Below are 144,179 nucleotides of genomic sequence, written 5' to 3' on the forward strand. Positions count from 1 at the left end.
TTTGCCTGAAGCGATTTAGGGAAATCACCGAAAACCTAAATCAGGATGGCCGGACGCGGTACTGAACCGTCATCCTCCTGAATGAGAGTCCAGTGTTTAACCACTGCGCCACCTCGCTCGGTGGGATGCTGTTGGTTAGTGCCAGCACAGCAGGTCGAATCTCCAGAGTGACGTACAAATTTGCAGTCAGGGTGTCTGGAATAGTCACCAGAGTGCTCCTGCTTCACACGGAAACGCATTCCAGACCACCACTTCAGGTATAGATGGTTCAAATGGCTCTGAGCACTATGGGACTTAACTTCTGAGGTCATCAGTCCCCTAGAACTTAGAACTACTTAAACCTAACTAACCTAAGGACATCACACACATCCATGCCCGAGGCAGGATTCGAACCTGCGACCGTAGCGGTCGCGCGGTTCCAGACCGAAGCGCCTAGAACAGCTTTGCCACACCGGCCGGCTCAGGTGTAGACCTAGTATGTCTTGGCAGAAGACAGGTTGGTTGCAAGCACTCACCTGGACTTCTTCTAACGAACACACGGCCATCACTGGCATTGAGGCAGTATCGGCTTTCATCAGTAAACACAACACACCTCCACTTCACCCGACAATGAAGTCGCAAGTGGTGGTGGTTTGGGGGCAGTGGAATGCACGCTACATGGCGTCTTGCTTGTTGGTTTCTCTTGAAGTAACCGACTTGTTCCAGTTAGTTGTGTCACTGTGGTGCCAACTGGTGCTCAAGTTTCTGCCTCAGACGCGGTACGAAGCGCCAGAGCCATACACCGAACACGATGGTCTTCTCTCTCAGTAGTGCCACGTGGCAATCTGGAGCCCCGTCTTCTTGCGTCCCTATATTTTCGTAACCACCGCTGCCAACAGTCATGGACAGTGGATACATTCCTGCCCGGTCTTTCTGCAATACCGCGGGAGGAAAATCAAGCTTCTCGTAGTCCTTTTACACGAACTCATTCAAACGTACCCTTCAGATGTAGAAAGAAGCCTACCAACTTCCGTTTATGTCGCACATCTCCTCCTTGGTTTTGGATTTTTTCCGTCAGTGGATATTTTCTCTATTGGACAAGAATAACATTTTCATTGCTTTATGATAGAACTCATATATATTTTTATATGGTATTTTTTTCTGGTGAAGAAGAATTAGTACACACTATATCAATGCTTACACGGCCGGGAGGGCGGTGTGCTGACCCCATGCCTCTCCCATACCCGCATCCAATGACGGCTGTGGGCTGAGGTCCACCCCCGTTAGAAGAGTAGTCAGCGCGGCGGAATGCCACGCCAAGGGCCCGGGTTTGATTTCCTGCTAGGGCAGGAGATTTTCTGCGCTCGGGGACTGGTGTTGTCCTCATCATCATTTTATCCCCATCTCCGACGCGCAAGTCGCGCAATGTGACGTCGAATGCAATCAGTAATTGCCTTCGGCTGGCGAACTTCTCCGAATGGGGGACTCCCGGCCCACAATGCCGTACGCTCATTACGATTTTTGTGGGCTGAGGGTGACACGGCGGTCGGTCGGTACCGTTGGGCCTTCATGACCTGTTGGGCGGAGTTTAGTTCAGTTTTATGTCAATGCTTACGAAACTAACATAATGAGCCTGTCGCCTTTCATTTCGCACAAATGTAATGTATTTTTTACACAGAAGAACTTGTCAACAGGTAGGAGCTCGCAAAAAGTGAGAACCATCCATGACGGCGTTGCTTAGGAGGGAAGTATTCAATGGCCGCTAATTTAGCGCAGCGCCATTGACGGAGACAGGGTCTTGAGTAGCGGAGCAGTGCTTGCTTCCATGTGGCCTCGGCAAAACTTGCAAGGAAGACGGGGGGTTAACGAACTGAGGGGAGAATGCTGGGTACTCGTTATGGGACGAGCAGGAATCTGGTGGAGGTGGGCGCCGATTCGTGGCGCAATTAGAGCCGTCAAAGAGCCCTCGACGGGCCGGCGAGGCGCACAGGGCGTCACAGTAACAACGGACCATTAGCGGCGGACGCGTGCCTGGGCTCTTCGGACGTCCGCCTCGATGGCCCAGTGTTTGTACACACTCGGCTCAAAATGCGCGTCCGAAGGGGCTCCCGTGTTTGCAGTTCTCTCCTACTGATCAGACAGGCCCTTCGAGGACATCAGGCGCCACACAGTGTCATCGAGCGGATTGAAGCTTGTTACCACAGTGCGGCGGAAGTAGCGTCTCAGTGGTTGCTCGTTACCGCTGACAGGAACTACACTGTGATCCAACAGTCGGGAGTCGTCGCCAAACTTTTATTCAACACAAAACGTCGCTGACTAATAGTGTTGACAACTGGGAGCACAGTCCGTTAAGGAAAAATGTGATGCATGTTCCACCTGCATTTGCATGACCATTGCCGACCACAACGTTGGATGCCGCCTGGCGGTGTTGCGGACACGTGACACGGTGACAAATGTATGTAAGCGGAGCAGACACGAAAGAGGGAGCACCCTACCGAAGATATGGACTGCAAATGGGGAAACCTCGAGATAAGCGACTTTGACAAGGGGCAAATTATTATTACGCAGAGCCTGTACGTGAGCATCTAGAAAACGGCGAAACTGGTCAATTGTTCACTTGCTACTGTCGTCAGCATCTACGGGAAGAGGTAGGAAGGCAGTGAAACAGCCACTAGTCCCTAAATGTTTGGAGCGAATCACATTTTTGCTACGCTAGGTCGATGGTCGTCTCCACAAACACCGTCATCGATGTGAACGGCGGCAGGAAAAGTGGGGCGCGCCACGGACTCGGGCTGGTGAGAACAGTATTATGATAAGGGAGAGCCCGCCCGGCTAGCCGTGCGGTCTAACGCACTGCTTTCCGGGCGGGAAGGCGTGCCGGGCTCGGCACGAAACCGCCCGGTGGATTAGTATCGAGGTTCGTTGTGCCCGCCAGTCTGTGGATGGTTTTTAAGGCGGGCTTGGCGACTGAGGGCTGGTTGCCCTTATCCCGCCTCACTTACACTATGTCGGCGATTGTTGCGCAAACACTTTCTCCATGTACGCGTACACCACAATTACTCTACCACGCAGACAAATTGGGGTTACACTCCTCTGGTGTGAGACGTTCCAGGGAGAGTCCACTGGGGGCCGAACTGCACAATAACCCTTGGTCCGGTGTGGGGCGGCAGTGTGGGACTGGACTGCTTTAGCCTGTTGCGGGGTTGTGTACCACTGCGGGCTACGGCGGGGACGAAGCCTCTCCGTCGTTTCTACATCCCCAGTTCCATACAATACAATACAATTATGGTTTGGAAACATTCTTCTGCGCATGCATGGTACCTGTGGTAGCAATCGAAGACACGCAGCTGCGGATCACCTGTAATCCTCCATGCAAGATGTCTTCCATGATGGCGATGTCATTTTTCAGGAGTATAATTGCCCGTGTTTCGAAGCCGGGACAGTGCTACAGTGGTTTGAGGAGCATTGTAGTGAACTGGCGTTGATGTCTCAACCACTAAATTCGCCTAACGTAAATCCTATGGAACCCATCTACGTCGCTACCGGCTCCATCATCCGTACGCAAATGAGTGACCTGTTATTTACGCGAATTACGTGAGCAGTGCATAGGGATCTAGTCCACACACCTCCACAAATCTTCCAACGAACTGTCGAATACCCGATGCACAGAATCAATGATGTATTTCGTTTGACCGACGGACAAGCTATTAAGTAGGTGATCGTAATCTTTTGGCTAATCAGTGTATACCTGGCGTGTTCTGAAGGACGCTATAGTAGCGTTATATGAAACAGGGATTTGGCCACATTCATCGCAACGGGAATTAGGTACTATGTAACGCTGCAGAAGAAGCTGTATTAATTTATTTTTTGTCATCAGTTCAACCCGCTCATATAACCGTGCGTGTTAAAGCGTTGTTCATGGAACGGGGAGTTGCGCCAGTCTCGAATCGAATCCGACCGGCGGATTAACGACGAGGATCGGTGTTCCGGTCAGCATGGATATGGTTTCTCACATCCCACTAAGTGAATACTGGGCTGATACCCAAGAACCGACTGAGTTACACGATTCGCAAACATTTCAATCAGCTTCACACAAATAACACTACACACAGACAGGGTACACATGCTCCATCCTGAGGGGAGAGGGAGGGGGGTTGCGGGAGGGGCGGCAGGTGACGACAGAATGGTATCCGGAAATCCCTTACACTCAAAACCGTTGATAATATGCCAATACTGCGCCGATGCGGAACAAAGGCACAAGAGGAGGAGGAGGAGGAGGAGGAGGAGGAAGATGAAGAAGAAGAAGAAGGAGAAGTAGAAGATGCAGAAAGAGTCTTCCCACTGCTATGATGCCGTCCGCCATGATTATGTCTCCTTTATCCGCCTCCGTAGCAGAGGTCACTAGAGACGCCTTTGCGGTGGTGCTCGAATCTGAGTTACGTCGGTTCAAATTCTGAGAGTGAAAAAAAAAATCACAGCATGAATCTGGACGGCAAGGCGAGCAGACGTAGTACCGTGAACGTCATGATTATCAGACTTATTGCCAATATCCTGCATTAAATTCCAAACCTCTCTGCAGTGTTTCATGAAGAGAGGGTATGCGATACCTTCAGGTGGGGACATCAAAATCTGTGGCCCCGTTGGTGCGATTCGAGAGGAGTAGGCTACTTGCCGGCACCTGGTACCACCCTCTCCCCTCTGTGGCCATCATTCAACACAAAAATTACAGCGCACCACACACACCAATTACAGTCACCTATACACAACAGATGCACTTAACACACAGCTCTCACACTTAGCGAAGAAAAGGCTATTGTACGTGAAGGAAAGAAATATCTTTCTAATCAGGCGCCTGAATCTTTGCGTTCTCTCCAAGGAACCGTGCCATAAACTCCTTTTTGTCAAACTCTTGAGCTCAAAGTAGCGCCTTGTAAGCTTTCACACGTTTCGCTACGCTTAAATGGTTCTCAGCGGCAACGAATTTCATTAAAGTCAATCAGAAGCTATTTATTTTGGGGGTGAAGAACTCACATACAAGAAAACAAGGCAAGGTTAAGGAACTGTGACCGTGTTCCTAGTACCCATTACATGTCCCTATTTCGCTCTTTTAACACAGTTTTAAGAAATGTTCAACAAAAAGAGCATGTGCCTGGTTCGTATTCAGCAATAAAGAAGGACCACTCGTAATTATAGCCACACTAAAAAGCTTCAGTCTTAGACTTACGATCTTCAGTGCTTTACAATACTGTCTTCACTCTGGAAATTTCTCGATGAAAGTTATTAAAATTTAGTAGTAACCTCGTACAGGGCAATTATTATCATCGTGAACACACGTTAGGTGACATTCAGTATATTAGCCACTTAGACCAGAAGGCAAGTATTCTACTTTTAAAATTGTGACTGAAGTTCTATCGCTTGATACTTATTTTATACGTGACATGTAAGTACTGTTTCTTTTTGTACTGTTAATCAGTTTTCAGTCTAAGCTTTTACATAAACAAAAAGTTACCATGTCTGCTCCTGTCAAATAAAGCTTTGCCTGTTAGTTCACGTATTAAGTACTGTTCATCTTAACATTCATCTGTCTATATTTTAAATGTTAAGTAGCCAGTTTGTACTTGCGGCCACTAGATGGCACTCGTGGTGTAATGTTCACCTGCCCGCAGTTGCTAACGCGGGCGCCTCAGTCTGTTGCTACCTGTGGCTTGACATGGGTGAGCAGCCAATAGTGGCTCGCGTTCCATGTATTCTTTTTTTAAACATTTGTGACTAAAACGTTATCGCTTGATATTTATCTTATACGTGACATGTAAGTACTGTTTTTTCCTTGTACTGCTAGTCAGTACTTACACTTTCATATAAAAATTTTCCCATAATTTTGTACTTACGTTACAGGCCAATTTCAATATTTAATTTCTGGTGAAGACACTCATAGAAGTGTCGAAACCTGGTCGAAAGACTTAAATTTTGTGACCGTGGGCTGTAATTGCTTTAACTTCTATTCACTAATATTCAGTACAACTCTGTTCGACTCTAGATTCTGCTCACCTCCACTCGCGTTCCGACTTACTGGCTCACTTCTCTTCCACTCGACTACTGAAAAATTCACGCGCGCTCTTCTCGTAAAATACGCAATGCTCATCGAATGTCCATTCCCCACAGAGCTAGGCAACAAGGTTACAATCTATGTCCAAAGTTTCCTTGTTCTATACATTATAAATTCCGCGTTTCTCTGCAATGTTTGTCCTTTAAGGTTTCCTCTAGTGAGATGGAAGTTATTCCCTTACTTATCAGTGCATGTCCAATCATCTTAACCTGCTACGAGCTGATATCTTCATGGGCTATACGGAGAAGTGACAGAGATTATTCATGAGGTTTCTGGACTGCAGCCGATATTTCGTTGTTTCGGCTGACAACCACTCAGATATCCTTAGGCGAGCTTTACACTCGAGATTTCCGGTACACGTTGCTAAATTTGCAGCTCAAATTGACATGGTGGCGCATGCGGCAAGGTTACCGTTGTATGAGTTGAAACCTGCCATCACGTTTCTGTCAAATCTACTTCCACACATTCGTTAATAATTGAAACCCAGATGGATATCGTCCTGGCCAAGAATTTCGTGGCAGCCACTGAATGTCCTATAGAGATTCAGTTTTCGGCTACGGCTGTCTTATTCTGCGTGAAAGGCCAGTGTGGCAGCTAAATTTCACGCACCTCTCATGTCGATATTATGCGTGTAGTCTGACGAATGTACGCTTTACTACACTGCATGGTATTCGGCTGACTCCAGCCTTTCGAAAGTTAAAACCACACTATCGAATACAGAAGGGCACCGGTCTTTGTAGGTGGCTGGAAGATGTAATGTATCTTTAGGATTCAGCCTGATTTAGAAGAAATATTACCGACACATTAGAGGGACAAATTGGACTGGATGAGCACCTTCTCATCTGTATCCCTCGTTAAAGCGGTGCTAATTTGACGTGGAGAAGATCCATTGTCCTTGAACACAAATTTTGGATGTTCTGGCTCCTTTGCAAGTCCGTCTCTATCACACAACATGTGATTCATATCAGTATTCGAAGGACGCGCATACCTTTTTAAGGGTGGAGGAGAAAGGTGTGAAACTGAATGCTATCTGCATTTCAACGTCGAAGAAATAGTGTCTTTCACCGTGAGCCACTAGGAATAGCGAACGACAGTGTCCGCAGACGGTAAGTTTCACTCGACTTTTTTAAAAAAAAGAAACAAGGGTAGTCGTTGGAACATGTGGAAACGAAATTTTACTTCCATCACTAGAAAACAGAACAGAGCATTTCATTTTTAGAGTAGAAAAATCTTCAGGGTGAATGTGACTTTAGATGTACCCAAGGATGTGTTATACGGCCATTCGTTCCCACAATACACACACACACACACACACACAACAAAAAAAAAAAAAATAGTCAGCGCAAGCATTTGCCTGTATGGGAGCAGCCGTTAGAAATTAGAAGTGTAGAGCCGCCACAAGTCGCATGTAACTTTTTATTTAATATATATATATATCATCTGCCTGCAGACTGTCCTTCCCCCCTCCACCTACGCTCGCTACGCTCTCTGAGCTTACGGAGGAACAAGAGGGGGAAATTTCGAACTTGCCGAGCCAGCTCAACAATATTATGTTTACATTCATGTAAACACAGTTCAGATGCATATGGCCACTGTGTCTGGCTGTCTCGACAGCCAGAAAGAGTGGTCATATGTATCTGAACTGTGTTTACATGAATGTGTATGTGTTTGTTTCAAAAGAAGGCCTTCTGGTCGAAAGATTATTTGTTTACCAGTCGTTTTGTTGTGCTTGTCTGCAACTCAACGCCTCCGCTATAAGGTGAGTAGCAATCTATGCTCTTCATAATATTATTGAGCTGGCGCAACACGTTTGAAATTTCTCCCTCTTGTTCCTTCTTAAGCTCAGAGAGCGTAGCGTGGCGTGACGTGGAGGGGGGAAGGGCAATCTGCAGGCAGATGGGAGAGCTGTGGCATGCGAACCAGAGCCCTGTCCGTATGCCGAACAGACAGGCTAGGCTGTAACGTAGCTAGGTATATTAGAGATACAGTTTAAAAGGAGGTACAATTTATAAGACGTTCCCCTGAATACTTTTTTTGTAAATGTACAATGAAAATTGAATGGTTTCTGTACTCCTTCTAGTAACACACGTCTCAGTCTAAGGACTCTAGGCCAGGGGATGTAAAGTGTGTTGCTCCGTACACATTTCTGTTTGTGTGCAATCGGAAGCAGGCAGTGGAGTATGGAACGAGTAGGGTCCGGCCGGTGTACGCCACTGACAGATGCGTGACTGTGTGGCGGCCGCCTTTGAAGCGGCGGAAGCAGCAGCAGGCGTTGGCTGTGTGATGCGGGGGCGACACCTGCCGAGGCGGCGGCGGCGGCGGCAGCGCGCGGTCCCTGGACCGTATCCCACCGTTCCCACAGCCGCCGTAATTGCCGCCGCCGGTCGGCCTCTATATTTACACGCGGTATTTAAACGCAACAACTGCCTGGCGGCCGGCCGGCTACTCAGAAACAAAAGAACACTCTGTATGGCCGGCCTTCTTCTTCAGTTCTTAAAAACCGACGACCAGAGCGAGAGCAGAGGGGAAGTAGTAAAGGGAAAGGAACGAAAAAAAGGCACTGTAGAGCAGCTTTTAAAAATCATAGATGTTAAATAAGGTTTTGGAGTAATTATTCTCAATTTGAGGCAACAAGCTGTAATCGCGAGTAATTAAAGTTAACGACTGGAGAGAGAGCGGCCGGGCAGGTACGGCAGTAATAACAACGCCTGGTGCGCCGCGATTACACCAATTAAAAATATGGTCGGTCGGCCGGCTCGGCTCAGCTTCAGCGGCTCTGCCGGTCGGTCGGTCGGTCGCTAGGTCGCCCCGCTTAGCGCGACCCTCTCTGCGCCGCCCAAGTCTGCGGTGTGGAGAGGCGACGCACTTCCCCGCCGTTTCTTCCCGCGGTTCCGCACCGTCAGCTAAAAGTACGCCCATTTCCAAGCACGGGTAATCTCCTAACCTGCTCGGAAGCCCAATTCTGTACACTCAGAATCACCTCGGTAGGAACGAACACGGGTTCCGCAAACGACCATCGTGTGTTACCCAGCTCGCTCAGTTCGTCCACGAGACCCAGAAAGTTCTAGGTACCGGCGCCTGGGAAGATGCCATGTTCCTTCACTTCCGTAAGGTATTCCATACAGTTCTGCACTGCTGCCTAACGAACAATATACGAGCGCACCAAATATCAGACCAGCTTATACAGGATGTTACAAAAAGGTACGGCCAAACTTTCAGGAAACATTCCTCACACACAACTAAAGAAAATATGTTATGTGGACATGTGTCCGGAAACGCTTACTTTCCATGTTAGAGCTCATATTATTACTTCTCTCCAAATCACATTAATCATGGAATGGAAACACACAGCAACAGAACGTACCAGCGTGACTTCAAACACTTTGTTGCAGGAAATGTTCAAAGTGTCCTCCGTTAGCGAGGATACATGCATCCACCCTCCGTCGCATGGAATCCATGATGTGCTGATGCAGCCCTGGAGAATGGCGTATTGTATCACAGCCGTCCACAATACGAGCACGAAGAGTCTCTACATTTGGTACCGGGGTTGCGTAGACAAGAGCTTTCAAATGCCCCCATAAATGAAAGTCAAGAGGGTTGAGGTCAGGAGAGCGTGGAGGCCATGGAATTGGTCCGCCTCTACCAATCCATCGGTCACCGAATCTGTTGTTGAGAAGCGTACGAACACTTCGACTGAAATGTGCAGGAGCTCCATCGTGCATGAACCACATGTTGTGTCGTACTTGTAAAGGCACATCTTCTAGCAGCACAGGTAGAGTATCCCGTATGAAATCATGATAACGTGCTCCATTGAGCGTAGGTGGACGACGAAACTAAAATGAGCTCTAACATGGAAATTAAGCGTTTCCGGACATATGTCCACATAACATTTTTTTCTTTATTTGTGTGTGAGGAATGTTTCCTGAAAGTTTGGACGTACCTTCTTGTAACACCCTCTATAAGAACGTAGGCTTCCGCGGCCGGTGTCATAATGATTAAAATTCTTCTGGGTATTATGCCGCGTCATTGCTAAAAACTGACAACAATTGTACAGGATCGGATCCCACCAGATATCTGCGACCTGGTGCGCTTATGCCTGTCATCTACGTACTTCACCTAGCGGGGAAAATATTACGAACAATTAAATGGAGTGGCAATGGGTTCCGCGCTCTCCCCTGTGGCTGCGGGCATCTTCATGGAAGCATTTGAGCAAACGGCCCTAGCTTCTGCTCCGTTACGTTGTTGCCTACGATATGTGGGCGACGCATTCGTGATCTGGCCTCACGGTGAAGCGGAATTGGGAAACTTCCTCCAGCACTTAAATAGCCTACACAAAAATATAAAGTTCACAGATGAGACTAAAAACAATGGTACCTTGCCATTTCTGGATGTGGAAGTATACAGAGCTGCCGAAGGTAAACAGGGACACAAAGTGTACCGGAAACCAACGCGCACTAATCGGTACCTACACGCGGAGAGCCACCACCACCCAGCTCAAAAGTATTCTGTTCTGCATACGTTAACTGCCCGAGCATACAGGATAGCGTCAAAGAAGAATTAAAGGAGCTACAACACACGTTTCGTGCCAACGGCTATGGTGACAACATCATAAGAAAGGTAGCTGAAAGCAGAGGGAGCAGAACACGAGAAGAAGGCAAAGAAGAGAAGCCTCCACTGGTACACTTACCATATGTAAAAGGCGCCAGTGAACGGCTAGGCAACGTCCTCCGCCGACGAGGTTTCACACCGATTTTTCGAAGCAGTCACAGGATCCACGAAATGATAGGTTCCACCAAGGATGTAGTCAACAATCTTAACACTGCAGGTGTTTACGAACTACGGTGTGAGTGCGGAGCTGCCTACATAGGAGAAACAGGGAGACGTGTCAGCTTACGAGTAGCAGAACACGAACGCTACGTACGATTACAACAGCATAATAAATCGGCGATAGCGGAACACCACCGTGACTGAGGACAACCGATCAGGCTCCAGGAAGCCCGAGTACTGGCGAAAGAATCATGGATGAGAGAACGCACAATACGGGAGGCCATCAAAATTATTAAGCAGCCTGATAACATCAACAGAGAAGATGGCTACAAACTCCCGGCGTCCTGGCAGCCGGCCATCCCAGTCCAACGGGCCGCGAGCAGTCGCGGGGCAGAAGCTACACGGGACACGGATGTATCTGCACTAGAGATGAGCAAACTCGTTCATCCTTGGGATCTAGTTCACTGCTCATCGTTCTTTTTTGGGAACCGTTCATTTTTACTCGTTCACCGTTCATTTGTGTTTGGTATATGGTTCTTATGAAAATCTGAAAACTAGTAGTGTAGGTGACTGAAGGATGGAGGACACCAAGAGGGGGCACTTGCCTCCCCACTGGAGTATAGAGTTTTTATTCATTACTGAATTCTTACACACTTTTAGAAGTAATTTCTGTGATTCTGCAGAACCTCTCGTTAAGCCAACCGTATCCTTGTGTGGCTGATCGCAGGGAAATAATGCAGGGTGGCGCACGGAAAACCAGCCCCGAGTACAGACTGCTCGCCAATTACGGACGATGTGTTGCCCGTTACGAGCAGATACAACAAGCAGACAAACATGTAATAATTATGCAGTGAAGAAATAACAAGCTAATGCAAGCAATAATTGCGAAACAATCGATGACGATGTGTAGATACCTGGAGAACAGAACATGAAAATCTCACGCGACGCGCATGGGCTATAGCTCATGTAGTCTTGTAAATCTGTTGGTGGCTGTTTCCCAACTTAATAGACCACAAGTGTCTTGTATAAAATTCTTCGTTTCGACTTACACTACGTAGCTATGCTACGTTGTAAACAATAATCGTTTACACCCTATATATACTTCACGTTGTCTCTGAGTTCGTAGACAAAGTAGAGACTTTATGGAAGCATAAAATAAAATGTGGTTCTCTCATACACGCTTAGTAAAAATTAGGTTTTTATGTTGCATTATTAAAGTTAATGCAGCAATAATAATAATAACAATAATAATTAAGTTCGCAGTATAAAGTTATTGGTTTGAAAGCTCCTTCTGAACAAATGTTTTTGAGATAATAAGTAAATACGATTTTATGGAAATCTATGTCTTTTCAAATGGAGAGGCACCGCTTTTCCTACTGAGCCAAAATGACCCACAACACATTCTCTTTTTTTTCTTTTTTTTCCAAAGAAACCGAACTAGCAGATAATGCAAATTGGAAACAACCAAACTTAAAAATAATTAGAGCCTTCCAAAATGTAATGTTTTGTATAAGAAAGATACACGAATATCGTTTTATATGAATTTTCTTACACTAAAAATTAAGCAAATTATTGAAAGTTAACTGCTAAATCAAGCCGATGAAACCAAAAAATATATGAATAACAAAAAAATCTTGCCTTGTTATACGTATGTCTTCTGCTGTTCATCGATATAATGAAGGGAGCTGATATCCCCTTTTGTTACATGAAAAGACGTACCTATTACATACAATGTAATTTTTATGTAATTTACGTAACTATAAATTACTTTTTGATTACCGGTCGTGGACGCTGAATAGCCAGAACCAAGTGCAAGAACAGTTTGGAACACATGTAAAATAGGCGATCGCAGTCAACGAAACGAACAACTGGATACTGAACTAACTAGGAGCAGTCGGCAGTGGAACTGAGACAAGCGGTCATGCGAAGAACGACGAATGCGGCCGAGGGAGACCGAGACTGAGACGAGCACGCGACCGAGGCTGGAACGAGAACTGCAAAAGTGACCGCCGCGACCGAAGTGAACCTGTGAACTATGAACCGATCGTTCCTCGTTCCCGGGAACTATAAGTAGACAGCCGCGACCGAAGTGAACTATGAACCGATCGTTCCTTGGAATTCGTTCCTCGGTCCTTTCGTTCATCTTGGTGAACCGTTCCTTTGCACCCGTTCGTTCACGAACTACCCGTCTCTAATCTGCACGAACAGCTGTAGAGCAACTGTCAGTCCACTTCCGCGCACGCCAGGAGGGAAACTTGCCGACCAGAAGCCGAACTCTGATTGGCGGACAGCTACCAATCGTTGACGACATGGACATCCACGAATAGCCTCTTTCCTTCCATCATCCCTTACGTCATGACTATCCAGTCACATTAGAGGACCAATTAAAAGTTTTACAACAGTGACGTCAGACATCGATAGTCTGTAATAAATAGAAGCACCTATCCCCATGCAAAACCAGTCGTGCCCTGAGGAAGGCCGTTGCAATTCGGCCGAAACGTCGGTTTTAGTTTATTATTGTTGTTAGTTTCTAGCAATGACGCGGCATAATACCCAGAAGAATTTTAAACATCAGACCAGCTATCTGATTGGTCCTATGAGCTTCTGGCAAACAGAATACAGCATGTCATTTTGGAAGGAGAGAAATCTTTAGCCGTAAAAGCAAATTCGGGCCTGCCGCAAGGGATTGTCATAAAATCGTTACTTTTCACAATGTAAGAGGGTTGCCCAGAAAGTAATGAACCGCATTTTTTTGTTTCTCAGCCGAAAACAATGCTACGAATGCGAAACGTTACCTATGTATTAACAGAGGTCTCCTGAGTGAGCGCGCCAAGTTTCCGTCACTTCCGACAGATAGCGTACCTGCAGGACAGATTCAAAATGGCGTCTGTAGCTGGTGTACGTTAGAAGCAAAGTGCCATATTGAATTTATCACTGCTGAGAAAGAAATTGTGGGCAATATTCACAAACGTTTGTGCAAAGTCTATGGCGCCTGCTGTCGACGGAAGCACAGTTCGTCGCTGGGCACGGACGGTGGGTTCATCAGAAGGCGGTTCGGCGGAGCTCCACGATTTGCAGCGGACTTCAACTTGATTGACCCATTAGAGCATGCCATTTATGGAAGACATTTTGAGGACGATGAGGGCGTGATTCACACAGTGAACTACTGGCTCCGCCAACAGGACAAGGATTTGTACGGACAGGACTGACACGCTTATGTTTCGCGCTGAAGGAAGGCCACAGAACTGGATAGAGATCATTTGGAAATATAGGGTGTGTAGATAAAACACTACTCTTTCGTGTGTGTAACTCTTATTATGTTCAATAAAGAATTGTTCACGAAAAAATGCGGTACATTACTTTTTGGGCAACCCTCATATATAAATGGCTTGGTAGATAACTTCGGAGCTTCAATGACGCTGTTTTATACAGAGGATTCGCATCGCTGGCCAATTGTAATGCTGGAAGACCTGCAGAGGATCGATTGGTACAGGGAATGGCAACTGACCCTGAACAAAGACAAATGTGCGAATAAATCCCTTACTGTATGATTAAACGATTTGCAGAACAACCACTGGAAGCATTTACTTCATGAAATGATTGTGTGATAGTGTTGGCCGGACAGCCATGTCCGGGGGAAGTTCGGCCGCCGGGTGCAGGTCTTATTTCAGGAGACGCCATATTGGGCGACTTGCGTGACTGTGACGATGAGATGACGATGAGGAAAACTCAACACGGGCAGCAAATATCTCGAAACCTGCCTGATATCGAACTATGGCCCTCGGCATGGTAGGCAAACACGTCACCACTCAGCTAAGCAGGCGGACATTTACTTCCAGAAAATATCAAGGATTATGCGTACGAAGTGATCTGAAGTGGATCATAAAACTAACCACGGGTAAGGCAGATATCAGACTCAGAGTCATTGGAAGAATTCTCAGGTTATGTAGCCCAGCAACAAAGGAAAGGGGTTACAAAACATTAAAAAATGGTTCAAATGGCTCTGAGCACTATGAGACTTAACATCTGAGGTCATCAGTCCCCTAGAACTTAGTACTACTTAAACCTAAATAACCTAAGGACACCACACACATCCATGCCCGAGGCAGGATTCGAACCTGCGATCGTAGCGGTCACGCGGTTCCAGACTGAAGCGCCTAGAACCGCTCGACCACACAGGCCGGTCAAAACATTAACACTCGTTCGACCTATACTTCAATATTACTCGTCAGTATGGGATCCGCACCACATAGGACTGATACAGAAAACAGAGAAGATCCAAAGAAGACCAGCAGTTTTCGTAACAGGTTTATTTATCAAGCGAGAAAGCGTCATGGAGATGCTTGGCTAACTCCAGCGGCAGAGGTTGCAAGAGAGGCGAACTCCCGAAAGCGTACGTTCCTGGTAGACTCAACCGATATATTGCTTCCTCCTACAAATACCTCGCGAAAAGACCATCAAGATAAAATGAGAGAGATTCGACCCCATACACAGGCTTACGAGCTGTCGTGCTTACCGCGAACCATACGTGACTGGAACAGGAATAGGGGGAACTGGTACTTGCACTGGTACTGGTACACAAAGTACCCTACGCCACACACCGAAAGGTGGCTTGAAGAGTAGATATAGATATTGATGTAGACGTAGATGTGAGGCGCTCAAAACCCCATTGTTTCACGACTACAGCATACAGGTTGTACCTGAACTCCGCCAACAAAATTTTCGAAATTGTTTACGAGCATTTTCTGACAACAGAACGCTCATTACCGCATGAAACTGTGCATACAATATAAATCGCTCACCCCAAAAGCAGTGGTACGAGTTAGCCATTCTCATCCAAAACTACTCTTCGAATCACGAGAGAGATCTAAGGGAGAAACTTTCGTAACGGCAAGAATCAAAATATCGATGTAATATGACCAAACGCTCACCGAAGACTAAAAAATATTATCAACCTCATTATGTCAAGTTCCTTAGGCAACATAAGTGGTTCAAATGGTTCCGAGCACTATGGGACTTAACATCTAAGGTCATCAGTCCCCTAGAACTTAGAACTACTTAAACCTAACTAACCTAAGGACATCACACACATCCATGCCCACGGCAGGATTCGAACCTGCGACCGCAGCGGTCGCGCGGTTCCAGACTGAAGCGTCTAGAACCGTTCAGCCACACCGGCCGGCAGGCAACATAAGTGTACAGAAAAAGGATCGTTGATTTTGTATGACAATAATGTGAAGAAACGCAAACAAAGATGAACGATCGACATTTCACAACCGATTGTTCGTTGCTTCGACAGTGAGACCGTAATTTCAGGCGTGGCACATTGATTCTGCACAACTACTCAGTCCGAAAACCTTCTGCGGCTGATCAGGATAGCCTGCAGGGCGCTTTGATGTCACGAAATTTGTTCAAGCACAGTCTCGTGACAGGAGAATGAGTACGTCTTCCTTTTCTACATTCTTGGGACGCAGCAGAGTAGTGCACATGTAGCGAAGTCAAGGAAAGGCAGTTCTGGAAGGCCATAACGTCGATCGATTCAAAAATTTGAGAACACGTAGAACGAGAATGCACACTGGCTGACAAACACGGTGAGCACTTAGAAGGGGAGGAGGAAACAAAATGAAAATACACAGGTTGAGTGGGTACGTCATGTTATTTCAGAGATTCCAAAATCGAGTCACATTTACAGAGAATGGGGCAGTATGAATGCAGTTACCAGCAGACTCTGCGCACCCTTTGCCCAGGATACAGTTGTATCCTCTCCTGAAGCATGTTGGTCGACAACTTTTGGAACGGGTCATCGATATCCTGTGTAATGGCAATAGGACGGTGTTGATGCCCCAAGTGGTTCCTCACGTGTTCTACTGGGAGCAAATCTGGCGATCTTGTTGGCCACGGGAATACCTCAGCACCACGCAGACTGGCGGCTACTATCATGTTGAAAAATGGCACCGCGACACTGCCTCATGAGGAAGCAGGATATCCGTGACGTATCATTGTGCCATCAGTGTACATCAGTCACTATCAGCTGTGGCATGAAATCATAACCGATGGCTTCCCACATCGTGATGCCAGCAATAACACCACTGCACCTCTCTAAAATATTGGAAGAAACAGCCCTTTCCCCAGGTCGCCGCCAAACACGCTCACGATGGCCATCCGGGGTAGAACAGACCCGCGACGTCTTTGAACACAAAGTGACGCCATTCATTAGCTGTATATGCTTCCCGGTCAAGGCAGCACTCCGAACGCAGTCGCTGTTGTGGTGTTACCGGCGAGGCCCACGAGAAAAACAGCCCGTGGCGCGTACGCCACATCACGTGACACTGCAGGTCTTACGAGTGCCAGCAGCTGTCTCCGACGGGGAGCGAGTAACTAATTCAGACGAATTTAGTAATTCTTGACGGCACGTTTAAATGTATGTAAGCTCTCGATAGCACACGAGAAATTTAGTGGGCTCTTTTTCAATTACACACTGATTTCCGGTGGGCCCTGCATTGATCCGAGCGTCCGCGAAGTGTGGCGGACAAGCCGACTACTGTGACGTCACAAGTTCGCTGCAGGGCCTCCATATTTCGTTGGCCACATGTTGCCGGTAGCCCACGTATGGGACAGTAACTCCCTAGTCCAGCTGCAGCTAGTCTCAGAGCAGTGGTGCGATATGACCGAGAATGCATGTGAAATCATCCGAAGACAACATGAAATGCGCGACGTGAATAAGAAGTAAATGTTATACACAGTAGAGAATGACAACCAATCAGAGACAAGCGCACAGTAGTTTAAATCTAGAGAATTGGCATTTGAAGCTAACTCCAGAACGACCCCACTGCCGCCAACATACATTTCGCGTAAGTAACCACGAAAATAAGATACGACAAATTAGGGCTCATATGGAGGCATATATAGTCATTTTTCCCTCGCTCTATCTGCGAGTGGAACAGGAATGAAAACGAATAATAAGGACACAGGGTACCCTCTACGCACCGTACAGTGGCTTGCGGAGAATGTACATGGATGTAGAAGTGGGGTGTCTGTTACCTGCTCTCTGATGTCAGGCGCATATGTGAAGAGGTTAGGACGTGCGTGGCGGGCAATATGGCGATCCAACAGGTAATGGTCAGACGTGGTCGGTACGAAACTTGACGATGAGCAAGCCCGCTCTCACGTACTCATGTAGTCCAACAATGGGCTCTGTCACACACGGGAATCCCACAAATGTGGATATTGCACGATTCGACAAGCCGGCCAAATGGAGACCCACAATCAGGCCGCGGTTCAGCTTTTTGTCAGGCAACGTATATCATATACCACGCAGGTGACGATTTTGTGAATGCCTGTGAAATCATCGGCAGACAGCATGGATAAGAAATAAGTGTTATACACGTTACAGAATAACAACCTCATAAAAATACCAGATGTAGATCGAATCGAGCAAAATTTTAAGAATAACCACAGGTTAGAAATCCAGCGTTCCCGATCTACTGCTAGAGACGAGCGCACATAAGTTTGTCCGCTAAGCGAACATGTTTGGGTGTGCTGCTGTGTTATGCTGTGGTTCAAAATGGGTCAAATGACTCTAAACACTATGGGACTTAACATCTGAGGTCATCAGTCCCCTTGACTTAGAACTACTTCAATCTAACTAACCTAAGGACATCACACACATCCATGCCCGAGGCACGATTCGAACCTGCGACCATCTCAGCAGTGCCGTTCCAGACTGAAGCGCCTAGAACCGCTCGGCCACACCGGCCGGCCAGACGCAGTTTCAAGTCCCGGCCTTGGCACAAATTTTAATTCATTACTTCAGCTGCTATCCTTATCGAAGAAGAAAATAGAGACTGGTTGTAAAGTTTTCTTCCAGTCTCTTCAACACAATAGTCTGAGTAATACGACGATGCGCAGTAGGTTCAAATTATGACTTCGCTTGCGGGACAGCAAGAAACGGCCGAGCGTCAGACAACGGACACGGCAGACCTGCGGTTGTGACTGGGATGACTAGACGGCAGCTAATCCCACACGGATTCTCCGAAGAGTTGAGCGGCCGCTTTAGAAGCCGTTTTGGAGCCCGCACGAAGGCGGGGGGCGGCGTAATAGCACACTTCGACTTTCAGCGAAGCACCGCCTGTAACGAGGCGCGGAACGAAAAAAAGGAAAGGAAAGGAGCAAGGAGAAAAGGCGGCGGCGTGCTGTACGGTTAATGGTCCATATAGACGCCCCGGATGTTAATTGCTGCTTCCCCCTCTTTGTAATCATCGCGTACGACCGCAGATGTTCGCCATAATTTACAATGTAAGCGTGTTACTTGGTGTGCCTTTTGGTGCGAGAAGCGGAGGGAATATGGGGGCGAGCGAGCGCCAATAAAAGCCGGCCGGCCGGCCGCCCGCGAGAAACACAAAGGAGGTGGCCGGCCGGTGGCGTTCGCACGGCGTGAATATTAAGTCGCTGCCCCCAGCGGGCGCTGCAGTAAAGTGGCGGCCAGCCAGGGCGTGGGCGGCGGAGGCGGCGGCGGGCGTTGTTCTGCGTGGCGCGAGGCCGCCAGAGACCGCTAGTGTAGTCACGGAGGTCGCCAGCATATGTCGCGCACCTCACCAACAACTGCCCGCCAGACAACGGCGTCTACATCTAAATCTACACTCTTTGACCAAAAAAAAAAAAAAAAAATGGATGTTAGAGTAAGAGGGGCTTTCACTAAATAATGTAACACATTTTTTTTTTTCTGAAAGCAGGTTGGTTTTGCCGGCAGGAGTGGCCGAGCGGTTCTAGGCGCTACAGTCTGGAACCGTGCGACTGCTACGGTCGCAGGTTCGAATCCTGCCTCGGGCATGGATGTGTGTGATGTCCTTAGGTTAGTTAGGTTTAAGTAGTTCTAAGTTCTAGGGGACTGATGACCTCAGAAGTTAAGTGCCATAGTGATCAGAGCCAGGTTGGTTTTATTCAGGATACCAATGCACCACATTATTCACCACTCTTTTGGCTTTTCAACATGATCTTCGTGCAAAGCGGGGACCTTACGCCACCTTACTGGCAGGGCCTCTATGCCTCTACTGGCCGACGTCGGCGCCAGCGTCTTGCTGCACCAATAACCTCTCCATCAACCACGTACTGCTTCCCGTGGAGTGCACCCACCATTGGGACAAACAGATGGAAGTCGGAAGGTGTCAGATCCGGGCACACATCTTTCAGTGCTCCAAATGGTGGAACGAGTGTGTCAGCACTACCAACAGAGGCGTCCTGTTGTGCAGCAAGGTGTTTGATTGTGATGCAAATGGCTCTGAGCACTATGCGACTCAACATCTGAGGTCATCAGTCCCCTAGAACTTAGAACTACTTAAACCTAACTAACCTAAGGACACCACAAACATCCATGCCCGAGGCAGGATTCGAACCTGCGACCGTAGCGGTCGCGCGGTTCCAGACTGATGCGCCTAGAACCGCTCGGCCACACCGGCCAGCCGATTGTGATCCGTCGACCACCTCGAACGAGAATGTCCGCTCTTTCCGAAATTGAAGGAGTCACAGCTGTTTTGCGCGACTTTTCTGCGATAATGACAGACGCTTAGCCCAACGACTCACCTTGCTTTTGCTCACTTCCAGCTGTCCCTAGACCATCTGAAAGCGCCTGTAAATATGCGATGCTCTGGTTTTCCGCCAAAAGAAACTCAATGGCAGCTCTCTGCTTGGAAAGCACCTCCTTTTCAGACACCATTTTGAAGGCTACGTCTAGAGCCGTCATGTTTCAGAACATAGTGAAACTACACGGGCAGAAGTTGAAATATTCGACGATGTTCAAGTGCAATTGGCCGAGTAAAAAATTCTTGTATTACTTATTGGACGCAGACAAGTTGGCTGCGACACAGCCAGAGTCTGGCTTTGTGGCTTTATACTACGGAGCGACAACATGCGGCATATGTCTGTCTTCTACGTGTTATGCGTAATCAAAGTTGTATACACTTATGACAGAATACCTAGCACATCAATGTAATGCATCGACTTTTTTATGCATATTATATAGTACTCATGTGACAGAATGGTGTAAGCGTTGTATGATGTAACTACCACCACTGTCAAATTTTATGGATTTGAGACGGCAATACCGATTGCCGAAACTAGTAATGCAGTAGTTGTGTTAATATAGCGAATTTGGCAAATAAAAAGAGTTCCAAAAGAAGACTACAATGCAAAATTATAGATCGCTTCCTGAACTAAATGATCATGTCAGGCACCCATTTCGAAATTTTACCGGGAGAGTTCGGGTCCACCCTATGTACTACGAAATCCGTTTTTCGATGAACGGCGAACTATACTTCTGGTACCGCTAAATCTACACCTACACTGCACAAGGAACCTTGCGGTGTGTGGAAATGGGTACTTCTGGTCCAACTTTCATTTTCTCCTTTCCCTTTACCATCTGCGAACAGTATGCGAGAAGAACTATTGATGGTAAACCGCCTGAGGCCGTATTTTTACGATATTCTTTGTCGATGTTATTTAGCGAGACTAATGTGGGAGAGAGTAATACGACACAGTATTAAAATTTCCGAAACATACTCTGTAAAATTATTACGTGTTACTTCTTACTCAGCACCATGACCTTCGAAGCAGTGCCCTTGGGGGGAAAATAAACAGATTCCAACGACTCTGCCACATTTGAAACGCATACTTAAAGTATTTCTTTTCGCGGCATTTAGTACCCTCTGTGGTTTCGCTTGAAACGCACCACTGTATAATATATTAGCTCGTTCAACTTGACTTTCATTTTAGAGAAGAGAAAGAAGCGACACAGAGCTTATGCTGCTTCTGTGGAAGTTCTCCCCTTCACGCCTTACAAAATCTAGACAGAACTGTTTACTGAACTCATTTTCTGAGCATTTTTTAGTGTGGTAGCAGTTGAAGGTCAAGAGAACGGGAGTTATCCCCCAATCGACGTACGGCCTTTTTTGAAACGCTTATACCGGTCGTAAACCGGTGTCTGATCTAAACAGTTGTCTCCAAAAGTTTGTTGCAACATTTAGCGCGTTTCTGCAGCATTTTTCCCGCGTTGTAAAGGAACACTCCCCTTTTAGGTCAGCCATCGCAAAATTGCAAACTCACGCAAACACGACAACGAAAATCAGCTCACATGCGACAGAAACAACCACTTGCCACAGTGATGCAAAAGGATGTATAGTAAGACATCTAGGGTTATTTCAGTGTACACTTGCGCAGCAAATTAAGATTTCTACTCGAAGATCACACGACGAGGAAGAGTCACACATGTAGTTCTGTTATTATAGTAATTATTCGGTAGTTTTGTATTTGAATAGGAATAGTGTGAAACAAAGCGTAATCTGATGCATCTACCGTCACTGTGATATATCGTGCTAATGACCCACTGAACGCATACTATATATAGATATATCTCAAGATAGCCTGCCTTTTACCGCAAAAGAAGTGAAAACTCATAAGAAGGGAGAACGGCAATGTACATAGGGTCGTCGTGTCACAAGCAGAGAAAGAATATTTCACGGCCCCGTAGGACAAAAGCGAAGGGGATATAGGAACGGTGGCACGTAGAGGAGAAAGAAAGAAAATGCCCTCCCTCATCTTTTCTTTTGGATTCATTCTCTTCCGTGGCGATGGGGTGGGAATCTAAGCATTAATTCAAGCAATAATGTCGAGAGTGGAGGAATTTTATGAGTTTGAGGGGAGAACATCGCGAAGCGAAAAAGAAGCCAAGGAAAGAAAGAAGGAAGGAAGAAGAGTCTGAGAATCTGAGCAAGGAAGTGGGAAAGGAAGAGAAGGAGTGGTGGAGAGGGAGGGGGTGCAGCACAGCAAGTAGGCGCTGCGCGGCCTGCGCCTAAATAAGTGACGAGGCAATCCGAGCACCGCTAAAGACGGCACCGCCGGTACGGGAGGTGCCCGCCGCTCGCTGCCCGACCGACAACTGGGTGTCCCCCTGCGTTCTGTGGCACTCCACAGCCCCGCACGAAGGTTGCTGCTGCAGACCGTCGACGGTAGATGGAACCCGTCATTTCACATGAAATGACGTGAATGTGACGTCATTATGACTGTACGCGCTGTATCGAAGACGGCGGAAGGCGTGTATCGACTTTCGCCATCATTCGAGACTCTAAACTGCGGTAGCCGTTCTAGCAGAAGAACGAATGGAACAGTCGATTATGTCTTAAACTGGAAAATTCGCTGCAATTCTGGAAGTTACTGCGGCCTTTTCTTTCTTTGAAAGTGGGATCCTGCCAACTTTAAGAAAAGTACCTCACAATAAACTTCGTTAGTGGTAAATTAGTGACGAATAACGTTGTAAAACTACCGTAGGCTACCGTGGACTATCGTAAGTAAGCGTAGAGTACACTAGTTTTCCTAGTAGCTTTCGTCAATTAACACTGTAATCGTGTTACCTGTACCTCAGATATGTTACCTCATTTCGATTGCTTTGTTTACGTATGTGGTCAGCGTATTACGAGATTCCACTAGCAACTGGAATGGGTGAATAGACTAGAAACTGAATGTGGCTACATAAAGGGCCGCCACTGGGTTAAAATGGGCCATTAGATTCTAGAGTCAAATAGACTCGAAGGGGAAAAAAAAGAAAAAGACGTACCACGAAGGAATTACCCGAAATGGACGGAAACCGGAAGATATGATGTACGTGTCCACACAAACAAATGATTACAATAAAAAAAAGAAAAAAAAGAGGATGACTTCAAGGGTAAGACAAGGCAGCAACCTGTCTCCACTGCTGTTCATATTACACTCCTGGAAATTGATATAAGAACACCGTGAATTCATTGTCCCAGGAAGGGGAAACTTTATTGACACATTCCTGGGGTCAGATACATCACATGATCACACTGACAGAACCACAGGCACATAGACACAGGCAACAGAGCATGCACAATGTCGGCACTAGTACAGTGTATATCCACCTTTCGCAGCAATGCAGGCTGCTATTCTCCCATGGAGACGATCGTAGAGATGCTGGATGTAGTCCTGTGGAACGGCTTGCCATGCCATTTCCACCTGGCGCCTCAGTTGGACCAGCGTTCGTGCTGGACGTGCAGACCGCGTGAGACGACGCTTCATCCAGTCCCAAACATGCTCAATGGGGGACAGATCCGGAGATCTTGCTGGCCAGGGTAGTTGACTTACACCTTCTAGAGCACGTTGGGTGGCACGGGATACATGCGGACGTGCATTGTCCTGTTGGAACAGCAAGTTCCCTTGCCGGTCTAGGAATGGTAGAACGATGGGTTCGATGACTGTTTGGATGTACCGTGCACTATTCAGTGTCCCCTCGACGATCACCAGTGGTGTACGGCCAGTGTTGGAGATCGCTCCCCACACCATGATGCCAGGTGTTGGCCCTGTGTGCCTCGGTCGTATGCAGTCCTGATTGTGGCGCTCACCTGCACGGCGCCAAACACGCATACGACCATCATTGGCACCAAGGCAGAAGCGACTCTCATCGCTGAAGACGACACGTCTCCATTCGTCCCTCCATTCACGCCTGTCGCGACACCACTGGAGGCGGGCTGCACGACGTTGGGGCGTGAGCGGAAGACGGCCTAACGGTGTGCGGGACCGTAGCCCAGCTTCATGGAGACGGTTGCGAATGGTCCTCGCCGATACCCCAGGAGCAACAGTGTCCCTAATTTGCTGGGAAGTGGCGGTGCGGTCCCCTACGGCACTGCGTAGGATCCTACGGTCTTGGCGTGCATCCGTGCGTCGCTGCGGTCCGGTCCCAGGTCGACGGGCACGTGCACCTTCCGCCGACCACTGGCGACAACATCGATGTACTGTGGAGACCTCACGCCCCACGTGTTGAGCAATTCGGCGGTACGTCCACCCGGCCTCCCGCATGCCCACTATACGCCCTCGCTCAAAGTCCGTCAACTGCACATACGGTTCACGTCCACGCTGTCGCGGCATGCTACCAGTGTTAAAGACTGCGATGGAGCTCCGTATGCCACGGCAAACTGGCTGACACTGACGGCGGCGGTGCACAAATGCTGCGCAGCTAGCGCCATTCGACGGCCAACACCGCGGTTCCTGGTGTGTCCGCTGTGCCGTGCGTGTGATCATTGCTTGTACAGCCCTCTCGCAGTGTCCGGAGCAAGTATGGTGGGTCTGACACACCGGTGTCAATGTGTTCTTTTTTTCCATTTCCAGGAGTGTATTTATGGATCATATGTTGAAAACAATAGACTGGCTGGGTGAAATTAAGATATGTGAACACAAAATAAGCAGTCTCGCATATGGGGATGACTTAGTTATGATGGCAGATTCGATTGAAAGTTTGCAAAGTAATATTTCAGAGCTAGATCAGAAATGTAAGGACTATGGTATGAAGATTAGCATCTCCAAAACGAAAGTAATGTCAGTGGGAAAGAGATATAAACGGATTGAGTACCAAATAGCAGGAACAAAGTTAGAACAGGTGGACGGTTTCAAGCACTTAGGATGCATATTCTCACAGGACGGCAACATAGTGAAAGAACTGGAAGCGAGGTGTAGCAAAGCTAATGCAATGAGCGCTCAGCTACGATCTACTCTCTTTGGCAATAAGGAAGTCAGTACCAAGACTAAGTTATCTGTGCACCGTTCAATCTTTCGATCGACTTTGTTGTATGGGAGCGAAAGCTGGGTGGATTCAGGTTACCTTATCAATAAGGTTGAGGTTACGGATCTGAAAGTAGCTAGGATGATTGCAGATACTAGTAGATGGAAACAATGGCAGGAGGGTGTCCACAATGAGGAAATCAAAGAAAAACTGGGAATGAACTCTATAGATGTAGCAGTCAGGGCGAACAGGCTTAGATGGTGGGGTCACGTTACACGCATGGGACAAGCAAGGTTACCCAAGTGACTCATGAGTTCAGCAGTAGAGGGTAGGAGGAGTCGGGGCAGACCAAGGAGAAGGTACCTGGATTCGGTTAAGAATGATTTTGAAGTAATAGGCTTAACATCAGAAGAGGCACCAATGTTAGCTCTGAATAGGGGATCACGGGGGAATTTTATAAGGCGGACTATGCTCCAGACTGAACACTGAAAGGCATAATCAGTTTTTCAAGCAGTTATTCGGCTTGACAATGATCTACAAAGTTTGTATGCCATCCAATCTCATTGGTTGGAATAGAATTGTCTTCAGTGTTGAGTCCCGCTTCGAAATGAGCCCCGACGACCAGCGAAGATGTGTCTGGAGAGGCCCCAGACAGCGGTAGGTTCACTTGGCTCTAAGCATAATGGCACTTAACATCTGAGGTCATCAGTCCCCTAGACTTAGAACTACTTAAACCTGACTAACCTAAGGACATCACACACATCCATGCCCGAGGCGGGATTCGAACCTGCGACCGTAGCAGCAGTGCTGTTCCGGACTGAAGCGCCTAGAACCGCTCGGTCACAACGGCCGGAACAGCGGTAGGATACTAACCTGACTGTCACCCACTATATGGTCCGACAGCCTGCAGTGATGGTCTTGGGTGCAATTTAATTTCACAGCAGTTGTCATCTGCGGCACTCTTACAGCATAGCGGTACGTCGACGAGATTCTGATCCCCGTTTTGTTGGCCTTCATGGCAAGCTATCCTGGGCCTACATTTCAGAAAGATAATGGCCGTCTGCACACGGCAAGAGTTTCTACAGCTTGTCACACTCTAACTTGGCCAGCAAGGTCGCCAGATCTCTACTAAATTGAGAAAGTTTGGGGAATTATGGACAGGACCCTCCAACCATCTCGGAATTTAGACAATATAATGCGCCTGTTGGACAGAATTTGGCTCGAAATCCCTCAGGAGGACATCCAACATCTCTACCACTACATGCCAAGTAGAACAACTGCCAGGGTAAGGGCCTGCGGTGGACAATCGCGTTATTGACTTGCTCAATTTGCGAAGCTGTACCTCTTGAATGGATCACCCAATTTTCCTGGAATCGTAATCATTCATTTGTTTGTCTGAAAATGTACATCAGATCTATCCATTTCCGTCCCATTCGCATAATTGCTTCGTGATTTTTCTTTTGTGTGCAAGTCATTTTTGCAAGTTCCAGTAAAGATGGCTCTGTAGACAACTAGATTCAGTCCACTGCATCCTCTGTTTGATTCAAATGGCTCTGAGCACTATGGAACTTAAGATCTGAGGACGGCAGTCCCCTAGACTTGGAACTACTTAATCCTAACTAACCTAAGGACAGCACACACATCCATGCCCGAGGCAGGATTCGAACCTGACACCGTAGCAGCAGCGCGGTTCCGGACTGAAGCGCCTAGAATCGCTGGCCACAACGGCCGGCTCGTGTGTGTGTGTGTGTGTGTGTGTGTGTGTGTGTGTGTGTGTGTCACCATATTGAACGCTACGCATCGTGAGCGCCCGTCCCCAGATGGTAGCGTCACCTGCCCCTTTCCCAGCAGGCGTGCGGCTGCGCCGTCCTTTGTCGGCTTGGCGCCGCGGCACTCCATCACCGCGTCAGCGTACGTCGCTCGCCGCCGCTCATTACGCATGCCCAATGGTGCGTAGGACGCAAATCTGGCTTCCCGCACCGGCGCGACCGCAACCGCTTCATCCAGCGGGGGGTAGCACCTGCTGCACTCCTTCCAGCACCCCACGTGCACACAGGCTTTCTCCAGCGCTGTGGACGCCAGCGACTAGACAGCAGACGCTTCACTACCTTACGGTTTCACTCATAAGATTTTGCATAGACCTGCAAACTGTGGCCGTGCGGTTAAAGGCGCTTCAGTCTGGAACCGCGTGACCGCTACGGTCGCAGGTTCGAATCCTGCCTCGGGCATGGATGTGTGTGATGTCCTTAGGTTAGTTAGGTTTAATTAGTTCTAAGTTCTAGGCGACTGATGACCTCAGCAGTTAAGTCGCATAGTGCTCAGAGCCATTTGAACCATTTTTTTGCAAACTGTGGTGCATACTATTCCTTCCTGCATCCAACTATTTCATACTTGACAATCTACCTCGAAATTATTCAAATACACTACTGGCCATTAAAATTTCTAGACAAAAAAAAAATGCAGATTGATTAATGGGCATTCATTGGACAAATATATTATACTAGAACTGATATGTGATTACATTTTCATGCAATTTGGGTGCATAGATCCTGAGAAATCAGTACCCAGAACAACCACCTCTGGCCGTAATAACGGCCCTGATACGCCTGGGCATTGAGTCAAACACAGCTTGGATGGCGTGTACAGGTACAGCTGCCCATGCAGCTTCAACCCGATACCACAGTTCATCAAAGACCAGAGGTTTTCAATTGGTGAGACATCTAGAGAATGTGCTGGCCAGGGCAGCAGTCGAACATTTTCTGTATCCAGAAAGGTCCGTACACGACCTGCAACATGCGGTCGTGCATTATCCTGCTAAAATGTAGGGTTTCGTAGGGATCGAATGAAGGGTAGAGCCACGGGTCGTAACACATCTCAAATGTAACGTCCACTGTTCAAAGTGCCGTCACTGCCAACAATAGGTGACCGAGACCTGTAACCAATGGCACACCATACCATCACGCCCGGTGATAACGCCAGTATGGCGATGACGAATACACGCTTTCAATGTGCGTTCACCGCGATGTCACCAAACACGGATTCGACCATTATGATGCTATAAACAGAACCCGGATTCATCCGAAAAAATGTCGTTTTGCCATTCGTGCACCCAGGTTCCTCGTTGAGTACACCTTTGCAGGTGCCCCTGTCTGTGATGTAGCGTCAAGGGTAACCGCAGCCATGGTCATCTCGACTGCTAGTGATACGAGGCCATTGCGATCTAGCTCGGCGTTCCGTATTACCCTCCTGAACCCACCGATTCCATATTATGCTAACAGTCATTGGATCTCGACCAACGCGAGCAGAAATGTCGCGATACGATTAACCGCAATCGCGATAGGCGGAAACGTGATGGTACGCATTTCTCCTCCTTACACGAGGCATCACAACAACGTTTCACCAGCCAACGCCGGTCAACTGCTATTTGTGTGTGAGAAATCGGTTGGAAACTTTCCTCATGTCAGCACGTTGTAGGTGTCGCCACCGGCGCCAACCTTGTGTGAATGCTCTGAAAAGCTAATCATTTGGATATCACAGCATCTTCTTCCTGTCGGTTAAATTTCGCGTCTGTAGCACGTCATCTTAGTGGTGTAGCAATTTTAATGGCCAGTAGTGTACATTGTCAGGGAAAAAGATACCAGAGGCAGAAAAAGTTTGCCAGGTGCAAGCACGACTGGCGTACTGAGGATTCCGTACCAACTTCATTGTGTATACAGACAGTTAACCCATACCTAGAATCGTTGAGTACACCATCGCAGGCGCTCTTGTCTGTGATGCAGCGTCAAGGGTAACCGCAGCCATGGTCTCCGAGCTGATAGTCCATGCTGCTGCAAACGTCGTCGAACTGCTCGTGCAGATTTTTGCCCGTTATCGACATTGATACGGGCAAGATATCGGTCCCAGGGTATACAAGATTTTCGAAAATGTTTTGATTTGAAGTTGGAAGTCGCATAAGAAATGACAAAACCTATATTTTTTCGTATGTTATAATTACTATTTCACAATTTCCTGATTCATTTTCCATTACTTGCACAACGAAACCTATCTTCTTGCCGAATTTCATCATTATGCATCACGGGGAAGTTAACGAGAATCAAAGTGTGTGACATAAATAGCTATATCTATTGAACTGACTTAGAAGCTTAATATTTTTGTAACTCCAAATGAGAAAAAGTTTTTTTTTTTTGGTGTGATATAATAACAAGTTAACAACTGTCGAATTTGGTTGTACTGTGAAACCTTGCTTCTTGGCACATTTCATGATTCTAGGTCAGCGGGAAGTACCCAACAGGTTTTGATGAGTGAGTTTTGCAGACTCAAAATAAATGACATAAATGGGCTGTGTTTTTACTGCATTGACTAAGAAGCAAACGTTTATTATACCGCCAAAAGACCGTAGACCATAGTATGTGACATAAATTTCAACTTTATATGTCTTCGTGTTCCTAAGAAAAAGGGATCTTCACAGACGGAAGGCCAGTCAGTCTGATGACAAAAAGCGTATGATATAATTACAAATTAACAATTTTTGGATTTTTTTCCTTTGGTTGGGGTGTGAAACCTTGCTTCTTGCCAAATTTCACGATTCTAGGTCAACGGTAAATACCCTGTAGCTTTTGATGAGCGAGTTTGCGAGTATGAAACTCTTTGACATAAACGGGTATGTCTTTTGGTTGCATTGACTTAGAAGCTTCACTTTTCTACATCGCCAAGGGGCACAGTTTCAATTAGATATGTCTACCCGTTCCTGAGAAAAAGGGTTTTGAACAGTCAGACGGACAGACAGACAGATGGACGGACAGACAACAAAGTGAACTTGTAAGGGTTTCGTTTTTACCGACTGATGTACAGAACCGTAAAAGGAACAAGAAAAACTCACACATGTCACTGTACGAGCGATTGTATCAGAGGGACACCTGACTCTTGTATTTGGCGAGCATACACCTCTACTTAGTATGAAGAGCCGTATCGATATCAAAACAAGGTTTCCGCGACCTTTCTTTATGAACAGGAACTTATAACGAATCTCTCGTCTTGACTACAAAGTATTTATTTTACTTCTTCGACACTAGTGTCGGCATTTCAAAGGAAAAGAACGTTGTTGGTGCAATGCATTACGCCCTCTTACTCACTTTAGTAAGAGTAATTGGACGTGACACTTTGTATCAACACTATTCTGTTCCTTTTACAATGGAAAATTGCCGCAACGCGTAAGGAAGAAGGAAAATAAATATTTTTTTGGTCACTACGTGTTTAATTGTAAGAGCAGAAAATGACAGCAAAGTCCCATTAAGCTTTCAAGCAATATGTATCCAGTATGAAAAGGGGTGAAGATTTTACTTGTTCGCCAGGCTGTTAACTTTTCCACCAGCCAAAATGTTGATGACAACTTTTTTTATAGAACATCGTATGCCAGTATCTTCAAGACACAATAAAAAACAGCAGCATTTTTTGGAACAGGCACCTCCTATTTCTCAAAGGTTTGCAGTAAGTGTTTATGGCGTGCCTCGAAGAAATTGCAGGAAACCAGCAACTGATTTAGCTCTCTATCTTCTTTTTACCCACACTCGCAGACAGGGTTATCTTCCATAACTATTCGATTTACGTGTGAAGGAGTTGAACCATCGCTGGCACACATTCGTAGCCACAAGTTTACTGCTCGCCTGCAATTTTCAAAATCGGGGGGAGTTCCTAATTAATGCAAAGACTGCATTCTAGCATTGACCTTTATGGCAGACTTATGGGGGCCATTTCTCACTATTCCTCGGCCAGATCCCGTACTGGTATCTTGTAATCGGAGGATAGTAGACTGAGGTCCGTCAAAGGGCCAGATATGTTGGCCTTCTTCGCCAAGTAATTCACCTTTTCATTGTAAATCAATCTTACACGACCTGGGGCCTATAGAAAGGAATTCCCAAATATCTTCGTTTATTTTGCAATAATTCTCGTATTCTTATTTTACTGTTCCACTTAGTGTTTTTAATAGACAGCTATTTGTTTTTTTTTTAATCTGATACTATCAGCGGGTTTTGGAATCACGTATGACGACCGACTTAAAGAGCCTCTCGAATCGCTATTACTTCGCGCTGTAAGAGGAAGTTAAACATTATGGGAGCTGACTGAGTTGCTTGCAGTGTTTCTCCTGTGGACAATAAATGCACAGCCTAATGCAGAAGTGCCACGATGTCGAAAGCACATGAACAATTCTTAGCCAATAAAAAGTAACATAAGCACTGAAAGCTGAACTAACTGTCGCTAAGACATTTTCTCATAAACCTGTAAGAGACAACATAGAGGTTTTGCAAGAGGCATTTGTATGGAATTTCAGAAGGATGTGGCTATCAGATTGAATCCAACGGTGCATGGTAAGCGCTGAGTCTAATGCTGCCACTAGTTGAGGGTAAATATTATCCATTTCCGATGTAGACCCTATGAGTGAAAGACTGTCTTTCATGTTTCAGAGCAAGGTGATTAATCTACTGTTCGGTTGCTGACTGTTTTAAAACATAAATTCTTTCGCCAAGTACTGACGTCGATTATACATCGGCGGTTCACCAGCTTCTACTAGTAACACGTTCGTCGGAGTCGATCATATTGCCCCAAGGCACATCTGCAGGCGTCGATCTTGCACTGTGTCAGGTTTCTGAAGTGCCTGTTTGGCAGCGTTAGGATATAAGAAGGATGCACAATCTATGACAGCTGACGATACCCTTCTGAATGATCAAAGGAATGTAAGGATCTTTAACCTATAAAGTTTCGGCGACATTTCTCTTCCTTTTAAAGTAGTTTTATTTTTTTTATTTGAGGGATATGTGATCCGCTCACAAAAAATGCAAGTCAAATACTATGCCTGAAAGATTCGCTTTCATCACCATCGGGGAGGACAGACCTCCTAATAAAATGGCCTGTGGTAACCTTCTGCGGCTGATGACTACAGATTTCTCAGCTGAAATTGTCGGCCCGCTGACATAAAAATAAAGGGTTGCTGTGAAACGGACCTATCTGGAACTAACAAAGGGACTGAAGATATTGATTTGTAGATCATCTGCATAACAAACAGATTTAGTGCCCGGTGACATGATTTTCTCCAATCCTGCTTGCAGATTACAATAGACGAGGGCTAAGAATTGAGCTTTGAGGCATTGTGTGGGAGCGGGGTATTTGTACCCGAATCATACTTTAGGAAACTTTGGATACTAATACAAAATCTTTCGCAATGCCTGTTGTTGTTAGGGTCTTCGGTCCGAAGACTGGTCTGATGCAGCTCTCCATGATACTCCACCTTGTGCAAGCCTCTTCATCTCCGTGTAGCGACTGCAACCTACATCCTTCTGAGTCTGCTTACTCTATTCCACTTTCTTTTTACCTCCCACAGTTTCCTCCAATACTGAATCTGTGATCCCTTGACGTCCCAACATGTGTCCTGTCAATCGATACCTTCTTCTGGACAGGCTGTTCCAGAAATTTCTTTTTTCCCCAAGTCTATTCTGTACATCCTTATTAGTTACGTGATCTACTCATCTAATCTTCAGCACTATTCAGTAGCACCAAATGTCAATAGCTTTTTCTCTCCTGTTTTCTAAACTGTTTATCGTCCACTTTGCACTTTCACAAGTGACTAAACCCATTACAAATACTTTGAGAAAAGTCTTCCTCACACTTAAATCTATATTCAGTGTTAACATGTGTCTCTTTTTTCAGAAACGCTTTTCTTGCCAGTGTCAGTAGACAATTTATATCCTCTCTACTTCGGCCATCATCAGTTATTTTTCTGCATAAATAGTACTACTTTAAGTGACTCGTTTTCTAATCTAATTCCCTCAACATCATCTGAATTAATTCTATTACATTCCACTATTCTTGTTCTGCTGTTGTTGATGTTCATCTTATATCCTCCTTTCAAGACGCTGTCCATTCCATCCAACTGCTCTCTCAAGTCCTTAACTGCCTCTGACAGAATTACAGTGTCATCGGCAAACCCCAAAGTTTTTGGCTCTTCTCCTTTGACTATAATTCCTATTGCAAAATTTTCTTTAGTTTCTTTTACTGCTTGCTCAATCTACAGATTGAATAACATCGGGGATAGGCTACAGCCCTATCACTCTCCCTTCTCAGACATCGCTTCCCTTTTATGGCCCTCCACTCTTATAACTACCGTATGGCTTTTGTACAAATTGTAAACAACCTTTCGCTGCCTGTATTTTACCACTATTATCTTCAGAATTTTAAAGAGAGTATTCCAGTCAATATTCTCAAGAGCTTTCCCAATGTCTACAAATGATATAAACGTAGGTTTGCCTTTCTTTAACTTATCTTCTAAGGTAAGTCGCAGGGTCAGTATTGTGTGGCGCATTTCTACATTCCTCCGGAATCCAAACTGATCTTTGCCGAGATGAGCTTCTAGTAGTTTTCAATTTTTTTGTAAAAAATTCGTGTTAGTGTTTCGCAACCATGACTTATTGTTCAAATGTGTGTGAAATCTTATGGAACTTAACTGCTAATGTCATCAGTCCCTAAGCTTACACACTACTTAACATAAATTATCCTAAGGACAAACACACACACCCAGGCCCGAGGGAGGACTCAAACCTCCGCTGGGACCAGCCGCACCGTCCATGAATGCAGCCCCTTAGACCGCTCGGCTAACATGACTTATTAAGCTGACAGTAGGATAATATTCAGACCTAGGAGCACCTGATTTCTTTGGAAAGGGAATTATTACATTCTTCTTGAAGACTGAGGGCATTTCGCCTGCAGATTCGTTGGTTGATTCGAGGGGTGAGGGGGCTAGCGGACGAGACAGCGAGGTCATCGGTACCATCGGATGGGGAAGGAAATCGGCCGTGCCCTTTCATAGGAACCATCCCAGCATTTGCCTGAAGCGATTTAGTGAAATCACGAGAAACCTAAATCAGGATGGCCGGACTCGGGTTTGAACCGTCGTCCTCCCGAGTGCGAGTCCAGTATGCTAACCACTGCGCCACCTCGTTCGGTATATTTCACCTGTCTCACGCATCTCGCACACCAAATGGAAGAGTTTTGTCATGGCTGGTTCTCCCAAGGCTATCAGCAGTTCTGAAGGAATGTCGTCTGCCCCCGGATCCTTGTCTCGACATAAGTCTTTTACTGTTCTGTCAAATTCTTCTCACAGCATCATGTCTCCCATCTCATATTCATCTACATCCTCAAAAATGGCTCTGAGTACTATGGGACTTAACACCTATAGTCATCAGTCTCCTAGAACTTAGAACTACTTAAACCTAACTAACCTAAGGACATCACACAACACCCAGTCATCACGAGGCAGAGAAAATCCATGACCCCGCCGGGAATCGAACCCGGGAACATCTACATCCTCTTCAATTTCTATATTACTGCCCTCAACTACACTACCCCTCCCTGGCACAGCCCTTCCAACTTTGAGATTTCTCGTCTTTGCTTTTCTTTCTTTTCCTTTTCTTAGATATTCTTTCTTTCTCTTTGGAATGCCCACATCACTTAGTTTTTTGATGCAGGACCAGAATCTGAACTCTATACGCACTCATAACATATCTTTGTCTCGTGGCACTATTTCAGAAACGTTACGAAAGGAGCGACAACATCATCAGCAGGAGAAGAGCGCGAGAGCTTCTGAATCGCCAACAGCTGGCGCATAGGGTTGCGAGAGCGGGCAGCGCGCAGGACACAGAGACACACGCGCCAGTGGGCATCGAGCTGACGCACGGCGCAGGACGCGATCCGCCAATGAGGCGGAAGGCCCTGGCGGCTCAATTAGAGAGCGGCACGGTCTGCGGTAGGGATCGGCGGCGTCCTTTGTGCGCGCCCAATATGCATGGCTAACGCGCAACGTATCGGCTCTCATTTGAATCGCGCCCTCGCGGCCGCGAGGTCGGACCGGGTCGGGATTTTTTCCATCGGGCCCACCGCGTCGTCTCAAAGCCGGCGCGCCGTCCCCATTCATTGGCAAGATTTAAGGCCTTCTCTTTTCCCCATTCGCTCACAATAAGATTATTTTTTACACGCATCGGCTCCTCCTCTCATAACGGCAGTAACAACGCGTGTTGTGACAGAATAACAGATAATTTTCGGATGGAAACACTGGAGAAGGTTGTGAAGGGCGGGGGATCTCTCTGTACGCGTTCCCGACAAGGGCAGGAGCTTCGGCCCTTTTGAAAGGCAGATAAAAGAAGCGGAGAAAGTAAAAGACGTCATACATTTCACGGCTCGCGGTCTGATTTGGGACAGCTCGATAGTACACATTCTTGATAGCTGGTAACTGACATTTTGAAATAAACAAGAATATGAAGAATTAAGGTTATTTAAAAAGGAAATTGTCTTAATATGCACGTAATCATTTTTACAGCACTGAGGAATACATAAACGTTCATATGGATACAGACTTGGCACTTACAAGGCGCCATAAAACGTTTCCGTATGTGGACTTTCCTGCAGCATATACAGGGTGGTCCACTGATAGTGACCGGGCCAAATATCTTACGAAATAAGAGACAAACGAAAAAGCTACGAAGAACGAAACTCGTGTAGCTTGAAGGGGGGAAACCAGATGGCGCTATGGTTGGCCCGCTAGATAGCGCTGCCATAGGTCAAACGCAAAATAAGCAGTCTCGTATATGCGGATGATTTAGTTGTGATGGCAGATTCGACTGAAAGTTTGCAAAGTAATATTTCAGAGCTATAATGTCAGTGGGAAAGAGATATAAACGGATTGAGTGCCAAATAGGAGGAACAAAAAACAGGTGGACGGTTTCAAGTATTTAGGATGCATATTCTCACAGGATGGCAACATAGTGAAAGAACTGGAAGCGAGGGGTAGCAAAGCTAATGCAGTGAACGCTCAGCTACGATCTACTCTCTTCTGCAACAAGGAAGTCAGTATCAAGACTAAGTTATCTGTGCACCGTTCAATCTTTCGACCAACTTCGTTTTATGGGAGCGAAAGCTGGGTGGATTCAGGTTACCTTATCAATAAGGTTGAGGTTACGGATATGAAAGTAGCTACGATGATTGCAGGTACTAGTAGATGGGAACAATGGCAGGAGGGTGTCCACAATGAGGAAATCAAAGAAAAACTGGGAATGAACTCTATAGATGTAGCAGTTAGGGCGAACAGGCTTAGATGGTGGGGTCATGTTACACGCATGGGAGAAGCAAGGTTACCCAACAGACTCATGGGTTGAGCAGTAGAGGGTAGGAGGAGTCGGGGCAGACCGAGGACAAGGTGCCTGGATTCGGTTAAGAATGATTTTGAAGTAATAGGCTTAACATCAGAAGAGGCACCAATGTTAGCACTGAATAGGGGATCATGGGGGAATTTTATAAGGGGGACTATGCTCCAGACTGAACGCTGAAAGGCATAATCAGTCTTAAATGATGATGATGATGATGATGATGGGTCCAACTTCTTGTTGACTTATCGCACAAATATTTGAAGATCTTTTTGGTTAATTTACTTTTTTTCATTCGATATAAATCAAAAATTCCAGTCTTCTCGTCCTAATTACTTCTCATATATTTTCTATGTTTCGATAAATTTCAGTATTCCTACGTAAGTTTCAACCTTCCATAGTTTTTCGTGGGTCTAATATTTTCCTAATGATTCGCCTCTCCAGTATTACTAATTTATCTAAATTATAGTTTACTCCTACACAATTGCTTGCAAATTGATACTGTTGCTTCTCCATTTTATTGTAATGGACTATTTTTGTATTTTTAGACCTTTTGCTGTAACAGCATTTGGCTATGCTATATGCCCTTCCCATTTTATATATCCTTTCCTCTACAGCAGTTTTTTCTAAACAATTTTCTGGGATTATCTCCCCAAGATATTTAAATTTATTAACCTTTTAAATGTGACCAATATCTATTTTTAGAAATTTCGGTGCATTTTTAATGTTCGTAGAACGTTTGGTTTTCTCTGTAGAATTTCTTAAGTCGATTCCGCTGACTCTTTTTACTGTGTTACAGCAGATGCCACATTTCAGAAATATACCAAAGTCATCTGCATACGCGAGACAATTTATTCCAATTTTTTGTTTCTTCTGAACCTTATTGGTGTAATTTTATATTTATTAACTTTTCCATTCCAGTTTCTCCTGTTTTTTCTACAACACAATTAATTAAAAAGAACTGGTGATGGTCCTATTTGCTGTACACTGCTTTTTATTTCGAAGAGCTGACATATTTCTTCCACAAATTTCATTTTAGATGCTGTGTCTGTAAGTATTTCGCTAATTAAATTTGCTAATTTAGCTTTAACACCAAATTCTCGGATTATTTTATCTGTAGCTTGTCTGTCAACGGAATCAAAGGCTTCTTTGAAATCACCAAGCATTACTACAACAGATTTTGAATTGAGTAATCTGTTGCGAATGACTGACTTCTAGTTAAATATTTATTCAGAACACGATCTGCCCTTCCTAGAACCACCTTGATATTCACATAAATTACTGTTCAGTATTGTTTTCATGCTGTTCAGTAAAATACTGGAAAATATTTTATATGTAACTGGTATCGATACTATTGTTATAATGTTTTATCATATTAGGTCGAAACATAGTTAGTACGATAGCCAAGTTGCTTAACCTCTCTGTATGACTGGTGAACGCTACTGACACTTCCAGTAGCATCTCTGACCACGTTTGTGAATTATTGGGAAAAAGTGACTTGTATTTGGTATGTTCGCGAGGCATCTAAGAACCACATGTATCTATTATACACCTTAATATCCAACATTAAATAGAATTTAAAAATATAAGATCTTCATATCTGCTCTAAACTGACTTTTTTCTAACTTGTCCAGAACACTGGACACAAGATGGTAACTATAGGTTAGTACCAAATCGATTTACGTACAATGGCTTGAGCTTCCTCAAGAGAGACAGGGCTTGGCTTGAAAGTATCTACATCTGCACACGAATGTCTTTTGCTAGGTCCGGCAACAATCATCAAATGGGTACTAAAAAGTAGCTTCCGTAGAAATACATTCAGTGTTACAACAAACGAACCAATACAAAAAACATCAGCATTTACGTAGAGATCCATAGAATAGGTGGAATAAAATAACAGCAAAAGACAGAAGTATTTAAGATCTGTGTGAAAAAAGCTGTAGAACAGTTGAAAATCATAGTTGACTGCCGGCCGGAGTGGCCGAGCGGTTCTAGGCGCTACAGTCTGGGACCGCGCGACCGCTACGGTCGCAGGTTCGAATCCTGCCTCGGGCATGGATGTGTGTGATGTCCTTAGGTTAGTTAGGTTTAAGTAGTTCTAAGTTCAAGCGGAATGATGATCTCAGAAGTTAAGCCCCATAGTGCTCAAAGCCCTTTGCTACTGTGGGGGAAGGAGTATAAACAACAGACGCAGGGCAGGTGCGTCACAATACTGCTTGGTTGTAAATGATGGCCGGCGTCTTGTTCATTGTAGTCGATGAACGAGGATGTGATGCAAATTGGTGGAAACTCCTAGCGTTTTGACCACACGAAACCTGAGCCTTCCCTCGTGGTGACAGCTAACTTGAACCAAAACGGCTACGTCGAGCGCTGTTTGTCCGTCATCTTAACAAATACCATAACATTACTACAGTGTCCGACAATATAAAACTCATGTGACTATCGGGCTACAATTGCGCTGCTTGGAGTGAGAAATACTCAGGATCAATCGCATTTCTTGAGCACCATCCAAGGCTGTGGAGCTGAACTAGTGAAAATCTATGCGATCGTTTCGAAGAACAAGCGGAATGTCAGCGAAGGATTCAACGAAATCAACCGACATGCGCAAGTTGTGATTTGAGGGATTGGACATTCTACATCTACATCTACATCCATACTCCGCAAGCCACCTGACGGTGTGTGGCGGAGGGTACCTTGAGTACCTCTATCGGTTCTTCCTTCTATTCCAGGCTCATATTGTTCGTGGAAAGAAGGATTGTCGGTATGCCTCTGTGTGGGCTCTAATGTCTCTGATTTTATCCTCATGGTCTCTTCGCGAGATATACGTAGGAGGGAGCAATATACTGCTTGACTCCTCGGTGAAGGTATGTTCACGAAACTTCAACAAAAGCCCGTACCGAGCTATTGAGCGTCTCTCCTGCAAAGTCTTCCACTGGAGTTTATCTATCATCTCCATAACGCTTTCGCGATTACTATATGATCCTGTAACGAAGGGCGCTGCTCTCCGTTGGGTCTTCTCTCTCTCTTCTATCAACCCTATCTGGTACGGATCCCACACTGCTGAGCAGTATTCAAGCAGTGGGCGAACAAGCGTAGTGTAACCTACTTCCTTTGTTTTCGGATTGCATTTCCTTAGGATTCTTCCAATGAATCTGTCTGGCATCTGCTTTACCGACGAACAACTTTATATGATCATTTCATTTTAAATCACTCCTAATGCGTACTCCCAGATGATTTATGGAATTAACTGCTTCCAGCTGCTGACCTGCTATATTGTAGCTAAATGATAAGGGATCTTTCTTTCTATGTATTCGCAGCACATTACACTTGTCTACATTGAGATTCAGTTGCCATTCCCTGCACCATGCGTCAATTCGCTGCAGATCCTCCTGCATTTCAGTACAATTTTCCATTGTTACAACCTCTCGATACACCACAGCATCATCCGCAAAAAGCCTCAGTGAACTTACGATGTCATCCAGAAGGTCATTTATGTATATTGTGAATAGCAACAGTCCTACGACACTCCCCTGCGGTACACCTGAAATCACTCTTATTTCGGAAGACTTCTCTCCATTGAGAATGACATGCTGCGTTCTGTTATCTAGAAACTCTTCAATCCAATCACACAATTGGTCTGATAGTTCATATGCTCTTTCTTTGTTCATTAATCGACTGTGGGGAACTGTATCGAACGCCTTGCGGAAGTCAAGAAACACGGCATCTACCTGGGAACCCGTGTCTATGGCCCTCTGAGTCTCGTGGACGAATAGCGCGAGCTGGGTTTCACACGATCGTCTTTTTCGAAACCCATGCTGATTCCTACAGAGTAGATTTCTAGTCTCCAGAGAAGTCATTATACTCGAACATAATACGTGTTCCAAAATTCTACAACTGATCGACGTTAGAGATATGGGTCTGTAGTTTTGCACATCTGTTCGACGTCCCTTCTTGAAAACGGGGATGACCTGTGCCCTTTTCCAATCCTTTGGAACACTACACTTTTCTAGAGACCTACGGTACACCGTTGCAAGAAGGCGGGCAAGTTCCTTCGCGTACTCTGTGTAAAATCGAACTGGCATCCCATCAGGTCCAGCTGCCTTTCCTCTTTTGAGCGATTTTAATCGTTTCTCTATCCCTCTGTCGTCTATTTCGATATCTACCATTTTGTCATCTGTGCGACAATCTAGAGAAGGAACTACAGTGCAGTCTTCCTCTGTGAAACAGCTTTGGAAAAAGACATTTAGTATTTCGGCCTTTAGTCTGTCATCCTCCGTTTCAGTCCCATTTTGGTCACAGAGTGTCTGGACATTTTGTTTTGATCCACCTACCGCTTTGACATAAGATCAAAATTTCTTAGGATTTTCTGCCAAGTCAGTACATAGAACATTACTTTCGAATTCATTGAACGCCTCTCGCATAGCCCTCCTCACACTACATTTCGCTTCGCGTCATTTTTGTTTGTCTTCAAGGTTTTGGCTATGTTTATGTTTGCTGTGAAGTTCCCTTTGCTTCCGCAGCAGTTTTCTAACTCGGTTGTTGTACCACGGTGGCTCTTTTCCATCTCTTACGATCTTGCTTGGCACATACTCATCTAACGCATATTGTACAATGGTTTTGAACTTTGTCCACTGATCCTCAACACTATCTGTACTTGAGACAAAACTTTTGTGTTGAGCCGTCAGGTACTCTGTAATCTGCTTTTTGTCACTTTAGCTAAACAGAAAAATCTTCCTACCTTTTTTAATATTTCTATTTACGGCTGAAATCATCGATGCAGTAACCGCTTTATGATCGCTGATTCCCTGTTCTGCGTGAACTGTTTCAAATAGTTCGGGTCTGTTTGTCACCAGAAGGTCTAATATGTTATCGCCACGAGTCGGTTCTCTGTTTAACTGCTCAAGGTAGTTTTCAGATAATGCACGTTGAAGTCACCTAGACCACAGAGTTCATCCTAGCGAAGCAAAGTTTGTTAGCTAGGCTCATGCAAGTGTATCACGGTAGTCGCCTGGTAGGCTTATGTAAGAGGGATGTTACAGTTAATACAATTAGACCTGTCTCTATCAATGTTCACGTGTGTGATGTTCGAATACGCGGTTGCTAACTAGCCATGCAGTGGGATACGTTATTAGATAGAGAGTTGCACATGTTCGACTTCAGTGACAACTCACAAACTTTCAATACAATTTTTAGCGTAAAAAGGTGTGTCAGTGCTTTGGTTGTCTTCATTCAAACGGAGCCTGCCGCGTTTGAACAAGATGTCTCCCAGCGACTGTCTACAATATTTTTGAACAACGTTGATTCATGTTGACCGATCATCATGACCTAAAGGTGCTCAGGTTCGGTTTCGTCAGTCTCTCACATTTTTCTGATATTAAGCTCTTGTTTCGCACATCTGTTATTTCACAGCTACTATACGTGAAATTTGCAACAACTTGACGCATCTGTTACATAACACATTTTCATGACAGTTGCTAACTTCACATTTCCTGATGCGGTAAGAATCCACTGACGATTGACGGATTAACAGTGCCAGTAATACTGCCGTATTGATCGCTGTCCCTGCACTAGTTGACAAAATCGAAAACTTAAGGCAAATGATAACTACGAACACATGCACATTCCAGTGAATAAACAGGACAATAGAAATGTTAAAAGCGACAAATATACTCCGTTATGAATCATTAAAATTTATATCTGTTAGTCACGATGCGTTTAGCAGACATTGAACCAAGGGAATATTGGGTTTTAGTTCGTCGACACAGATCTCAGCAATGCACTTCCGTTATACGTTCTACAATAACTGAATTTCCCGTGATAAAAATAAATTAACATTACTTTAGCATAGAAATACCTTGATCTAAAAAACTGTGGCATAAATATTTGCAAGTGGTCCTAATTGCGGCTGCGTCATTGATACTCCAAAACGGACAAGGCTTATTGCTAGTATGAAAAATGGTATCATGTTGTATGAAACTACTAGGTTTTAAAGATTCAAGCAACATTCTACGGTCGAAATGCCTTTATTTAGTAGAAAGAAAGTAAGTACAAAAAACAATATGGTTGAAAGTTCTTTTGGAAAACCATCTGACGTTTTTAGTACGGCATGCAAGCACCCGAACTCGGAAACTCTACAAGAAATGTACTGGCTGTTGACACATACAGGTGTGATGGCTCAAACCTAAATGTGCAGAGCCAACAACATCATGAATGTTCACCAACAGACAATGGAACAAAGCGTGTTGGAAGTCGTTTTATGGTCACAATATCCATCGCGGAATAGGGGTGAGAGTGTCACTGATATGATACGAAGGTTGGGGCGGCAGTCACTGAAACAAAGAAGGTTTTCTTTGCGGCGATATCTATTTACGAAATTTCAATCACCAACTTTCTCTTCCGAATGCGTAAATATTTTGTTGACACCCACCTACGCAGGGAGAAATGATTATCATAATAAAATAAGAGAAATCGGAGCTCGAACAGAAAGATTTAGGTGTTCCTTTTTCCCACGCGTCATTCGAGAGTGCAGTGGTAGAGAAATAGTATGAAAATGGTTCGATGAACCCTCTGACAGGCACCTAAGAGTGAATTGCAGAGTAGCCATGTAGATGCAGATGTAGAAGGCGACCTATTCTACATCCATACTCGGCATTGTGAAGGGCACGGCAAAGGATGTCCTTCATTGTTCGATTTATCTCACATGTTTACGTGTGCTTTCGCTCAGTCGACAAAGGAACCATCCCGGCATTTGCCTGAAGCGATTTATGGAAATCACGGAAAACCTAAATCAAGATCGCCGGACGCGGGACTGAACCGTCGTCCTCCCGAACGCGAGTCCAGTGTGCTAACCACTGCGCCACCTCGCTCGGTAGTCGACTTAGGTTTTCTACTGATCGTACTATGTTAAGATGTAGCTAACGTATTGTTTTTTGTCATCAGTTTTCTGACTTGTTTTATGCAGACTGATACAGATTCCTCTCCTGTCTTAACCTCTGCCTCGCTGAGTATTATATGTATCCAATGTTCAGAATTATTTGTTGCATAATCTCCGATCTCTGTCTTCCCCTACATAATTTACCTTCTACAGCTCCCTCAGGTTGCTCTTAGATGTCTTAGCACATGTTCTATCATCCTGTTCCTTTTTCTTATGAATTTTTTCCGGATTCTCTTCTCCTCGCCGATTCTTCGGAGAAACTTCTCGTTCCTTTTCTTGTTAACTCACCTAATTTACAACACAACAAAAGCAAAACGAGAATAATGGAATGTTGTCAAATTAAGTCGGGTGACGCTGAGGGAATAAGATTAGGAAATGAGACACTTAAAGTAGTAAACGAGTTTTGCTATTTAAGGAGCAAAATAACTGATAATGGTCGAAACAGAAAAGATATAAAATGTAGACTGGCAATGGCAAAGAAAGCGTTTCGGAAGAAGAGAAATTTGTTAACATCGAGTATAGATTTAAGTGTCAGGAAATCGTTTCTGAAAGTATTTGTATGGAGTGTAGCCATGTATGGAAGTGAAACATGGACGATAAATAATTTGGACAAGAAGAGAATAGAAGCTTTCGAAATGTGGCGCGACAGAAGAATTTTGAAGATTAGGTGGGTAGATCACATAACTAATGAGGAGGTATTGAATAGAATTGGGGAGAAGAGGAGTTTGTGGCACAACTTGACAAGAAGAAGGGACCGGTTGGTAGGACATGTTCTAAGGCATCAAGGGATCACAAATTTAGCATTGGAGGGCAGCGTGGAGGGTAAAAATCGTAGAGGGATACGAAGAGATAAATACACTAAGCAGATTAAGGATGTAGGTTGCAGTAAGTACTGGTAGATGACGAAGCTTGCACAGGATAGAGTAGCATGAAGAGCTGCATCAAACCAGTCTCAGCACTGAAGACCACAACAACAACACAATTTACTACATCCTTCTGTAGCATCACACCTCACACGTTTCCATTCTCCTCATTTCCGGTTGTCAGTTTGCTTCTACATAATGCTTGAGTTCTTGTCACTGATAAAACTTGCTTTGTTATAGCAACCGTACCATTTTCGAAACATGATAAGAACTCATTATGCAGGAAATCAGGCAATAGTCATAAGTAGGTTGTCGATGGCACAGACCGACAAAATAACAGCCAGTAAAAGCACATCTCATCCATGGGGCGCAGTGTTGCCGAAACGACCTTCAGTGCCAGACCGTGTGTGTGTGTGTGTGTGTGTGTGTGTGTGTGTGTGTGTGTGTGTGTGTGTGTGTGTGTGTGTGTGTGTGTTCCTTAGTTCCTTACCGGCAGGAACATTCAGGCTAGATGTCGTTAGAAGATTCTGCATAAATGTGGTGACCTCATCCCGGTGTAGACCATGCGATAGGGTAACAAAAATGCTCAGGAAACATAAACAGTATCTGTTAGAAACGAGGTGATGCAAAACCTTGTTATTCGAGATGACTGCATGTATCCTAGTATTGTATTGTGTGTGCCGTCTGCATCGCATATGGTTCATGAGAACAAGAAAAGAGACAATTGGAATTGAACGAAGGGATAAAGTCATTTTTTGCAGCTTCATATGCGAATAGAACAGGACAAAGTGTACCTAAAAGTACAACAAAGTACCGTACCATTGCACCAGTAATAGTATATCACGACATATCTAGCCGTAGGGTTTCATGGGTTACAAGTAGTAAGTCCATACTGATAGTGATGCATTGATCGTATAGGAATTAAAACGTGAAGATGGCGTTCTGCTTTTCGACGGGAGTGTGCTATACGCCAGGGATTCAGTTTCACTCTTTTTCTTACCTCGACATAAAGATTGAAACCGTGAAACTACACTCAAGACGCAGTCATCATAGCTATCGCCGAATGCATACATCTTCGTTAAACCGTTCGTGTTTCGCGTAGAGTGCGCAGATTATGTCAACGTTTGTAATTAAGACGACTGAAATACGGATCGGTATCTCCGAGCCACCAATAAAATATTACTCTTGTGTTTTATAACCTCGGATGCCCGCCGTGATGTGTCGTACCTATCTGGTGCAGTTAAGGAGCAAAATGAGACCAGCAATGCTGCAATACAACACGCCAGAATCACAGATTATTATCCACAGGCAAGGCAAGAGGCCAAGAGCAATGCGAAGAGGAGGGACTGTTTACTGCATGCAAATGTCGAGTGCCGCTTAACATCTTGAGCGCGTGGACCATTACCCAAGGGCACCACAATTACAGATCAGCCATATACGCCTTGGGTAACATTTTACGCCTCTGTTTGCATTTGCTTACGGTCAGCGAAGTCGTAAACGCGAGGAAAACGAACAATTCCTGCACCGTCGATAACAGAATAACGGGCGGGGGATAAGAGGGGACGATAGGAGGAGCTAGCTCATTCCTCTTGGAGCTAAAGCGTTGAGGAATACGTCGCGCGGCCATTGACACCGTAGTCTGTGTTTCATAAATTTCTCAACATTCTGCTTCACAGTTCTCGCAATAGTCGAGAAATGTTGGCTTTACCAACCACCTCGTAAATCGGAATGTGCGGAAACATCCCTAACGTCCAATACAATATTTCACATGTCAGAGACTTACAAAAAGAGTTCGACGGAATGCGTCACCTCACCCAATAAAATAGTCATCTTCCTTTCCTCCAGTACAACTTCTGGCATGTATACAATGGTTAAATTGATTCTACGGTCAAAAGACATACACAATACCAAAGTGACTGTGTGTATAAGAAGATATTACCGCCTTTATGGCAAAGAATTAGCAGATAAACTAGGAAGAGACGCTATAGCAACGGGTCATCAAGAGGAGTACAGGATCAATATTCTGAACCAATCGGTATTCTCGTAAGACCACTGGGAACGACATACCTGGGTGGATTGATAAGTCTGGTAAAAAAGCAAGAAATTATGTTTCTTTCGTAAACAACTATGCTATCACGAAATGAAATACGACGAGAACGTCATCGTGGTAAACGTCACGTTTCTGGGACATCGTAACTGGGAACGAATCGAAATAAAGATGCCGGAAAAATCTAATAAACCGGGGCGGAAGTTTCAGTTTAATCAAGGCTTGGGACCCGGTGCTCCATTTATTAAGATATCATCCAAGAGAGCTGGAAAACGCTGGGAGATATTGTATTTCACGGGAGAACAGCGTGGGTGCCGGAAAACACACGAGCGTCAAAGGGCGTAGCGAGCGCCAGCAGTCGAACTCTGTTATAAATAGTGCCACGTCTCCAGTAATTCACTGTGTGGCTGGAGTCCAGTAGAGTGTTCGTATATCATCACAGCCCGCAATACCCGAAAAAGATGACTGCGTCGGTTATCGAATTATTGTCTATAAGAATGGAATCAACAATTCCACTGAACACCATAAGACAATCTATTAATATTACAATAATTACAGTACGCGCAGAAGCGTGAAGCAGCCATTCTTTCCACACCAGACACGCGTTTGGAAACCGCCACTCAGTGAACAAAATCGTAGCTTACAAAGTATGAACCAGATTTGTAATTGCATTCGGGACTTCCTAAGAGGCAGAACTCAATAGTTTATTCTTAACGGGACGAAAACGGCAAATATAAAGAAAATTTTTGGAACTGACTATGAGAGTGTTATAGGGCCATTGATGTTTACAATACATATGAAAATCATATAGTGCTTAAAATCGGAACCCCATTAGGCTACTTGCTGACGATGCTGTCGCCTTTAGTACGGCTGCAACCAAAGAGTGTACCGAACGGCGGGAACGCCTTCGAAGGATCGACGACTAACAGAGGGATTTTTGTTGACCATGAATGCCGCGCGGGATTGGCCGAGCGCTTTAAGGCGCTGCAGTCATGGACTGTGCGGCTGGTCCCGGCGGAGGTTCGAGTCCTCCCTCGGGCATGGGTGTGTGTGTTTGTCCTTAGGATAATGTAGGTTAAGTAGTGTGTAAGCTTAGGGACTGATGACCTTAGCAGTTAAGTCTCATAAGATTTCACACACATTTGAACATTTTTTTGACCATGAATGTGAGTAAATGTAATAAATTACGCACAAATTGGCGAAGAGCTCCATTACAGTTGGATTACGCCATCTGTAAAAAGAATTGGAAAGAGTGACAGCACTAAAATATCTAGGAGCAACCACCCGGAGCGACCTACAGTGAAATGATCACACAAAATTTGTTCGACGCTTTCTGAGTATTGTCAACCATATTGGGATTGTTACTTAGTAGAATTGACAGAAGGGAGAGAGAAGATCCAACGTAGAGCGGCACGATTCGTCACGAGATAGTTTAGCAAACACAGTCCGCAGCTCGTGGTCTTGCGGTAGCGTTCTCGCATCCCGCGCACGGGGTCCTGGGTTCGATTCCCGGCGGGGTCAGGGATTTTCTCTGCCTCGTGATGACTGGGTGTTTTGTGTTCTTCATCATCATTGACTCGCAAGTAGCCGAAGTGGTGTCAACTAAAAAGGCAATACGGCGGCCGAAATTCCCCGCAAGGGGCCTCCCGGCCAACATTGCCGTACGATCATTTCATTTGATTTGATTTAGGGAACACAAGAGCGTTTCGCAGATGCCACAAGAGAGCCGCTCTGTACCACGCAGAGGGCTTGTGTTGAATTTCCGAGCGTGTACATTCGATGGATATTCATAAACATGTGCTTGCTGCCACATGTTTCGCGAAATGACCACGACGGGTAAAGCAAATAATGTAGTGAATCTGACAGTCGTTCTTCGCACGCGGGGTTTGCTAATGGGACAGGGGAGGGGGGGAAATGATGGTGGTGCCAGAAGTACCCCCCGTGACACACTGTCAGAAGGCTTGTCGCGCACAGATGTAGATGTAGAACGCGTGGTTAAGTGCTCAGAACTCTCTTTCACGCACTTCACAGCGGTTTCCAGAGAATGTCTCTAGATGCAGGATCAATGATCTTTACGAGTATCTAAACAGGATGTCGACCCCCAGCCATCCAACGGTGGCAGCCAAAGATCTTAATATTTTGTATCTTGCACAGCTACAATAAGGCGACAACAAAATGACACTAGAATATAAAATGTGGTGACCTTACATGGGAACACAAAATATCGGATAAGATTCCCAGGAAGAGATAAATACCATAAATTCTTTCTTTTGATAAGCATGAAGTTAATGATTGACAACTAATCTCCACAGATTAGCAATATTAGCTGACCATAAATAAAAGATGTTCTTCATCAGTACTGTAATTCATATCAAATACAGTTGAAGTAAATGTGCCTAGGCCTGACTTCAATCACTGCCGAGTGTTTAACAGCACAAGCCTAATTCCAGACGCACAAAATCTTGGAAGTAACCCTCTCACACAATCACAGAATCAATAACAACTTAAGGATGCTAAGTCCTATTACGCAGAGTCCACGTGAGGCCAATGTCGGAGGTGCGGACGCTCTGAGACGACAGCTGACTGCTGATGATGGCTACTGGACATAAATTTCAGGTTGGTGTGGTAGCTGGGACTACTGGCTGCGTCGTTGGGCAGCTGCCTACATACTGCTCCTCCAGACAGATTTAGCGTATTTGATGGTGCGTGACAATGCATAATCAAATGAAGCTGTGTTTTCCGCGTCTCTAGTAGCGATAAGAACGCCGCCTGTACGCAATTAGGGCGCTGATCGTCTTTTCAGCATCCGCCGAAGTTGTGCACGAAAACAAATTGATGTTAATGTTGTCAGCCCGGAATGTTTACGTGTTGCCAGCAGGACTCGTCAGTATGCAACCCGCCTGACATGTCTGTGTTGCTGGTGGACGATGTGCTCTAATACAGCACAAAAGAAAATGCATTATGAATCTGAGCTCATATGAGCCTACTGCATAGCATGTACCAGAACTCTGGAGAAGAAGATGACCAGTTTAAAGAAGAATGCAAAAAAAGTGATAATTCTGCTATATCATTTATAAATCTCCTGTCATCCAGACATTGACAGGATGATCAAAATATTGATTCTGATTTATTCCACACATCTTTTACTCATATATTTCACTGTCTTGCAACGCCGGCTGGTGTGGCTGTGCGGTTCTAGGCACTTCAGTCTGGAACCGCATGACCGCTACGGTCGCAGGTTCGAATCCTGCCTCGGGCATGGATGTGTGTGATGACCTTAGGTTAGTTAGGTTTAAGTAGTTCTAAGTTCTAGGGGACTGATGACCTCAGATGTTAAGTCCCATAGTGCTCAGAGCCATTTGAAACACTGTCTTGCAACAGAAAGCCATGAGATGCAGCAGATATCAATAAATTAGGTACTATACTAGCCAAACCTTTATATACTTGTTACTCATAAAATCAATTGTTCTAACAACGCAGATGCCTCTTTAGAAACGTTGACATCGTTTGCTCAAATATGGCACTACTAGTTAATACTAAACGTGAACAACACATGTATTTGCCCGCCCGGCTAGCCGAGCGGTCTAACGCACGGCTTTCCGGATTGGGAAGAAGCGCCTAGTCTCCGGCACGAATCCGCCCGGCGGACTTCTGTCGAGGTCCGGTGAGCTGGCCAGTCTTTTGATGGTTTTCAGGTGGATTTCCATCTGCCTCGGCGAATGAGTGCTGGTTCCCCTTATTCCGCATCAGCTAACTATGTCGGCGATTTCTGGGCAAACAAATTCTCCACGTACGCATACACCACCATTACTCTACCACGCAAACATAGGGGTTACACTCGTCTGGTGTGAGACGTTCTCTGGGGGGTGCACCAGGGGTTGAATCGCACAATAACCCTGAAAGAGTGGTTCGGTGTGGGGCGGCGGAGAGGTGAAGTGGACTGCGGTAGTCGTCGTGGGGTTGTGGACCACTGCGGCTGCGGCGGGGACGGAGCCTGTCCGTCGTTTCTAGGTCCTCGGTTAACATACAATACACTACACATGTATTTGCTAAATATAAACTGATATTAGAATGCCGAATAGCACTAATATCTTAAATTAAAACGAAATACGTTTTTACTTACTTCATATGTGAAGTAATACATTGCCTACCTGCAATTATCTTGCCAGCCAGTGCCACAAAGATACATAATGCAAATCAGACAAGATACTTCATTCATGAGGGAATAAACTGTATGTAGCATCCGTAAGTGCAGATAACTTTCCTGAAAAAATTATTTGCACTTATGGGAGCTACATACAGTTTATTTTGAAACACAGATAAACACACAAGGTGACACACCTTGGGAATTGTGTTGCAAATGATTGAAAGAGTCCCGCAGCTGTAAAAGTCAGCAACTGTGAAGGAACCAATGATTCTGGTTATGCACGCCTCTTCTAATGAAATATTTCAATATTCTTCTGATATGAAAAATCATTGCTGCAGTTATTATTATAGTTTATGACATAAAGTTTATAATTTGAAGTGGGTAAATAATCCTTTATCACTAACAGACCGATTGAAACTATTTGCCCAAATATAGCATTGTGGATGATGCAAGTCACTGGAATGAGCACGTATTCGGAATTTATAAATAACACAGCGTTCATCATCCAGGTACTATATATATATATATATATATATATATATATATATATAACTGAGCAGAATGAACGACTGACATGCTCGTCGCACGATTATTTTTTTATTTCCCCAAAGCGCCAGCAATCACTTGTTGCCTTTACATTCTATGAAGAAATTTGCAGGCGAGTTTTCCTCTCTTTTAACCATAATCTACCGTAAATCTCTTGAACAGCAAACTGTTCCCAGTATCTGAAAGAGATTACATGTCACACCCGTCTACAAGAAGGGTAGCAGAAGTTACTCACAAAACTAGTGTGCAACAGCCTAGACATCAATCTGTTGTAGAATGTTAGAACATATTCTGAGCGTAAAAGTAATGAGATATCTCAAACAGAACGATTTTCTCTATGCTAAGCAGCAAGCATTCCGAAAACATCGATCATGCGAAACACCACACGTACTTTTCTCACATGACATACTGAAAGCCATGGATCAAGACAGTCAGGAAGATGGCATATTTCTTGATTTACAAAATGCTTTTGACTTAGTACCACACGTGCGAATATTATCGAAAGTACAATCCTATGGGGTATCAGGCGAAATTTGTGACTGGATCGAGGATTTCTTAGCAGAAGGGACGCAGAACGCTTTACTGAATGTACAGTCGTCGGTATATGTAGAAGTAAATTCAGGAGTGTTGCGGGGAAGAGTGTTGGGGACCCTTCGTTTTCATGTTATATATTAATGACATTGCAGACAATATTAATATTAACTTCAGGTTTTTCGCAAATGATGCGGGTATCTATAGTGAAGTACTGTCTGTAAAAAGCTGCACAAACATTCAGTCGAATTTTAATATGATTTCAGACTGATGCAAAGATTAGCAACTTGGATTAATGGGACAAAAAGGAAAAACTATACACTTCGCAAATCCGTGAAATGTAATATCTTTTGATTACAATATCAACCACTCACAACTGACAGAGGCCAACTCCTACTAACAGCTGGGTGTACCTAGTTGTAAGGATATGAAATGGAACGATCAAATAGGCACAGTTGTAGGTAAAGCAGGTCTCAGAATTGGGCTGATTGGTAGAATACTAGAGAAAATAAATCAGTCTACAAATCATATTCCTTACAATAGACTCGTGCGACCCAACCTATAATATTTCTCAAGTTTATGGACAGTAGCGGATATGGAAGAAATATTGAGAAGGGCAGCACCAACGGTCACTCGTTTGTTTGACCCATTTCCTTTTTAATTCAATTCAATATTTACCTCCACACAGAAAACAAAATACATTGGAAGGAGGTCATTACAGTCGGAGCACAAGATCTGATTGTATCAAGGATGGGGAAGGAATTTGTTACGGCGTAAAGTCAAGCGTCGGCACGCCAGTCGGGAAGGAGAGAGCAGAGAGGGCTGTGAAGGAGACCTCACCCAATTGCACACTGAATGACTCCTTTCCAGGACGACAACGCAACGGCAGCCACCTCTTTGCGAAGAGTACATAAGCACCGCGCCGACTTGTCGCGGTCCACTTCTACAGCAGTATCAAGATTAGGAACTTCAAGACCAGCGACTTAGGAACTGTATATACTGAAGAGATTTCTTATTAGCTTGTCGCCCTTTGCTTGCGATACTTCTGTGTTATTGTCGAGGTTTTGTCATTGTTCATTTCAAAATAAAACTCATTAATACGATTTGTTTGAATGTTGCCTAGCGATCCGAGAAGAGAGGTTTACTAGACCCCACATACCTGACGTCAAGGCAGCATTCAACAGAAATTGGTCGTGCCCTTTGAAAGGAACCATCATGGCATTTGCCTGGAGTGATTTAGGGAAATGACGGAAAACCTAAAGCTGGTTGGCCGGACGCGAGATTGAGTCCTGTGTGCTAACTACTGCGCCACCGCGTTCGGTACAAAATACACTATGAAAATTACCATACTGTTCATAAGATATAACTATGGGCATTATTACTTACAAGAACATACTATATTATCATAGCCACAAGGCCCCGGGAGAAGAACTAATGTCAACATTGGGAGAGCCAGGCATAACAAAACTCTACCATCTAGTGAGCAAGATGTATGAGACAGGCCAAATACCCTCAGACATCAGGAAGAATATAATAATTCCAATTCCAAAGAAAGCAGGTGTTGACAGATGTGAAAATTATCGAACTATCAGTTTAATAAGCCACGGCTGCAAAATACTAACACGAATCCTTTACAGACGAATGGAAAAAGTGGTAGAAGCCGACCTCGGGGAAAAAAAATGGCTCTGAGCACTATGGGACTTAACATCTATGGTCATCAGTCCCCTAGACCTTAGAACTACTTAAACCTAACTAAGGACATCACACACATCCATGCCCGAGGCAGGATTCGAACCTGCGACCGTAGCGGTCACGCGGTTCCAAACTTAAGCGCCTACAGCCGCACGGCCATACCGGCCGGCCCTACCTCGGGGAAGAACAGTTTGGATTCCGTAGAAATGTTGGAACACGTGAGGCAATACTGACCCTATGACTTATCTTAGAAAATAGATTAAGGAAAGGCAAACCTACTTTTCTGGCATTTGCAGACTTAGAGAAAGCTTTTGACAATGTTGACTGGATTGCCCTCTTTCAAATTCTGAAGGTGGCAGGAGTATAACACAGGGAGCGAAAGGCTATTTACAATTTGTACAGAAACCAGATGGTAATTATAAAAGTCGAGGGACATGAAAGGGAAGCAGTGGTTGGGAAGGGAGTGAGACAGGGTTGTAGCCCATCCCCTATGTTATTAAATCTGTATATTGAGCAAGCAGTAAAGGAAACAAAAAAAAATAATAGTAGGAATTAAAATCCATGGAGCAGAGGTTCGTCGATGACATTGTAATTCTGTCAGAGACAGCAAAGGACCTGGAAGAGCAACTGAACGGAATGGACAGTGCCTTGAAAGGAAGATAGAAGATGAACATCAACAAAAGCAAAACGAGGATGATGGAATGTAGTCGAATTAAATCGGGTGATGCTGCGGGAATTAGATTAGGTAATGAGACACTTAAAGTAGTAAAGGAGGTTTGCATTTTGGGGAGCAAAATAACTGATGATGGTGGAAGTAGAGAGGATATAAAATGTAGACTAGCAATGGCAAAGAAAGGGTTTCTGAAAAAGAGAAATTTGTTAACATCGATTATAGATTCAAGTGTCAGGAAATCGTTTCTGAAAGTTTTTGCATCCAGTGTAGCCATGTATGGAAGTGGAAAGTGGAGGATAAATAGTTTAGACAAGAAGAGAATAGAAGCTTTCGAAATGTGGTGGTAGCAAAGAATGCTGAAGATTTGATGGGTAGATCACATAACTAATTAGGAAGTATTGAATAGAATTGGAGAGAAGAGGAATTTGTGGCACAACTTGACTAGAAGAAGGGATCGGTTGGTAGGGCATATTCTGAGGGATCAAGGAATCATCAATTTAGTATTGGAGGGCAGCGTGGAGCGTAAAAATCGTAGAGGGAGACCAAGAGATGAATACACTAGGCAGATTGACAAGGATGTAGGTTGCAGTAGGTACTGGGAAATGAAGAAGCTTGCACAGGACAGAGTAGCATGGAGAGCTGCATCAAACCAGTCTCTGGACTGAAGACCACAACAACAACTAACATAGTAACATAGATAACATGTAACCAATGCAGAGACACGTCTATAGTTGCACATTCGGAAAACAATGCACAACTATGACTAAAAAAACATCCGTCTGGTCCCGAGTGTACTTTCTTAAACATATGAGAAAATTATGTACTAGGTGAGCATTGGTATAGTATATCTCAGTCTCCATGAAGAAAAAATGCATAAAAATCTAAACTCTCACAAACAAAAGCATTCTGTCATGACGCACTGAGAAACAATTGGGACGATGCATTAAAGCGAGCCATGCATACGCTGATTACTCTGGCGGCATACGTGGTTAGCACGAACACTCGCTTGTAGGGCTGTGCGGCGTGGCTCCACTGGCTTCTCCTCCTCCTCCTGCCATCCCTCTGAGCTGCCCGTTCGGTGAGGTACGCCCTCAGCTCTTCTTTTGACACTTTATTTAGGTAACTTTTACTTTTTATACGATTAAGATATTATTCAATCTAAGTTTAGTTTTTGGGGTGGCGTGATGCAAATAGATTGACGGAAAAAAATCGCAACACCAAAGAATAATTAATGCAGAGCAGTAAAATTTCTGGAATACATTTGTCTAGGTAACATGATTAAGTGATTAACATTGCAAGATCACACGTTAACATAAGTACGAGATAAGCCGTTGCAAATGTGAAACGCTGGTACGTTAATAACCGACTTAACCGTCAGAATGTTGAAAGCAAGCACGCAAAGGTACAGTAAGTGCATTGTGTTGTACAGTTGCCAGACGTCAGTTTGTGGGTTGGAAAAAATTGAAAATTTGTGGTAAGGTCTTATGGGAGCAAACTACTGAGGTCATCGGTCCCCAAGCTTACACATTACCTACTTTAACTTTAACTTACGCTAAGGACGACACACACCCCCACACCGGGGGAGCCGCACGGAACGTGACAAGGCGCTACAGACCGCGCGGCTGTGGGATGGAGATCCCTGTTGCACTTGGTCGGTCAATAGAGGAAAGGTTAATGCTGATTGTGGATGACGCTGAAGTTGTCGTTTAATGAAATCCCATACGTATTCGTCTGGAGACAGATCTGGTGATCCAGCAGGCCAAGACAACATTTCGATACTCTGCAGATCCTATTGGTTTACAGTAGCGGAATGTGGGCGAGCGTTATCCTGTTGGAAAACACCTTCTGGAATGCCGTTCATGAATGACAACACAACAGATCGAATCACAGGATTGACGTACAAATTTGCAGTCAGAGTGCGTGGGATAACCACGACAGTATCCTGCCGTCATAGGACTCGCAACCCAGACCATAACTCCAGGTTACGTCCAATGTGTCTTGTACGCAGACAAGTTGGTTGCAGGCACTTAACTGACCCCCTCCTAATCAACACACAGACATCACCGGCACCGAGTCAGAATCAGTTTGCATCAGAGAACACAACAGACCTCCACCCTGCCCTTCAACGAGCTGTCGCTTCACACCACTGACGGTTTGCGGTCAGAGGAATGTACGCTGCAGGGAGCTGTGTTTGAAGTACCCGATTTGTGTTATTGTGGCGCGAACCGCCACTCAATTGCTGCTACAGATCCAGTACGCTGCGGAGAGCCATATGCCAAACACGACGGTCTTCTCACTCGTAAGTGCCGCGTGCCAGCCCAGAGCCCGGTCTTTTTGCGACCGTACATTCTCGTGACCACCGCTGCCAATAATTACTATGTGCAGCGGCTACATTCGTGCCAAGTCTTTCTGCAATATCGCAGAAGGAAACATGCAGATTGTCGCACCTCGTCCAAACTCAAGTGAGATACTGATAATGGCTATTTTCTCACCTTAAAGGAACTGACTAACATTAGCTCGCCACGACCAAATCCAAACGTAACTAACGCTCACAACCGTTACACCGGGTATTTGAAGCAAACCAGATTTGCATCCTTCGAGGCCTACGAGAGACAGGCCGCGGCCAGTATGTCAATGAAGGTAGTCCTGCGCTCACTCACTCGCTCAAATCAGCAGAGAAACTACGTTTCTACACCTGTTCACTCGTAATTAGGCGTGTCCGTAGAAACTAAAACTGAATATTCTACTGGAATCCGCTATTATGAGATCTTACTGCTATTAGACCTATAATGATGGGAATTCCATGGGCTTACTTATACCGGGTGATCAAAAAGTCAGTATAAATTTGAAAACTGAAAACATCACGGAATAATGTAGATAGAGAGGTAAAAATTGACACACAGACTTGGAATGACATGGGGTTTTATTAGACCCCAAAAAAATACAAACGTTCAAAAAATGTCCGACAGATGGCGCTTCATCTGATCAGAACAGCAATAATTAGCACAACAAAGTAAGACAAAGTAAACGTGCTCAATACGTCCACCATCATTCCTCGACAATAGCTGTAGTCGAGGAATAATGTTGTGAACAGCACTGTAAAGCATGTCAGGAGTTATGGTGAGGCATTGGCGTCGGATGTTGTCTTTCAGCATCCCTAGAGATGTCGGTCGATCACGATACACTTGCGACTTCAGGTAACCCCAAAGCCAATAATCGCCCGGACTGAAGCCTGGGGACCTGGGAGGCCAAGCATGACGAAAGTGGCGGCTGAGCACACGATCACCACCAAACGACAAGCGCATGAGATATTTCACGCGTCTAGCAATATGGGGTGTTTTTTCGGTTTTAATAAAACCCCATGTCATTACAAGCACGTGTGTCAATTTTTACGTCTCTATCGACATTATTCCGTGGTTTAATAAGTTTTCAAATTTATACTGACTTTTTGATCACCCGGTAATTTGTTACGGCTGGACTGGCGTACAATAAAATAAAATCATGCTAAAATGATTATCAGTTGTATAAGGCACCACTTCCAGCGTGGGATTACTGTTAGGCAGAAGAGACTAAATGATTTAAACAAGGCATTATACCATTTATATCGAGTATTGATCTTAAATTAAATTTTGCTGTAGTACTGTTAATCAGTTAAGACTTCATAATAGCTAATTCCAGTGGTACATGCAATTCTAGTTAGTGGTTACACGCCCAGCTGCGAGTTAACAGGTTTAGAAACGCATTTTGTCTGCTGAGCTGAGCGAGCGAGCGAGTTCAGGACTACCTTCGTGACGTTCGCGCCGCGTCCTGTCTCGCGGGCTTCGTGCATCCTTATAGTGGCACTACTAGCGCTACATTTATGCGACTGGGGCGAAATTTGAATAGATATCATATTTCGGTTGTAGAAACACGGCTATCCTCTTTCGTTTCAGTTGCACAACTCCTTGCTGGTACTGCAATTTTTGCGATTTTTTTTAATTTTTTTTTTTTTTTTTTTTTTTTTGCGTCAGTGTATTTTGGAAGAGTGTCACGGAGATGCTGAAGAAGCTAAAGTCACAGGCGTTTGAAGACAGGCGCAATCTACCCCGAGAAAGCCTAATCAGAAAGTTTACGTACTAGGAATCTAGGAATATACTACAACCCCGTACGTATCGCCGCCACAGCAATCGTGAGGGCAGATTAGGGCGCGCACAGAGATGTTAAACTCTTTCAAGTCTGGTGGTACAATATGTGTACCACCTTATGTTGTACCGAGGTTGTACGGTGGTACAATATTTGTACCACCAATTTGGATGCACAGAACAGCGCATTCTCATGGTAGATTACTTGAACTACTAGCAGGGCATGTTCTTGGTAGTTCTTAGATGTATGCACCACATGGCAGTTGTTACTGGGTTCTTGTAGCAGCACCAGTACTTCATATTTCCACGTCAGGTGCGCTCAAGTACACTGTGGAGACATTGTTTGTGCAACATTGTTATTTGTTACCTGCTAACAGAAGTTTCCAACAAAATTTATATTGTAATACACTCCTGGAAATGGAAAAAAGAACACATTGACACCGGTGTGTCAGACCCACATTACTCGCTCCGGACACTGCGAGAGGGCTGTACAAGCAATGATCACACGCACGGCACAGCGGACACACCAGGAACCGCGGTCGAATGGCGCTAGCTGCGCAGCATTTGTGCACCGCCGCCGTCAGTGTCAGCCAGTTTGCCGTGGCATACGGAGCTCCATCGCAGTCTTTAACACTGGTAGCATGCCGCGACAGCGTGGACGTGAACCGTATGTCCAGTTGACGGACTTTGAGCGAGGGCGTATAGTGGGCATGCGGGAGGCCGGGTGGACGTACCGCCGAATTGCTCAACACGTGGGGCGTGAGGTCTCCACAGTACATCGATGTTGTCGCCAGTGGTCGGCGGAAGGTGCACGTGCCCGTCGACCTGGGACCGGACCGCAGCGACACACGGATGCACGCCAAGACCGTAGGATCCTACGCAGTGCCGTAGGGGACCGCACCGCCACTTCCCAGCAAATTAGGGACACTGTTGCTCCTGGGGTATCGGCGAGGACCATTCGCAACCGTCTCCATGAAGCTGGGCTACGGTCCCGCACACCGTTAGGCCGTCTTCCGCTCACGCCCCAACATCGTGCAGCCCGCCTCCAGTGGTGTCGCGACAGGCGTGAATGGAGGGACGAATGGAGACGTGTCGTCTTCAGCGATGAGAGTCGCTTCTGCCTTGGTGCCAATGATGGTCGTATGCGTGTTTGGCGCCGTGCAGGTGAGCGCCACAATCAGGACTGCATACGACCGAGGCACACAGGGCCAAATGTAATGTATTGCGAATACATAGAAAGAAGGAACCTTTATTGTATGATTATATGATAGCGGAACAAACACTAGTAGCAGTTAATTCTGTAAAATATCTGGGAGTATGCGTACGGAACGATTTGAAGTGGAATGATCATATAAAATTAATTGTTGGTAAGGCGGGTACCAGGTTGAGATTCATTGGGAGAGTGCTTAGAAAATGTAGTCCATCAACAAAGGAGGTGGCTTACAAAACACTCGTTCGACCTATACTTGAGTATTGCTCATCAGTGTGGGATCCGTACCAGGTCGGGTTGACGGAGGAGATAGAGAAGATCCAAAGAAGAGCGGCGCGTTTCGTCACCGGGTTATTTGATAACCGTGATAGCGTTACGGAGATGTTTAATAAACTCAAGTGGCAGACTCTGCAAGAGAGGCGCTCTGCATCGCGGTGTAGCTTGCTCGCCAGGTTTCGAGAGGGTGCGTTTCTGGATGAGGTATCGAATATATTGCTTCCCCCTACTTATACTTCCCGAGGAGATCACGAATGTAAAATTAGAGAGATTAGAGCGCGCACGGAGGCTTTCAGGCAGTCGTTCTTCCCGCGAACCATACGCGACTGGAACAGGAAAGGGAGGTAATGACAGTGGCACGTAAAGTGCCCTCCGCCACACACCGTTGGGTGGCTTGCGGAGTATCAATGTAGATGTAGATGTAGAACACCCGGCATCATGGTGTGGGGAGCGATCTCCTACACTGGCCGTACACCACTGGTGATCGTCGAGGGGACACTGAATAGTGCACGGTACATCCAAACCGTCATCGAACCCATCGTTCTACCATTCCTAGACCGGCAAGGGAACTTGCTGTTCCAACAGGACAATGCACGTCCGCATGTATCCCGTGCCACCCAACGTGCTCTAGAAGGTGTAAGTAAACTACCCTGGCCAGCAAGATCTCCGGATCTGTCCCCCATTGAGCATGTTTGGGACTGGATGAAGTGTCGTCTCACACGGTCTGCACGTCCAGCACGAACGCTGGTCCAACTGAGGCGCCAGGTGGAAATGGCATGGCAAGCCGTTCCACAGGACTACATCCAGCATCTCTACGATCGTCTCCATGGGAGAATAGCAGCCTGCATTGCTGCGAAAGGTGGATATACACTGTACTAGTGCCGACATTGTGCATGCTCTGTTGCCTGTGTCTATGTGCCTGTGGTTCTGTCAGTGTGATCATGTGATGTATCTGACCCCAGGAATGTGTCAATAAAGTTTCCCCTTCCTGGGACAATGAATTCACGCTGTTCTTATTCCAATTTCCAGGAGTGTATGTAAGTACATTTGTTTCTTGTAGTTTTTTGTGTTGTTCAGACTATTTGTATGAGAAATTATTAAAATGTAGCTAATTATTCATCGGTTAAAAATATGTACCACTGTACCACAACAGTCAGTCTACTTCAAACATAGGTAAATCTTACTTTTTACTTTTCATTAATAATGAGGGGTCAGAGAAAGCTGACTGAGTCTGAAATTTCGAAAGCCCTTGAAGAGGATCTTCCATCGGACGTATCATTTGGTAATGGGGACAGTGGTGACACCAATGACAATTCTTATTGTCTGAAACGAACTACATCCAAAACTATTCTGTTTGATTCTGATATGTCAAGTGATTCTGAGGATGAGCGCCCAGCTACCGTTTCAGTGATTAGGTCACCAGAGACTGAGCTAAGTCAAACCGTCACAGTGCATCAGACTCCATCTGAGATTGCTGATCATCAGTCGAAGACTGAACATAAGTGGAGCAAAACTAAACGCCCTGCTGATGCCCCTGCATTTATTTCCCAGTGTTTTTATTGTGGATTTAGGCACACCATCACCATATCAGTTATTTGGAGTTCTGCTTTCAGATGACATTATGGACTTAATTTTGTTTCAGACGAACTTACATGCGCAACAGTCGTCTCTGACTGCTGGTAAACCTTATGTGCCAGCATCCATGGAAGAATTAAAAACTTTCTCAGTGATAAATATCTTGATGGGCAAAAAAACCACTTCCTAGTTACAGAGACTACTGGATTTCAGGTGCTGATCTACATGATAGTTATGTGAGTCAGCTGATGTCAAGGAGGCGTTTCGAATGGTTTCTTACCAACTTACATTTGAATGACAATAGTAAAATGCCACAACGAGGGGACACCAACTATGATAAACTTCATAATCTGCGTCCTTTCCTAGAAAGAATTTCACATAACTTTCAGAAAGCACTTAATCCAAATGAATGTATGGCAGTGGACGAATCTATGATTAAATTTAAAGGAAGATCTTCTATAAAACAGTACCTGCCAAGGAAGCCTATCAAGAGAGGCTACAAGGTGTGGGTACTAGCAGACAAATCTGGCTATGCATGGAAATTGGATATTTACACAGGAAAGAATGATAATGCTGTGAAAAAGAAATTTGGAGAAAGAGTTGTGAAAGACTTCAGTGAAAATATTAAAGGTAAGGATCACAGAGTTCACTTTGATAATTATTTCAGTAGTCCAGATCTCCTTCGAGATTTGAAAGAAAACAAAATACATCCTTTTGGTACAGTGAATTCAAGTAGAAAATCTTTACCTATGCTGAAAAGTGACAAGGAAATGAAAAGGGATGACTATGATTGGGCTACTAGCAATACAGGCCTTAGTGTGATGAAGTGGAAAGATAAGAGATCCGTCCATCTGCTTTCAGATTTCCATGATCCAACTGAAAGAACAGAGGTTACAAGAAAGAAAAAAGATGGAAATGAAATGAAAGTTTCTTGCCGCATTGCTCTCTCTGATTACAATGCCAACATGAATTGTGTAGATAAATTTGACCAGCTGAAGGGCGTATATGACACTGACAGAAAGAGCAGAAAGTGGTGGCACAGAATATTTTGGTACTTTATTGATGCCACCGCGGTGAATGCTTTAGAAATGAAGTTGCCTAAGATGACTCTGAAGGACTTCAGAAGAGAAATCGCAAGGTATTTAGTGGCACCTGCCTTGGTAGATTCAAGAGGTAAAAAGCGGAGTCTGAGCAGCCATCTCAGGTTCAACAAGAAAAAACCCAATGTTCCGAAATCTGTGCGTCTTGAAAGTTCATCTCATCAGCCAGAAAGACCTACAAGGAGGAGCTGTGCAGCATGTAGTTCCAAGAAACAACAAATTCGCACTGACTGGATGTGTAGTGTGTGTAAGGTTCCTCTATGCTTAGGGAAAAGGAAGACATGCTTCCAAGACTATCATGCATCGTGATCACAGTGGTACCCAATGAACCACCTCCCTTGTGACCAACAATGGTTATAAAAATTGAATTTTTGTGTACAATGATGATAATTTTGTTCATTGTATTATAAATATGTTACTTGTATGAATTTTTGACAATAAAAGTAAGTCGTGTACTTCTAGAGCTGTTTTTTGGTCAAATCAGTTGTACGTGAAAGAGTTAAGCAATAATTCTTCCCGCAGTACATACGCGATTGGAATGGAAGGTAACCCTAATAACTGCTACAATTGGAAGCACCCTCTGCCACAGTGGTTTGCTGGGTATGGATGTAGATGTAAAAGAGGCGTGACAAGCAGTGGTAGAGAGAGAGAGAGAGAGAGAGAGAGAGAGAGAGAGAGAGAGAGCGCAGAGCACGGGGCCGTGTGATCCGTTGGAGGTGGGCACAGTGGAGCGGTGCCGGCGCTTCTGCTTCATTAGCTGGCCTGCCCTGGTCTGCTGCAGCCTGCCTCCGCCTCGCCAGCTGTAGCTGGCGCTGGTGCTGCCTCCTCCGTGCTGGCGGCTCGTAACTCTGGCCAGGTCGCGCGCAGGTGACAATTGCAGATAATGGCGCACGCTCGTAATTCTCCGTTCGCGAAAACGTAAAAAAATGCGGATAAATAACGGCCAAGGGGCCGCGCCGGGGCGAAATTCATAAAAGTCGTCGTAAAGTAGTCATCGCGTGAATGGAGGAGGCCAGGCAGGCAGCGGGCGCGAGGCACTGCGCTGCGCCGCGCGGCTGGGGGGCCCGCCGGCTTCCCACGTGGCCGCGCGCGGTACGGGCCGTCCTATTGTTCAACACGGAGCAGAGCAGAGGAGAGGAGAGCACGGCCGCTGGGCCGCGGCAATAACGGCCCGCACAAGTGCCTGCCAGATCTGCTCGACAAGTTTCCATACACCCCCCACCCCCCTCCCCTTCCGATGAGCAACTCCGCCCTGACGTTTAGCAACTGTAGGAGGAATCGTTGACGGGGCAGGTGGGGAGGGATACAGACCTCCATCGCCTTGTGGACTAATATGGGGGACATACATCCAACGATATGGGAACACGTGAGGCAATACTGACCCTACGACTTATTTTAGAAGCTAGATTAAGAAAAGGCAAACCTTCGTTTCTAGCACTTCTAGTCTTTGAGAATGTTGACTGGAATACTCTCTTTCAAATTCTGAAGGTGGCGGGGGTACAATATACAGGGAGCGAAAGGCTATTTACAATTTGTACAGAAACCAGATGGTAGTTATAAGAGTCGAGGGACACGAAAGGGAAGCAGTGGTTGGGAAGGGAGTGAGACAGGGTTGTAGCCTATCCCCGATGTTATTCAAATCTGTATATTGAGCAAGCAGCAAAGGAAACAAAAGAAAAATTCAGAGTAGGTATAAAAATCTATGGAGAAGAAATAAAAATTTTGAGGTTTGCCGATGGCATCGTAATTCTGTCAGAGACAGCAAAGGACTTGGAAGAGCAGTTGAACGGAATGGACAGTGTCTTGAAAGGAGGATATAACATGAACATCAACAAAAGCAAAACGAGGATAGTGGAATGTAGTCGAATTAAGTCGGGTGATGCTGAGGGTATTAGATTAGCAAATGAGACACTTCAAGTAGTAAAGGAGTTTTGCTATTTGGGGAGCAAAATAACTGATGATGGTCGAAGTAGAGAGGATATAAAATGTAGACTGGCAGTGGCAAGGAAAGCGTTTCTGAAGAAGAGAAATTTGTTAACATCGAGTATAGATTTCAGTGTCAGGTAGTCGTTTCTGAAAGTATTTGTATGTAGTGTAGCCATGTATGGAAGTGAAGCATGGACGATAAATAGTTTGGACAAGAAGAGAATAGAAGCTTTCGAAATGTGGTGCTACAGAAGAATGCTGAAGATTAGATGGTTAGATCACATAACTAATGAGGAGGTATTGAATAGAATTGGGGAGAAGACGAGCTTGTGGCACAACCTGACTAGAAGAAAGGATCGGTTGGTAGAACATGTTCTGAGACATCGAGGAATCACCAATTTAGTATTGGAGGGCAGCGTGGAGGGTAAAAATAGTAGAGGGAGACCAAGAGATGAATACACTAAGCAGATCCAGAAGGATGTAGGCTGCAGTACGTACTGAGAGATGAAGAAGCTTGCACAGGATAGAGTAACATGGAGAGCTGCATCAAACCAGTCTCAGGACTGAAGACCACAACAACAACAGCAACATCGAACGAGTCACGATTTCTGCTCATCATTCCCAGAACTGTAGTATTTCGCTGTAACTGCAAGAGAGCGACTGAACTTGAGTATTCTTCCTTCGTTCTTCCCAAATTCTCTTCATACGCTCGCCGTGCTCTCTTGCGTTCTTTCGACCATTTATTTCCTGTTCTTTTCTCGGTGTGTTTTTGTTTAACTGTGTATTTCATTATGAAATTCTTCCAATCCATATGTGGCATACAGCAAACCAGTGCTTAACAATATAGGTTAAAAACAGTCTTGGTTGCAATTTTAGTTTTTTATTTTTCAACGACGCGTTTCGCCTTATTTAGGCATCTTCAGAATATCTACATAGAAAACAGAGAGGAAATACAACTATTTAAGAATCGCGATCGCGTTGTGCAGACTTGGATAACCTATAAGCATGTATAAGCAGATCAAATATTGAAAGAGCAAATACCTTAATTTGGTATTTCTTAGAAGAATCCTTTAGTCAGTGTAGCCAAAGGGTATCGTCAAATATATCAGGCCAACATCGCCTACGTTAAACTCACTAAAAACTAGAAATATAAAACAGTAAAATCATTACCTTTTCTAGATGGACGCGAGAGGCACCAAGATCTGCATAACGCGTTCCCGTTCACAGGAGCAAGTAATAGAGTAAGATGGGGCTCAGGTAATAAGCTGTTACTCGCTCCTGTGAATAGAAACGCGTTATGCAGATCTTGGCGCCTCTCGGGTCCATCTAGAAAAGGTATTTGCTCTTTCAATATTTGATCTAGTTATACATGCTTATAGGTTATCCAAGCCTGCACAACGCGATTGCGATTCTTAAATAGGTGTATTTGTTCTCTGTTTTCTATGTAGATAATCTGAAGATGCCTAAATAAGGCGAAACGCGTCGTTGAGAAACAAAAAAACTAAAATTGCAACCAAGACAGTTTTTAACCAATACTGTTTCATTATGATGTTCCTCAACTGTTCTCGATTGCATACGTTGTCTTGTGTGATTGCCAGTTCCTTGATGTCTGTATATGAAGATAGTAACTGTTCTCGAAAGAACAGATACCATTGATGACCGTGCAGCTTCTCTAGAATAAATGATAATTAATTGAAATCCTCAGCTGCCGACAGGTGTTGCTGAAATACCTTGATGGGGACAGATGAAAATAAGGGCCCCGACCGGGACTCGAACCCGGGATCTCCTGCTTACATGCCAGACGCTCTATCCATCTGAGCCACCGAGGACACAGATTATAAAGCGACTGCTGGGACTTATCCCTAGGACGCTTCCCGTGAGACCCACATTCCCAATGTCCACAATCTACAAACGTAATGTTCCTAATAGATACTACTTCTGTTTCAGTTATCCACTTTGTCTTGTTCTTGTTAGTGTTCGCTACGACAAAGACTTGCCTTGTGAGACTGTTCTTATTCATCCTGCTGATATATCCATAGAATTTCATCCTTCTCTTGCTAAAGGCGTCCGTTATTGTTTATATCCCTCTATAGATCTCCCTTGTTGGCATCTTTATCCAAATTCCTTCACAATGCACTTGTCCATATATTTTCCTCTGAATTTTTCTTTCTTGCCTTTCAATCATTCTGATTTCGGTAATACCACGAACCACTGCAGCGTAGAATGTCTCTGGTAGAACCATTGTGTTGTAATGCCTTAGTTTTTCACTGACAGATATAGATTTTTTATTGTAGTGATTCCAAGTGACCCTATATGTTTTCTGTAATTTGGAGATTCTTTCTTGATTGGCTACGGCGTTCAGTCCTGATGGTTGGATTATGATTATCTCTCCTAGGTATTTGAAGTGCGCAACTCGTACCACTCGTAATGAGTTGTAATGGGGAGATTATCTTCAGGCTTGCTTCCCACGTATTTAGTCTTCTCGTAGGGGATTTGTAGGCCACTTTTCTGTGAGATTTTGCGAAGCGTCTCTAGTGAAAGTTTGGCTTCTTCTCTGTTGTTGGATAGTATGGCAATATCGTCCGCGGAAGCCAGAGACTTCGCATTGATTCTCTGTTCTTTTTTAATCCCGTGTTGAATTCGCTTTATTTCCTTTTCCCATGACCTCTCATTTTTTTTCAGAACCATGTTAAATAGAAGGGGGGAGAGGCCATCTCCTTGCTGAACATCAACATTAATCTGAAATCCTTCTGATGTTTGTTCCATGAATTTAACTTTGGAGGTTGCCAACTGTCAATGTCTATTGGATAACTGATCTTAGTTTCCTGTCAATATATATATAACGCGTGTGTGTGTGTGTGTGTGTGTGTGTGTGTGTGTGTGTGTGTGTGTGTGTGTGTGTGTTTTCCACATGTCCTCCTGAACCACTGGAACGATTTCAACCGCACTTGGTACACATATCCCTTACTGTCAGATAACAATCGCTATGTGGATAAGAACCACCTACATATCATAGTTTAGATGGTCTGGCGTCATTAACAATGACATACGTAAAAAACTGCCGCAACATGCATGACAAATAAATTTATTACTTCTGTGCTACTAACTCCAATCGCAATAAATTTCGCAGACCGTATCCAAATATGCTGCTTAACGTACCTGCAAAAATATATCATTGTATGACCCATAGGTCAAGAGATATAACGTCATAAATGCAAGTGTGGGTGAAAAAATTCCGCATCATGCATAAAGCCTTAATACTTTTATTCTTTATTACTAAGACACTCCTACAGTCGCGTCAACTTAAGGAAATCTCTGACACATGGCAGCACTTTTGACAGCTTTTAATTGCGAACCCCAAACGGTTGTAGGCGGCGCCTATACCCGTCTACAAGAGCTGTCAAGAGGCGTTGCCACGCAGACGTTTACAAAATGGCGTTGTAGATACGAGAAGCAGCTGCGCCCAGCATACAGAAACTACATTACTAATAAAAAATGGCAAAATGAATACCCGCAGTACCGGATTTTTCAGCTATTAATGTACACTATGTGATCAAACCTATCCGGACACTTGGCTGAAAATTACTTACCAGTTCGTGGCGCCATCCATCGGTAATGCTGGAATTCAGTATGGTATTGGCCCACCCTAGTCTTGATGACAGATTCCACTCAACGCAGGCATACGTTCAATCAGATGCCGGAAGGTTTCTTGGGGAATGGCAGCCCATTCTTCACTGAGTGCTGCACTGAGGAGAGGTATCGATGTCGGTTGGTGAGGCCTGGCACTAAGTTGGCCTTCCAAAACATCCCAAAGGTATTCTATAAGATTCAGGTCAGGACTCTGTGCATTGCAGAGATTTTACTGTCATGAAACCACTCCGCCACAGACCGTGCATTATGAACAGGTGCTCCATCGTGTTGAAAGATGCAATCGCTATCCCCGAATTGCTCTTCAACAGTGGTAAGCAAGAAGGTGCTTAAAACATCAATGTAGGCCTGTGCTGTGATGGTGCCACGCAAAACAAGCCCCCTCTGAGAAAAACACGACCACACCATAACGCCAGCGCATTCGAGTTTTACTGTTGGCACTACACACGCTGGCGGATGACGTTCACCGGGCATTCGCCATACCCACACCCTGCCATCGGATCGCCACATTGTGTACCGTGATTCGTCAGTCCACACAACGTTTTTCAATCGCCCAATGTTTACGCTTCTTACACCAAGCGAGACGTCGTTTGGCATTTACCGGCGTGATGTGTGGTTTATGAGCAGCCACTCGACCATGAAATACAAGTTTTCTCGCATTCCGCCTAACTGTCATAGTACTTGCAGTGGATCCTGATGCAGTTTGGAATTCCTATGTGATGATCTGGATAGATGTCTGCCTATTACACATTACGACCCTCTTCACTGTCGGCGGTCTCTGTCAGTCAACAGACGAGGTTGGCCTGTACGCTTTTGTGCTGTACGTGTCGCTTCACATTTCCAGTTCACTATCGCAAAATGGTTCAAATGGCTCTGAGCACTATGGGACTTAACATCTGAGGTTATCAGTCCCCTAGAGCTTAGAACTACTTAAACCTAACTAACCTAAGGACATCACACACATGCATGCTCGAGGCAGGATTCGAACCTGTGAACGTAGCAGCAGCGCGGTTCCAGACTGAAGCGCCTAGAACCGCTCGGTCACACAGGCCGGCTGCTGTGACTTGTGGCGCTGAGTAGTATCATACGAAAGTGACAGCCGTAAACGCAACTGACTGGATCTGCAGTTAAGAAGTCAACCAGTATTGCGTTCGAATCACGTTATTTTGCTTTTTATGTAAACTTTCACCAAACACTTGTATCGCTACAACGAAACATGCTTCTTCGGGAAGGAACAAGAATAGTAACGATAACTACAGTGATACATTCGTGATGAGCTATCGGGTAAGTATAATTAAAGTGCAGTTACTCACAGAGGTGCTGTTGGGCTATAGTTGTCATATGGCAGACAACATCGTACACATTCTAACACGTTAATGCGGAGTCGATTTACGAGGAAAGAAAAATTAGTTCCAACTCTGGCCATCAGGTGTAAATCTGACACTGTGGATGCAAGAAAGGCGTGCAGAAATGATTCCATACATAACGGGTTAGAAACGGCACGTGGGCAGAAAAGCCAAACAAGAGTGAAAGGTATAATACTGATTTTTTACGAACTGCCGCTTACACAGTTTGTTCAATATGAGCACCGGAGACATCGACGAGATGCTACATCCGTAAAAGACGTGCTCAACAGTTGTTCGCAACACTTCTGGTGGAATCCGAGAAACGTGTACCTTTATGTCGATCTTCACATCAGCTGTTCAAATCAGTTTTCTACAAGGTTCCATGGTCGGACGATAATTACGGTCCGCACTGGACCTCCGTGAATAGTTTCACTTTAATTATAACCACTTGGCATAACCGAGATATCATAGGGAATTGTGAAGTCTTTGTTTCTGGCTTGCGATGTATTCTCTTACAACCAAGTTAAAAATTTCCTGAAGAGATTTCACAAAGCTGTTTGTAAAGGACGGATAATCAGCTCTTTTCATTACTGCGTCAGAATACTTAGCCCGTTTGTAGTCCTGTACATAGCACAGAATGTGGTTTAAAGATAAATAAAGCAAATATGAAAGTGATAAGGAGAAGTGGAAAGGAGAATAACGATTTTGCCGACACCAAAAGAGGCAACACCACTTCTCCTACCTAGGAAGCAAAATTAGACAAAACTGTTGAAGGAGAAAGTGACACAAGCAGACCCGCACAGGTGAAAGAAGCTTCCTTTAATACAAGACCTCTACTGGAACAATATACTGAAATGGAAGTGAGAAATAGGTTCGTGGATGTGTTAGCGTTGAGCACAAAGAAGTTGAAAGTGGACCATCGAAAATCCAGATAAAAAGAAGCTGGGAGCATTTGAAATTAACTGCCATAGTGGTATGTTGAAACTTAAATGGAGAGATAATGTACGTAATGAAAAAGTGAGGCGAGGAAAGAATGTGGAAGATGGTTACCAGAAGAGGGAATAGAGTGGGGAAATAGTAGAGGTAGAAAAGTCTTGAAAATGCAAAGCACACTATAGATTATGTTCGGTGGATCTGTAGCTCACAGATGAAAAGATTAGGAGAAGGGAAAGGATAGAGGACAGCATTAAAACGGTCGAAAGCGCGTAGCTTTTTACGACCAGTGTAAGTCTGAACAAAATCCTTTTATGTATCCTCTTCAGTAGTCCTGAAGAAGGCCGCTGTAAAGACGGTCGAAACGTCAGCTTCATAACTGGTTTTACTGTTTCATAATGACGCGTCCAATATCTAAACATTTTATTTATCATTAAAGTGATGATACTTTTAACAAAAGTTTTATTTCCTTTTCATTCCCAAAACATGTTTGAGACCGCGTAGTTACTACCTCGCAAGTAGTAACCATAACCTGTCCTTTTAACTGAAGTTCAGTTGCAAAAGACGAGAGAGAAGCTCGACGGATAAAATACCATTCGTCCCCTTAAAAGATCACACCCGTCGCACCACGTCGAGCTACACGTCTTCAACAGGTCAGACAACACAGAAACGGGACAGTAGGTGAGAAGAGGCGTGTAGTGTGCTCCGACGAGTCACGAATTCTCTTCTTGTCAAACGATGCGAATTATACGTAGAACGCGCCGACAACCCAAAAAGACGTTTATGTGGAGGGTCTACTTTAGACTCTGTGATGTATTAGGTGGGTTTTTCGCACCACGATTTGGGCTCACTCATCTAGCTTACCACCAAAATGAACCCGCATGTTTATTTCAATATTCTCGGTGACAAACTGTTGCCCTTTCTTCTACGTCTTCATGATGGATATGCTGTGGATACTCGGATCTTCCAAGATGAGAACAGCAGTTCTCAACCTGTCACCTGGTCCGATAAATCACCCAGTCTCAACCCCACAGGAAATGTCTGGGACTATTTGTAGCAGTGGGTAAAACTTAGGAATCAACATCCCCGCAGTTTGGTATCCACGGAATCTAATCATGTATGTTTCAGGAATTACTGCAACCAATCTGCGTTTTTTCTTCAATTTTGATTTATTCATGACCGGTTTCGAATTGACTGGCGATTAATCATCAGATGATACAATTTGGTTTGGAGTATTATGGGCATCGTGCATCTGTGGCAAATACAGAGACGAAAAGGTGAGCAATGTATGTGGGAAGAATATTAAGATTGTAAGATTAATTTGATGGTATTATTCACTGTATTTATTCTTGTGGCAGGCACTGCTCTGGAAAACATAATGTGTGCTTACCAGCATCTTTAAGTGGAACAGGCACTTTTCCACCGATGGCGACTCCCACATACTTTAACTGATGTACCTGTGCGCAGGTACCGGACGTTAAAGTGCATAGTGGTCCAGTGGATAACGTTCGAGCTTCGTAAGACGAACGTGTATGAGACGACGGTTCGACTCCCACCAAAACCTTCATTTTTGTGGTACAGGCGTAAATTCTGTGATCTTCAAAACATTTGCACCTACACTTCTCGTTCATGCTACATTAGCAACGCGTCAACGCTACGCAAGTTAACTGCCAAATGGGGCCTGCCAAGTAGTTCCGCGTACTTTGGATACGTTTTCAGGAAACATCTATGCGTTTCTTCATTTAATTGTCGATACCTACAAATATGTTTGTTCTAATAATTAAAGTTAATTAAAAGCAATAGGTAGTCAGATAACATGAAATTCACTAAAACTTCATGCAAATATGCGTGGTTTTTTAAAATTATATCACCGCTCATATGTCGTAGAGGTTAAACAATATGACCACAGATGAAAAAATATTGATTAAAAATTAAGTTTGAAGGAGAATCGAACCGTCATCTCATACACATTTATCTTACGAAGCTCAAACGCTAACTACTTTTCTTTAAATCTAATTTTGTTCGTTGTACGAGGGTAATCCCAAAAGTGAGGTCTCCCATTTTTTTAAAAGTACATAGACCTGTTTATTTCTATAATGGTTTACATCTGTTTACAGTTTGAACATTTAGCTATTTTTCGACATAATCACCATTTCTGTCGATGCATTTTTGTAGACGCTGTGGCAGTTTTTGTATGCCGATGTCATACCAGCTCGCCGTCATGCTGTTCAGAAAGTTATGAACCTCTTCTGTCACCTCGTCGTCGGAGCTGAATCGCTTTCCGGCCAAATGTTCCTTTAACTTAGCGAACAGGTGATAGTCACTGGGCGGCAAGTTAGGACTATAGGATGGGTGGGTGATTATGTTTCACTGAAACTGTTGCAGGAGAGCAACGGTTTGCCGAGCGATGAGTGGGCGAGCGTTGTCACGGTGAATGTGTACGCCCTTGCTCAACATTCCTCTTCTCCGGTTCTGAACTGCCCGTTTGAGTCTTTTCAGAGTCTCACAGTACCTGTCAGAGTTAATTGTGGTCCCAGCAATTCAGCTTCGACGACGAGGTGAAACAAGAGGTTCATAACTTTCTGAACAGCATGGCGGCGAGCTGGTATGACATGGGCATACAAAAACTGTCACAGCGTCTACAAAAATGCATCGGCAGAAATGGTGATTATGTCGAAAAATAGCTAAATGTTGAAACTGTGAACTGATGTAAACCATTGTAGAAATAAACAGGTCTATGTACTTATAAAAAATAGGAGACCTTACTTTTGGGGACCGGCCGCGGTGGCCGAGCGGTTCTAGGCGCTTCAGTCCGGAACCGCGCGACTGCTACGGTCGCAGGTTCGAATCCTGCCTCGGGCATGGATGTGTGTAATGTCCTTAGGTTAGTTGGGTTTAAGTAGTTCTAAGTTCGAGGGGATTGATGACCTCAGATGTTAAGTCCCATGGTGCTCAGAGCCATTTGAATCATTCTTTTTTTTTTTTTTTTTTGAACTTTTGGGATTACCCTCGTATTTGTTCGGGGCGGGCGTCCCATGACGCTTGTTCAAGTTCATCGTTGATCCATTAACTCAGGGTTTTTTTATTTTTATTTTTTTTTTCAGGCGGCAGCTAACACACTGATCGAACACGCTGGGCTACCGTGCCGGCGCCATTTGATCACCACGAACTCTTGACATCAAACACCTACGCAAATATATATAAGCCACGTAATAGAAGCGTAAAACTTCTTTTGCCACAGTAGTGCACCTTACTTCGTGCCCATTATGTTGTTTTAATGGCCTACTAAAGGTGTACAATGTCTGAAGTAAATCTGTGATCCCAACTTCGAGGCCTGACCTTAGGAGAGCACTGAGAACGTAACTGAAGTGAAAAAATTCAGTGCACCCTAGATACCTTTAGTTCACGCAGCAGTGCTAGTTTTGAATTGACGGACAACTGCGCACTTAAACCGAAGGTGTGCAGGCCCCTTTAGTGCCCAAAAAATAGCGTCAAAAATCCAACTGACTTCCAGATGACGGCAAGCAGCAGAAGGAAAATGGTCGTAGTGAATGAAAAATTAATGTGTCGAACGTATCTCGGGCCTAATCTGTGCTGTTCTGTTCACGCACCTGAATCTTCCACCAGGCAATTCGAAGCCGACCAGTAAAACACGGCCGAATAGAACAGGTCAGCAGACGTTGAAGATAATTACTCACGCTGTGCGAGAGACAACGGCCTCCCGATAGGAAGCGCGTTAATTTTCGCAGCGACAGAAAAATGGACGCGGCCCGCCGGCTGTCAGCGGATCCATCGCTCAGCGCGTTTTACTGAGGCGTGGGCGACGCGTCCGCAGAATACGCAGCCCGCTGACGGCCGTATATTAGCCGCAACTTATATTCCTCAATCACTTACACGCTCCTTAAAACGCGCCGTTGTTCCTGCCGGCCTCTGAGCAGCGCGAGGAGTCTGTTAGCGCAGACGCGCGCACATGCGGGAGAAGGAAAAACACGAGCCGCGCTTTCCATCACACTTAGCGGACTTTTATCTTGAGATGGGGGTGCGGAGAAAGAAAACCTAATTTACTATCCGTCCTGTTACATAAACCGCAAACTTTATGGCGCTAGAGTAAAATATCGAGCGTTCCAATAATGTGAACATCTCATTATCTTTCAGCTGTCTGTACTGCCGTGTGGATAATTATTTGAGCTGTATTTGGATGGAAAGGCAATTACGTAGTAACAGCATCGGGTGTTATGAAGCTTCGGCAGGGAGTACTGTGATAATGTAAATTAAAGAGGAACCAGCCTTGTGTAATAAAATTTCATTTTTAGTTCAAGAATGTTATTAATTTTTTTCTTCTTTATATTGAAAAAATATTAGTTGAATATGCGGCACTTTGAAATTGTTTAAAAATTTGCTTAGAACATTGTTCACTTGAAATGGTATTTATCCATGCGTAAGGTATGTGTGCCTTCAAATGCTTCTAAATTACCTCCAGTTCGCTAGAAGTATGCAATTTGCACATATGCCTTGCGTCTAATGGTTCAATGGTTCAAATGACTCTGAGCACTATGGGACTTTACATCTTAGGTCATCAGTCCCCTAGAACTTACAACTACTTAAACCTAACTAACCTAAGGACATCACACACATCCATGCCCGAGGCAGGATTCGAACCCGCGACCGTAGCAGTCTCGCGGTTCCGGACTGCAGCGCCTAGAACCGCACGGCCACCGCGGCCGGCTTGCGTCTAATTACCAACTACCCGGAATGAGATTTTCACTCTGCAGCGGAGTGTGCGCTGATATGAAACTTCCTGGCAGATTAAAACTGTGTGCCGGACCGAGACTCGAACTCGGGACCTTTGCCTTTCGCGGGCAAGTGCTCTATCAACTGAGCTACCCAAGCACGACTCACGCCCCGTCCTCACAGCTTTACTTCTGCCAGTACCTCGTCTCCTACCTTCCAAACTTTACGGAAGTCTCCTGCAAACCTTGCAGAACTAGCACTCCTGAAAGAAAGGGTATTCATATCAGCGCACACTCCGCTGCAGAGTGAAAATCTAATTCTGGAAACATTCCCCAGGCTGTGGCTAAGCCATGGCTCCGCAACATCCTTTCTTTCAGGAGTGCTAGTTCTGCAAGGTGTGCAGAAGAGCTTCTGTGGAGTTTGGAAGGTAGGAGACGAGGTACTGGCAGAAGTAAAGCTGTGAGGACGGGGCGTGAATCGTGCTTGGGTAGCTCAGTTGGTAGAGCACTTGCCCGCGAAAGGCAAAGGTCCCGAGTTCGAGTCTCGGTCGGCACACAGTTTTAATCTGCCAGGAAGTTTCATACCAACTACCCGTTTGTATCCCCACTGCAATGTTCCATAGTAAGTACATATGCGCACGCTTAATATATTCAACTGTGTATTCAAAACGTTTGAGGTAACAATGCACATTCAGTGTGTTCCTAGAGGAATGGTCAGTATTCAGGAATTTGACAGGAACGACCATTCGAAGCAAAAAAGTCAAACATTGGCTCTAAAAGTCATATCTTACGAGTTATGAGCACTTGTTCATCTTCGCTACTATGAAACGCATCTCTTCTACTGAACAAATGACAAGTGCTCATAGTTCTTAAGGTATGCATTTTAGAGCCCATGTTTACCACACAATTTTTGTCTTATTTTGGTCCATATTACCTCCTCCCAAAATATAGAAAGCAAAGAGTTTGCAGCAAAAGAGGATTGTTTCACAGTATCGAAAACGAAAAGGTGCTCGTTAGTGCTTAAAATATGCATTTTACAGTCCGTGTTTGCCAGACTCTTTTCCTACGAATGATCGCTCCAGCCATATTTCTCTACATTGACCATTCCTTCTGAAGACCCTGTATAACGAGAACGAAATAGCGTGATCGAATTTCACTGGAAAAATTCCTCTCTCTCTCTCTCTCTCTCTCTCTCTCTCTCTCTCTCTCTCTCTCTCTCTCTCTCTCAGTTGCGGTCGCCGATACACGCGCTACAAGACCTAAAAACTTGCATTGTAAACATAAACATCGAACCTAAAGGAAATGTTTGGGGCCTGAAACTGACATAAAAAAGCGTTTGCGTGCCGAAGTGGTTATTTACAATGCACATGTTGTTTGTAAAACACTGTCTTGACGAGGCACACTGATCATAGCAAGACAAAGTGCCTTTCAGTGTAACATACTGCAGGAATGGACATGTTGCTGATCAATACATTGTATTGTATTTTATTGTATATTAACCGAGGGCCTAGAAACGACGGAGAGCCTCCGTCCCGCCGCAGCCGCAATGGTCCACAACCCCATGACGACTACAGCAGTCCACGTCACCCCTCCGTCGCCCCACAGCGAACCCTGGGTTATTGTGCGGTTCGCCCCCGGTGGACCCCCCAGGGAACGTCTCACACCAGATGAGTGTAACCCGTATGTTTGCGTGGTAGAGTAATGGTGGTGTACGCGTACGTGGAGAACTTGTTTGCGCAGCAATCGCCGACGTAGTGTAGCTAAGGCGGAATAAGGGGAACCAGCCCGCATTCGCCGAGGCAGATGGAAAACCGCCTAAAAACCATCCACAGACTGGCCGGCTCACCGGACCTCGACACAAATCCACCGGGCGGATTCGTGCCGGGGACCAGGCGCTCCTTCCCGCCCGGAAAGCCGTGCGTTAGACCGCACAGCCAACCGGGCGGGCCGATCAATACATTACTGTAATAGGAAACGTTAGCTTGATGACGTAAACCAGTTATGGCGTTGAAATAACCCATTTTTGTATTCGTGGCTGGTTACGTTACTCATCAATACGACCTGAAACCACTGATCATTACGGAGTCTTTCGGTCGCTATCCTTAAATTGCACGCTGTTTCGTCGGTAGTTTATCAATGTCCGCAAAATTTCCTCTCGTTAGCGCATCTATATCTACGTACATAATCCGCAAGCCACGGTGTGGTCTACGGCAGAGAGTACCATGTAACACTGCTAGTTACTTCCTTTCCTATTGCACACGCAGATGGAGAGAGAGCCTTATTTTCTCTTGTTTTGTTTACAATGTACAGAGGGCGGAGAAAAATTTGATAACACCACAAAAACAAAATAGTTCCGTGTCTAGTACGGTGTAGGAAAACCATTCGCATTTAAAACGGTTTCCACTCGTCTAGGAATGAATAAATGCAGGAGTTGTATCGTTTTCAAGGGAATCTTATACCATTCTTTCTGCTAAACAGTAGCAAGTGGAGGTAACGATGATGAAGGTGGCTGGCCTTCTGTAAAAGTACACCACGAAGGCTCAATAATATTGAGAACTGGTGATTGTGGTAGCCAAGAGAGATGCGACGATTCATCCGCGAGCTCACAAACCCAAACGTGGACGATGCGAACTGTGTGAACAGGGGTTTTGTTGTCTTGGAACACAGCATCACCATTGGGGAACAAACATTCTACCATGGGACGGACCTGATCAGCCAAATTGGTCACATAATCCTTGGCAGTATTGAAACCTTGCAGAGTAACCATGGTGCCCTTGGAATATTACGATGTGGCTGCCCGAATCATCACCGAATCCGCGCCATGTTTGACTCTTGGGACATGAACTCGGCCAGAAGTTGGAAACAGTGTGAAGCAAGATTCATCGGATGAAATGAGAGTCTTCCATCGTTCCACAGTCCAGATTTTATGGCTACAGCACCATGTTTCCCCGTGACGAGCATTTGCACCACTGATGACGAAGTACTGAAATTCCAGCTCGCCCTGCAGTTAACTGCTTCTTAAGCTCCCTTTGGCGTTAAGGCCCCCCCACACACGCTACTGCATGCTTGACAATCACGCTTGCGCAAGCGTGATTGCTCAAGTGTGCACAAATTCCTCGCGCCTCCACACGACTCAAGCACGCACGTACAAGCATCAGTTTGTTTACACTGGAAAATGTCGAGCACAGACGACGATGCGCTTGCTGTTGCAGCCTTTTCGTTTGTTTTACGAAAAAAAAACAAAAGAGGAACGCGATATGTGGAGTAAAGGGTGGCTTAAAAAACGAAAATCGTATTCTAATACAAATTTACGGAGTGAATTGAAGATATATCGTCGTGATTGGCATAATTACCTCAGGATGAATGAGGAAACGTGTTTGAATCTTTTGTCCCTCGTGACGTCTTATGGCTTAACAACAGAGGATTCTAATATGCTACCATTGCAAAGGTCTACTACAGGAAACATTCTACTTGATGGTAAACTGTGAGAGAGGAATTTATGAACTACTTTGTGAATGAAGGGCAAGTTCCTTGGCATCATAATTTTGTGCATTAGCAGTAAAGAAAAATTGTAAAAGGAAACAATGTGTATTCCAGTATAGTATAAACAAATAAAAGCATAGGCATATATCTTAATTTTAACAGTGCTACTGTAACTAAATACCACTACCAACCTATCTGACTTACCTCTATTTCTTGTAAATTACTCGAAGAGCATCTTGGTGTCTACTGTTCATTTAAAAAGCTGAAAAGATCAATGTACCACAGAACAGGTCTGTAAACTTCGTCTCCTGCAGCCCCTGATTTGTAAGTGCTGTCACGTTTCCTTTTTTTCTCGTCTGAAATTGGTTCGTAATGTATTAATTTCGTAATAACAGTATCTTTAGTTGCTGATGGCTCTATTTCTTTGTACTTTGTGAGAAGCATCTCATATGCCGCGTCTCTTTTCATTTTATCGTGATACTCTTTACTTTTAATATTCCATAAACATGGGTGTCTTTCCTAGCACCTAATAAATTCCTCCAACACTCCCCGGTCTGACATCGGAACGAAGAAGGAAACGGCACAAAATCTAAATAAACGAGCCCTCTCCACAGTCTGTATCCGAATGACAGATGTGTGCTTGTTCAAGCACACACGAGCAAGCATGGACGCGCTTGGAGGCTTGCACAAGCACGCATAATCGAAATTCGGTCAAGCGTCAAGCTGCTTGTGCAAGCCTGATGCTTGCGCTAATTTACCCTACACACAGTCAAGCACGCTTGCGCAAGCGTGATTGTCAAGTATGCAGGAATGTGTGTGGGGGCCTTTAGGACGCTACTTCCAGGATTGGGAGAGCGTGCAGGTCCAAGATCGAATCCGGCCAGCGGATTAACGACGACGATCAATATGCCGGCTAACCTAGATGTGTGTTTTAGGCTGTTTCCCACATCCCGCCCGAGTTACACGATTCACAAATGTTTAGAAAACGTTCTCACGCCTTCACAGGGGATTAGACGCAGACACAAGGAGGACATGAAGTCCGTACCGTGGTGTGATGGTTTTCGGTAGGAAGGGCATTTGATCTCCCTGTACAGTTAACATTGCCGAATCCTCACTAACAAGACGACCCCGTGAAAATACGGGATAAGAGCTAGGAAAAAAGGAATTCGCTTTTATCTTTCCACAACTCCCTACACAGGATTATACCTCTACTATCAGATGAATTCACAGAAAGCATTTACGTTACGAGAAGTTCAATCAGTCCACCGGGCTATGGAAAAGTAGTCATCTGAAAGCATGGACAAACACAGCTATTTATGTATCCAATAGATGCTGCAAATCAAGTCTGAGCTGCACAAATACAGGCCTTTTCATTCCAGACTGAATTCCATTTTGAAACGCTCAATTTAATTAAGAAAAATAACAGTTTCGTATATTGCATGTTATTATCGATCGATTTACCACTGTAAAGCGAACACGACTGTCTTTATAAAACGGGGGAGGGAAGTGAAGTCATCCGTGTGTAATCCGTATCGTTCGATTTTTAGCGACGTTGGAAACAGTCCGAGGAAATGAGTCACTCGCGTTTCGAACGACTGATGTGATGAAAGATGGAGCATCTCCGCTTTAGATGACAAGAAATCGGTTGGCCTTACGTAAGGATCCAATGGCGGGATTGCGTGAAAGGTTATGACAGGCTTAAACAAGGTCTCCACCAACAGAATTGTGGCCGCTAGTGAGTAGCCCGAGGTCGTGAATCACCGATGTGGCTCGTCATGAGGGAAGAATGCTCCCCTGCGCTCTCCAGGTATTTCACGCATCGACGGTACCTTACGTCTCGCTTCCGAGCAACCAGTCGTTTGAAACAACAACAACATGCCAACAGTGAGACGGCCTAGCACACCCAAGCGACTGCACGGAATGAGCTACACATGCAGTGAGGTGGCTGTGGTACAAAAGGACTATCTGCCTCATTTGTTGCAGGGCGACGGGGAAGCATTAAGTTCTAAAGCTCCTTCTTGAAAGAGTAAAATTTTGCACCGGACGAAAACTCAAATCCGTAACGTTGCAGCGAGCAAGGTAGTGCACTGGCTAGTACAGTGGACCCGCATTCGTAAAGACGACGATTCAAATCCGCGTGTGGTCATCCTGATTTAGGTTTTCATTGATACCCTAAATCGTTTACGACAAATGTCGGGATGTTTTCTTTAAAAAGGGCACGGCCGATTTCCTTCCCCATCCTCCTTCAGCCCGAGCTCATGCTCCGTCTCTAACGACCTCGTTGTAGATGGGATGACAACCGCTGATCTTCCTTTCTTCCTTCCGAAACCTTGCCTACAGCGGACATTGCTGCTACTGACTGGACTTTACAGAGACGACCGTCTTCACGCACCTGACCTACGTGCGGAAAGATTCTACCACGGTTGTGATCAAAACATGGGCCAGCAATACTGGTAATAGTAGATTTTTGCTATAGCGATCACTTCAGTCCTCATATGCCTGAAGATGGCGTTTTAAAACGCTGAAACTGGTTACCAAGTAAAATAAGGTTGGAAACTAGACGGCTGACATTCTGTATCGAACAGCCGAGTCCCGCAACCATCTCTAAAAAGATGGACATACAAATCACTTCATATAACAGAATCACAAATCTACTGGCATAAACACGGCAGTAAGCAGTAATGATAATTTGTAGGCAGCTAATGCCCAACTACTAAAATCCAAAAAAGATCCACTACAGAAACTAAAAGCAAAATATACGCCACTTTTCTCACTTGTGCAAATTATTTTTTGAGTTTATATAATTTACATCCAGAATTTCCGATAAAGAATTTGTCTACTTGTGGTTTCCAATAAACTTACAGTTTCAGTCCATAGATTCCGAACTATAACCCGATTACGACATTTTTCATCCTCAAGATGCCACGGAGTCACACTTTGTTGGACTAAACTTATCAGTTTCTCAAAGTCCTAATTGTACGTGTGAGAATGTCGGTCGATTTGACCGAAGAAAACAAACTGATATGAATCTCATGAATCTCACCGATCGTCGTCCGAAGTTTGTACGGTTGGACGACAAGTTCGGCTGCAGTGTGACCGCGCTAGTGGTGGCGTACTTGTTTGAAAAGATCGACGCTTTTCGGACACTGTCGGTCGTCGTCGGAATCCACCGTGGCCGCAGCCTTTCAGCGTGATTCATCATTCCAAGTCAGTCTTTTCCAGTCGTCCACTGTCCAGAATCGCAGTTCTTTACATCCCCTCAAGTATCAGAGTCCTCCTGCTTAGCTGGGTGGTAACGTGCTTGCCTCCCGTTCAGAGGGCCCGGGTTCGATTCCCGGCCGGGTTGGAGATTTTCTCCGCTCGTGGACTGGGTGTTGCGTTGTCCTAATCATCATTTCATCCTCATCACCGGCACGCAAGTTTCTCAATTTGGCGTCAACTGAAATAAGACTTGCACTCAGCGGCCGAACTTCCCCGGATGGGGCCTCTCGGCCATCAATGCCATACGCTCCTTTCATTTCATTTCAAATATCACTTAGCAGTGACTACAAATACGTGTGCCTTATGAGGAGCTGCTCGACCACTGCATAATTTTTTTAACTCCCTACTAGTCATTGGTAGCATTTTGGAAGAAAGGAGTGATTTCGAAATTAGAATTGTATTAATACCTTGATATATATCAACGGGAACAGGTGAAAATGTATGCTCCGAACGGGACTCGAACCCGGGATCTCCTGCTTACATGCATCCATCTGAGCCACCAGGGCACAGAGGATAGCGCGACTGCCGGGAATATCTCGCGCACGCCTCCCGCGAGACCCACATTCTCACCTTGTATGTCCACACACTACATTCGTAGTGTCGCACCCCAACATAATCATTACTCGTGGAGGCCATTCTTACCACGTCCCGTAAGAGTTCGGGGAATATATATATATATATATATATATATATATATATATATATATATATATCATACAGAAGAAGAAGGTCATGGCCGGAGTTGCCGGAACTATATACTTATATGGATATGGTGTCTGTTCTTTCGGACATGTCCGTAAGAACAGCCACCATATCCATATAAGTAACGAGTGATTTCTTCCCCTGATTTCATGTGATTTTTTACACCCACCCTCTGCAGTATCAGAAGGTCTCTGTCCATTAGTACATGAGGTCTGTTTTACTATAACGGTAGTTGTTCAGTAGTCCACATTCGAAATCGCTGTGCTCTTCTGACCGACACATTCTGCAATTACTGCTTGTCCACTGACAACGAAGTACTCCGCTTCCCTCTTCGTGGTATGCAGTGGTCAATTTCGCATTGCACTACGGTGACAAAAGTCATCAGATACGTGAACAGATGGCGGTAGTACGCCATACACAACGAATAAAACGGCAATGCATTAGCGGAGCTGTTTTTTCCACTCAGGTGTTCCATCTGAAAGGATTCCGACGTGATTATGACCGCCCGACGGGAATTGACAGACTCTGAACGCGGAATGGTAGTTGGAGTTAGACGCATGGGAGATTCCATTTCGGAAATCGTTTGGGAATTCATTGTTCCGGGATCCTCAGTGTCAAAGTGAGACCGGAATACCAAACTTCAGGCACTACCTCTCACAACGGACAACGCAGCGGCCGACGGCCTTCACTTAACGACCGAGAGCAGCGGCGTTTGCGTAGACTTGTCAGTGCTAACAGATAAGCAACACTGCGTAAAATAACCGAAAAAAATCAATGCGGCAGCGCACGACAAACGCGAGTGCCTTTGCTGAGAGCGGGACACCGCCTGCAGCGTCTCTCCTGGGCTCGCAACAATGTCTCTTGGGCCGTAAACGATTGGGAAACCGTGGTCTCGTCAGATGAGTCACGATTTCTGTTGGTAAGGACTGATGGTAGGGTTCGAGTGTGTCGCAGACCCCACTAAGCGATGGGCCCAAGTTGTCAACAAAGGGCCGTGCGCAAGCTGGTGGTGGCTCCATAATTGTGTGCACTGTGTTTATATGGACTGGTCTGGTCCAACTGAGCCGATCATTAACTGGAAATGGTTATGTTTGGCTACTTGGAGACCATCTGCTGCCATTCATGGACTCCATGTTCCCAAACAACGTTGGAATAATTGTGGATGACAATGCGCCATGTCGACGGACCATATCTGGACAACTCGAATGAATGATCTGGCTACCCATCGAACATTTATGGGATGTAATCGAGACGTCAGTTAGTGCACAAAATCCTGTGCAGACAACACTTTCGCCATTATGGATGGCTATAAAGGCAGTGAGGCTCAATATTTCTGCAGAGGGCTTCCAACGATTTGTTGAGTACACGCCACGTCGAATTGCTGCACTGCTCTGGACAAAAGGATGTCCGACTTGGTATTACGAGGTATCCCAAGAGTTTTGTCACCTCAGTGTACATAGGAGTGTCATAACACACATCAAAAAAAGTATTGCACCATCCCGGATCCCAGAAATCCAGAAGATAGACGTTGATTGTGGATATTGTATCACAGGTGCAGTCCGTTTGACTGTTCAGAGATGTTACTAAACCCGCCCAAAGATTTATACAACCATGCATGAGCAGCGCCTATTAAGCAGAGGGGTCCGACCGACGATCAGTTACAGTCACTCCACCAGCAAGGAGGTACACGGCTCGTGTTGTCTGTAGTTCAGCGGTGCCTAGACGGTCAATACCGCGGTTCGATCACGTCCGCATTGTTACTTTGTGCTAGGAAGGGTTCTCAACAAGGGAAGTGTCCAGGCGTCTCGGAATGAACCACAGCGATGTTGTTCGGACGTGGAGGAGATACAGAGAGACAGGAACTGTTGATGACATGCCTCGCTCAGGCCGCCCAATGGCTACTACTGCAGTGAATGACCGGTAGCCATAGATTATGGCTCGGAGGAACCATGAGAGCAACGGCACCATGTTGAATAATGATTTTCGTGCAGTCGCAGGACGTCGTGTTACGACTCAAACTGTGCGCAATAGACTGCACGATACGCAACTTCGCTCCCGACGTCCATGGCGAGGTTCTTTGCAACCGCAACACCATGCAGCGCGGTACAGATGGGCCCAACAACATGCCGAATGGACTGCTCAGGATTGGCACCACGCTCTCTTCACTGATGACTGTCGCACATACCTTTAACCAGCCAATCGGCGGAGCCTTGTTTGGAAGGAACCCAGTCAGGCTGAACGCCTTAGACACAGTGTCCAGCGAGTGCAGCAAGGTGGAGGTTACCTGCTGCTTTGGGGTGACATTATGTGGGGCGGACGGACGCCGCTGATGGTCATGGAAAGCGCCGTAACGGCTGTACGATACGTGAATGGCATGCTCCGACCGATAGTGTAAGCATATAGGCAGCACAATGGGGAGGCATTCGTCTTCATGGACGACAATTCACGCCCTCATCGTGCACATATTGTGAATGACTTTCCTACCTCGACTACAGTGGCCAGCATGTTCTCCAGACATGAACCCTATCGAACATGCCTGTGATAGATTGAAAAGGGCTGTTTATGGACGACGTGACCCACCAACCACTCTGAGGGATCTACCCCGAATTGTCGTTCAGGAGTGAGTCAATCTGGACCAACAGTGCGTTGATGAATTTGTAGATTGCATGCCACGACGAATACAGGCATGCATCAATGCAAGAGGACCTGCTACTGGGTATTAGAGGTACCGGTGTATACAGCAACCTTGACCACCACCTCTGAAGGTCTCGCTGTATGCTGGTGCAACATGCAATGTGTGGTTTTCATGAGGAACAAAAGGGGCAGAAATTATGTTTATGTTGGCCTCTATTCCAATTTTCTGTACAGGTTCCGTAACACTTTTGGTGTGTGTACTTGAGAGAGTGGATTTTACACCAGTGAATTTGGGTGCTTGCTGAACGTTGACTGCGCCGCAGTGTCTGAAGACGTCGGCTTCCCCCAGGCCAGGCGCGTTAGGGGTAATGGCGAAACGACCTGGTGCTGCTGTAAAGGTCTACAGAGCGAGTAGGTGGGAGGGAGGGGGGGAGGAGGGGGCAGCAGCAGGCAGGTGCGCCGATAATTGGGCTCGCAGATGCAGCGGCTGACCTGCTTCCCACAGACGCGCCATATGGCGAGGCTAGAAGAGCATGGCGGCCCAGGGCAGAGCCCAACGGGTTGATTGGGGCGGCTTCCTTGCCTCGCCCGTTAACCTGCCGGCCAGAATTTGCCTACCGGCCCCGCCAATTAACTGGCGCCGAGCCAGGAATGCCGGATAAGGGAAAGAGTTCCCGGGACGGGACGAGGGAAGCAGCTGCTTTCGCCTCCGCCGTTAACTGTTCCGAGCGCAGGCCTCGCGGACGCGACGCAGTCTGCTCGCTGCCCCTCTAGCGCGTGGCGTCCCCACTAGCTTTCTGCGCCTAGGGTCGGAGTTCCCATTACGCATTTTCTTAATTCGGAGGCGGGGCCGACGGGCGGACGGGAGGCACACGTGAAAGCACCCATCTCGCCAGCTCTCCCGCGCTCTCTCCCTTTTTGTGATGGGTCGAGGATGGGGCACCTGCTACCCGATGAGAGAGGTTGAGTAAATATACAAAATTAATTGCACCCAAACCTGCCAGCTGTTTTCGGTTCGCCGACGCTGTAACTATTATTTTCATCGTGCCAGAAGTACAGAGAAAATACTTAACGAAATTAGTTACTCCTCAAGAAAACAAAACTAAAAATAAAATAGAAATTAACATTTCATGCAACAGATGACCAGTAGCTGTTGCAGAGCGCACATGGCTTGTCAGGTAATCAGCAGTCAGAGCAGCAATTACTCCCATCGAAGACTTTAATTTTGTAGGTTTGTTTTGTGTCTTCTGGCAGCAGAACGCATGCTGTTGACAAGTATCCGTGTTCGTTATTTGCTGAATGACAGGAAGGAAACCCCTTAATTGGCAGTACTCAGTATTTGGTATTCTGGTATTCTGCTCGACATGTGTGAATGTGTTATGTCTAGAGCTGTAAAACCACCGTAGACTTGCATTCGGGAGGACGACGGTTCAATCTCGCGTCTGGCCATCCTGATTTAGGTTTTCTGTGATTTCCCTAAATCGCTCCAGGCGAATGCCGGGATGGTTCCTTTCAAAGGGCACGGCCGACTTCCTTGCCCGTCCTTCCCTAATCCGATGAGACCGATGACCTCGCTGTCTGGTCTCCTTCCCCAAAAAACCCAACCCACCGTAGACTATCATAAGTAGGAGTAGACTATGGCAGTTTCCCTAGTGGCTTTCGTCAGTTGAGGTTGTACCCGCATTACGTTACGAGTGTTGCATAGGCTATACCGCCTTACTTCATAACGAGCGCTTTCTTTATCAGTGTCTTGCAAGAATCAGTGAACCGTCTAGAATCTGGGTGAGGGGCCAGGTAACCTACGGCACATTGTTGTTCTACACACTTATCCTCCTGTCTGTTACATACGAGTAAACACTATTTACAGCGAAACAAACGGTCAATGTTTAGTTCAGGTTTTATTTGAAAGTCGTTGATTTGTAATGTGAGACAGAGGGATGTTGTAAAAAACTGAAAAAACAGTACAGATTAGCCACATAGCGCTAGAAAACGCAATTTTCTCAAAAAAAAATGGTTCAAATGGCTCTGAGCACTATGGCACTTAACATCTATGGTCATCAGTCCCCTAGAACTTAGAACTACTTAAACCTAACTAACCTAAGGACAGCACACAACACCCAGCCATCACGAGGCAGAGAAAATCCCTGACCCCGCCGGGAATCGAACCCGGGAACCCGGGCGTGGGAAGCGAGAACGCTACCGCACGACCACGAGATGCGGGCAATTTTCTCAACGAAAAGGTAAAATCAAAAAATGCAAAATAAAAAATATCAAACATCGTTTAAATACTTCCGTGAACATATATAGAACATGTTTCTGTTATCCATCATTTATCAATAATAACATGAAACTCTTGCCTTTGATCATAAGCAGAACATCCTACTGAGTGCAAAATAACAACAATAATTAAACATTTTTATGTTTGTCCATGTAAACTGTATTTGCATCAGAATAATTGTTTTCGTTACATAAACGCGCAGAAGCTAAGCGTTCAACTAATCTTTATTACTAATAAAATGCAATTAATATTCAGTAACGATATAAAATACACAGTGGACTAACACTGAATGATGTGTAGTTGTAATAATGTGCAAAAGAAACAAAGAAACAAACAAAAATAAAAACAAAGGGAAGTTGTCGCCTTCCAATTTTTTCCTTACACATTCACTTTTGTTTCTCTCCTTACCAGTGCTGCCAATACTATCGGTAATCCCTCCATTTACTACATCATTTATGTACATTGTGTACCAAAATTACCGAAATGTAGTTTTGGTGGAACGCAACTCTGGTTATCTCTATTCAATCAGTACATAATTCAAAAAATCTGCTTCTCCCGACTTCTTGTATTCTTTTTCTTTTTTGCGGGTTAATACAACACTGTAGTTGTTTTCGCATCTTAGCTTCCAATAACAACTATCTTTATAACCTCCCACCTGCAAATTCCTGTCTGATGTAGCTCTTCGGCCTCCCTCTTCTCATAATGTTTTCGGGCGTCCTCTTCTTCTTGTATTAGTGGGAATCCATTCCATCATCATCTTAGGCCATCTGTACTCACACAAACAGCATGCATGGCCATAGCATCTCAATCGTTTTGCTTCTATTATATCAATTATAACGATGTCCAAGCTCATTCTCTTATGCATGCCTTAATTTTCAAATTCATTCTGCAGTGTCAACTTAAACAAACACATCTAAAATGACATCTCCGTTGATAACTTGCGCTTATTAACTGTTAAATCCAGTTCTACCGGAGCAGATTTAAAGTGTTCAGTATGTTGAACGCGATGACTTAGTAAGCTTCTCGGCCTTTGTCTTTTGATCATTACCAAAACGAGAAACAGATTAGGAATACGGTCTGTCCTGACGTACGCACAAGTTTTACTGTGACAGGTCGTTGCTGCGACGCCGCAGAAGATCTATAAGTAGGGTTTTACCATATCTCCGAATTTTTACGGTTGTGTCCTACCAAATAAACACAAATCAGGCCTGTTAAGAGAACGCACAACTAAGGCCCGTTCCAAGCTAATGAGGTAAGCGCGAGACGTAAATATAAGGAGAAATGTCTTAATAGCTATTAACATTATAATTCATGATGCATGAATCTGGGTATTTATTTTTAGCTTGCTGTTGTCGGTAACTTAACTCATGTTTTGAATCTGAGCAGTGATGATGCGTGCATTTTGCCAGACGCACTTGTGAGTACTTTATTACTTAGGCTGCATTGTTGTGTAATAATGTTTGTCATTACAGTTATTTTTCAGCGTCTTAAATGTCTACGTCCACGTCATCTTCTTCGTTCTCATTTGGATCTGACTCTGGTTCTGGTATCTCTACCAGATGGGCTGGGGTGTATGGTGAGGGTGTTTTGTTTTAAGGATTCTCGGAGAGTAGATGTATCTAAAGCTGGGTTCTTTGTTTATTCTGGGCCGACTTGATAATATGTTTCACGTATCTTTTTGGTAAGTGAGGATGTGCTGGCCATAGCCTGTTCCCACAAGGGAAACTCCCTACCTCACCCCACTCAGATTTAACGCTAAGATGACCCAGTGGATAACCCGTCAAAAATTGCACACAGATCAAGCATGAAAACAAGAGGAAGGAGTACTGAACTGTGAAAAAAAAAGTAAAATAGAAATAGTGAACGGTCCAAGCTTAACAAGTGCAATATTGAGCGCAGACAAACAGCCTCGGCGTCGTAGTTAAGTGGTCATAGTGTTCGACTATAAAGCTGTGTTCAAGACTCCCTCGTGCTACTTGTTTTTTTTTTCACAACATTATGAACTGTCTGTCCCGTCACTGAAATGTTTGTTCTGTTTTTGTAGTCTTGGCAGTTGTCATACAATACATTGGTTACAGAATATGAATCACGTGTAAGAAATACGTTACTATATGAAGTAAACGGGATGAATGGTGAGAGCAGGTGAGATACCACACAGACGTCTCACAGAAATGAAAGCAACAAGTAAACGGGTGTCAACTATGTAACAACAAAGGAATTCAAGAGCCCAAAGTTCCAAAACGGAACGCAACTTCAAAAACGTTAAAAACTTATGTTTTGACAGAGCACAGAGAAACTGCATGATAGTGAAACTGTTGCGTTCATTTGTTGCAGCTTATGTGACAAACTATTATGTTTTCAGAATGAGATATTCAATCTGCAGCGGAGTGTGCGCTGATATGAAACTTCCTGGCAGATTAAAACTGTGTGCCCGACCGAGACTCGAACTCAGGACCTTTGCCTTTCGCGGGCAAGTGCTCTACCAACTGAGCTACCGAAGCACGACTCACGCCCGGTACTCACAGCTTTACTTCTGCCAGTACCTCGTCTCCTACCTTCCAAACTTTACAGAAGCTCTCCTGCGAACCTTGCAGAACTAGCACTCATTCTGGAAACATCCCCCAGGCTGTGGCTAAGCCATGTCTCCGCTATATCCTTTCTTTCAGGAGTGCTAGTTCTGCAAGGTTCGCAGGAGAGCTTCTGTAAAGTTTGGAAGGTAGGAGACGAGGTACTGGCAGAAGTAAAGCTGTGAGTACCGGGCGTGAGTCGTGCTTCGGTAGCTCAGTTGGTAGAGCACTTGCCCGCGAAAGGCAAAGGTCCCGAGTTCGAGTCTCGGTCGGGCACACAGTTTTAATCTGCCAGGAAGTTTCATATTATGTTTTCATCATTTGAGCCGGCCGCTATGGCACAGCAGTTCTATGAGCTTCAGTCCGGAACCACGCGGCTGCTACGGTCGCAGGTTTGAATCCTGCCTCGGGCATGGATGTGTGTGATGTCCTTAGGTTAGTTAGGTTTAAGTAGTTCTAAGTTCTAGGGGACTGATGACCTCCGATGTTAAGTACCATAGTGCTCAGAGCCATTAATTTCATCATTTCCTGCCACTCGGAGTAGGTGCGCAGTCTGAAGCGTCTTGTCACGGTCCGTGCCCCTCCCCACGTCAGAGGTTCGAGTCCTCCCTCGGGAATGTGTGTGTGTGTGTGTTGTCCATAGCGCAAATTAGTTTAAGTTAGATTAAGTAGTTGGGCTGAGGATGACACGGCAGCCGGTCGATACCGTTGGGCCCTCATGGCAAGTTCGGGAGAGAATTAATTAGTGTGTAGTCTTAGGGACCGATTGCTCCCATAAGACCTTACCACAAATTTCCAAATTTCCATCATTTCCTTGGGAGTTATCATATTAATATTCGTACGAACACCTAAATCGGCCAAGGAGGCATATCTCGCTCACTTACAAGGCGTACAAATTAGCTGCGTCATTAAGAGATTCCTATCATATGACACACGTACTGTCACTAGTGCCCTGTATGACACAACAGACGTGTTTTCCGGTGGACCATCCGGCTGACTTGTCGCCTTGCCATCAAACGTTTGCGGTTCCCATTCGAAACCACTTCCTTTCGGCTGCTAATGGGGTACTTGTGCAGCAGAACCAATTATCATTACAGGCCCCTTCCTTACACCTCGCTACTACAAACGGACGTTACACCACGACATAGTATGTGAATACAGCGAACAGTAGAAAAAAGTAGTTGAAACAACTCGCCCGCTTGGCAGTCAAACACCGTGATCACTTAGTCACGAAAACCCAGCTCTTTCAAGCTTCTTTTATTGCACTTCCCGTCCTTGGACCGTTCACTGCTTCTACGAGGGTGAGTCAAATGAAAACCTTACATTTGTAATAACAAATCGTATTTTTGCGCCGTTATCCTGTAAGTTGGTAAGCGTGCTACAAACAGCGTGCAGAATGGCCTGTAGGTGGCAGCATAGTGCAGATGCACACATACCTTCACAGTATCAGTATAAAGATGGCCGCCCCACTTGCGACTTGCACCAGGGAAGAAGAGCGTTCTGTTATTCGGTTTTTCCGTAGTCAAGGTGTGAAACCTATTGAAATTCATGGACGAATGAAGGGTCAGTACGGTGATGCAAGTTTGCCACAGCAGCAAGTCTACGAATGGAGTAGGAAGTTTGCACATGGTGTGACTTGAGTGGAAGATGCTCCTCGTCCAGGTCAGGCACAACGAGTTGTGACTCCACAGAACATTGCAGCAGTTGAAGCCATAGTGAAGGAAAACCGCCGAGTGACACTGAATGACATTGCAGCATGTTTACAGATTAGTCATGGGTCAACACACCACATTCTGCATGATGTGCTACAGTTTCACAAAGTGTCTGCAAGATGGGTGCCACGGCAGCTGACTCCTGAAATGAGAGAAAGACGTGTTGGTGCCTGTGAAGAACTTCTTCGGCGCTTTGATCGAGAAGGTGATGTCTTCCTTGCAAGAATCGTTACTGGGGACGAAACCTGGGTCCACTTCCACCGACCGGAAACGAAGCGAGCGAGCAAGGAATGGCGCCATTCCTCGTCACCAAAACTAAAGAAGTTTCGAACAGAACCATCAGCAAGGAAGGTTATGTTGACTCGCTTTTGGGACAAAAAAGGCGTCATTTTGGAGCATTACATGCCTAGAGGGACCACTGTCACCAGTGAATCATACACAGATCTCCTAAAAAATCATTTGTGGCCTGCAATCAAATCAAAGCGACTCAGATTGCTGTCAGCAAGTGTCCTTTTGCAACATGACAATGCAAGGCCCAACACTGCCCGTAAAACAGTTGCAACAATCACAGACACGCATTTTGAGTGTCTTCCTCATCCACCATAGTCAAAAAAATGGTTCAAATGGCTCTGAGCACTATGGGACTCAACTGCTGAGGTCATTAGTTCCCTAGAACTTAGAACTAGTTAAACCCAACTAACCTAAGGACATCACAAACATCCATGCCCGAGGCAGGATTCGAACCTGCGCCCGTAGCGGTCTTGCGGTTCCAGACTGCAGCGCCTTTAACCGCACGGCCACTTCGGCCGGCTCCACCATAGTCACCAGACCTTGCCCCAAGTGATTTCCGTATGTTTGGACCACTCAAAGACGCAATGGGAAGAACCGTTCTGATGAAGAGGTACGCCACGCCGTGCATGATTGGTTGCGCGGACTACCAAAAGAATTTTTTTCTAAAGGAATTTATGCACTTTGTAAGAGCTTGAGGACATGCATTGAGCGTGGGGGAGAATATGTTAAGTGAAACGGCGGAGGGTACCTTGAGTACCTCTATCGGTTCTCCCTCCTATTCCAGTCTTGTATTGTTCGTGGAAAGAAGGATTGTCGGTATGCCTCTGTGTGGGCTCTAATCTCTCTGATTTTATCCTCGTGGTCTCTTCGCGAGATATAGGTAGGAGGGAGCAATATACTGCTTGACTCCTCGGTGAAGGTATGTTCTCGAAACTTCAACAAAAGCACGTACCGAGCTACTGAGCGTCTCTCCTGCAGAGTCTTCCACTGGAATTTATCTATCATCTCCGTAACGCTTTCGCGATTACTAAATGATCCTGTAACGAAGCGCGCTGCTCTACGTTGGATCTTCTCTATCTCTTCTATCAACCCTACCTGGTACGGATCCCACACTTCTGAGCAGTATTCAAGCAGTGGGCGAACAAGTGTACTGTAACCTACTTCCTTTGTTTTCGGATTGCATTTCCTTAGGATTCTTCCAATGAATCTCAGTCTGGCATCTGCTTTACCGACGTTCAACTTTATATAATCATTGCATTTTAAATCACTCCTAATGCGTACTCCCAGATAATTTATGGAATTAACTGCTTCCAGTTGCTGACCAGCTATATTGTAGCTAAATGATAAGGGATCTTTCTTTCTATGTATTCGCAGCACATTACACTTGTCTACATTGAGATTCAACTGCCATTCCGTGCACCATGCGTCAATTCGATGCAGATCCTCCTGCATTTCGATACAATTTTCCATTGTTACAACCTCTCGATATACCACAGCATCATCCACAAAAAGCCTCAGTGAAATTCCGATGTCATCCACAAGGTCATTTATGTATATTGTGAATAGCAACGGTCCTACGACACTCCCCTGCGGAACACCTGAAATCACTCATACTTCGGAAGACTTCTCTCCACTGAGAATGACATTTTAAAAAATATTTAAGGTTTTCATTTGACTCACCCTCGTATTTTGCTTTTTTTACACAGTTCAGTACACCTTCTTCCTGTTTTCATGCTTGATCTGTGTTCACTTTTTGACGGGTTGTCCATTGGACACTCTTACTACTAAATCTGAGGGGGATGCGATGGGGAGTTCCGCTTGTCAGTTTTACGAGGCGCGTTTTGAGTGGGGTGATCCCTGCTGATATACAGACAATGTCTTAGGGGGTTCTTAGGTCAAGTTTGCGAACACTTCGGATAAGTCGCCGTTCAGTGGAGAACGGAAGACTGCACTGTAGTTCCTTCTCTATATTGTCTCACAGATGACAAAATGGTAGATATCGAAATAGACGACTTTAGGATAGAGAAACAAAATCCCTCAAAAGAGGAAAGGCAGCTGGACCTGATGGGATACCAGTTCGATTTTACACAGAGTACGTGAAGGAACTTGCCCTCCTTCTTGCAGCGGTGTACCATAAGTCTCTAGAAGAGCGTAGCGTTCCAAAGGATTGGAAAAGGGCACAGGTCATCCCCGTTTTCAAGAAGGGACGCCGAACAGATGTGCAGAACTATAGAGCTATATCTGTCACGTCTATCAGTTGTAGAATTCTGGAACACGTATTATGTTCGAGTATAATGACTTTTCTGGAGACTAGAAATCTACTCTGTGGGAATCAGCATGGGTTTCGAAAAAGACGGTCGTGTGAAACCCAGCTCGCGCTATTAGTCCACGAGACTCAGAGGGCGATAGACACGGGTTCACAGGTAGATGCCGTGTTTCTTGACTTCCGCAAGGCGTTCGATACAGTTCCCCACAGTCGTTTAACGAACAAAGTGAGAGCATACGGACTATCAGACCAATTGTGTGATTGGATTGAAGAGTTCCTAGATAACAGAACGCAGCATGTCATTCTCAATGGAGAGAAGTGTTCCGAAGTAAGAGTGATTTCAGGTGTGCCGCAGTGGAGTGTCGTAGGACCGTTGCTATTCACAATATACATAAATGACCTTGTGGATGTCATCGGAAGTTCACTGAGGCTTTTTGCGGATGATGCTGTGATATATCGAGAGACTGTAACAATGGAAAATTGTACTGAAATGCAGGAGGATCTGCAGCGAATTGACGCATGGTGCAGGGAATGGCAATTGAATCTCAATGTAGACAAGTGTAATGTTCTGCGAATACATAGAAAGAAAGATTCATTATCATTTAGCTACAATATAGCAGGTCAGCAACTGGAAGCAGTTAATTCCATAAATTATCTGAAAGTACGCATTAGGAGTGATTTAAAATGGAAAGATCATATAAAGTTGATCGTCGGTAAAGCAGATGCCAGACTGAGATTCATTGGAAGAATCCTAAGGAAATGCAATCCGAAAACAAAGGAAGTAGGTTACACTACGCTTGTTCGCCCACTGCTTGAATACTGCTCAGGAGAGTGGGATCCGTACCAGATAGGGTTGATAGAAGAGAGAGAGAAGATCCAACGGAGAGCAGCGCGCTTCGTTACAGGATCATTTAGCAATTGCGAAAGCGTTACGGAGATGATAGACTCCAGTGGAAGACTCTGCAGGAGAGACGCTCAGTAGCTCGGTACGGGCTTTTGTTGAAGTTTCGAGAACAAACCTTCACCGAAGAGTCAAGCAGTATATTGCTCCCTCCTACGTATATCTCGCGAAGAGACGATGAGGATAAAATCTGAGAGACATCAGAGCCCACACGGAGGCATACCGACAATCCTTCTTTCCACGAACAATACGAGACTGGAATAGAAGGGAGAACCGATAGAGGTACTCAAGGTACCGTCCACCACACACCGTCAGGTGGCTTGTGGAGTATGGATGTAGATGTAGACGTAGAAAGTCTAGATACGATTGCGCGAGATAGTCCGGCTAGTGGTGCAGAGGAATATCCACTCACGATTGCATGGCGAACGTGTACGTGTAGGTGGCAAGTCCCCAGCCCTCCCACCTTGCGGACGCCTATTGCGGGGTCTGCATGTTGAGGCCACGGCGACCCGTAACAGCTGAGTGACGAACGCCCGGCCAGGCCAGCGTCGGTAGCAGACGGGGGGAGGCGGCGGCTGAATGGGGCCGGCCCGCGCAGAGCCGAGGCGCGCACCTTGGCCTTGGCAGGGCGAGGCGGGCAGAGGCGAGGCTGCGCGACCAGAGGCGGGCGTTTATGGCGCCGCCCACGCCCGCGCCCGCGCCGGCCCCCGGCTTATGGCTCGCAAATCAACCTGCCGCCCCCTCTGCTACCAGTTGCCACGCTCTACAGGCGCTGCGCAGCCACCACCTTGTTCTGTCTCCCAGCGACACGTGTCCACACAGTGCGCTCCTAGTCGAACGGTACCACGTTTATATCATCATAATACCCTGCTGACCACTGTAACCGTTTCACCGTGAAAGCGGATTCTGTCAAACGTCAAATTGGTATGACTGGATATACGAATCATTCGCATTTCAGCGCGTTCGGACGAAACGGGTAGGAGTAACGCCTTCTATACGGCCTGACAAAAATACTGAAGCAGTCAGATGCAATTCTCAGTGACAGGTAGAACGACTACCAGAGAACACTAGTACTGTTCGTGTTTAATCTTCTTACCGGCTTTGTACGGAATACACTCAGGAGAGGTTCAAATGGTTCATATGGCTCTAAGTACTATGGGACTTAACATCGGAGGTCATCAGTCCCCTAGACTTAGAACTATTTAAACCAAACTAACCTAAGTACATCACACACATCTATGCCCAAGGCAGGATTCGACCCTGCGGCCGCAGCAGCCGCATGGTTCCGGATTGAAGTGCCTAGAACCACTCCGCCACAGCGACCGGCACTTTGGAGAGGAAAGTTATCTCATAGCGATATGCAAATACACAAATGGTGGGCATGAGGTACAAAATGGCAGTTCATTGGCGGGGCTGTCATTTGTACTCAGGCGATTCATGTGAAAAGATTTTCGAAGTGATTATGGTCGCACAACGACAATAAACAGACTTTCAACGTGAAATGGTAGTTGGAGCCAGACGCACGGGACATATCATTTTGGAAATCGTTGGGTAATTCAGTATTCCGAGATCCACGGTGTCAAGAGTGTGCAGAGAATATCAAATTTCAGCCATTACCTCTCATCACGAACAATGCAGTGACCGACGGCCTTCAAACAACGATCGAGGTTGAGGTTTTGTTGGGTTGTTTGGGGGAGGAGACCAGACAGCGAGGTCATCGGATTAGGGAGGGACGGGGAAGGAAGTCGGCCGTGCCCTTTCAAAGGAATCCTCCCGGCATTTGGCTGGAGCGATTTAGGAAAATCACGGAAAACCCAAATCAGGATGGCCGGACGCGGGACTGAACCGTCGTCCTCCCGAATGCGAGTCCAGTGTGCTAGCCACTGCGCCACCTCGCTCGGTCAACGACCGAGAGCAGCGGCGTTTGCGTAGAGTTGGCTCTGAGCACTATAGGACTTAACTGCTGTGGTCATCAGTCCCCTAGAACTTAGAACTACTTAAACCTAACTAACCTAAGGACATCACACACATCCATGCCCGAGGCAGGATTCGAACCTGCGACCGTAGCGGGCACGCGCTTCCAGACTGAAGCGCCTTTAACCGCACGGCCACACCGGTCGGCTGCGTAGAGTTATTAGTGCTGACAGAAGGCAACACTGCGTGAAATAATCGCAGAAATGAACGTGGGACGTACGACTATCGTATTATCCGTTAAGACAGTGAGGCGAATTTGGGCTGTGGAAAAGATGACCGACGCAAGTGCCTTTGCCAAGAACACGATATCGCCTGCAGCGCTTCTCCTAGCCTCGTGACAGAATTGGTTTGACGCTGGACGATTGGATAACCGTGGCTTGGTCACACGAATCCCGATTCCAGTTGGTAAAACTGATGGTAGGGTTGAAGTGTGGTGCAGACCCTACGAAGCCATCGATCGAAGTTGTTAACAAGACACTCCAAGCTGGTGATGACACAACAGTGGTTTGCACTGTGTTTACAAGGAATGGAAAGGGTTCTCTGGTCCGGCTGAACCGACCACCAACTGGAAATGGTTATGTTCGGGTACTTGGAGATCATTTGCAACCATTCATGGACTTAATGTAACTAAACAACGATCGAATTTTTATGGATGACAAGCGCTATGTCACCGGGCCACAATTCTTCGAGGTTGAAATGAAAAACTTTCAGGACTGTTTGAGCAAATAGTTTGGCCAGATTGACCTACATGAATCCTATTGTACATTTATGGGAAATAATCGAGATATCAGTTCGTGCACAAAATCCTGCTCCGGCGACACTTTCGCAATTTCGGAAGGATAAAGAGGCAGCATGGCTCAATATTTCTGCAGGGGACTTACAACGACTTATTGAGTCCATGTCACATAGAGTAGTTGCACTACGCCGCACAAAAGCCAACACATTAGCAGGTGTCCCATGACATTTGTCACCTCACTATATAAGGGGCGTGAACAGCACCAGATGTTAAGTGATCAATGTGAGAGACACATAGAAGCCTCGTACTCGTGTGAGACAGTGTTATCAGCATCTGAGTGTGAAAGGGACCTCAATGCGGGTCTTCATTTTGCTGGCTGGAGGAATTGTGTAACATCCAAATTTTTGGGACCTTTGGAGGATGTTGGGCTATATGGGAAATGACACCAGGCATACTCGTCGTCAACGTTCTGGTGGACCACGCCTGGCCACCAGAACAGAGGACCGCTTGTGTACAAAGCACAATGTAACCCCTTCATATATGCGCCTGGCATTCTAAAGACTTACGAAGAATGAGATGTGAGTTAGTGAAACAACAGAGATGAGTTCGTCACAAACACAGAATGACCTAGTGAATAACGCGGGAACCATCAAGAGGTTGTTCGCAGATGTTGCTGTCGTACTCACGGAAGTCGCAAAGCTAGAAAACTGTTGCGAATTACAGGGAGACCTGCCGAAGGTCGACGTTCTGCGAAATTATTGGCAATTCACGGTGAAAATAAATGTCACGTATTGTGCATAAATAGGCGGAAGGGCGGGTTATTATTTGATTATACGATTGCGAAAAATCATTGGAACCGTCACATCTATTACAAATTAGGAGTTTGCGTGCAGAGCGATTTAATGTGGAACGATCACATAAAACTAATGACAAGTGGGCAGATTCCAGACTGAGATTCATTGGAAAACTCCTCAAGAAGTATAGGCCACCCACGATCGAGATAGCTTACAAAAACATTGTCCCATCGGTACTGCTTGTGACCTATGCGACCAGATCCGAATAGGATTGACAGAGAAAATCCAAAGAAGAGAAGCGCATTACGTCACAGGTTGATTTAGTGATCGCGAAAACGTGGCAGAGATGTTCATCCAGCTCCACTGGAAGGCTCTACAGGAGACGCGTTGTGCATAACGGTTGCATTTACTTTTACATTTCGAGTGCGTACGTTCCTAGAAGCGTCAACCAGTATATTGCCATCTCCTACTTAGATCACGGGAAAAGACCATGAAGGTAATATTGCAGAGATTCGGGCTCGCAGGGTGACTTGCCAGCGAGTCATTCATGTATAGAACGGGAAAAGTGTCTGTGTGTGTGTGTGTGTGTGAGTGGGGGGGAAGAGGACCGAAGTGGAGGAGTGACACTGGTACATATGCACTCTCTGCCCTCTGCCACACGCCGTAGTGTGGCTTGGTGTCCCGAGAATAGCGCCCACTGAAATTTGCGCCCAGAAAACGTCGAACAAAAGTCTACTAGTCCCGCTGTCCGAACTCTGCAGTTTCCACGACACACCGAAGACCCAAGGGCTTCTACGTGTTGACGGAGGAAGAGAACTGGAGATTGTCGAACATTTTTACAATCGGAAGTGATCATAATTTTGTATCAGAAGAAATCACAAAAGTTTACTTGTGGTCACAGCTTCAGAAACTTCATAAAAGATATACGAAATCAAAAGAGAAATAGGGAATTTTAAAATATATGTCATCTATTTGACAAAGTATATTGTAGAATACACATAAAATAAAATATGTGTCATACCCGTGGACGGACGTAAGATACTTTGTTTTGCTAATTCAAAGGCCAGGATCATCCACACACAAATTTTAGGTGAAAGAGTCTCTACATAGCTTCTTTTGTCACTCCTAGGGCTACGACGACCGTTCCCTATATGTAACTTCAAAACATGAAAACTGTCTGCTTTACAATTCTGCAAATCATTACAATTACTGCCGAGAATATACAGTTTGACGAGGAGGAGGGGAGGGGAAGGGAGGAGGACGAGGAGAAGGAGAAGAAGAAGAAGAAGAAGAAGAAAAACCTACCACGAAGGAATTATCCGAATGGGACGGAAATTGGCAGATGCGGCGTACATGTACACATAAACAAATTATTACAATTTCAGAAAAATTGTATAATTTATTCAAGAGAAAGAGCATAACAAATAGAGCAAGCCAGTACAGCCTTGGTCTATCTCTGGCATTTATGCAAGCAGTTCTTCGGCTTGATGTTGATTAATAGAGTTGTTGGATGTCTTCCTGAGGAATAACGCGCTGAATTCTGTCCAGTTGGTACATCACACTGTCAAAATCCCGAGCTGGTTGGATGATCCTGTCCATAATGCAATAAAAATTCTCAACTGGGAAAAGATCCAAGGAACATTCTGGTCAAGGTAGAATTTGGCAAGCACGAAGACAGGCAGTAGAAATTCTCGGCGTGTGCGGGCGGGCATTATCTTGCTGAAATGTAAGCCAAGGAAGGCTTGCCATGAGGGGCAACAACACGAGGCGCAGAATATCGTCGACGTGGCGCTGTTTTGTAAGGGTGCCGTGGATGACAATCAAATGGCTCCTACTATGAAAAAAATGGCGTCCCAGATCATTACTGCTGGGTGTCGGGTCGTATCACCATCAACAGTCAGCTTTGTGCCCCACTGCTGTCTCCAGACACATCTTCGGCCCGCAATCTAATTGACTGGAACAGAATTGTCTTCAACGACGAGTCCCGCTTCGAACTCAGCGCCCATGAACAGCGAAGACGTGTCTGGTGACGCCCCGCACGACGGTGGGATGCCAACCAGAATGTCTCCCGCTATACGGCCCGAGAACCAAGAGTGATCGTCTGGGAGGCCATTTCATTTCATAGTAGAGCCCCTTTGGTTGTCATCCGCGGCTCTCTTACTGCACAGCGGTACGTCGACGATATGCTACACCCCATTTTGTTGGCCTTCATGAGATACCATCCTGGGCTTACATTTCAGCAAGATAATGCCCGTCCGCACACGGCGAGAGTTTCTACAGCTTGTCTTCGTACTTGTCCAACTTGATCATAGCCAGCAAGGTCGCCTGATCTCTCCACAGTTGAGAACGTTTGGAGAATTACGGGCAGGGCCCTCCAACCATCTCGGGATTTTGACGATGTAAAGCGCCAACTGAACGCAACAGGAGAGAGAGGAAGTGACGGTGGTTCACGAAGTACCCTCCGCCACACACTGTAAGATGGATTGCGTATTATAGGATCAGATGTTGCCAAAACCGTACTGAGCTGCCAAAGCTCCAATCCTGCCATCCTCCCCCCCCCCCCCCCCCCCCCCACTGCCCCCTCCCACATCGCACCAATGGTTTTGCAATTTTTTCTACACAAATGGAGAACATTTAGTGATTTTTTAAGGTAGACTTAATAAAAATGAAGCGTTATTGTAAGTTGTTACTTAAATGAGTTATTCAGATGAGAAATACTGCACACGCAATGGCGCGAGAATCGCCAGAGGCCGGATGACGTGTACAAGGTGTGAACAATGGGGGGTACTGAACATTTCATAAACAATTCTTTATGTTTGTTTTTTTAAAAAGTCTAATATCATACTCGGTGACCAATATAAAAATGGGCAGTTAGTTAAAACCATAAGAATAATAAATGTGGTGGATCTGAATGCGTAAGGCCCGGAGTACTCATAAAAATATATTGGACAGAATCAACTGTTATCAGCATCGTATTTTATTTTTGTATTTTCTAGGTCATTGCCGCTGCCCTCGTTTAAAACATTTTTTAAAAAAGATTTTTAAATTTTAACTACCGCTTTCACCAGATGACGGAATATTGGACGTGAATGGTGGGGAGTGGCTACAGGGCAATGTTCAACGTTACTATGTTATAAATAGCGTATGTGAGTACTTTCTCGTTTCATTCAAAAAAACTGGCTATTTAAAAGTTCAATTTACACCTTAGAATTGGGGGATCGAATAGTTTATATGAGCTCTTACTATATTATTTTTTGTACAGATTGGCCGGCCGGGGGGACCGAGCGGTTCTAGGGGCTACAGTCTGGAACCGCGCGACCGCTACGTTCGCAGGTTCGAATCCTGCCTCGGGTATGGGTGTGTGTGATGTCCTTAGGTTAGTTAGGTTTAAGTAGTTCTAAGTTCTAGGGGACTGATGACCTCAGAAGTTAAGTTCCATAGTGCTCAGAGCCATTATTTTTTTTTGTACAGATTGCCTGAGGATGCACCGATAAGTGATGCGCAACCGGTCGCAGATTTAATAAAAATCATTCATACAGCCAGTGGGCAATTTTCTTTGAAGAAAAAAAAAAAGAAAAAAAAGAAAGAAAATTTGTTGCATTACTTATTGAACGCCCATCGTAGGGACAGGATGGGCATGAGAACTGACGCACATTTCCCGGTTAATTTTGAAAGCGTATTTTTCTTCCCTCAGTTTATGCGCACCCTGTGTGCCTGTTCACTTAGTGGGGGCCTATCTCGCCATGGCCTCAGCACGGCCCCAGATGTAGAAAGTACGCAGTCTTCCCCAGTACCTCTACACTCAGCCCTGGTGGATGAGCATAGGGGCAGGAACCTAAAGAAGCTGCAGTATGTCGCATCGTCAGATCGTGCGTATTCGATAACAAACGGGTGCTTCCGATTGCTGTAGACACTGACGAGCCACCAATGGCGCGAGACGTTAGCGACGCCACGGTAACGCACTAGATCAACACCGACTCACAGGCAGGCCTCGGCGCTTGTTCGTGACGTCACGTCAGCTAGACACGACGGACGCCAGGTCTGTTGCAGCCATACTCATAATGGTGATGTCTTCCTCTCTGACACAGGAAAATGTGAAACTATTGGCGGTAGTTGACCAACACACGTTGTTCTGAGAGATTTCCGCAATCAATTAATTGTGCAATTCATTACACTTCTTAACAAATAGTGTACTACTGAACTTAAATTTCCACCTGTTTTAAGGATTGACATACAAAAACAACTTCATTGTCCAGCAGCAACAGAATTCGTGCTTCTTTACCTTATTTGTAAATCTGTGGAAGTTACGTTTGTACTGGGTTGCTTTTACAAGAAACTGTGAACATACTGGTGCTCTTCTTTAGGTATCTTGGTTGACTATGGGGCGAGGAGCACTGAATGTTAATGAAATATCTTGCGATTGTACACGTTGGGGGAGGGGGTGGGGGGACAGAACAAGACGCAAAAGAGAGATACTTGTTTTATCAAATAAAATTTTTTTATCTTATTAAGTTTCTCCTTTCAGTTGCAAGAGTGGAATATTTATCTTTTCTAATGTGCATGTTTAAAAAAGTTTAAGCTCAGCAGTATTTCCGATGTATGAAGCTATTTTGTTTCCTGTTTAGAATTCCTTTCGTTGAAAACGACTGTAATCTAATGACTGGCAACAACTGGACATTTACACACGTAAATTAGTTCACATTTCCAGTGACGATGTCAAACGAAAATAAATAAATAAATGAAACGAGTTAATTGTAAGGGGGTTGAGGTAAGTTTCGATAACAAAATGGATCAAGTAAATGTAGTTACTTGAATGTAAAATTTCCGAAGCTTGCAATGCGGCAAAGCATCTTCTCATATTGATCTACGTTTGTTTCGACAGGGTTCAGTAATACAGAACTATGGTCTTCATTTGTAGCTTTACGATAGTAAGAAAATCTTTCATCTAAATAAAACAACAGAATCCAAAACAATACCAAAGATTTTGTCCAAAAATAAGAGATTTATAGTGATAAGCACGCCCAGGCGTTTCTGCCTGCAACAGACCTGGCGTTCGCCGTGCCTAGCTGACGTGACTTCACGAACAAGCGCCGAGGCCTTCCTTTGAGTCGGTGTTGACCCGATCCACGCTGCACTGTTACGAACCCCGAGCGCTGCAGGCGGAACTTGGCTGGTGGCCGCAGCTTCGCAAACAGGCGGACACATCCGGGCGTCACAAAATAAAATAAAGCGCCCCAAAATAAACCCCGGCCTCCGCCCCCCCTGCGGGTGGTTGCGCCGCGCGGCGCGGTCACCGGAGGAGACGCTATTTACGGCCGGGCCCGCGGCGGCGCTGCATAAGAGACATAAAATTCGCACCTAATTCCGGGACTCGCCCGTATCGGTCCTCGCGCGCTCTTTCCGCCGCCGCAGCTGGCCGCCGCTGCGCAAAACAACATAAAACTGTTTTTATCGGAGAATCCGGAATGGCCAGCGGCCGGCCGGGGAGAGAGGTGGGGGGTGGGGAGCGGAAAGCGCAGCGGCGGATAAATCAGTTGGCGCCGCGGGGGTCCGTGCGAGCAGTATGCGCCAACGCAGCGTCGCGCCGAGGAGCCACTAAATTATATTGCTCGTAATTACCGGCCGCGGCAATTAAGCCGACCCGACGGCCGCCACCGTGAACCTGCCCGCATCAAGACGTACGGCCCGGTCCGGTCGGCGCGTGTTTTATCGCCGTCACCTGGGGCGCACAACACACACACACACACACACACACACACACATACACACTCACACGCCACTGCCCCGTCGCGGGGGTACGGTGTGAATCATTAATCGCCAAATGAAATATAATAAGAACCACTCTGGGATGGTCCAAGGTCGCTGGGGCAACGCGCCAATAAGTCAGACAGGCGCGAAACGAAGGCGAGCGAAAGCAAAACACTGTGCGGGAGACAGATAGAGAGAGATGCCACGCACCATGCTGAGGAGGAGGAGGCAATTTATAATTAACGCAAATATTCCGACAGGTAAGGATGCATCCGAGGAGTTCTCACATCTCATTACGACTTATGCCACGGCGTAAATAAGACATAAATATTGTATTACGACTCTCGGCTTGGAGAAGCACATGGCCACTTAATTCCCAGATATTGTGTGAATCACCATTTCCTTTTTTCCTCAAAAACGCACGCACGCACGCACGCACACACACACACACACACACACACACACACACACACACACACACACACACACGTACGAGAGAGACAGAGACAGAGAGAGAGAGAGAGAGAGAGAGAGAGAGAGAGAGAGAAGAAACAAGAACAGCGTATCATCTTCCGAAAATTCGTTTCGGCTCTCACGCAAATCGCAATTGTGGTATCGGTGAGCTGGGAAATAAACATCACCGATTTTGTGACTTCATTACACTGATATTTATTCCCTCAGGTGAAAAACGTAGTTAAGCATCAAACATACACGTTTACAGTAAAACCAAAACAAATGAATCTCATTAGAAGGAAATGAGGTACCGTTAAAAACAAACATTAAAAACTGCATGTTTTATGTAATTGGAAAGTGGAGAGAGGTGGCGGGGGAGGGGGGCGGGAGAAAGAAAAGGAAAGGGCATCACTATTGATATCAGCTGCCTCGGAATTTTATGCTAAATCTGCGGCGACGATTGAAAAGAAGTTCAAAAATGTTCAGAAGTGTGTGAAATTTTATGGGACTTAACTACTAAGGTCATCAGTCGCTAAGCTTACACACTACTTAACCTAAATCATCCTAAGGACAAACACACACACCCATGCCCGAGGGAGGTCTCGAACTTCCGCCGGGACCAGCCGCACAGTCCATGACGTCAGCGCCTCAGACCACTCGGCTACTTCCGTGCGGCTGAAAATAAGTGCCGGACCAGGATTCCAATCCGGGATCTCCTGCTTATCAGGCAACTGCATTAACCACTACGCCACCCGGACACAGTGTTTAGACGCTTCAGTCTGGAACCGCGTGACCGCTACGGTCGCAGGTTCGAATCCTGCCTCGGGCATGGATGTGTGTGATGTCCTTAGGTTTAATTAGTTCTAAGTTCTAGGCGACTGATGCCCTCAGAAGTTAAGTCGCATAGTACTCAGAACCATTTGAACCACTTTTGACACAGTGTTTATCGCAACTCCGTGGAGTACCTCGGCACGCCTCTCGGACAGCCCACACTCCCACCTAGCGCCACTTATGCGCAGAGTTCCCTTCGATGTCCTCTATGCTCGCTACTTTCAGACTCCAAAAAATGGTTCAAATGGCTCTGAGCACTATGGGACTTAACATCTGAGGTCATCAGTTCCCTAGAACTTAGAACTACTTAAACCTAACTAACCTAAGGACATCACACACATCCATCCCCGAGGCAGGATTCGAACCTGCGACCGTAGCGGCCGCGCGGTTTCAGACTCCTGCAGGAGGTCACACATAACTGTGCACCTGCACTGAAGGTGGTGGATTCATTGCTCACTGAGGCGAATCAGTTATATGAATGCGTGGTGCTTGTCTTTTGGACATATTCGAAAAAATAGACACTACACATATATATAAGTGCATGTTTCTCTTGGTCATAAATACCTTATTAATTCATTATATCTACTGTCGATGACGAACTGCTGCTGTGATTTAAATTGGTGGTATATGCATCTATAATATGCTGTGGTTTCACATATCGATACCACCTCATAGGCGTCATGCTGTTGGCAACCGAACTGAAAGTTTCCGTCTCATGCGGACAGCAGTCGCGCGGGATCTGGCGGACCCAATGGTGCACCCCCGCTGAGCCACACATGCAGTGGGACCGTACCACGAGCACCCTCAACCGCCGCAGTATTGGAAAAAAATGGAAATGAACGTTTGGCGTCATTGGCCGAGAGGCCCCTTGCGGGGTTGGTCCAGCTGCCTTGGTGCAGATCTTATTACATTCGACGCCACATTGGGCGACCTGCGCGCCGGATGGGGATCAAATGATGATGAAGACAACACAACATTCAGTCCCTGAGCGGAGAAAATCCCCGACCCAGCCGGGAATCGAACCCAGGCCCCTTAGGACGGCAGTCCGTCACGCTGACCGTTCAGCTATCTTTTTTTTCCATTTTGTTCGTTGTTGATCGTTGTGTTTGGTCGTTGCGGACGTCGCAAGACATCCTGTTCAAGTTCGGTGGTTGATCCTTCCACTCAGTTTTTTTCTTACAGAGGCCAACCGGCTCTCTGACGGAACACGCTGAGCTACCGTGCTGGCTATTATCGGGGCGAACGCACTATTGGAAGGCCAGTGGAAGCCACTTGGAGTGTCTTTGCTACGACACCATCGTTTGTGCTTACTTTAGGGAGCCTCATCCTTCTTGAAATCGATTGCTGGACACTAATTCTTGCTGCACCATTTGTAACGAGTCTTTATACACTGGGAGAAGCAGAAGTTAAGTAAATCTTCTTTTAAACGAGTTAATATTTTGCTCCTGTTTAGATTTCTTAATGACAGTTGCTGCACCACTCTGTAGCCCACCTTTCCTCACTGTTGTGTGGTACACAACATATGCAACCAGTAGCTTTTTCAATTAGATACGAGTTACTGTACCATCTACTAGCTTCCGAGCCATTGCACGCACTTCGTCAAATGGAGATGTTACAGGACCATTATACAGGTATTCCTGTCAATGTCCAGGCAAATTTTAGTGTCGTAACGATTACGCTTTCTTCGTTCCAATAAAATATGTACATCATGTACACACACACACACACACACACACACACACACACACACACACACACACACACACACACACACAGAGAGAGAGAGAGAGAGAGAGAGAGAGAGTATTTAGGTGCACTTAGTTTCACAGTACAGGCACATGTTTATATACTGTGTGCCAAGGGCACCTAAATAATGCGTGTGTGTGTGTGTGTGTGTGTGTGTGTGTGTGTGTGTGTGTGTGTGTGTGTGTGTGTGTGTGTGCGCGCGCGCGTGAATTTATTGGTACCACAAGGCAATGTAACCACCACGATCCTACCACCTACCCGCACACTGCCAGGAATATAGCGTTCCAGCAACACTTCCATTTGATGAGGTGCCTGCAGAGGCTCGAAAATTAGTCAATGGTAAAGCATATCCTATCAAATACAAAAAGCTGTTGGTGCATATTATCCTACATCACCCACCAATTTTATTTATTTCCAGTCGCGTTTCAGTCACTGCCATTTTTCAGAAGGACATGAAATATACTGACACAAGTATCTCGTAAATGCTGTGCGTACGAGCGACAGGTCTCCACTGTCGCAGAGTGGCAGGACAGCGCAGCGAAGACACGTGGATATCATTACGCATGGTCGTTCGTAGGCAGTTTTGAACGCCGGCCGTTATCAGTGGAAGGTGGGCATTGTGTCGAACGTATGCCTTAGGGCCATTCAAAGGTTATGGCGAGTATTGGAGAGGTCGAAAAAAGAAGACGTCAATACAAGAAAAACTGACCTCATGTCATGCCAGGATCGGTGTCCCACGACGGCAGCATCTATGTCGCATGTAGCCCGTGACTGTGTATGATTTCCTTCGAAAAGTTATTCCATATCAGCGGTTTCGACCTTGAGGGAAAGGTGAGGGGAGGTAAATGAAAGTCACTCAAAAACAGTTAAAATATGCTTTAGTGACCACTCTCAGTTATTTAAGGTCTCCTCTGGAATTTTCTATGCAGTCTAATGAGGGGTGAGGTACACGTACACACGTGGTTTCCGTTTTCAATTACGGAGTGGAATAGAGTGTGTCCCAACATGTCAGGCCAATAGATGTTCAATGTGGTGGCCATCATTTGCTGCACACAATTGCAATCTCTGGCGTAATGAATATCGTATACGCCGCAGTACATCTGGTGTAACGTCGCCGCAGGCTGCCACAATACGTTGTTTCATATCCTCTGGGGTTGTAGGCACATCACGGTACACATTCTCCTTTAACGTACCCCACAGAAAGAAGTCCAGAGGTGTAAGACCAGGAGAACGGGCTGGCCAATTTATGCGTCCTCCACGTCCTATGAAACGCCCGTCGAACATCCTGTCAAGGGTCAGCCTAGTGTTACTTGCGGAGTGTGCAGGTGCACCATCATGCTGATACCACATACGTCGACGCGTTTCCAGTGGGACATTTTCGAGCAACGTTGGCAGGTCATTCTGTAGAAACGCGATGTATGTTGCAGCTGTTTGGGCCCCTGCAGTGAAGTGAGGACCAATGAGGTGGACGCCAATGATTCCGCACCATACATTTACAGTCCACGGTCGCTGTCGCTCTACCTGTCTGAGCCAGCGAGGATTGTCCACGGACCGGTAATGCATGTTTCCGTGGTTTGTGAAACCCGCTTCATCGGTAAACAGGTAGAACTGCAACGCATTCTCTGTTAATGCCCATTGACAGAATTGCACTCGATGATTAAAGTCATCACCATGTAATGGCTGATGTAGCGACACATGAAACGGGTGAAAGCGGTGACGATGCAGTACGCGCATAACACTACTTTGACTCAGTCCACCGGCTCTCGCAATGTCCCGTGTACTCATGTGTGGGTTCATGGCAACAGCAGCTAACACACCAACTGCACCCGCTTTTCCTGTGACGGGCCTGTTACGGACCCGTTTGCGTGCTACGACCATACCTGTTGCATACAGTTGGCGGTAGATGTTTTGCAATGTGCGGCACGTTGGATGCTCTCTGTCCGGGTACCGTTCTGCATACACCCTGCAGGCTTCAGCTGCATTTCGTCGACACTCGCCATAGATGAGTATCATCTCCGCCTTTTCAGAGTTCGAATCCACCATGGTCACAGTTCCTACAACACTACACTATCACAGACGTCTGGTAACACGGTGTACTACAGTTGGTCTGCGTGCGGAGACGAATGCAGAATAACAATAGCAGCAAGCGCTACATGCGGACTCTGCGACAGCTAGACCAAACCACAACAGTGCACTACAGCCACACTCGTATCCACGGTCGTCATCGTAAACATGTCCCTGCAGATGCTGCACGCCGACCGTGGCCCGTGTTTGTTACAACACGCAACTGAACGTTGGAGGTTTCAAGCGTCAACTTTAGGTTACGATATCTCCAGATGTAATTAACATTTTACAATGCAACAAACGGCACTGATTACATATTTGTTTATATGTTCAGATGTGCTAACAAAACTAACGTGGTTCCATTTAAAAAAACGTAGGTTTGTGTTAAGAAACATACTTCCGTGCATTTTTGTATGGTTTGTATTAAGCAATTACACTAGCCCCCCTCCTCACGTTCGGTCTGTGGAATCGGTTCGTCAGTATTTGATGTGGTTTACGAAATATATCCAGCGGTAACGTTAGGTGACTCACCCTGTATATTGATCGTAAATTTTCAGTTTCAGACGCATTGGAAGTTTCGTTTTGTGAACTTATAGTGTATATCAAAAGCGCTGCAGGCCGTTTTTAGTCTTTGTTTACTTCTTTTTCCGCCATCCTGTGGTAGCGTCATCATTTGTCATCAGTCGTGGATACTGACAGCAAATATTTTAATGACTTGTAGAACCGAGAAGTAAACGTAACATAAAGACTACTCACAGATTAGGTGTTGAGCCTGTCCTGTCTGTCCGACTGTTGCTTATAATGCAGTACGAGGAGCGATCTATGATGGTGTGACATGTGATCAGAATGTCGCCAGATCTCCCCAGCCGTTATTGCCAGTAGATGGATCTTGATGAAGCCGCTGCTTCTTTAGTCGAGCAGATCCTCATCTGGTCTCACGGGGCTGAGTGGACCTTCTTCCAGACCTCCCCGCCTCAGAAAAAAATTTTAGAACCTACCAGGAATAGAACCCTTCCGCATCGAAAGTAGCAATGTTAACTTTCTTTTCAAGGGGGGATCGTCTCTGGGGCAAACTGGGCAGGTGTGATTTTATGGGGTCTGGCACAATGTACCCGTCGACAAACAGGACGAAATGAAAGGGTTAAAGCGCCATGGGAGAATACTCATTTACTTATTGTTAAGAAATAAATCCACATTTTCCACGACATGTCTTTGTCGCCTAGTCTTTGAAAGTACAAACTTTACGTACTAACTGCGTGAAAGAGAGAGAGAGAGAGAGAGAGAGAGAGAGAGAGAGAGAGAGAAACAAATTTCATAGCATGTCTTCTCGTAATGCTATGTAGGTACCGTTATCTGTTCAATCGTCTACGTGCGGCTGTATCAAATTTATCTCCTGCCATTAAAGATCACCTGTGGAACGGATCGTGGAAGACGCTCCACAAGAAGTTCGAAAAGTATTAGCTTTACTTAGGATTCTTCACAACTGTACAATGAAGACTGGTTAAATAGTTCCAAAAATTTAGGACACCACCTCCAAACCAACGAATCGCATTACTTCTGAGCCTCATGACGGCGTTATGTTTCGTTCACGGGTAATAAACAGCGCCCGGGTAAAGTGCGTGAATCGACATAAGCGGGCGACACCCGTAAAAAGGGAGCCAAAATTTGACGCACAAAATACCACATCTTTTCCACCGGCCCACAACGTAGCCGATGTTCGTCTGTATCCTGAATGTTGAAATTTACACATAAAAGCGATTCAGCAGGATGGATGCAACGGATCTCTCTCGAGTAATCTGTCTTTTGTTCACCCGGTCGAACACACGTCTGACCCTAGTGTTACGGCGTTGACAGTGCGCATGCTACCTTCCAACTCACGATAGGGTAAGTCAGTTCGACTACTTTAGACGATAGATGTCACTGACCGTTGGGAACTGAGAGACAGGGAGAACTTCTCTTAGGTAGCTATAATACAGACAAAACCCCCCAAAATAGGAAAATGGCACCAGCATCTCACTAACAGCCACTGGATGGTCCAGGGAAGACGGTGCTCTACCTACATCGGTGAGCCGGTGAGACTGGCCAAAGCTCGAGGCGCATAGTAGCGTATAGAGACACCGCTCAATCATGAGCATTGACAAGGCCAAGTCCGGCGCGTTCTTCAGGGAGAATGTACCATTTGGATACGAAAGATGCATAAAACCAACAAGTAAAGGAAAGAATGTTTTCAGATAGCAAAATTAGATCCAAATTACAATTTCTTGTACCTCATGAAAGTAACACACTACAAACAAATTCTGGTAGAACAAAAGTGGAGTTACTGTGGCAAAGAGTCGGTCGTTGGTATCCATTATGACTGGAAGATTTCTTACGAATACCGATTCCATTTGCTTCAACTTACAGGAGTCAAAGTGCATGTCTGACTGCTGTTTGAAATTAAAACAATACCAAGGAATCGAATGAGCTAGAAGCATGACTTGCAATATCCAATGGGCGATATTTTGAAGTAAAGCTGTCGTCAATCCCACGGTTGGTTTGAGCACCACAGTGGTGTACTGGTCAACTACAGGAGGATCCACAGATTAGCGTAGACTCCGAACTTAAGTGCAGCTATGCATTTTTCACATCAACGAACACTGCCAGAAGTGAGAAGTGACATAAAAATTCTAAGTGTCACAGGGTATTGAATCCCAGACTGCCGGCCGCTGTGGCAGAGCGGTTCTCGGCGCGTCAGTCTGGAACCGCGCGACCGCTACGGTCGCAAGTTCGAATCCCGCCTAGGGCATGGATGTGTGTGATGTCCTTAGGTTAGTTAGGTTTGCGTGGTTCTAAGTTCTAGGGGACTGATGACCTCAGATGTTAAGTCCCATAGTGCTCAGAGCCATTTGAACCATTTTTTGAATCCCAGACTTCTGGATACGTAGTCCTGCATTTCACCACTGAGCCACCGAGCCACATTAACGAAGAAACATGGCAGACCAGTTTCCAGTTGATTTTGAAATAAGGAAGTTGGTAATACAAATTAACAGCACATACTATTATCACCGGCCAGCATAGGTCATAACTACGCACACATCGATATGATGAATATATCGATAGAAATAAGCGTTTGCGAGTAATTGAGACTATGTGGTTACCAGGCACTACAGAAGTGCTTCTTTGTAAATATCGCCTGCTGGTCCTTGCTGTGGCATTTGTTTGCATTTTACAGACGTGGAGTTGTAAACATAATTGATACGACAGTACAGTAAACAGTAAGAGTGACACTCATGGCAGTTGTCTGCAGAACGTCAGTTGTATGGTACAAGTGTGGTGGAAACATGAAACATTCCCGTAACGAGGAGTATGCGGATATGCATTTCAAGTATGGTAGGGATAACAGCAGTGCAAGGGAGGCTGCACGCTCATACGAAAAAGCATACGCCGCCCGAAGGTACCCCGAGAGTAGAACGTTTGCAAGGTTGCATCAACGCCTCCGAGAAACTGGGAGCTTTGCACACGCTACGGGAGCGGGTAGGCCAGCTCGAATTGCACCTTTGCTTCAAGATGTGGGCTGGGAAAAGTCGAATACTGTCCTAAAATCTCGACAAGGAGACTCGCAAACAATTTCCTGAAATGAGCGACAGTAGTGTTTGGTGATAATGCGTCGCAAGCAACGTTTCCGTACCACCTCCAACGAGTTCAGTGGGTGAGGCGGACTTTGGTCCTACAAAATATTCAGTCAGTGAACCCAAAAAGAAGGTGCAGTTAACCTTACGTTTGATAACAACATTTTATTTACAGATGAAGCAGGGTTCACTCACGATTCTCACGTCTGAAGTCATCTAGCCTCCAACCAGATGTTGTGCATGTGGCTCCACACCAGGGACGTTTCTCATTGTATGTGTGCTTAGTGGTACTAGGTGATCATCTTACTGGCCGCACATGTTAGCAAACATACTCAATTAATAGAACTGTCTTCGGTTTCTACGGCATCATTGTGCAGGACTGCTTGAGGGTGTTCCCTTGGAGCAACGCCAGATGATGTGGTACGTGCAGGATGCAGCACCAGGACATTTTGTTGCTATGCTAAGACGACATCCACCACGCAGACATGGCCAAAGATGATTTGGGCGAGAAGGACCTGTGCCGCGGCTTCCAAGTACAGCTGATCTAATACCACGGATTTCTATGCTGGAGGAGACCTTAAAGGTATAGTGTACGCCACTCCGGGTAACATAGTTAAAGAATTGGAGCAGACACTTGTCAATGCTTGCCGAGAATTTGGAAGTGATGCAGACGTGTTTGAAAGCATTCGAAACTCATTGCGGCGACGGGTACAGGACTGCGCCCGGATACAAGAACGACACTCTGAACAGTTCTTCTATCTGCGAGTACGATTTTGCTGTGCCTGTGATATTCGGAATTACGATGCAAAATTCCTTCGGACATGCATGCATGTATGAAGGAATAGGCACTGCGGCGACTACAGCCGCTATGAAATGCAATAAATGTACTCGTAGTTGCGAACATAGATCACCATCAGCTGTATGATGGAATGACGACAATGAAAATTTGTGCTGCACCGGGGCTCGAACCCGGATTTCCCGCTTATCGTGAGCGTTCGCCTTACCATTAGGCTATCCGAGCACAACTCACGGCCAGACCCAAACTTACATACGTCTTCTTCCATGTGTCTACAACCTGCACTTCTACGTTCATTATGTATATTCCCGTTCAGGGGAGACATTATAACTGGAAGACGCTTGCTCGGTGTCGGCGTATAAATACGGTATCGCAGTGCCTATATTATTCACAATTACGATGCAAAGTTCCTACGGCCATGCATATTTCTGAACAACACAAGCTTTGCAATATTGTATTTCTACGCGGACGCAGGGTAAGTGACTTTGCGCTGAATGGCCGTGCGGTTTGAGGCGCCATGACACGGATTGCGCTGCCCCTACCACCGGAGGTTCGAGTCCTCCGTCGGGCATGGGTGTGAGTGTTGTTCTTACCACACGTAAGTTTAATTAGTGTGTAAGTCTAGCGACCAATGACCTCAGCAGTACGGTTCCTTAGGAATTCACATGCAATTTTAAGCGACATTCAGTTAAAATGTTTGCGCTTTACGGCAATACACATAATGAACTTACGAGTGAAAATTGTGGACGTATCGTTGACGTATGTAAGTTTCGGTCCGGCCGTGAGCGGTCCTCGAAAAACCTAATGATAAAGCGACCGATCGCGATAAGCGGGAAATTAGGGTTCGAGTCCCGGTACGACACAAATTTTCATTGTCGTCATTCCATTATGCAGCTTATGGTTATCCATATTCGCAAATGCGAGTACATTTAATGTAACTACAAGAACAGTCATGTTACTGTTATAGACATTCAAAAACCAGCCGTTCTACCAAAGTACACTAGTGGCCATTAAAATTGCTACACCACGAAGATGACGTGCTACAGACGCAAAACGTAACCGACAGAAAGAAAATGCTGTGATATGCAAATCATTAGCTTTTCAGAGCATTCACACAAGGTTGGCGCCAGTGGCGACACCTACAACGTGCTGATATGAGAAAAGTTTCCAACCGATTTCCCATACACAAAACAGCAGTCGACCGGCGTTGTCTGGTGAAACGTTGTTGTGATGCCTCGTGTAAGGAGAAGAAATGCATACCATCACGTTTCCGACTTTGATAAAGGTCGGATTGTAGCCTATCGCGATTGCGGTTTATCATATCGTGACATTGCTGCTCGCGTTGGTCGAGACCCAATGACTGTTAGCAGAATATGGAATTGGTGGGTTCAGGAGGGTAATACGGAACGCCGTGCTGGATACCAACGGCACCGTATCACTAGCAGTCGAGATGACAGGCATCTTATCCGCATGGCTGTAACGGATCGTGCAGCCACGTCTCGATCCCTGAGTTAACAGATGGGGACGTTTGCAAGACAACAACCATCTGCCCGAACAGTTCGACGACGTTTGCAGCAGCATGGACTACCAGCTCGGAGACCATGGCTGCGGTTACCCTTGACGCTGCATCACAGACAGGAGCGCCTGTGATAGTGTACTCAACGATGAACCTGGGTGCACGAATGGCAAAACGTCATTTTTTCGGATGAATCCAGGTTCTGTTTACAGCATCATGATGGACGCATCCGTGTTTAGCGACATCGCTGTGAACGCACATTGGAAGAGTGTATTCGTCTTCGCCATAGTGGTGTATCACCCGGCGTGATGGCATGGGGTGCCACTGGTTACACGTCTCGGTCATCTCTTGTTCGCATTGACGGCACTTTGAACTGTTGACATTACATTTCAGATGTGTTACGACCCGTGGTTCTACCCTTCATTCGATCCCTGCGAAACCCTACATTTCAGCAGGATAATGCACGACCACATGTTGCAGGTCCTGCACGGGCCTTTGTGGATACAGAAAATGTTCGACTGCTGCCCTGGCCAGCACATTCTCCAGACCTCTCACCAACTGAAAACGTCTGGTCAATGGTGGCCGAGCAACTGGCTCGTCACAATATGCCACTCTTGATGAACTGTGGTATCGTGTTGAAGCTGTATGGGCAGCTTTACCTGTACACGCCATCCAACCTCTGTCTGACTCAATTCCCAGGCGTATCAAGGCCGTTATTACGCCCAGATATGGTTGTTCTGGGTACTGATTTCTCAGGATTATGCACCCAAATTGCGTGAAAATGTAATCACATGTCAGTTCTAGTATATTTGTCCAATGAATAACCGTTTATCATATGCATTTCTTCTTCCTGTAGCAATTGTAATGGCCAGTAGTGTATCTCTAATAATTTTTCTTAATGTTGTACAGCCTTGGTACCGTTCCCTAACTGGGATTACATTTGCACATAATCAACAGTGGTGGCTGGTAATTCCAAAGCCACAATCATCTCCCACACGTTTCGTTTGCGGACCCGGTACACACCTACCACTAAGAAAAAATCCCTAGCAGTAACGGGAATTGTATCAGAGTCCTCGAGATGACGGTTAGAAACTCTGACCACTCGACAAAGGAGGTGGACTTCTTTAGCTGAAGGCTATAAAAAACATTAACACATTTTTTTACAAATATTAATGGAATTTATTGGCAAACATTATGTATGCAGTGCATCGATAATGACAGTCCTCGCACAGAACTAGTTTAATAGTTACTTTCTTCTTTCGAACCTAACTCACCCTCCCTTTCCTTGCGTTTATCCAGTCGTGTAGGATCCGCTGTTTTCATTGTCTGGAAAATTTATTTTATTTTAACATGTGCCCAGATGCACTTTCGTTCACCACAGTGGTCAACCAACGAGTGGAATGGAACTCATATTCCATTTATGTACGAATAGTGTAAACTTCGTTGAGTGTGATATTGTATTTTAAGTAATAGTGAGTCGTGTTTTTGAGGTGTGTATTGGACACCTGTCGAGCATTTGGTCGGAAGTTCGTGGAAAACCACCTAAAAATCATACTGAGGTTGGAGCCGCCGCACGGCTTTGATCCAACTCTGGCTCAAAATAAGTCCGCGGCTTGTGGTCTAGCGGTAGCGTTCTCGCTTCCCGTGCACGGGGCCCCGGGTCCGATTCCCGACAGGGTCAGGAATTTTCAATTGCCTAGAGACGAATGGGTATTGTTGTGTTGTCTTCATCATCATCATCATTCATCCCCATTACGGTCGGAGGAAGGCAACGGAAAACCACTTCCATTAGGACCTCGCCTAGTACGGCGGTGCGGGTCTCCAGCGTCGTTCTCCTACGCTCTGTGAAGAAGCATGGAACTCATTTCCATATGAAATAAAATCGTCACAACTTCTGAACGTTTTGTGTCAGGACGCTCAAACTGCACGGTTGGCCGCGGGGCATCATGGGCATTAGTATGCGCATGCATAGCATGGCGCAGCGACGAAGCCCAGTTTCATTTGGATGGGTTCGTCAATAACAAATTTAGCGCATTTGGGGGACTGAGAATCCGCATCTCGCAATCGAGAAGTCTCTTCATCCTCAATGGGTGACTGTGTTGCGTGAAATGTCCTGTCACGGAATAATCGGCGCGATATTCCCTGATGGCACAGTGACCACCGAACCGTACGTGAAAGTTTTGGAAGATGATTTCATCCCCATTATCCAAAGTGACCCTGATTTCGACAGGATGTGGTTCATGCAAGACGATGTTCGACCCCATCGAAGCAGGAATGGATTTCATGTAACGGATGAGCACTTTGGGGACCGCATTCTGGCTCTGGACTACCCAGAGCTGACTGGCATGGGCCTCAATTGGCCGTCACAGTCTCCGGATACGAACACTTGCGACTCCTTTTTGTGGAGCTATATTAAAGACAAGATGTACAGCAATAATCCGAAAACCACTGCTGAGCTGAATACAGCCATTCAGGAGGTCATCGACAGCATCGATGTTCCGAAACTTCAGCGGGGAATGCAGCATTTCGCTGTTCGTCTGCGTCACACCATCGCCAAATTATGGCAGGCATATTGAAGATGTCATAACCTAAATCCTAATGATTGGAGCGACGAATGAAGTGTGGGCACGCCGTAGTTTGTAACTAGGTTTCTTTCATATAGTTCAATGGCAACGGCCTTGCCGCAGTGGATACACCGGTTCCCGTGAGATCACCGAAACTAAGCGCTGTCGGGCGTGGTCGGCATTTGGATGGGTAACCATCCAGGCCGTCATGCGCTGTTGCCATTCTTCGGGGTGCACTGAGCCTCATGATGCCATTGAGGAGCTACTCGACCAAATAGTAGCGGCTTCGGTCAAGAATACCAACACAACGACCGGGAGAGCGGTGTGCTGACCCCACGCCCCTCCTAACCGCATCCTCCTTTGAGGATGACGCGGCGTTCGGATGGTCCCGATAGGCCACTTGTGGCCTGTAGACGGAGTGGTTTTATTTCTTCATATAGTTCAATAATTGTCACCGTATAAACACCATCGAAATTTATTGTAGGACAAATTTTGGTTGCTTTATTAAATCGTGAAGTTCACTGATTTAAATGAGAGGCTGTTGGCTCATTTGTATCTGAAGTAAAGTATTGTTTTTAAATATTTGCTTCTGAAACTAATTGCTCTAATGTCGAAACTGTTACAGTAACTGTAGCCCAATCTGAAGAGAAATTTTTGTGCGGTCATCAGCGATCGAACTTTTATGTAATTTTGATCTATAATAAATGCTTTAAAAACGCAAATCCAGATTCAATAAACCGCTCCACCCTTTCCCGGTGTGGGCCACGTACCAGTAACAAATCTCATGCGATTTATCGAGAGGTCTGTGCGTCGATATTTCCGGAAACATTGCCATCTCTGTGTCCTGTACTTGCCGGTGCCGGCAGCCAGCGGAGCTGTCCGCCGGGGTCCAGCAGCTGGCGCGGCGGCGCAGGTGCGTGCTCGCAGGGCGCATGCGCGGGCCCGCCGGCGCGGGCGCCGGGCGCCTGTCACCGGAGCGGCCGCAACCCGTTGGGCACCGGCGGCGTCTGCGCGCGGCGCCGTGTTAATTGGGAGCCGCTCATTAGCGGCCGCCAATTGATTCGCCGGCCGGCTGCGCGCGCGCCCCACGTGCGTGGGCGGGGCCCCGCGGCGCACGCTCCGTCCTGCCGGCCTCCACACACACCCACACGTACACACTCACACACCGCACTGTCACCGCGGGGAACACAAGGCGCCAGAAATTTCGGTGCACTACCTTATATTACAATAAATACTTTCACTTACAAGTGTCGATGATTTAGACACAATGCCGCAAACGTTTTAAGGAATAGTTTCATGTTGAAGAATTCTTCTCTGGTTTTCATTCCCGTTACTGCGCTGAAATTACGCGATGTTTCCCTGATTGCCATGTTAGAGCTCATTTTAGTTCGATTCACCGCCAGTTGGCCCAATTGAAGGAAGGTAATGTTAACTTCGGTGCTTGTGTAGACATGCGACTCATTGCTCTACAGTACTAGCACCAAGCACATCAGTACGTAGCATCAACAGGTTAGTGTTCATCACGAACGTGGTTTTCCAGTCAGTGCAATGTTTACAAATGCGGAGTTGGCAGAGGCCCATTTGATGTATGGATTAGCACGGGACAATAGCCGTGGCGCGGTACGTTTGTATGGAGACAGATTTCCAGAACGGTGTCCCGACAGGAAGACGTTCGAAGCAATTGATCGGCGTCTTAGGGAGTACGGAACATTCCAGCCTATGACTCGCGACTGGGGAAGACCTACAACGACGAGGACACCTGCAATGGACGGGGCAATTCTTCGTGCAGTTGACGATAACCCTAATGTCAGCGTCAGAGAAGTTGCTGCTGTACAAGGTAACGTTGACCACGTCACTGTATGGAGAGTGTTACGGGAGAACCGGTTGTTTCCGTACCATCTACAGCGTGTACAGGCGCTATCAGCAGCTGATTGGCCTCCACGGGTACACTTCTGCGAATTGTTCTTCCAACAATGTGTCAATCCTCATTTCAGTGCAAATGTTCTCTTTACGGATGAGGCTTCATTCCAACGTGATCAAATTGTAAATTTTCACAATCAACATGTGTGGGCTGACGAGAATTCGCACGCAATTGTGCAATCACGTCATCAACACAGATTTTCTGTGAACGTTTGGGCAGGCATTGTTGGTGATGTCTTGATTGGGCCCCATGTTCTTCCACCTACGCTCAATGGAGCACGTTATCATGATTTCATACGGGATACTCTACCTGTGCTGCTAGAACATGTGCCTTTACAAGTACGACACAACATCTGGTTCATGCACGATGGAGCTCCTGCACATTTCAGTCGAAGTGTTCGTACGCTTCTCAACAACAGATTCGTGACCGATGGATTGGTAGAGGCGGACCAATTCCATGGCCTCCACGCTCTCCTAACCTAAACCCTCTTGACTTTCATTTATGGAGGCATTTGAAAGCTCTTGTCTACGCAACCCCCGTACCAAATGTAGAGGCTCTTCGTGCTCGTATTGTGGACGGCTGTGATACAATACGCCATTCTCCAGGGCTGCATCACCGCATCAGGGATTCCATCCGACGGAGGGTGGATGCATGTATCCTCGCTAACGGAGGACATTTTGAACATTTCCTGTAAGTGTTTGAAGTCACGCTGGTACGTTCTGTTGCTGTGTGTTTCCATTCCACGATTAATGTGATTTGAAGAGAAGTAATAAAATGAGCTCTAACATGGAAAGTAAGCGTTTCCGGACACGTGTCCACATAACATCTTTTCTTTCTTCTTTCTTTGTGTGTGAGGAATGTTTCCTGAAAGTTTTGCCGTACCTTTTTGTAACACCCTATGTTCAGTCCAGCGTCCGGCCATCCTGATTTAGGCTTTCCGTGATTTCCCTAAATCGGTCCATGCAAATGCCGGGATGGTTCCTTTCAAAGGGCACGGCCGACTGCCTTTCCCGTCCTTCCCTAATCCGATGAGACCGATGGCCTCGCTGTCTGGTCTCCTTCCCCAAACAACCAAACATATATATATATATATATATATATATATATATATATATATATATATATATATATATATATATATCGGAAAGGCAGCTGTCTCTCTCCCAATCCATACCTCTCGCGCGGGGTTCGGCGACGTGTGATGTGGTCAACGGGCCGCAGTTCGACTGGCGGTGCATTCAGTCTTGCCCTCTCGCGAATCGTAAACTGCTGGCCGCGGTTTTGGCGTATAGCTGGTAGAGCAGCATTCCACGCCAAACATACCTGATAGCCCGCGTCCCTGTTATCGAAGCGTTCATGGCGTCTTGGCTCGACTGATTCTTTAATGATGCTCTCCCAGAAGCATTTTTGTTTTCTTTCGAAGATGACGTCGCTCGCTGAGGCTGTGTTGCCGGCCGTGGTGGCCGAGCGGTTCTAGGCGCTTCAGTCCGGAACCATGTGGCTGCTACGGTCGCAGGTTCGAATCCTGCCTCGGGCATGGATGTATGTCATGTCCTTAGGTTACTTAGGTTTACGTAGTTCTAAGTTATAGGAGACTGACGACCTCAGATGTTAAGTCCCATACTGCTCAGAGCCATTTGAACGAAAAGTTTACATTTAGATCGTAAATGAAATATAGAATCAAATGCGTTGGTTTCTAGCTGCATAAACAGGCACAGCTGATACTTGTCGATTACAGCGCCATCTATTAGGAAAGGAAAACAATGGTCAGTGTAGGCCGAACGTACATTTTGGCGTAGAATCCGAGTATGCAATAAAAATATCGGGTTACCATTTGATTTTCAAATGTGTGTGAATTTCTAAGGGACCAAACTGCTGACGTCGTGTGTCGCTAGACTTACACACTACTTAAACTAACCTATGCTAAGAACAACACACACACCCATGCCTGAGGGAGGATACGAACGTCCGGCGGGAGGAGCTGCGCAGTCCGTGACATGGCGCCCCAAACCGCGCGGCCACTCCGCGCAGATTACCATTTGAAAATACGAAGTTCACGCAGGACGAGTGGTTAAGACGAGGCCAGTTGTAGCAGAGACAGATGTTCGCCTTTGCTAATATTAACTTTTCGGCTAGAAATGTTTTTTCGTATGATGCATCGTTTCCGAGATAATTGGTTGTCTCAATTTATAACAAACACTCTGTGTGTATGGGATGCCTACGTAACCTCCACACTTCGCCAGAAGATTATGAGAGTGACACTCACTGAAACGTCGCGGAATTTTAACACAGACATCCAGATGGAAGCTCCAGAAGATTTTGCCAGCAGTATACGCCGGGAAAGCCTAAATTCGCATATAGTTTCACGCTTTTAAAGGCTGCTTATGTTATACAAAAGGAAAGACTCAGATCCTACACTCCCATAAACAAGGTACACATGCAGGGGAGGGAGGGGTGAGGGGTCATGAACAACTCCAAAAACCATTTTAGTAGAAGCTGCGACATAATTTCTGTGCCGCTCATATTTGCTCGTTTCGTTGGTTATGTGTATGCCAAGGAAAGAGGTTTCGTCCAGCCTGGAGGTAAATGGTGACCTCTTTCTAATCCCCCTAAACTGGTACAGCAAACGAGTTCTCAAAGCCCTCGCAGGAGGAAGTACTGTTAGCAGGTGCAGTAAATGTCCAATGACGGTAGGGACATACTGTTCCTGACTCTGATTGGCTGAAAGCTCTAAATGGTAAACGATTTCATGGAGTGGGTAGGAACTCGAGAAACAGATGAGTCGGCCGGCAGTCCTCGTGGTGCGGAGAAGTTGTGAGCCCTCTGGGGCAGCGGTGGTGCTTCACTGATGAGGCAAAACATTATTACCACCAGCTGTCGGCCCCGATAGCTGAGTGATGCCGGTACGGTAGCTCACCGTGTTCGGTCAGAGGGTTACCTGCCCTCTCTAGTAAAAAAAACTAATCGATCAACAACGAACTTAAACGGGTGTCTTACGACGCCCGTCCCGAGTAGATGCAACGAACGAAAGCGAACAAAATAGGATAAAAGAAATAGCGGTCAGCGTGACGGATTGCCGTCCTACGGGCCCGGGTTCGATTCCCGGCTGGGTCGGGAATTTTCTCTCCTCAGGGACTGGGTGTTCTGTCGTATTTATCATGATTTCATCCCCATCCGGCCCGCACGTCGCCCAATGTGTCGTCGAATGTAATAAGACCTGCACCAAGGCGGCCGGACATGACCCGCTAGGGGCCTCCCGGCCAATGACGCCAAACACTCATTTCCATTTTACCACCTGTTTAATACCGAGCGAGGTGGCGCAGTGGTTAGACACTGGACTCGCATTCGGGAGGACGACGGTTCAATCCCGCGTCCGGCCATCCTGATTTAGGTTTTCCGTGATTTCCCTAAATCGCTCCAGGCAAATGCCGGGATGGTTCCTTTCAAAGGGCACGGCCGACTTCCTTCCCCGTCCTTCCCTAATCCGATGAGACCGATGACCTCGCTGTCTGGTCTCCTTCCCCAAACCAACCAACCAACCACCTGTTTAATAGCTTGTTTGTCCGTCTTTGAAACGAAATACGTAACTGATTGTGCGTATTAGGGCTCTGACAGTTTGTTGGTAGGTTTGTGGAGCTATGCGACATTAGATGTCTACGCACAGGTTATGTAATTCGCGTAAATAACGGGCCGCTGATTTGCGTACGTGGTGATGCTGCCCGATAGCAATCCAGATGGGTTGCATAGGATTTATATCAGGCGAATTTGGTCGCCGAGACACCAGCGCGAGTTTACTATAATGTTCCTCAAACCACCGTAGCAAGGTTTTGGCTTCGAGACAGGGACTGTTATACTGCTGAAAGATGACATCGCAGTCGGGGAAGTCATCAAGCATGAAGGGACGCAGGTGGTTCGCAGCTGTCAGCGTGCCTTCGGTTACTCCCACACGTCCCATGAAAGCGAAGGAGAATTTCTCCGTAGCATAATACTCCGTCCCTGGCGGGCTGCACGTTTCGAGCCAGCGTTCACGTCGACCTAGTGTAGCGAAACCGTGGTTCACCCGAAGAGCCGACACGTTTCCATTGATCGACGGTCGAATCCCGATGCTCCCGTGCCCACTGCAATCGTAATTAATGATGTCGTTGGGTCTACATGTGAACACGTAGGGTAGGTATGCTGTAGAGCTCCATGTTCAGCAATCTACGGTGAACGGTGTGCTCCGAAACACATGGGAGTGGACCGGCATTATCTTCTCTCTGCAGAAATACCACAGATGACCGTCTGCTCTACTTTACAGAGCACACAAGCCTCCGAGCCCCACGCTCTGTTAGGAGTCGTGGACGTCAAACGATTTAGTGCTTAGTGGTAGTTTCACCGTCCTTCTATCCCTTACCGTAGATGCTCACGACAGTATCACGTGAACATTCGACCAGCATCGCCGTTCTCGGGATATTAGTAATAATTATTTCCACTTTGTGTAAGTGGATTTCCCCAATTGTAGCGGATATCTTCGCTAAGGTGATGCCCCGTACGTGTCTGCTCCACTTACATACTTACCGCGTCGCCTGCTCGAAACGCCACCAGGCAGCACCCATCGTACCGATGGGCAGTGGTCATAATGTCTTGACTTATCAGTGTACACTGTGTTTATTAATTTAATTGCTGCTATTTACAGATGATATGCCACTTAGTTACTAGCACAGTCGTGTAGCCTCCGCCCGATCCATTGCTACTCGCCATCTCTGGGGGAGGGCCTCAGCAACGGTGTGAGCCCATCGCTCTCAGATGGCGTGATTCTATATTTAGGTTACGTCACATTACAGGGGAACGTCCGCTGTCCGCTCTTTCTACATTTCTCTTATAATCTAACTGTCTAACGAACACTTGTTTTCGTGTCGCCCTGGTGCCTATACATTTGATCCTAACCCTATGTTTGTCTGTTGGCGCGACGCCACGGAAGCTTCGAGGACCAACAAAAGAAACTTTTGAGTGTGTTTACATTTTTACATACATCTATTTCCTAATTTTTCACTTCAATTTCGGAGAATAACGTAGCGTCAAAAATAAGAATCTCGAAAATGGCAAGGAATTCTAGCAGATATCGAACTCTGTGAGAAATGACACTTGTCAGCGCCTAGCCCACGTGGGTGGGCTTGGGTCCTGACCGCCTGCGGTCGTCACTCCAGCCGCGCAAAGGCGGGCATCCGCATGCTGATTGTACCTACCGCCGACAACAAATCCGACACGGTTCGCGATTTCACAGGTAGGACCGCCAAACCACATGAAGCTGAATAAGAGGAGACAGAAACGGAAATACCGCCACTAAGAAAAAACTAACAGCATGACTCAGTTCGCGATCGTAGGCACAAACCACTGAAAGAAACAGCGTTCCACTCACAAGTTCGGATAGCAGTCATCATCATCATCATCATGATCTTCATAGCGACCCGTCGGGAACTTTTGTGAACGATATTCTTCCATTGATTTCTGTCCCGAAATAGCGTTTCTCTCTGCACTGCATCCCACGTTACTTCTCTCCTCTTCAAATCTGCATTAACCTGGTCTGCCCATATTTTTCTACGCCTCCCAATCGGTCTTTTTCCTGGTATCTCCATCGCGATGGAAATGTCAATCATCTACACTATCTTTTCTCCATAGTTGTGCGTCTGTTGTACTGTGTCCCAGCATTCGATCTGTTTAAAGTCGGAGGTGCCACAGTAATATGGCATCTTCGCTTTCGGTAACTTTTTCTGGCTTGTGGTCCCTCAGTTCCTTGCCACTGGCAGATAGTAATTTTAGTGTAAGTTTCAATAGATCATTCGAGACACATCCTTGTGCCTGTAATCCTGATCAGTCTGAGCGATCTTTTTTCAGCTGTTCAGGAGAGGTTTAACTGTTTCGTCAAATTCTCTGCAGAGTCTGCACTTTGGGTCTTTCGATGAATAGTTCAGATGCCTTGTGTCCGTTTAGAAATTCTCCAGTTTCATCGTTAGAGTTTCGTTGGTCAGCCAAAAACAGGTATTTTCGCTATCTGCTTTGCCTTCCATATCCTTCTCGACATAAGTTGCAATTACGGAAAAGTCTAGATCGGACAATTCTTTATTAAATATTACGCGTTTCGAAAAATCATCGTCAGACATAAGTTGTGAGACAATGTACAGAAATTATTAAAAGTAAGTGTAGTGCAGAATATTGCATGATCACGACATGCACTGTGTGCACAATTATTTCATTACTTACATGTAGTCCTAACTTAGGCTCAAAAGGCAGCGAGTGTGGACTATATATGAAAATACAACTCTCATTTCATAAATACTGCCTATGGTAGCAGAGTTGTCACTTCAATGAATGCAAGTGTCAAACTGGTTGTAGTGTATAAAACTGTCAAAGAAGTAAACCACACGACAGATGGCGGAAGCATTAGCCAAAGACAATTCACATCGACGAGTAAACGCACTAACATGCTTTTTCTGTAAATGACGCAAGTGCTTTTAAGAAAGAAGATGTTTATGTTGCCGTTGGATTAAACTTAAACGACAATAAAAATGTGCACCAGATATTACAATGACAAGTAAAGAAGTTAAAAGACAATAACATGCAAGCTGCATCAAAATTTGATAGCAACACAATAGACGAAACTATTTATCTGCACGACATTTAAATACATAGGATATCAGAGCCTTTGTTTTTTGCATCTGTAAGTAAAATATTACATGAAGTAAAGTAGTACAGTATTAGTAAAATATTTCTATGTTTGTCATTTAACCTTTGTCAGAAAGGGGAAATACGAAGTTACCTTTATCTGATTTCGTAGCAATCACACGTTCATCACGAAGTTTAGTGTTAAGCTGTTTTAGCACACGTTTACTATGTACAATATTCTTAGGTAAAACATTAATGCCTCTGAATGCCATATTTGTGATTCCTAATAAAGAACTGCACGATAAAGACTTTTCCGTAATCGCAGTTCGTGCCAAATCTGAATGGTCGCCGCCTCTACTAAGGAAGAATTTCTGGTTCAAATAATACATATTTTCTTTACCTATTGTGCCTTCAATCCTCTCCAAAAACAGCGCATGAAATGCTTTATTGCAAAGACTGTCAGTCCGGCATTGGAACACAGCTTTCCGGTACTGATTCTTGGTTTGCTGTACCATCCGAACCTTTCAGTCATTAAGTGCAATCAGACCTGATTCTTTGTTATCTTTCAGCTAATCTAACAAGGCATAATTCTCTTCGTTTACTTTCTACCTCACCTGCATGTCCCCTACTGCCTTCTTTTCTGGGCAAGTGCAATATTTGTGCTACATTAAAAGTGGAGGTGACGACAATGTAGGGAAGGAATAGGCGAGAGATTACAACTGATTGTGACTTCTCCTAGAACCGAACCGTAGATACGCCCCTGCTATTGATGCATAAAAAGTGTGCCACACTGTACCGCACTCATAATACTTAACAAAAACAGGTTCTGAAATATGAGAATGACTCAAAGACTTTTCGTGTGAAAGAAAGCAGTACCTTATCCTGGAGAGCGAGAGACAAAAAGGTAATCTCAACCCGTTCTCCACGTGCATTAACACTCTGTTGCATGACCCCAAGTGTGACGCTGGTCCCCGTTGAGTAACAGGCAACGCGTTCTGAGAATGCATGCCGCGATTGTATCCGACGAAAGAGGAAGAAGTGACTGGACGCTACGTAAGGAGAATACGCAATGTCAGGCAAAATTTGCCTGACACTGCGTGTTCTCCTTGCGTAGCGTCCAGTCACTTCTTCCTCTTTCGTCGGATACAATCGCGGCATTCATATATACAGGGTGGTCCATTGATAGTGACCGGGCCAAATATCTCTGGAAATAAGCATCAAACGAAAAAACTAAAAATAACGAAACACGTCTAGCTTGAAGGGGGAAACAGATGGCGCTATGGTTGGCCCGCTAGATGGCGCTGCCATAGGTCAAACGGGTATCAACTGCGTTTTTATAAATAGGAACCCCCATTTTTTATTACATATTCGTTTTAGTTGGACCACTTTTTTCGCTTTGTGATAGATGGCGCTGCAATAGTCACAAACACATGGCTCATAATTTTATACGAACAGTTGGTAACAGGTAGGTTTTTTAAATTAAAATACAGAACGTACGTACGTTTGAACATTTTATTCGGTTGTTCCAACGTGATACATATACCTTTGTGAACTTATCCTTTCTGAGAACGCATGCTGTTACAGCGCGATTACCTGTAAATACCACATTAATGCAAGAAATGCTCAAAACTATGTCCGTCAATCTCAGTGGATTTGGCAATACGTGTAACGACATTCCTCTCATCAGCGAGTAGTTCGCCTTCCGCAACGTTCGCACATGCATTGACAATGCGCTGACGCAGAATTGTAGGTGCAATAGCCTCCATCACAGACAGGCCTGCATGCACTTGAGTTGAAGTAAAGTATCATCCAGACATTTTACGGATTACGAAACGCTCCCAAGAGAGCGCCCAAGAGCCAAAGAAACTGGTACACCTGCCTAATATCGCGTAGGGCCCCCGAGAGCACGCGGAAGTGCCGCAACACGACGTGACATGGACTCGACAAATGTCTGAAGTACTCCTGGAGGGAACTGACATCATGAATCGTGCAGGGCTGTCCATATATCCGTAAGGATACGAGTGAGTGAAGATCTCTTCTGAACAGCAAGTTGCAAGACATCCCAGATATGCTCAATAATATTCATGTCTGGGGAGTTTGGTGGCCAGCGGAAATGTTTAAACTCAGAAAAGTCTTCCTGGAGCCACTCTGTAGCAATTCTGCACGTGTGGTGTGTTGCTTTGTCCTGCTGGAATTGCCCAAGTCCGTCGGAATGTACAATGCACATGAACAAATGCAGGTTATCAGACCGGATGCTTACGTACGCCGGCCAGTGTGGCCGTGCGGTTCTAGGCGCTTCAGTCTGGAACCGAGTGACCGCTACGGCGGCAGGTTCGAATCCTGCCTCGGGCATGGATGTGTGTGATGTCCTTAGGTTAGTTAGGTTTAAGTAGTTCTAAGTTCTAGGCGACTGATGACCTCAGATGTTAAGTCGCATAGTGCTCAGAGCCATTTGAACCATTTTTTTGCTTACGTACGTGCCACCTGTCGGAGTCGTATCTAGACGTAACAGAGGTCCCACATCACTCCAACTGCATGGATTCAGGAGGTTGTCTCCATACCCGTACACGTCCATCCACTCGATACAATTTGAAACCAGAGTCGTCTAGCCAGGCAACATGTTTCCAGTCATCAACAGTCCATGTCGGTTATAATTAATAATAATAATAATAATAATAATAATAACAATAATAATAATAAATTAATTATAATAATTAATGTAACAGTATTCACTCTAAAACTCACAAAATCAATGTCTCTCTGTACTAGTGTAAAAAGTGACATTGTTTGATGAACAAATAAACATATCTTCAAATGTCCATAGAGGACCGAGGAAATCATCACGTATTATGTCAGTAAACACAGACTTTGCTCTTGGATCAAACAGTACCGAATATACCATTTCATCAGCAATTCAGGGCACTCTGCCACTTCAGAAAGCGGATGTCCACATTGGAAATAACAGAGACAAAGTGCACAATGCTACAAGAAATGGCAAATATAATAAAACCCATAGTAGTGAGACGTTTCGGCTCATGCGGCGCGTACACACACACACACACACACACACACACACACACACACACACACACACACTTATTAAATATTGGGGTGGCCTGGATAATCCAACACAGTCAGGGAATTTAGACACCTCTACGAAGCTTCTCTTGCCTGCCGGCTTCACAGTATTTCATTCGGACGTTAATGCACACCGTTCCACACTTTCTAACTTAACGTCCACCCAATGACAAGACGAAAATGTGCATTTAACTGAGGAAGTACTCAAGCTTCCATTACACGTAAGGCGAGATACGCTGCAAAGATGTTCAGTGAAATGAGGGAGGCTGGCTGCGGTTTTCTGTCCTGTAATAAAAGTCCGGTGTTCACTACTACCGGCCGCTACCTATCACATAAGTAGTTTAAGTTATTGCTTTTACTGGGAACAGGTATCGGATTACGGAGGCTCATGATTATGTGACACGCTTTCTCCTGATTTGGTTTTATTGATTAAAGCTCATCCACTCCAGCGAGGACGCAATTACATTATGTCGCGGGCCTGGGGAACGTAATGCCACATCCTCATTTTAGATAATATGCCAGCGTTCACCCGGGAAATTATACTGAGTCACGAATAATACGCCACGAGATTGAAGACGCTACCTTTGCCGATATACCGAATAAATTTAACTGAACACAACACTGTATGGGCTAGTGTCACTTCAAGGCAAAGCGTCTATCCACTGTAGCAGTGAAAATATGCTGTGTGACGCGGAGAAACTAATATACACCTCTCTGACTCAGAGATGACATTACGGTTGAGCGATAAAGCTTTTATTAAGTTGGAATAGACGCCCGGAAAAGATTTCGATTTTGGAGCAACACTTTTTTCATTGGTTTTCATTTATTAATTTATTGCTGCAGCTGGACGTACTATTGACATAGCGGCCATTAGAGAAATATTAGCAGTTCTGCGGCGATTGTACATCGTTCGTTGCCATTTCGATGAAGTGCTTTAGACAGACTTGAATCAGGTAGGACAAATGGCTCTGAGCACTATGGGACTTAACATCTGAGATTAACAGTCCCCTAGAACTTAGAACTGCTTAAATCTAACTAACTTAAGGACATCACACACATCCATGCCCGAGGCAGGATTCGAACTTGCGACCGTAGCGATCGCGTGGTTCCGGACTAAAGCGCCTAGAACCGCTCGGCCACGCCGGCCAGCTCAGGTAGGGCACTACGATCGCATTCTGTTCATAGCGAACAGCGCATGCCCGAGAACCTTTTCGCCTGAAAAGCCTGCGAACACACAATATTTTGCATACTTGGGTCCAGAGCCGAAATTGAGAAAAAATTCGCTTAATGAATGGAAGTAATAGGGATGATATCGACGAAGACAGAATAACATGTAATCACTTAAGTGTAGAGAGGTCCATAAATGACGAGTTCTAATCTAACGAATACGTCGTGAGCAATGAAAATTCGTGCCAGATCGAGATTTGGATGCGGATTCTCACTTTACGCGAGAAGTCCTCTTAATTTTTAGGCTACATCAGCAACTGCTTACGAGAAGCAGAATATCCTGTTCTCAGTCTTGGTTTGGAGTATATTTTCATTACTCACGACACATCTATTAGATTGGAGTCTAGCATTTCTAGATATCACTACACTGGTTTGAACTCATTTTAATGCGTCTTCGTCGATTTCATCCATATTACCTACTCTCAATTGAGCTCACTTACGTGTTCATTTGTGTGGACGTATGTGTATTGAACCGGGGACCTAGAAACGACGGAGAGGCTTCACCCAGCCGTAGCCCTCAGTGGTTCACAACCCCGCAACAGGCCACGGCAGTCCACCCACCTCACCGCCGCCCCACACCGAAATCAGGGTTATTGTGCGGTTCGTCCCCCAGTGGACCCTCCTGGGAACGTCTCATACCAAACGAGTGTAACCCTAAATGTTTGAGTCGTAGAGTAATTATAGTGTACGCGTACGTGGAGACAGTGTTTGCGCAGCCGACATAGTGTAATTGAGGCGGAATAAGGGGAACCAGCCCGCATTCGCCGAGGCATGTGGAAAACCGCCTTAAAAACCATCTACAGGCTGACCGGCACACCGGACCTCGACACTAATCCGCCGGGCGGATTCACACCGGGGACCGGCAAGCCTTCCCGCTCGGGAAGCAGCGCATTAGACTGCGCGGCTAGCCGGGCGGTCTACGTGTTCATTTAGTCTAATGGATAAGACGACTGGTCGCGAAAAGCAGAGAATTCGAGTCTCAGTCTGGAACCAACTGCCATTAGGCAAGACATATACATTACCAGACACTTTTCCTCCACAGGGTATATTCATTAATAATGACCCTAGCCACTGGGGAACAAAAAGAGCATATGGGGTCTTGATTAATGACAACAGAACCACTCCCTAATAGCAAGGAAGCATAATTTATCATATCGCCTATCACACGTCATAAAATGCTAACATACACTATCTGATCAAAAGTTTTCCAACATCTATTAGTGTACATCAGTATGGAGTGAGTCCACCCGTCACCTTTATGACGGCTTGAAATCTACTAGGGACTCTGTTAACAGAGTGTCTGAATGTCTGTGGACGATTCGCACACCAATCTCCCTCGATAGCCGAAACTAGAGACGATAGCGATGTTGGACTGTGGGTTCCGAAGTGCAGTAGGTCACTGCAAAAGTGTTCCATCGGGTTCAACTCCTCCTCACTTCATTGTTGGTACTACACATGATGTGGTAACGCTCTCCAGGCATTCGCCAACCCCATACCCTTCCATCGGACTGCCATAGGGTATAGCGTCATGCTTAACTCCAGATCACTCAATCGCATTCATCCACTGCCCAGTGGCGTCGTGTTTTACACCAACTCAAGCATCGCTTCGCATTATTTACTTGAGAAACGTGTGACTTATGAGAAGCTCCTCGACCGCTGTATCCCATTATTTTTGACTCCCTACGCGCACTCACTGTACCGCCCGGAGTGTTGGTCGCATTTTGAAACTCACGAGTGATTTCTTCCGCTGATTTTTATGTGATTTTATACAACCACCATCTGCAGTGCTCGACGGTCCTTGTCGGTCAGTGGCCTACGTGACGTCTACCTGGTCTCGGTTCAGCTGTGGCTGTCCCTTCGCGCTTCTACTTCACCACATCACCAACAGTCGACTTGGGCTGCTGTAGAAGGGCTGAAATGTCGCTGATGGATATGTTACTCGGGTGACATCCAACGACTAGTCCACGTCCGACGTCACGGCGTTCTGCTGACTGACCCATTCTGTTGTTAGTGTTCGTCTACTGCCAACATAATACCTGTCTCCTTTTACAATGGCGGGTCCGCCACTCAGGACATTAGTGGTCAGTGTTTTCCCGACACTTCTGATCAGACAGAGTATTGGCACCAGTGCAAGGGGTGTGAAATTAAAACACCACAGAAAGCTACATATCGAATCTAGGCAATGAAAACTTCATAACTCCATTTGTTAAGTTTTACAGGAGAAGCAAAAATGGTATCTTAAAAAATAATAAGAGCGCTATACGGAAATTACGGTCCGAGGAGTGCGAAATGGAAACCACAGTGAAAATCCAATGCAGTTTTGCACAGATGCGTTGGGCGGTGCCTCTAGTATGCCCACCGATCGCGTCACGTCGCTCTTTTTAGTTCTGAGCACACAGTGAGCATGTAAAGCTGCTTAGAACAATAGTGTCTCCCGCCAAGTATGACGGCCTGGTGTGAGATTTCGCCTGATGCCACGCAGCCCACATGGCATAGCTGTCATGCATTCCCTTCTGCATTACAATTCTCGGCCGTACTGTGCAGGGGCAATGAAGATGCTCCTGCAGCGTTTTCCATGGGAAGTGTTTGATCATCCACAATAGAACCCGTAACTGGCTCTCCCTGAGTTTCATCTCTGCTCACGACAACTGCTGGGTATGAAGACGATGTTCTGGCACATACAACGAGCTGTAGATCAGTGCAGAGAATGCGGCTGCCTTCCATGACGAGGGCATTGGAAAGTTGGTACAACGCTTCGACAAATCTCTAAATTGGTGCAGCGACAAAGTAGAGAAGTAGCTGGAAGGTGTAACTAACCGTTGCAAATAAAACATTTTTTATTTTCACAGTGATTTCCATTTTGCGACTGATCGTAACTTACTTTCTGAATAGGCCTCATATAAAGTGATACAAATTAGGTTCTTCATGTGTAACTATATAGTAGAAGCCTAGTTACTGACAGATTGTAGAAATCTTGCGCTTTCAAATTTCTGTTTGATCATGCAGTTACTGATTACTGGAATTATGAAGTTGTAACAGACAGGTGGAGTTACGACGTTTTCATTGCCTACCATCGACGAGCAGTAATTAACATGCGTTGTCAACAAGGAAATATCATCAAAATGTTGTGGCAGTCTTACCGTGGAGGATTTCTAAGGACGTTACTATAATTCACCGCCGAAGACGTCTCTTGAATGTGTGATTCGTGTATCAGAATAACAGCCAGCTTGTTTGTACTGCATGATCAGCTGAGCACTTCTTTTACAACAACAGAACACCAATAGTGGGCTGCTCCGTTTAGAGCGTTGAGCTTGAACAAACTGAACGAATATGTTTAGACAACGATATCGCGGTGTGGCACAAATACCGATATTGACACCTGCCAGTATAATAACTTTGCGATAGGAAAAAAACCTTTCATTCTCTTCTTGCAAATTTGTGTATGGAACTTGATGTTGTAAGAGATCAAAGCGAGGTCAGACGCCACTGCATAAGATGGAAGAATTCAGTTAAACCTCCTTCTGCATGGAGGCTACGAAGGGGGAAGAAGAGGACAGGAAAAAATCGTCACACTGTTGAAGAAAATAACCCACCGTTCATATTAACTGCTTCGGTACGTACGTTTACTAGAAATCAGTGTAATGTGTGAGGAAGGTACTTATTATTTCACCACGTATTAATGTTTCCCAATGTTTCATTAACGAATGGAGCTTCGAAAAAGTATCTTTTACGTTTACATGCGAGATATTAGTGGTCTCTTTATCTCTATGGTCTCTATGGGAACGGCGCCTAGTGGACTGAAGAATTCCGTGCTTTCCGCTTTGAAAACCGATCTTTGGGATTTTCGTGAGATAAAAGACGACTTTCTTAAAGGATTGGATTGGATTGGATTGTTTGGGGGAAGAGACGAAACAGCGAGGTCATCGGTCTCATCGGACTAGGAAAGGACGGGGAAGGAAGTCGGCCGTGCCCTTTCAAAGGAACCATCCCGGCATTTGCCTGGAATGATTTAGGGAAATCACGGAAAACCTAAATCAGGATGGCCGGACGCGAGATTGAACCGTCGTCCTCCCGAATGCGAGTCCAGTGTGCTAATCTTAAAGACTTGGTAGCTAATAAAGTTATGATCAGTCTCGCTACCCTTCTTTGTACATGTATGAAGCCCAGTATTAGCACTACCTCTTTGGGATGGAATTAGGGAAATTAGTAAAAATTACATCATTCTATTTGAAACAGAATTTCAAGACCGTTCTTTACACAAACAGTTATAGTATCTCCACCACTGTGTAGATTAATTATGTGGACACAATAGTTGGATTTACGGCTACAGTTCGTTGCCGCTTTTCCATGGGTCTCTAGATTCTTTGGTTATCTATAAAATGAATCTTCCAGTATGCGGTAGGTTATTGCGATATTATGAAACTCACTGACACATTAAAACTATGCAGAAGTAAGGTACCAGGAGATGTAAAGCCGTGAGTGTATTCTGCCAGAATAGCTCCAAGAGAAAAAGCCTCGAAGTGCGAGGACCTTGGTTCGAGTCCTGGCTGATAACATTCGTGGAAGAAGCAACACTAGTCGTGGGTAACCTATTTCTCTTCAATGTCCTTTTTCCAAGAACTGCTAGTCCAGAAAGGTGTGCGGCTCAAAGCTTTAGTCTGTCAGGAGGGTACATTGGTATGTTTGTGGTCTGGTAAGAGTTTCCCAGCGCTCAGTTTTAAAGCTGCTGCACAGAACCACGCATCCGAAACTTTTTGAAATGCAGCACTGATTTTTCCCTCTACGTTTCAACAATTCGTCTCGCACATGTGCTGACCCTACGACTTATCTTAGAAGATAGATTAAGGAAAGGCAAACCTATGTTTCTAGCATTCGTAGACTTAGACAAAGCTTTTGACAATGTTGACTGGAATACTCCCTTTCAAATTCTGAAGGTGGCAGGGGTAAAATACAGGGAGCGAAAGGCTATTTACAATTTGTACAGAAACCAAATGGCAGTTATAAGAGTCGAGGGGCATGAAAGGGAAGCATGGTTGAGAAGCGAGTGAGACAGGGTTGTAGCCTACTCCCGATGTTATTCAATCTGTATATTGAGCAAGCAGTGAAGGAAAAAAAAAATTTGAAGTAGGAATTAAAATCCATGGAGAAGAAACAAAAATTTTGAGGTTCGCCGATGACACTGTAATTTTGTCAGACACAGCAACTGACCTGGAAGACCAGCTGAACGGAATGGACGGTCTTGAAAGGAGGATATAAGATGAGCATCAACAAAAGCAAAACGATGATAATGGTTCAAATGGCTCTGAGCACTATGGGACTTAACTTCTGAGGTCATCAGTCCCCTAGAACTTAGAATAACTTGAACTTAACCAACCTAAGCACATCACACACATCCAGCCGAGGCAGGATTCGAACCTGCGACCGTAGCGGTTGCGCGGTTCCAGACTGTAGGGCCTAGAACCACTCGGCCACTACGGCCGGTTGTATGGAGTGTTGTCAGGTATGGAAGTGAAACATGGACAAGAAGAGAATAGAAGCTTTCGAAATGGGTGCTACAGAAGAATGTTGAAGATTAGATGGGTAGATCACATAACTAATAAGGAGGTATTGAATACAAATGGGGGGAAGAGAAATTTGTGGCACAAATTGACTAGAAGAAGGGATCGCTTGGTAGCACAGGTTCTGAGGCATCAGGGATCACCAATTTAGACTTGGAGCTTGGAGGGCAGCGTGGAGCGTATAAATCGTGAAGGGAGACCAAGGGATGAATACACTAAGGAGATTCAGAAGGATGTGGGTTGCAGTGGGTACTGGGAGATGGGGAGGCTTGCACAGGGTGGGATAGGATGGGGGACTGCATCAAGCCAGTCTCTGGACTGAAGACCACAACAACAACAACATCAACAATAAGTCAATTCCAAGGTAATTTATAGATGTTTGTGGGATTCTCTTGCTCGCAGAGCCGAATTCTTAGTTTTTGTGGCTTCCTTGCTTCCAAATTGGTCGGTGTCCTACGGGATTGGCTGCCTTTTTGTGATGTCTGATACTGTTCCTGTTCTCCGCTTCCGCACTGGGCACTGTTATATCTGTTACAGTTGTGCACCTGCGTTACATTTTTCCACAGTCAGTTGTTTCCCTGACGAAGGCAATATTATTGTTGAAAGTTCGAATTTTCATGAGGAATTAAAGCGGCAAGTTCACATTTAATACAAGAAATATCATTCCTCGTATATTTTTATTTATTTTCGCCAGTGCGTGGTACGACAAGAAGATTAAGCTAACAGCGGCGGCGACCGGCAACAGAGGTAATATTGAATCTGTTCCAGGTTTTCAGTAACGTAGATTCAGATACCCGAGGCTCACCATAGAATCGTAAGCAGAAGAGAACATCGCACTTACAGGTATGCTTTGCACAGATCCCGGTGTGCCCTGTGCCTGTTCACACTTCATCACGCAAGCAAGTGCATCATCAAGAAAACGAATGGGCAATTCTTTCACGCGCAAGGCCCCGCGCTGAGTGCTGGCAACGGGGGCAGACAGAGAGAGAGAGAGAGCGACTGGCCTGTTATTGGCGGCACTTGTTGCAGCTGCGAGGCCGGCAATTAGAAATGGCGCGGCTTCTGCGTCTGCTCGCAACAAGGCGGCACGCTAATTAAGAAGCTTATCCCGGCTGCCTGCGTGCCTTTAATCTCGCCAGGATTAATACTCCGGCCGGCGGGAGGGAGGGCGAGAAAAACCAACGGAAATAACACGGGCGCAGCATCCGCCGCTCTCTCGTGGCGCTCCTTCCCTTAGTTTCCACTTTTTTTTCCTTTTTTTCTTTTTCTAAATTCTAGCTCACTTGTGAAGGTGGTCGCGGCTGGCTCTGGGGGCGCAGGAAAAAAAGTTAATTTTCTCGCAGCCGGAGAGAAGTCGAGATTGAGTTAATTATTTCACAGCAATGCGAGCACTCGGCGCCGGCGAGTTTTGTTCTTGCTGCGGGCACTCAGCGGGGGCAGCCGTCTCCAGCAGTCCTGGAACTAGCAGCTACTGCAGTGGCAGCTTCCAGCAGCTGTCCCCGCTGAGGAGGCATCAGTGGTTAATTGACTGGATACAAGGTCACGCCGAAAATCCAGTATTTGTAACACGCCAATACTTGGAGCAGCATCTCGTCCAAGTTAAAACTGATGGATAGGCGTGCAAATTGCTCCTTCCTCAACTGCATGGTGTGCGCTTTTTTTTATCGAAATAATTTTTGGTTTTCAATACATCGTTTGGCTTAACCAGGGTGTATACGTTGACAAGGAAAAAAATTCCCGGATTTCCTGGTTACAAATACACTTTCTCCCGGGTGAAAATACATTTCTTCCGTGTTAAGTGACAGTATACCCTTCCTCGGCATTGTAAAATTCATTAATTCTTTGAATGTTTATGGTTTTATATACCGACGTAGAATTTCCCGACACTTTAGAAAACGAAATTCAGGGAGGGGGGAACACGTTTTGAAAGACTTTTGATGTGCAGTAACACGTACGCTGCATATTTTCGTATTACGGAGGTATAAATTTCAATTACACCAAACACCACATGTCACTTTCCGAAGCATTGAAGTCGAGATTGCGATGCACTTTGTAAGCAAGTCATAGCTCATGTCACGTGATCTCGCCAGCTGATGACAGCTTAGCACACGTGATGTAGTCATCCAATAGCAAGATAACTCTTAAAACAGCGCGAACACACAAGTAACAAAAGTTAATGCTTTAAATTAATATAATAGCATTCACATATAATATTGCTCTCTAAGATTAATAAGCTGGAAGAGAATATAAGCTTCCACACATAATGTTGATATTTTTTGCACGTGTTACACTTTAAGATACGTCACACAAATGAGCCAGTAAAATTTTTAATAACGACGTAAATGTCTGATCTGGCCCGAAATTCTTCTAAATCGTCGTCCTCAGAGAGTTGATTTTTAAATGAGAGTCAAACACTTGGTGATTTAAGAAATTCATCGTACATTCTGGCACATAGTTCATCTTGCGTAAAAGGAAATCTGCTTTGAATGTAACGCTTTTCAAACCACCATTCGCAAGACATTCCCGCAACCTGTTAGAAATAGGCTCGTTTCAGCAGTTGCAAGATAGCGCTTGCGCAACTACGATGACGCAGGAAGCCCATATGTTTGTACATGTAAAACATTAAAAGATCTTAAATTCCGTCATAAAAGAAACAAGACATCAGAGGATACTTCAAGAGCGTCGAAATTTCGTGAACCATACTAAAATGCATAATTCACCTTAAAATGCACAATCGTATGTAAATTTTCTAGGAGTACCAGTACTGTATTATCTCATGTTTGGTTCTTTATTGTGGCATAATGCCATACTTGCACTTGAAATGCAGCGAACAGTTGAAACTAGCCAATAGTGTGAAATAAAACACTTCGTTTCAAATAAATTGACTGCCTCAGCAGAAAGATTAATAAATGCCAAATCTCCTTAGCAAAGCGGCAAAAACAACTTCATTGTTCTGCAAGGCGATTAATGCTGACTTTCAGAAAGGTGGAAATGAAAACTGAAACTAATAACATATTTCAGCCTTCCGTAATTATGCGAACCTATTTTAATTCACTTGATAAGCTCCCGGCCACAGAAATCCGTTTTGTTATCATTTAACGTGAGAACAATAAACGAAGAGGAACCCACAAAATCACTGAACGTAAACACAGGCCACGTGGAGACGACCCACCTCCCCACCAGAACTCAGACCGCTCTGTGCATCAGCCCCAGATTTACTACATTTCCGAACCGGGGCAATATTAAGTAGTGGCGCCCAGCCACACTTCTGTAACCAGAAGCGGGAGAACGTACTACTCATACGCGACTCAACTGCGCATGAGCAATAACCCGCCGGCAAATGCTCAAAAGAATGTAATTTAAACAGTTGTCACGCCAAGCTAATCGGAGACAATTCGTTATTATGAAGCATTGCATAGTCTTCCTAAAGCTTTTCATCGGAGGCGATTTGTTATTCTGAAGCATTGCATAGTCTTCCTAAAGCCTTTCACAGACTTTGCTGTTGGCAGACACTAGTATGAGCACTGTTTTGTTGTTGTATATGGCGCATATCCTTTGCAACTGACGTTTTATTTTCGTTTCTTTTTCTCCCGTTCATGTTTAGTTGCTGCAGTATTATTCTGCAGTAGCGGGATACAGTAACATCCTTTGTTACAGGATTGGTTCTTACCAATCAAAACCACAAAAATTTAACTGAAAACGAAAACAATGAAAAATCCCGGAATTCTAAACAATTCCCGGGTTTTTCTCGGTTTTCTCCCGGATGAAAAAATGCCCGGGTTTTTCCCGGATCTCCCGGTTGTCCCGGGTCGTGTACACCCTGTTAATTCACTTCAAAAACATTACATCAGCCTCGGCCTTCACTGTGACGATATCTTCGCATGAAATTTCAATCAATTAATCAAATACTTAGGTTTTTAAAAAAAATATATGTTAGGGGCTGAAAATCGTTCAAGTCAAGATCGCACATCAAATATTAATCATTCGGATGGATTACTAGTTTGATCTAACAATCTAGCCATCTTCGTGTTCGATGAAGTTTCGGGACTGCAGCAGTATAACGTCGACTTCTTGCCATGATATTTCGGCCGACACAACCATTCAGCCATCTTCAGGTCAGTGTTTTTCACTGGCGATTGCTAGTTCACATCGCTACCTTTATATATAAAACTGGCGCAAAGACACCACTACATAAGCGACCTCTGTCAAGTTGCGCGCCCTCTTCGAATATTGCGAAACCTATGACGGGCAGGCGCATGTGCAATGAGATACATGTGCGCTCTCAGTCGGAATGCACACTCGCGGACTTACATTCAGATGTCAAAATGAATAACACTAAATGTCGCTAGACGTGTCATAGGTGATAAAATGTCGTTTTTCTTAAAGAAGTTAAAGACATCTCCGGGACCCACGCCTAGACCAGATGAGAGCCGCCATCACGATTAATAAGATCTCGCGCTAAAAGTATTTCCACCGATTCCTTGATAATTGAATCCCAGAAGGACGTCGTCAAGACCATGATTTCCGTGGTAGAGTAATCCATGGAGTGTCCTGTGGAGATACACTGAAGCGCCAAAAGAAACTGGTATAGGTATGCGTATTCAAATACAGAGATATGTCAACATGCGGGAAACGGCGCTACGGTCTGCAACGCAGTTGTTAGATCGGTTACTGCTGCTGCAGTGACAGGTCATCAAGATTCATGAGAGTTTGAACGTGGTGGTATTGTCGGCGCACGAGGTAGCGATGAAGTGGGGCTTCTTCCGTACACCATTTCACGAGTGTACCGTGAATATCAAGATTCTGGTAAAACATCACATCTCCGACATCGCTGCGGCCGAAAAGAGATCCTGGAAGAATGGGACTAACGACGACCGAAGAGAATCGTTGAACGTGACACAAGAGCAACCTTTCCGTAAATTGCTGCAGATTTCAATTCTGGGCCATCAACAAGTGTCAGCGTACGAATCATTCAACGAAACATCATCGATGTCGGCTTTCTGAGCCGAAAGCCCACTCGTGTACTCTTCTTGATGACTGCACGACACAAAGCTTTACGCCTCGCCTCGGCCCGGCAACACAGACATTGGACTATTGATGACTGGAAATATGTTGTCTGGTCGGACGAGTCTCGATTCAAATTCTATCGAGCGGATGGACGTGTACGGGTATGGAGACAATGAATCCATTGGTCCTGCATGTTAGCAGGGGCTGTTAAAGCTCGTGGAGCCTCTGTAATGGTGTGGGGCGTGTTCAGTTGGAGTGATATGGGATCCCTGTTACGTCTAGATGCGACTCTGAGAGGTTACACGTACGTAAGCATCCTGTCTGATCACCTGCATCCATTCATGTGCATTGTGCATTCCAACGGATTTGGGCAATTCCAGCAGGACAATGCGACACTCCAGACAACCATTCAGCCATCTTCAGGTCAGTATTGTGCACTGGAGATTGCTAGTTCACACCGCTACCTTTATATACAAAATTGGCGCAAAGACACCACTACATAAGTTGTCTCTGTCAAGTTGAGCACCAGCCGGCCGCTGTGTGGAGCGGTTCTAGGCGCTTCAGTCTGGAACCGCGCGACCGGTACGGTCTCAGGTTCGAATCCTGCCTCGGGCACATCCAGAACTGCTGTAGAGTGGCTCCAGGAAAACTCTTCTGAGCTTAAACACTCCCGCTGGCTATCAAACTCCCCAGACATGAACATTATTGAGCATACCTGATATGCCTTGCAACGTGCTGTTCAGAAGAGATGTGCACCGCCTCATTCTCTTGTGGATTTATGGACAGCCCTCCTGGATTCATGGTGTCAATTCCCACGAGCACTACTTCAGTCATTAGTCGAGTCCATGCCACGTCGTGTTGCGGTACTTCTGCGTGGTCGCGGGGGTCCTACACGATATTAGACAGGTGTAGCAGTGTTATTGGCTCTTCAGTGTACAATGCTCGGCTATGGTTGCCTTACTGGGCTGCGAAAGGCGAATGTGGCGATCATGTTCAACGCATCTTTCACGCACCGTTCGCGTTATGTGACCAATGTAGGCTTTGCCACACTGAGAAGGGATTCAGTAGATTCCAGTCTTCCGCAATCCCAGATAGTCGTTTGCCGAACCGAGAAAAGCACAAGTCTTTGCAAGTAGGCGGAAGATTACTTTGACTTGACGTTTTCTTAAGATTCTGTGTAATTTCGACGAAATACGGTCGGCTTACGGCGCAAACATTTGGGGTTACACTCGTCTGGTGTGAGACGTTCCCGGGGGTGGCCACTGGGGGCCGAACCGCACAATAACCCAGAGTTCAGTGTGGGGCGGCGGTGAGGTTGGTGGATTGCTGTGGCCTGTTGTGTAGTTGTGAACCACTGAGGGCTACGGCGGGACGAAGCCTCTCCGTCGTTTCTAGGTCCCCGGTGTAATACACAAACACACACACATACCCCTATCTAATGCGAATCAGACCACTAGATGTCACGAGAAGCGAACCCACCAGTATAAAAGGAATCGGGGAGTATTGTGTTGTCGGTAAAGAAGCAGTAACAGCACGAAGAGTTCATCAATTTCAAACGTAGACTCTTCAATATATGTCACCGGAGTAACAAATTCCTCTGCACAAGTCGACTCACGTGACTGTAAAGTTGACACGCGAAGGAATAACCACACCTAAAGCGAGAGCAGGCAGACCTCATGCAGTGGCGGAGACGGACCGTCGACCACTGCGGAGGGTGGTTGCAAGAAGTTGCATTAAACCAGTGGCTTCCGGAGTGTTACTAGCAGTCCAGTGACAGCACAGGGACACAGTGTAGCGAGTTAAAAAGAGTGAGGTACAATGGTCAATCAGCTGGTCAAATGCAACACATTTCTGTAGTCCGAGCTAGGCGACGCTGGAAGTGGCGTAATGAGCAATGGCACTGGACAGCGGATGACAACAAGTGAGTATGAATCAGGCTACACCTTGTGGCAATTTGATACAAGGGTTTGAGGTTGCAGCGCATTGCATTATTCTAAATTACAATGCAAACGTATTTTGGACATACTGAAGCCGTTATGGAGTAAATTAAATGCATTCGCAATGGCGGATATGGACAACTATCAGCTGTACAATGGAATAATGACAGAGAGAATTTGTGTCGGAGAGGGACCTGAACCCGGATTTCGCTCTTATCACAAGTGGTTGCCTTACCATTTGGCTATCCGTGTACGTCTCACGACCGGACCCGAACTTCCATATGTTGTCAAACATGCGTCTACAGCCCGTACTCGTACATCCTTTATGTATATTGCCGTACAGGTGAGACGTTTCACTTCAAAGTCGCTTGCCCGCTGCCTGCGGATAAATACGATAACGCAGAGCCTGTGTTATTCTGAATAACGATGCAGACTACATGCGCTTAAGTCCAAAGTAAGTCTGCATTGTAGTTTGGAATAACACAGGCAATGCAATATCGTATTTATCCGTCGACGCCGGGCAAGTGACTTTCAAGTAAAATGTCTCTCCTGTACGGGAATATACGTAACATATGTACAAGTACAGGTTGTAGACGCATGGTTGACGGTATATGGAAGTTTGGGTCTGGTTGTGAGTCGTACACGGGGTTGTCCATATTCGAAATTGCGAATACTATTAATTTATTTAATGGGTTTGGATTTGGTGAAGCCCTGTAGGGCGTTATGTGTAGTGTCAACAGTGGAGTACAGATGGGGTGGTGTTACGGTCCGGGTTTGTTTTCGTGGTTCGAATAAGGTCTCCTCATTGCGTGTAATAAAGCGCTAAATGTGGAAGTATATGAATACATTTTGCAGCATTCAGTATTATGTACAATGATGGAACAGTACGGAGACGATAACAGTATCAGCATGACAATGCTCCCCGTAATAAACAGCATCTGTGTGGCAATAGTTTATGGACAATAACATTTCTTAAATGGCCTGG

This window comes from Schistocerca serialis, chromosome 4, assembly GCF_023864345.2.
Source record: "Schistocerca serialis cubense isolate TAMUIC-IGC-003099 chromosome 4, iqSchSeri2.2, whole genome shotgun sequence".
Lineage (NCBI taxonomy): Eukaryota > Metazoa > Arthropoda > Insecta > Orthoptera > Acrididae > Schistocerca > Schistocerca serialis.